The 144,179-nt window shown below is 34.4% G+C and overlaps 2 protein-coding genes across 3 annotated transcripts; one reads left to right on the top strand and one right to left on the bottom strand.

The window, feature by feature from the left end:
* Positions 1 to 12,509: 12,509 nt before the first annotated feature.
* LOC149373291 (uncharacterized) lies at positions 12,510 to 13,292 on the top strand. Its single transcript, XM_089597524.1, has 2 exons — positions 12,510 to 12,988; positions 13,166 to 13,292. The coding sequence occupies exons 1-2, from the start codon at positions 12,510 to 12,512 to the stop codon at positions 13,290 to 13,292; spliced, it is 606 nt and encodes a 201-aa protein (XP_089453650.1).
* Positions 13,293 to 23,527: 10,235 nt separating this feature from the next.
* On the bottom strand, positions 23,528 to 124,926 carry eIF3j (eukaryotic translation initiation factor 3 subunit J). 2 transcript variants are annotated; one of them, XM_089597554.1, is made up of 8 exons: positions 124,512 to 124,926; positions 124,296 to 124,434; positions 124,188 to 124,222; positions 123,884 to 123,963; positions 27,744 to 27,857; positions 27,522 to 27,660; positions 25,270 to 25,431; positions 23,528 to 25,190 (listed from the first exon to the last, which is right to left on the bottom strand). In XM_089597554.1, the coding sequence occupies exons 2-8, from the start codon at positions 124,307 to 124,309 to the stop codon at positions 25,003 to 25,005; spliced, it is 732 nt and encodes a 243-aa protein (XP_089453680.1). In that variant the 5' UTR covers positions 124,310 to 124,434; positions 124,512 to 124,926; the 3' UTR covers positions 23,528 to 25,002. The 2 variants fall into 2 exon arrangements, with proteins under 2 accessions (XP_089453680.1, XP_089453679.1); XM_089597553.1 differs by having other exon boundaries at positions 124,296 to 124,926.
* Between the last annotated feature and the right edge of the window lie 19,253 nt (positions 124,927 to 144,179).

Raw genomic sequence — 144,179 nt, 5'->3', positions numbered from 1 at the left:
AGGATATATATAATTTTTTGCCGACACACGTTCAAACTTTCCCAGTTCAGACATTTATATTGTAACGCGCACGCAACAGTCGAGGCAACAAGAACAAGAGATGCGAGAAAACACGAAAACAAAACGTAAACGGCCTTGTAATATATTTTCAGTCAAAAAGCCTCGCGTCAATACGAGAGGAAGAGAGAGAGACCGAACTCTCTCCTCAGCCGCAATCTGTTGTCCCCCTCTCGATCCACCCCGCTCTTGCATGTGCGTGTCGCGCTACCGACGCCATGTGTTTCTTAGAATCTCGCGCATTTCTCGAAATGCACAAGAAATCCCCTTTGTTACCTGACGTCGTAGCGTCCAACCTAGGCATCACTCGAAATGACAAAGTGTTGACCTACCGCTGATCTCGGTTCCGGCGTCCAGAGTTGCTTCCCTATCCTCAACCGGCGTCGAAAACGCCTGGTCGACAACGGACTCGGCCTGGTCAACAGGAGTCACGCTCTCGGCCGCTTCCTCGATCGGACTCTCTTGTCCATCCCTTGCTGTCTCAGCCCTTTCCGCCATCCTCCCTTTTGTCACACTCACCCACACAAAAAAAATAAAGAAGAAATCACGCGCGGTGATGCGAGTCTGAGGCCCGTAACCTGAAGAGGTGTGAGTAAAGGGGGTGCGCAAAATGAAAACGAGTATTTAATAAAAAGACAAAACGTTTATTTAATGTAACTGCCGACCGATGCGAAATACAACTGACTTGATACAGTTTACAGACTTACTACTAACAAAACTGACAAAGACAATAAAGAGAGCTGACGAGAGGTGTTTAAGGCACGGTAGCTTACACTGTACTGACTATAGGGCCCACAAGTATCACCTTGCCTGTGGCGCTGTCTTACACACTATATATACTGCCTATTGAAAAGTCGAACATGCCAACAAAAAAATACGCTTTGAGTTAAATTTGAACCCCGAGAATGTCGAGGTAAAATAAATCACGCAGTGTCTTAGCTAACTACGCTACCGAAACTCTAATTATCTATTGATTAAAAGAAAAATATGTTTATAACAAAGCTTCAGGACTCAAGAGAAAGTAAAATTTGGCTGACGTTAAAATAACGAAGAATAATAAGTTAATTTCGAAAAAGTTTAACTTTGTATTATAATGAATAAATGTTCATGGGTTAGGTAATAAAATTGTAGTTGCGGGGTTGCAAGCGATTATGTTTATCATTATAAATTTATGTATCTAAGCGGAAAATATTATTGACCAATCATTAATGTGTAATATTTTCAAAAATCAGTTAATATTTACATTTGTATACAGTTTTATATACATATAACGTGACTCGGTTTGTCATTATAATGTAAGAGTCAAAAAACTGAGTGCTGTAAGACAAATACTTTTTTTTTATTTCATCACGAACACTAACAAATACATAATAAATTCATGTATTTGATATGCAAGCTACAAGAGCAGAAACGGCCATGAAAATTTTGTGCATTGTTTCTCAAAAAAAGAAAGCAGAGAAGCATTTCAGTTCATGAGAGCTTGTACTGCGACACCCGACTTTATCACTTTGATTAAAAAATCATCCAGAAAATATTTTTGTTTAATGTCTTTGATACTAAATAGTCTTATTAATTATTTAATAACGTTTTATGTGATCGTTAACTGTGTTATGAAAAGTGTGATCCTCTTTGAAAGTGTTAATCATATTTAAACCGGCGTCAAATAACTTAGAGTTATTTCATTACCTTTCAATAATTATTAAATATACCAATAATAGTTGTACATCCATCTAAACAAGGATGATATGTTAATAAACATGTACCCCGTTATTAGCATTGTATTGTTACAAAAATTAACTTAAATCTAAGGAAATCCCCCAACTAATGAATTAACTAAGAGTATTTTTTACGCAATGTAAACATGAAAATATAATACAATTATTAAAAAAATTTTATACTCAGTAATATTGAAATAAAAAAATGAAAAAAAACCAAATGTACAAAAAAAAAAAAAAATATGCCGCAACGGATATTTGAAACCCTGGAGTGATTAGTGCAGAAGTATAGGTTGCAACACTCAGCTGCCTAGACTACCGGCGCACTTTCCCTCCATGCAATCAAAGTGACATATGTTCATGGTAAAGCTCCAAGGTTTAAGTTTATGTTTTGGTTTTTTCTCTATTGTTAATTGATTTAAAGTTTAAGTACCTTAAAGCAGAACAGTTATTTTTCTGAATATTTTAATAATTATTTATTCCTATTAGAAAGGTTACATAAAGGGACTCACGTTATCATTACTCGATTTGTCATTTTAAAAGAGAAAAAACTCAGTATTTAGCGGTATTTAGCTGTACAAGTATTTAATGCTTCCCTATTTAACAAGTAATATTTGATCGGACATAATAAACATTCTTAACTGTCCAACATTCAAAGCAAAATATTTTATGAGGGAATATAGCGCATTGGTAACATACATAGGTATACATACCTGCGAGAGCTGCAAGCTACAGCGAGCGCCGAGGGCCGAGAGACCCGAGAGCTCAGGCAGGAGAGGCAGCCAAAACATATATAGCTATACCCATGTATATACGCACATATTACTTCCCCCACTATGAGGTACCTATTGTACGCACATTTTGGTCCTCCCCTCCACTGTTAAAAACGTGCGTATAGTTCGACTGGTCTGCCGCAACGGTGCGCTTAAATCAGTGGAAAAAAAGCGGCACACTCTCTTACATGGGTACTGGCAATCTCCTTACTAATCTCTGGTATTAAGTCTATTACGCTGCAGGATAGACTTATTACCTTTCGACCAATTGGCATTACCTCGAACTTATATGAGCTGAATGGGGTGGTGATTGCAGTTTTCGATATGAAACATCTATTGGCGCGCTTGGGGGTTCAACCGACGCAATGGCACGATCTCTGGTTAAAAGTGGCTCGGCTTTCTGTCTCTTTCTCCATGCGCTTACTACCACCCCTCTCTCGTTTGTAAAGTGTACTACCCGTATTACTATAGCTATATAGAAGAGTATATAATAATTAATATATATATCTTCCTATGTTATATGGTCGTAAGAGTTAGAGCGAGGTTTTGCTCCCCCCCACTCCTCCTCAGCTCCCCCTTAAATTAGGTAGTTATTCTTTGTTGCTAAATATAAAGGAAGGAAGTGGTTGTAAGACAATTAACGTTACAGAGTTATAACAGTGTAGTTTATTCACGTATTGAGTAATCGGGCTCTCGTTTCCCGTGCTGTCCATACAGCACCGAGGCTTGTACTAAACTTGCTTACTATATGCGTTCGCCAAGCGGTGTAAGCAAAACATACACATATGTCGCATACTTCGACTGCGTGTGTTTACACGTTAGCCGGTACACATTGGCGATTACATATTTATCACGCCCCCTTGATCAACAATGTAGTACAAATACAAAAGAAAAAATATATATTTATATGTGTATATAATAGAAACACCTTAAATGAAAAAAAAATTTCTAAATCAATGAATTCAAAATTAATAAAAAAAAGAGGTATAAACACTTTTTCTCCCACTCTAGTCTTAGTTTAAAAAAGTAATCAATTTCAGCTTATGTGGCTGAGATACTGGCTTCGTGAGCGCGTCCACGGGCATCTCTTGCGACGGCATGAAATCGATGGTTACTTCCTTGGAGTCGATTTCTTGCTTGACGAAATGATGTCAAATATTTATATGCTTGATCCGGGGACTGAAGTGAATATTTTCACTCAAATCAATCGCCCCCTTGTTATCGCACGCGATCTTGGTTGGTGCATTCTTTAGGAAGAACAGTTCGCTGCAGAATCCCCTGAGCCATATCGCCTCTTGCACCGCTGACGGCAGAGACAAATATTCTGCCTCCGTGCTTGACAGTGCTACCGTTTGCTGTCTCCTTGAGTTCCAGGAGACCGGTCCTCCCTTGATCATGAAAAGGTATCCGGAGGTGGAGCGCGGGTCTGACGGATCCGTTGCCCAACTAGCGTCGCAAAAGCCTAGCAGTTTGATCGTGGATTCCTTCGCATACCTTAACGCGTAGTGCTTAGTGGTCTGAAGATAACGGAATATTCTCTTGACGGCAGCCCAATGATTTTTGGAGTAGTTCTGATTGAACTTGCTGAGGTAGTTGACGCTGTGCGCCAGGTCTGGTCGCGTTGCCTGTGTTAGGTACAAGAGTGCTTTAATGGCACTTTGGTATGGGATCTTCTCTGTGCTCACTTTACTCATCGGGTCGTCTGGTGACAAGAGAGTGTCAAACTTACATCCCAGTTCCATAGGTGTTCCCACACCCTTGCAGTCTTGCATGTTAAACCTCTTGAGAATCTCCTGGATGTAGCGCGATTGGTCTAGTGTCACAGTTCCTCGAGCTTTGTCGATCTTGATGTTGATGCCCAGGCACCTTTGCACTGGTCCTAGGTTCCTGACGGGAAAGCTGTCAGTAAGTGCTTTTTGGAGTTGCAGCACGAAAGTTGAGCTGTTGGAAAAAACTAGCAGGTCGTCAACAAATACAGCAACAATGATCAGCTGATTTCCAGCATAGTAACGGTATACGCACGAATCGTGCGGGGTCTGCTTTAAATTTATGCTTTTTAGCAGCCCATCAAGATTCGCGTTCCAAACGCGACTATCTTGCTTTAGGCCATAAAGTGCCTTTTTGAGGCGTAACACTTTACCGTCATTTCCTTGAGATTTAAAACCCGGTGGATATTCCAGGTAGATCGTCTCGTCCAAATCTTCATGCAAAAAAGCCGTCTCCACGTCAAGATGGAACACGTCTAGGTCTAGTTGAGCTGTGAGCGCAAAAAGGACTCTGAGTGAGGTGAATCTCACCACTGGGGAGTAGGTGTTCTCGAAGTCAACTGCCTTTACCTGACTATATTCCTTGGCCACCAGTCTCGCCTTGTAGCGGATGGTACTGTCCGCAGCTTTCTTTTTTTTTGAAGGCCCACTTGGATCCGACCAAGTTTTTGTCAGCTGGTAGTGAGCATGGCTCCCAAGTATTATTGCGTTCGATGGACTTAATCTTGTCGTACATAGCTTGTGTCCATTGATCTTTCTATGGTCCAGTTACGGCTAGGTCGTACGTTATAGGCTCCCCGGATTCTATCACAGATGTATAGACCACATAGTCGTCCAGGCGCTTGGATCTCCTTCTGGGTCTGATGGAGGGTCTTAGTTGTTAGCCCTGGTCGAATTTCTCATCAGAAGAATTCTCGGTTTCCTCGCCACTGTGGCTCTGTTCCATATCCATGTTTTCCTCATCCATCTGCTTGGGAGGCTCAGAATCAATGGACAGATGTACCACGTTATTTTGCTGTACCACTTCTGGTTCTTGCTAAAAAAAAAACAACGTCACGAGCTACCTGGATTTTCCTCTGCTTTGGGTCCCACAGCTTGAAGCCCTTTTGGTCGGAACAGTAACCAACAAATATGCAAGCTTGGGTTTTCTTGTCAAGTTTGCTTCTCTTTACATCGGGTATTTAGGCCTGAGCCTTACAACCGAATATCTTGAGATGTGAGAGGTTAGGTTTGGCCCCGGTCCATATCTCCTCCGGTGTTTTGCCTTTTAAGCTTGCCTTGGGTGACCTATTGTTGAGGTAAGCTGCCGTTGAGACAGCTTCCACCCAGAGTTCCTTGGGTAGGCCGGATTCGATCAGCATGCACCTGGTTTTGTCCATCAAGGTGCGGTTGATTCTCTCAGCTCTGCCGTTTTGTTGAGGATTATATGGTATGCTTTTCTGATGTTCGATGCCATTATCGTCTAAAAGCTTTTTAACGGCAGAGTTTAAATATTCAGTGCCATTATCGGACCTGAGAGTCTTAATTTTCAATTGATAATGAGTGTCCATCCGTTTGATTGAGTGTGTTAGGCACTTCGACACTTAATCTTTGTGTTTTAGGAAATATAAGTAAATTTTCCTACTGTGATCGTCTAGCAGAGTCATAAAGTATTTGGCTCCTCCCAGCGATGTACCTACTTGACAAATATCACTGTGCACAAGTTCCCAAATGCTTGACGCGCGCTTATTATTCACGTGGAAGGGTCGCCTTGCGTACTTTCTTTCGACACAGATTTCGCAAGGTGAGAGTTTGTCGTGTGCAGAAAACAACACTCCCTCTGCTGCGTGATCGTGCAGTTGTTTGAGGTACTGCTCGTTTAGGTGGCCCATGCGTCGGTGCCACACATTCAAGCTCTCGATCGTGGATGCGGCATACTGGGTGGGGACCGACACTTTCTTTGCCTTAGCTGCGCTTGGCACACCCAACTTTAACCTATACACGTCGCCTTTTCCTGACTCGCCCGTTAATATAGGTTTATCTTCACGGTTTATTACTGTGCAAGACTTGTCCTTCAACATAACTCTATGTCCACATTTAGTTGCGGCTCTGACAGAAAAGAAATTTGAGGCAGCGTCAGGGACGTACAGAGCTCTCTTTAATAGCAGCTTTGGCAATGTCTCGTCTGCCGTGTTTACGAGTATTACATCACCTTCCCCACACACAGGGATTTTTCCGTTGTTGGCAGTAGTAACGTTGGCGAGGTGTGTGTCACGCACGTTAGTCATAAGTTCAAGGTTACAACACATGTGTCTCGACGCACCTGCGTCGAGGATCCATTGGTCGGGTGCCAGTGCCTGTTGCTTTCCTATGCTTAGAAGTGTACACATTGCGTTGTCCGACTCGGATTCCATTTCTTCTCCCGAGTCCGCCGTACACGCCTGCGCTGTACCCTTCTTTTTGTGTCGGCACTCACGCACAAAATGGCCGACTTTCCCACAATTTAAGCAAGCATGGCGTTTGCCTGACTCTTCCTTTTTCTTGCCGGTAAGGCTGTGCTTACGAAAGCGCACAAACATGCCCTGCATGTAGTCCTCGCTGCCGGAGCCTTCCGGTTTTACTTCTTGGAGCAGTTTGGTTTTTACTAAGTCCTGCGTTATCTGCCTGCCGGATGCCTCCATGGCCATTATCATTGGCTGGTAGGACTCGGGCAAACCAGCAAGCAATAACGCTCCCACTAATTCATTGGGTAATTTTATGTCCGCTTCATGTAACTGCTGCGACGCAGTTACAATTTTGTTCACATATGCGCTCATATTTTCACAGTGATCGTATCTTGTCATAGTCACCTCGCGCAAAAGATTTACTCTTCTCATCAAACCATTATCATCGAAGGCGACCTTCAGATTTTTCCATACGTTCTGCACCGTATCACACTCGGTAACATGCACATATACGCTCGGGTCGACCGACAATTTAAGCTTAGCACGCGCCTTTCTTAGCTTCGTCATGTCGGCACTTATTTGTCCATTTTCTCGGGTCTCCACTGTGTCTCACAAGTCCTCGAGTTCAAAATAGGCTCTCATGCCTATTGCCCATGAACGATAGTTCTCTCTTCCCACTAGCCTCTCCACGGGCTGATACACCACTTGCACTCGCGTAGCCATTTTCAATAACCTTTACTACTTATAACTCCGTTTATCAATTCTACGCAAGATCCCTGGGCCCATAACCTGTTGCTAAATATAAAGGAAGAAAGTGGGAGTAAGACAATAAACGTTACAGAGTTATAACAGTGTAGTTTATTCGCGTATTGAGTAATCGGGCTCTCGTTTCCCGTGCTGTCCATACAGCACCGAGGCTTGTACTAAACTTGCTTACTATATGCGTTCGCCAAGCGGTGTAAGCAAAATATACACATATGTCGCATACTTCAACTACGTGTGTTCACACGTTAGCCGGTACATATTGGCAACTAAATATTCATCATTCTTTTATTTTTTTGCATTTTTCGAGTAATCCTACTATTTTGCTAGCTCCCCCAAGTTCCCCCCCCCCCCACCTCCCCTCCCGACTCCCCCTTGCTTTCCCATATAGAATGTTAATATATTCGTAAAGCCTTATATATTAACTGTTACAAGTGGTCTAATTTTCACATATAATTTTATTTGACCATAACAAAAAATTTTGTTACAATTATCTTACTTACGATGTTTATTTTGATTACATACTCTAAAATTTTTTTTTGGTGCTCTGCTCTTACATAACCTTTTCCACAATTTTGACTATAATTTTTTTAACGTTTTTTTCATGACTTTTCAAATGTCTCTGTAAGTGATAATTTCTTTTGAAACTTTTTTTGCATTTAATACACTTAAAATTTGTTTCAACGTTTTGACATTCCTCTGTGTCACGCAAATAGTTTTTCTTGTCTAATATTAATATGCTGCACAGATCACATACAAAAAATTTTTTTTTGTGAATTTTTTCGTGCGATGATAGACACTCTTGATTTGTAAATTTTGAGTTACATTTGTCACACTGATAAAATTTTGCATCCATGATGGTGTATCTGAAAATATATTACAAAAAACGGATTGTTTATGATTACATAAATCTAGGTACTAGACGGCACTGAAATTTGCTTTTTTGATAAAAGATAAAATTTGCAAGAAAGTACAAAAATAGTAATAAACTATAGAATAGTTTTTTTGTTACTCTAAAATTTCATTCCAAACAACATTTTTAATTTCAAATTTGTTTTCTGATTCAATTTGAATAAAAATTTTTTTTGGGTTTCTATATGTAGACAATGCAACATATATTTGCCCATAAGAAAATAATGGTTTTCTAAGGTATACTCCTAAGGCATCAAAACTTTGACCTTAAGAATTATTGATAGTCATAGAAAAAGCTAAGGTAAATGGAAATTGTTTTCTGTACAATATAAATGATAGCGAAGAAGAATTGTTTGTAAGCAGTGTTATTCTTGGAATAAAGACTTTACTTCTTTTTATTACCTGTGATTATTTCAGCTTCGATGTTGCATTTAAATAATTTTGAAATTCGTAATCTTGTACCATCGCAAAGTCCTTCAGATATGTTTAAGTTTCGTATCAACATCACAATAGCGTTAATTTTCAAATTCAAATCATGTGGAGGAAGATCTTCTTTAATACTATTTAAATGTTCTGTAGGGAAATTAATATAAATATTATCGTCTGATTTATCTACTCCTTGGTGAGTTGCTTTATCAATACTATAGTACGTTACTAATGTTCCTAAAATATTATTTAAAATTTTTTTGTTCAAAAAATTAGTGTATTCATTGTGAGATGTTAATATAGCTTTACTTATAAAAGAATCATCATCATTATTAAAACTTTTAGAACATACATCATTTTTTTTCCATCTCCAAGAAATTATAAAAGTTTTAATTTTGCCTTCTCCTATATCCAGTAGCAATGAAGAAAATTTTTTATCAATTGAACGTATATCATTTTTTAAATAAAAAATATTAAATAAAGGCCGAAAATTGGAAAATTTTATGGTTTCTTGAACAATAGTAATTTTGCTTCCGTTTTTTACCACTGGGAGAATTCGACGAAAGTCTCCACCTAAAAATGTTATTTGATTTCCAAAAGGTTTATTACTACTAGATGAATCTTTTTAAGTCCTATCAACGATTTCTAACGCTTTTTTCGGTATTATAGAAGCTTCATCTTAAATAATTACTTCTACATTACGTAATTTCTGTTTATTTGGCTTAAACTGGAAGAATGCACTTTCTATAGTGCTTAAGTCTAAAGGAAGTCTGGAAGTTCTGTAAGTAGTCATTCCCTTTGGGAGCAGAATAGAAGCAATACCTGTCCAAGCCATTGTAAGAATGTTTTTTTCAATTGATATAAAATAATAAATAAATGTTTTGTATAGAAAAGTTTTTCCAGATCCACCAGGACCATCGATGAAAAAAATTTTTTTTTCAAGTTTTATTATTTTTTGAAAAATTCGACGTTGATCATGACTGAGTTGTGAAAACATTTTATGGAATTTATGTTTTCAAAATGTTCTTTTATCATTGTCAGTATCGATATTTTTTTTTATCGTTTCTGTTAGTTCTGGTAAACTGAAATCTTTACAAGACATATTTTCAGGATTAAAAATTTCGTTTGATTGTAAAAGAGCTTTATTTTTATCATCTTCACAATCTTCAATAAAAATTTTTTGTATTTGTTCCAAATAATATTACCAAAAAAATTTTCAGACATAATAAACCATGCGAAAAATTTTCGTAGTTGAAAAGGCAGCATAACGTTACATGCTTCTTCAGAAATTATATCGTTTTGAAAATCGTGTTCTACTAATCCCATAGAAATAGCTGTTATTAGTCAGGGAAAATAAAAAGTGATCGTTAAAAATTCGTGGAATTAATTATGATCAATATACATTTATTACATATATAAATTTTAAGTAACAATTAATATAATTCGGGTTTTTTTCCATACTTCGTAAATCTAATTTGCAATTACGGGGGTTGGTACGCAGAGCGCGCAGAGGGCATATATAGTCATAAGAGCTTAGAAATATCAATTGACACATACAGGATAGACAGCTCATTAAAAAAAGAGAGCCTCTAGAAGAGATAATAAAGCTCACCAACAAAAAGTCAAGGGCACATCTCTCTGTCTATATAAACTTTACCACTTTTATTTGAAATTAGCAGCTTGCTCTTCATATTTCCTTAAAAGCAGGCCAGTTATCATTCCCCAGCGTAAAAAATTGATTCACGAGTATTTTCGAAAAATGCCGTAGTCTTCCGAATTCTGTAAAATATATTTCAACATATAATTTTCATACTAACAATTAATTTTATTATTTCTTAAGGCTTAAAAAAATATTAATACAAACCTTATTTTTAAAAAATTACACTTATAACTCAATAAAAGGGGGCTTGGCACGCGGAGCACGCAGGGGGGCGGAGCCCCACTAGTATATATATATATATATATATATATATATATATATATATATATATATATATATATATATATATATATATATAGTACAATTGTAAATAATCTTTTTAAGTTATACTGACTCCAAGAATCGAACTACATGTTTAGGATTGGTAGTCGAGGACTTATCGATTGTGCTATGCAGCACACCAGTCCAATCTTTGTTTTTATTATTTATGGACACAAACCGAGGAACTTCTAACTTAGGAAATTGATCTATAACTGGGCGTTTTTTATATTATGTTTAATCGAGTCCGAGACCCAAGAGCTCAGCCAGGAGAGGCAGCAAAAACATACCTATGTAGCTATACCCATGTATACGCACATATTCCTTCCCTTACTATAAGGTACCTATTGTACGCACATTTTGGTCTTTCCCTCTGCTGCTAAAAACGTGTGTATAGTTCGACTGGTCTGCCACGACGGTGCGCTCAAATCAGTGGAAAAAAAGCGACATACTCTACCATAGGCACTGGCAATCTCCCTACTAATCTCTGTTAATACAATCGTTTATGGAGAAATTTCTATCCTGTTCGCTCTATCCCGCTCTAACTGATTTCAGCCTAAACTTCAGGAAGCATAGGATCGCCGATGCTGACGTCACATACCTGTGCTACAAAATCAACGCAGATGGTTATCTACCCACTCAGGAAAGAGTTGAAGAAATGCTGAAGTACCCTACGCGGGACACTATCATGCAACTCAGGAGATCCCTAGGTATGATTAATTACTACAAACCGTGCATGGAGAAAGTAACTCACCTCCAGGCGCCACTGAATGAATATATGAAGGGAGCACTTCACTTCCACTGAATGAATATATGAAGGGAGCAAAGGCTCTTCGGAGGAAGCTTCCACGAAACTCAAGGAAACTCTGGCCTCGGCGACTCTGGTCACTTACCTCTCGCCAACGGCGCCATTGGTGCTTGTCACTGACGCATCGGATACCGCAATACGAGCTGCCTTGGAGCAATGTGTTCAGAACTCATGGAGACCCATAGGATTTTTTTCAAGAAAACTTACCGAAACGGAAAGAAAATATAGTGCCTATGATAGGGAATTACTGGCAATATTTGAAGCTATTAAACATTTTATAAACTACCTGGATTGCCGCTAGTTTACTATCAAGACCGATCACAAGCCCATCACCTATGCTTTGAGGCGAAAGCCAGAAAAAGCCTCGCCATGCCAACTGAGACAATTGGACTTCATTTCACAGTTTTTAGTTGACATAGTATACGTGTCTGGTGACAGTAACAAAGTAGCTGATGCACTTTCGAGAATCGAGACAATAAACATGGCAATGCTACTTGATGCGGAAACGAGCAGCAAAGCGCAAAGCTAGAACAACACTCTAAACCAGGTAAAATAACAGTCCTTGCCTAATCTTCAACTTTTGAAAATAGATGGCCATGAGCTTTACTGCGAGATAAACGACAACACGGTGAGGCCATACCTGCCACCAGAATTCAAGAAAATGGCGTTTGATACGGTCCACGGACTGTCACACGCCAGCATACGAGCAACAACCAAGATCCTCAAGGAGAAATGTGTATGGCCAAACATAAAAAAAGATGTAGTGATGTGGGCCAAGCAGTGTCTGGCTTGTTACCGAGCCAAAGTGCACAAGCACAATATAGTCAAACCCCAAGGAATTTAAGTCCCCGACTCACGCTTCAATCACATAAATCTGGACATCATCATTATGCCTCGAGCAGATGGATACCGCTACTGTTTGAAATTGATTGACCGCTTCTCACGATGGCCAAAGGCCATGCCACTACGGGACTGCGCTGCAGAGACGATAGCCTGGGAACTGTACAATCACTGGATTTCTCACTACGGCTCACCTCTTTTTATAACGAACGACCAAGATCCTCAGTTTGAGGCACCACTTTTCAAGGCAATCGCCAGATATTTGGGTACAAACAAAGTCAGAACCACACCGTACCACGTGGAATCGAACGGCATAGTTGAGAGATGGCACAGGGCCCTCAAGGCGTCACTCATGTGCAAACCGCACAACCCAAGGATCCATGTATTGCTCTCGGGGCTTTCGGAGCTCAGGACGGTCTACAAGGAAGATTTATGTGCATCTCTAGCCAAAATGCTGTACGGCGCAACGCTAAGAGTTTCAGGCGAAATCTTTGTGCACCAGGACCTCTCGGCGGACACACCTCAGACGTTTGTGAGGCAGCACAGAGAGCACATGAAAAGCGTAGCGCCAGTATCAGCAGTGTCTACAAATGCATGTCTACATGCACTTACGACTTCCTGAGGTGCGATCACGTCAGAGCCCGGCTTGAGCCACCCTACAGAGAATCCTACAATGTGACACGCCACATCTGACCGAGTCTATAGGATACTGATGGACGGCGAAGAAAGAAATGTGTCCATTGATCTACTAAAACCAGCACACCTGTCAAACGAGCAGCAAACAGCAGCACAGCAAGATAAGGGATCTCAGCAGCAGTCGTGCCCGAGGTGACGCGGCATTTTTCCCAAAAAAGTGGCGTTCACTCCACCGACGAACGCTCAGAAAAGGGGGTAGATGTGGCATTCTCACCATCACCAACCCATACAGACAACCTTGCCTAGTGGGAAAAAATGATTTAGCAATGTGACATAGAAGGAAACAAATCCTCAGGCCCCGCGACGTCATCTCTACAGCTTCGGAGCCAACAGAGCCTTTCCAACGGTCTACCTAGTCAGAGCAAACTCTTGCGTACAGTATTCGCTCAATCGATCCGCCTCTGAATAATACAGTCTTTTGTGTCAGTATTTGAGTGTGTTGATTATTATCAACTATCATTTAAAGAACTTCAACTACTCTACACAACCAAAGGTGTTCATATTCATTGTAAAATGAATCATATAAAATTGTGTGGAAATATACTGTTGTTTAGTGCTACCCAGTAACCACAATTTTCAAAAGTTACATCTTTAGCGTTGGAAATGTGCAACTTTGTGATGCATCGTTTTAGAGTAGGTACCTTAGAGCATATACTACTGGAGTGAGCATGCAGACAGCTAAGAGCGTGACAGGGCGACCGATTGCACGTACTACCTCTCTCTCTCTTTCTCTAGCCTAGCTATGATTGGTTAGCCCTGGCAAGTCTCTCTCTCTAACCAAGTTATGATTGGTCGGTTGAGTTCACTTGACTTGTCAGGGCCAACCAATCATAGCTAGGCTAGGGAGAGAGAGAGAGAGAGAGAGAGACAGAGAAAGAGAGAGGTAGTACCTATACACTTGGTTGCCCTGTCACGCTTTCAGCCACCTGCATGCTCACTCCAGTAGTATATGCTCTAAGGTGGGTACAAGCAGGGAGAGTGGCTGAAGACGCCATTTTCGGGGTAGCATGGGTAAGACAATCGGTAAAGAGGGAAACAAATTCACACACATATATCTCCACATTACCGATTGTATTGTATTTTCCCAGTTAGCCCTGGAAATGGTGGAACTAATCAGTGACTTTCAGACATTCAAGCCACACTCCCTTATACCCACTTTATATCGTTTATCTAGGTAGAGCAGCAGCAAACCAACTTTTAAAAATTTTGATACAGCTTTATGGCCTTTGCAAACAAATGCAATAAGAGCGAGAAGTATTGAATTGAATTGAATTGAATTTATTAATAAGACAAAAGGCTCCAGGCCTTATTTTGGCTTGGCCAATACACAGAAATAAGATAACGGTTGGTCTTGCGCGCAAGCCACAACCTACAAAGTTTTGGAGGATTCAATAATAAAAGTAATTATGAAAATAGTAATACAAAAATGAAAATAATAACCACAAAAGTAATAACAACAACTATAACAACAATAAGAATATTATGACCAGTGAAACATAGTAATAAAAATTGTCATTGAACAGTCGATACAAACTAAAATTGTTTATCAAAGAAATGGGAAAGTAAGAATGTTGAGTTTAGACTATTGTAAATTAAAAACAGATTTAGATGGATATTTATAAAGGTAAAATTTAAAATAAGGTCGCTTCGACATGGATCTCAAGTTGGTAGGTAAATTGTTCCAAATGCGTCGAATGGCGACATGAAATGCATTATCATAATAACTAGTATGAGTACCAATAACCGACAAATCATATTCAGATCGGCAGCGATTACCTCGACCTTTGGAAGGCTTACACTGCAATCCCTCTTCGAGGTATAAAGGTTTTTATGTATTTTAACATTGAAGCCAATAGACATAAGGCAAGGTATATGCGACACTTTCGAATGTGTAGAATAGATAGAGATATGTAAATTGGCGTAATATGGTTTGATTTTCTAACTCCTGAAACAAATATTAGAGCAGCATTTTTACAACATAATAGTTTAGTGCAGAAAATACCTGATATATCAAGGGTGACACCGGAACAGTATTCAAAATATGGGAAGACAAGGGATTTAACTCAAGTCAATCTCAACGAACGGGGCAGAGAATCTTGACATCTTCGGAGCCGTGCCAGTAATGCATAGCTTTTTCGGGCACACGTAAAAAAATTTTGTGTTGAAAGAGTACACGTTACTTAGGGTAGGAACTTCCAAGCAGAGATTAGTAGGGAGATTGCCAGTGCCTATGGTAGAGTGTATGTCGCTTTTTTTCCACTGATTTGAGCGCACCATCGCGGCAGACCAGTCGAACTATACGCACGTTTACAGCAGCGGAGGGGAAGACCGAAATGTGCGTACGATAGGTACCTAGTAGAAGGGGAAGGAATATGTGCGTACACATGGGTATAGCTATATACGTTTTGGCTGCCTCCTGCCTGAGCTCTCGAGTCGAGAGCCTCGGCTCTCGGCTATCGCTACAGCTCTCGCATGCACGTATATACCTATATATGTTTCCGATGCGCTGTATTCCCTCAAAAAAGATTTTGTTATAAATGTTGGACAGTTAAGTATGTTATTATGTCCGGTAATATATAACTCGTTAAATAGGTAAGTATTAAAAATGTTTGTACAGCTAAATATCGCTTAATACTGACTTTTTCTCGTTTAAAGTGACAAGTCGAATAATGATTACGTGAGTCCCGATATTTAATGTAAGTTTTCGGAACTTCTCAATAAAATTGTTATTTTTACAACTCGCATAATGTATGTTATTATGGGTACACTGAAAAAAAAATTATACATGATAAATAAATACGACGTACCGTAACGTTGGAAATTATTAATTCTTTAATAAATATTTGCTTATTAAAATTTTTTCAATTAAATAAGAGCTCTTTGCTTTTGTCTCTTAACGTTTATTTAGCAATAAATGACTTTTCTAAAATTAAAATGTCGTTCTTCGACAGATGTAACCTTTTCAATAAGAATAAGTATTTCTTAAAATATTCAGAAAAGTATTAGTTCCGCTTTAAAGTAGTTATATTTTAACTCAATTACCAATAGAGAAAAAAACTTCAACTCAAACCTTGGAGCTTCATTATAAACGTATGTCACTTTGTGCACCCGTGAGACCAATGTGCTAGAAGTCGAGGCAGCTAAGTACTACGCCATGACTCTCTACTTTAATCACTCCCGAGTTCAAATCTCCGGCGAGGTAAATCTTTTTTTTTACATTTAGTTTTTTTTCCCCTTTTATTTCGATATTACTTAGTGTAAAATTTTTTTAATAATTCCGTTTTATTTTCATGTTTACACTGCGTGACAAATACTCTTAGTTTATTCATTCGTTGAGGGATTTTTCTTAATTTAAAGTACTTTTTTATAACAATATCATGCTAATAACGAGGCACATGTTTATTAACATTTTATCCTCGTTCAGATGGCTATACAACTATTATATAATTAGTCAATAAAATTTCCCATTTATGAATTAGCATAAAAACTTTAGCTTTTAAAAAAATACCTTTTATACTTCGTTACTCCAACGTCAGCCAAGTTTTACTTTCACTTGAGCTTTGGAGCTTTGTTATGAACATATGTTACATTTAATCACTACGTGGTCAGAATTTCGGTAAACTAGTTGGTTACGCCGCTAAGCGAATTTTTTGCCTCGACAATCTTGGGGTTCAATTTCCACTCAAGGCATAACAACTTTTTTTTTCTTTTGAAATTTTTTTATCATTCAAGTATGTAATTTTTTTGACTATAGTATTTATTTACGTTTTATATATACGATCCATAATAAATACTTACTTGTTCATCACATCTTTCATCAACATACAAATTTGCGGTAACCACGCTAGTATTTAACACAATTACAAATTTCGCACACATATGTAGAGCTGTAGGATGACTTCTGAGTTTGAAATATTTCAGGAATAAAATGAGAAAATCGGAAAAACTACTTATAAAGCAGCTAAATCTTTTATTTAAAATCTTAAAACAGCGTTGGTTCGTTGCCAATGTATTTATTATTTTGGCCAATAGTATCTACGATTTTCAGTGGGACCATCGTTCTTGAGGTTTTAAAAGCGCAGTATGGCCACTGGCGAGGTGTTCCACGATTTTTACTTCTAACATATATTTAGAAAGAAAAAAAACTTTTTACTTTCATAAGTAGTACTCTGGTGCGTGGTAAATAGGTAAATAAATAAATTTATTTTTGTTATTTGTACATAGGTTTGAAGTAAGAAAAAAAAAACACAACGCACCGAGCAAGTTGTTTTGAGAAGAAAAAAGTCCCATCAAATACGAATATCTTCTATATAAAAATAATATAATAAGCATAACTTTATTAAACAACGCTTAAAAACAGTACCTCCTAGGTGGTGTGGAAAACTGTTAAAAAAAAAAAAAAATTTTCAAAACTATTCTTTTGCCAAAATATTGTTTTCAACCACTATGCTTACAATAATCTTTATAAGCGGGTAAACTTACATACAATTAACAAAAAAGTTTAATCTTTTAGTTCCAAGTGACAGTTAAACACAGAAAAAAATTAATACGGTCAATAATGTTTTGATGCATAACTTTCACTGTAATTTGGTACTTAACATTGTTTATATTATACCTCTTTTTACTAAAATAAATCTTATATTTAACATTTGCATATTTCTATGTTGATGAAAGATGTGATGAACAAGTAAGTATTTATTATGGATCGTATATATAAAACGTAAATAAATACTATAGTCAAAAAAATTACATACTTGAATGATAAAAAAATTTCGAAAGAAAAAAAAAGTTGTTATGCCTTGAGTGGAAATTGAACCCCAAGATTGTCGAGGTAAAAAATTCGCTCAGCGGCGTAACCAACTAGTTTACCGAAATTCTGACCACGTAGTGATTAAATGTAACATATGTTCATAACAAAGCTCCAAAGCTCAAGTGAAAGTAAAACTTGGCTGACGTTGGAGTATCGAAGTATAAAAGGTATTTTTTTAAAAGCTAAAGTTTTTATGCTAATTCATAAATGGGAAATTTTATTGACTAATTATATAATAGTTGTATAGCCATCTGAACGAGGATAAAATGTTAATAAACATGTGCCTCGTTATTAGCATTATATTGTTATAAAAAAGTACTTTAAATTAAAAAAAATCCCTCAACGAATGAATAAACTAAGAGTATTTGTCACGCAGTGTAAACATGAAAATAAAACGGAATTATTGAAAAAATTGTACACTAAGTAATATCGAAATAAAAGGGGAAAAAAAACTAAATGTAAAAAAAAAGATTTACCTCGCCGGAGATTTGAACTCGGGAGTGATTAAAGTAGAGAGTCATGGCGTAGTACTTAGCTGCTTCGACTTCTAGCACATTGGTCTCACGGGTGCACAAAGTGACATACGTTTATAATGAAGCTCCAAGGTTTGAGTTGAAGTTTTTTTCTCTATTGGTAATTGAGTTAAAATATAACTACTTTAAAGCGGAACTAATACTTTTCTGAATATTTTAAGAAATACTTATTCTTATTGAAAAGGTTACATCTGTCGAAGAACGACATTTTAATTTTAGAAAAGTCATTTATTGCTAAATAAACGTTAAGAGACAAAAGCAAAGAGCTCTTATTTAATTGAAAAAATTTTAATAAGCAAATATTTATTAAAGAATTAATAATTTCCAACGTTACGGTACGTCGTATTTATTTATCATGTATAATTTTTTTTTCAGTGTACCTATAATAACATACATTATGCGAGTTGTAAAAATAATAATTTTATTGAGAAGTTCCGAGAACTTACATTAAATATCGGGACTCACGTAATCATTATTCGACTTGTCACTTTAAACGAGAAAAAGTCAGTATTAAGCGATATTTAGCTGTACAAACATTTTTAATACTCACCTATTTAACGAGTTATATATTACCGGACATAATAACATACTTAACTGTCCAACATTTATAACAAAATCTTTTGAGGGAATACAGCGCATCGGAAACATATATAGGTATATACGTGCATGCGAGAGCTGTAGCGATATGTATATACATATGGCTGTTTATATGTATCAACGTCTCAACTCTGTCCGAACAGAAATCTTGTTGTGGCGAACGAGAGGCCCTCTAGAGGATACCTAAATAGCCTATGGAGGACCTACTGAGGAAAAGTAACGCGGCGTACAGTTGGTCCTCTTTAGGTATCCTAAAGAACTGTGTACCTAACCAAACTTGAAGAGTCTCTAGAGTCAAAATATATGTATAAATTGAACGTGAGAGAGTGAGATAGAATTATAACGAAATACACTATTATACCTACAGATGTTTTATTATAAAATAAAAAATAGATTGGTGTAAGAAATTGTATACTTGTTTGAATGACTTTTACGTGCTGTACAATAATTTAAGAAATCACGACTACTTTAACGCCACAGTTACAATTATTGTTCAACAGAAATGTGCAGAGTGATGAAAAATGTAAACTTTTGGCTTTATACTCAAGCCTATCGTGTAAGTATAATTTTGAGATATTGCATCTCAAAAGTACTGACATTGCTTATACTTTGAATACCTAATATATACTTATATGTTAAATAAATACATTAAGTGTTAAAAGTTTAAGCAATTTCAGTACTTTTGAGACACAAAATATCTCATTTAATCAATAATTTACGTATATATTGGTTAGATTGTTCTCCATTTATTAAACGATTGCCATCATAATTCGTTTACTGAATCTAGCAGCTCTCTTACTCTGACAGATTAACTCTATTTCTGTCCCTCGCTTTTATTGAATTCACACATATATTTATTGACTGGAAAAATACCCTAAGTTTGGTTATCTACACAATTATTTAGGATACCTAAAGAGGACCAACTGTACGCCGCGTTACTTTGCCTCAGTAGGTCCACTGTAGGATACCTATATAGGTCCTCACGAACTAAGGAGGTATCCTCAATAAATTTCCGTTCGGGTGCGTTGCGATAATCAAAGTATATACATCTACATATCATACATGTATAAACATGTATGATGCTTTACATACATGCGTACATTTGTATGAGTAACATTAAAGATATACTATGCTACGTATTATAGTTGTATGTAGTTTGATTATCGCAACGGAGAGTCAAGACGTTGATATGTATAAACAGCCATATGTATATACATATACATATAGTTGAAGCCAGGAGCTCGAGAGGTTGCACTCAAATAGTCCAACCCGTTGGGCTCGTACAGTACCCCCTCCACGGATTCATAGAGTTCAACACTGCCTTGAGCTGTATGAGTACAACGTTTTAAGCTAGATGGCGCCTGGTTAGTTGAGCTATACAAGTTCGGTACCTACTTGGAAGTTCCTACCAGAAGTAACGTGTACTCTTTCGACACAAAATTTTTTTGCGTGCAGTTTCAACTGCAAAGGGCATCCAGAAAAGTGTATTATCAAGAATGACTGCAAGAAGTTTGATAGATGCACATAATTCGATAGGTTTACCATTAAAAGAGGGTGCATTATTAACTGTACTATTGACACTAACCATATGAGCACGAGAAGCGATCCAAATAGCTTTGGTTTTAGGAATATTAATATCAAAATAATTATCGCCTGACCCATCAAAGATGTTACAAAGATGAGAGTTGACTAATGAAACAACCTTAGGGACATCGAATACCGAACCAGAATACATCAGCACAAAATCGTCAGCATATAAATGACGTTGGCAATGCAATAAAACCGAGGGCAGATTAGAAATAAGGAGATAAGAGCAAGGAATAAGAAAATAACAGAATTAAGACGAATAGCAAAACCCGTCAAGAATGTGATTCGAAGGATAAGACTAGGGCTTAGCCAGGTAAGCTTTAGGCAGGGTAAGATACGAAATTATTATTACTTGGTATAAAAGTCATTCGTCAAAATATAACACATATGGTTGAAGTCATTTTTCCACTTTTTTTACAAACAAATAATTTTTCTCCACTTCAATTATAACCTAAAAATATGCATAATACACATTTCTAACTAACAGCTGTACTTTTTACTACAATACTTTCTCCATCTCTTCTTAAGATAGTATTGCTTTTATTGCATTGCACACTCCTATTAATGTTGCGTCTGAACGCATCCTAAGAATCTGATTTGTACACAAAATAAAGTTGATAACTCAAAAATAACGTTTATTTTACTTAATAAAAATAAAAATTATTATTTCGGAATTGATTATTACTCTAAACTTGGTTTCAAATAATTTTTATATAAAGTTTTTTTTCTAATAATACGGAAGGTATGCATGACAATCGTATGACAATCTGTTAAGTCATTTAAATTCTATATTTCTTTATCTTCAGACCAGTCGGACGTCACTGACAGTGTTTGTATCAGAAACTTGTCTGAAACTCGTGAGGTACATTACTAAGTATCTTACCGGTCAGAAACTTGGTATGTTACTCAAGGTTTTTTACCTACTCACTACTGGCCACACTCCCTTGTACTAACTTCGCCTACAGAGTCATCGGTCAGCAGAAAATTTCATTAATAGTAGTTGGGTAGTAGTAGTAATGTAGTATCCCGATTGGAAATCTATCAGGATGGTATATGGCATAACCATTAAAAAAGCGCGGTTTTGTTTAAAAGTTATCAACTAATATGGAATAGAAAGAGACATAAAAATGTTCATAGCAATAAAATTATGTTGTTGTAAAGTAATATCAATAGTACTTGAAAAAGTAATTTTAAGTATATTACCAGGTTTTATCACACGAAATATAATGGTCAAGCCGAATTTATCACAGTCCATAAGATCGAAAGAGAGGTCAGTCCTGCTCGTTCCTCTCTCTTGCTCTCACAGGATCAAGTGGCGTTTTGTCTTTTGTCGTACTATTCGTTTCCATAAGATATTAGCTTTATAGAGAAATTTATTTTTTTTAGATTACTTTTTTTTTTTTTTTTTTTTTTTTTTTTTTTTTTTTTTTTCACTTATTAAACACTTTATTTTACTGTTATAAAAAGTTTCATATTGTATAAAGCCTTATCTTCAAGTACAACTTGAAAAACAACGGTTTTACATGGTTATGTCATACCATTCTGAATTCTTACTTAGGGTGCTTTCAGATGCAACATCAATAGGAGTGTACAATGCAATAAAAGCAATACTATCTATAGAAGAGGGGGAAAAAGTATTGCTACTGCAGCCGAGAGTAATTTAACAGTGTGCCCTGTTCTTATGGGGCGTCAATACTTTTCTGTCATACATTTGTATGCGCGAGTGCGAGAGAGAGGGCGAAAGATGCGTCATCTCTTTCGCACCTGTGCATTCAAATGGATTGCAGAAAAGTATTGACGCCCCATATGAACAGGGTACACTGTTAAATTGCTCTCGGCTGCAGTAGCAATACTTTTTCCCATCTTCTCTAGATAGTATTGCTTCTAAGCTTCTATTGCATTGCACTCTTTATTGATATTGCGTCTGAACGCACCCTTTTACTACCACACTATTGGAATTTTCATCCACAAGATTGCATGAGCGCTCATCGAGATATAAGAATATAGGGCGTTAAACCCTCACAACCCTGTACCTACTATTTGTGTCCAATACTGCAAAAATTCTTTGCATGTCTCTAACCCCTGTGATTGGAAAGAAACACACAGAGAATCTTTGCACCGGTCTCTCTTGCACCAATGAAAACATCGACAAACAGGGTTATGTGGATTTAGTGGTCTCTATTATTAGGTTTGTTAATTTATCCACCTCAGAGCACTCCGAGCGCTCCGAGGCCTCCGAGCGATCTATAAATGAACATAAGTTCTTTGTCAGAGTACTTGGAGGCCTCCGAGATATCTTTATACTTTATAGGTATACTCACTATAACTGCTCAGTATTTACAAACATCAGTTATAAGCGGTGAGTATACCTATATAGCATAAAGATATCTCGGAGGCCTCTAAGTGCTCCGACAAAGAACTTGTGTTCATTTATAGATCGCTCGGAGGCCTTAGAGCGCTACAAGGTGGATAAATGAACAAACCTATTATATCTCTATCTAAGCACTCTGCGCCAGATACAGTACTGTGTGGGTTGAGGGACAGTGTGGCAGATGCAGGAGATTCTCCTGATTGACTCTGCCAGTCTGCCATTATCAGGACAAACACGCACACAATCATAATAAACTAATCACCGACTCAGAATCTCATGTCTGTGAGCTTAATACGTAAGTTGAGTGACATACACCGATATGTATGAGTAATGTGAGTGATATAAATAGATATACAGATTATGTGCTAGAGTCCTGAACATAGCGACCCATCGTAGCGTCAAAGATACTTACCTGGCGTATCAACTAAATTGTCAGTAACAAATATATAATACAGAAAGGTATGAGCACGTTTACATTTTATTTCACGAGATACCCACGCAAGGCATAGTAGTTTTTTTTTTACCTTAGGTATTTTTTTCTCATATTTTTGGGCAGTAATAGAACTAAAATTTTTTAATATATTTTCTTCTAACGGCAATAACCCCAAGAAAGACAGTGAAGCGAATTGTAAAAATATCAAATTTTTAATCAGTAGTAAAGTAGTTCATCAACAAAATCAGAGAATATGTTTAAAATAAAGGTTATAAGTTATTAGGATTATTTACAAAATTTTGATTTTTAATAAAGATCTCATAGCATTATTAAACTATGCTTTCTTTTTTTTTTTTTTGCTATTAGCACTCGCATAACCTTAATATTTCATAAGATCTTAAAGAATACATCCATGTTTCGCTCTATACAGTCGTCAGCATTCTCACATATCGTTCTATACAGGATGAAAACGTTACGCATAGACATTTTTTGATGAATAACGTCACACTAAATTTTTCAACACAAAATAACTTATAGTTACGAAAATTTTAAAAACTCGTTTGTTACAAAATTTCGGAATTCAATAATTTTTTATAAAAACTATGTTATTATAATGTTTTTCATCTCAAATATTGATAATATAATGTGGATCCAAACATTCTATACAGTTCATGGTTCTTAGCTATGGTATTAATGAAATATGGTTTTGTGACAATGAAGATTTAGTATTTATTATATAAAATTATTTTATAGAATACTATTTATTATTATCATGATTTCTTTTACCGTAACGGTGAATTTGGTTAATGTGACTTTCAACTATAATCTCTGTAAGAAAAAACCTTAAAGGTACTCGCAAACAATGTGCTTATAAAAAAAAAAAAAAAAAAAAAAAATTGAACAAAAAGTGTTGATCATAATATGGTCTGGGAATTATGCATAAAATAGTGTAGACTGATTGAGCAAAAAAATCTACGGAAATTTTTTTCCATTTATTTTGAACTGCATCAAAAATTTGAGGGTAAACGCTATAAGCGACCAAATTAAATGTTCAATAATTGTATAAACAAAAAATTTACTTTGAATTGCAATTTTTTTTTAATCTAGACACATCAAGATACAAACATTTGCTAGAATCTTTATTTTTTTAAAATGAACCACATAGTGTGTGGAAAAAATATTTTTTCAGCAAATAATAAAAATTCTATTGTTAATAATCAATAGAATAAACCATTTTTAAAACATTTATCCCATTAGTCCAGATAAGTCAACCTTGTAAAGAAAAAAAATTAATTTATCTGTTTGTTTACAAAGATCTTGAGTGTTGTTGCCGAACTTTAAAACCAATATAAATATGCATGAAAAATTCACTTTGCAACTATAATACAACTGCACAGATCCTGACGGCGCATAGAAACTCGTGCTTATTTGACAAATTTGTTAGTCATCTTTTTGTATAACGCAGGTATGCCTGATTTATTACGCGACTAGATTGTACGAAGCAGTACAAAGTCGCTACATGAAATCATCATAATCATTTGCATCGTATGCCGCCAAATCACCGTATTCGCTATCGCCCTCGACCTTCAACTTGGCTTTACCTTTACCCTTGCTTTTTTTAACTTTTTCTTTCTCCATTTTGAGTTTTTCATTGTGTAAACTTTCTACTGTGGTTTTCACTTTTCTAAGAGAAGTGATGCTGACTGAAAACAGAAACAAAAATCCACGCTGATTTACCAAGTATGTTTAAGCAATGCAAAAAATGTGGAAATATCTACTTACGTGTTATACAAACATTCTTTATTAGCTCTTCAGCAAATGAAGGAAATTCTGCATGCTTATTAAGCTGATTGAATTTCGAGATCAGTGCATCATGGAGTTCCTTGAATTCATCAGCAGTAGTGGGAACCATAGCATCGATTCCAGATAATCCCTCTGTTACACCTTTAAGAAAAAAGTAACTTTAACACCGAAATGCCGTATTCAGAATTGCAAATAATTCTTTTTTTTTCTCGTACAAGTATATGGTTTAAAAGTTAGAAGTTATCATTCGAGCTGTACAGCAACAGAAAAAATGAAATATAAATTTTGTTTCCTTTCAAAATTAAAATAATAGATATTGTAATTTATACAAATTGAATACACTGATCATTCTTTAGGAATTTGTTTTTTCTTGTTTTTTTGAAAGACCCTATATCATTATGAAATTGTAAGATTATCAATTAAAATTCACGTGCGTCAAGGATATTTGAAAACTAAATGTAACACAATGGCTTGTTTTTAGAAAATAGTACTTTTATTGACATACAGTTATATTATCAGTAATTTTTAACGCTTTATTAATAAAATTAGTCATGTCACGACATAACACTTATACGTATTAGAAGTCTCAGAACTAAATGAAAATTTATATGCCGAGTGTATTGTTTGAAGTATATCAGTACGGTGTTTGTTGAACGTGCCGTTCTGCTCCCAATTGTTTCCATGATTTCTTGAGGTTTTGTGCATAAGCACACGATCAGTAAGAGCTAATTTAGGAGTGAGAATAAAAAACTATAAAGTCAGGTGTTAGTTTGAGCAACGTTTCGTTGGTCTTAACGCCAACCTCATCAGGCTCAGTCTATATCGTTAAGACGATCGTTACAGACTGTATAATCGTTAACGATATAGATCGTCTTAACGATATAGACTGAGCCTGATGAGGTTGGCGTTAAGACCAACGAAACGTTGCTCAAACTAACACCTGACTTTGGAGTTTTTTATTCTCACTCCTAAATTAGCTCTTACTGATCGTGTGCTTATGCACAAAACCTCAAGAAATCATGAAGTATATCAGTATATACGGTCTTGGCCATTAACCTAGAAAACTCTGAGATCACTCGGAGCACCTTAATTCAATAAATCTAAAGAATTTACAGTTCGTACGTTTTTTACCAGCAACCTCGCCAGTGGACGTTTATGCACGTAAAATTTAAGACATTATCTTTTTAATCTCCTAGGGCATGTAACAAACTGTACATTTCTAAGAAAATAAGCGGCTTGACGTATGCACAAATACATGTATACATATACGTACAAAATACAAACTACTATTACAATAATTTTAACTGTTGTAAAAAAAAGCTTAAGGTAGTACTGTCGTATATTGACTGACTTACAAGATTTTTATAAAATTGAACATATTAGGTTATAAGTACCCAAAAAAGATCTAATTAAATTTTAGTAGATCTAGGGTACATAGGGGAAATTTTACTACTCATCAGTTTGACACGTATTCTTATAGAAAACGGCGATTTATTTATCATTTTAAAAACTGACCTACAAGATGTTTGTAAAGGTTTACAGAGAAGACGCTAAAACATAAATTACATGTTGATCACCTCAAAACATTTATTTGGTGACTGTAAGATTTTAAATTAGCGATTGAATGAATAAAATCAAGTTAAGCACGGGTAATACATCTATACGTACAATACATATAGATATACTAACGCATTGCCATTGAGATGAAATTCTCAGTTGTTTGAGGGTATCAACAGTACTATCGTAAGTTTCACGCAAAATTACATTTTATTTGGGCCATTGTGTATTGTTAAAAATTGAAATAGAAAATTTAAAGTGAAATAAACGAATTTTAGTAAGAGGATTTAAAACGAAACATTTTTGTAAAGCACAAAATAAAAAAACATCACAAAAATGGTCGTTGCAAACAATCAACATAGTTTAAAGTGCTTGATTATGCATTTTTTATTTTTCAGGCTAAGTTGTTCCCTAGTATTACACTAACTTTATATGTTTGAATTTAAAAATTTAAATCTTAAGGAATGTGAAACATTAAATTTTCACTAATGTGCAATAAATTTGAAGTTAAATGTGTTAATTCGTGTTTTTATTCCACGAAATTTGGAAGAAAATAATTTTTTTTTTTTTCTTTTTTTTTTTTCAAAAAAGTAAATAAGTAATCAGCTGCTACCGCTTATAGTTTTTCTCTTTTTTGGGCGTACGAGGACTAAAATCTACAAGATTCAACAAACCGAAAGTCTCCATTGCAAGTCGAAGATCCGCTTCTTCTTGGAGTTTTTGACGCCGCAGCATTTCGGCTCGTCGCTCTTCCGGTGTCATGGCATCTTCCTTCTCTTTTGCTTTCCTCTCGGCTTCTTCACGTGCTTTCCTCTAGAATTAATAAATGTAAATAATTACTTCAGTAAGCTTTGCATTTTAAACATATAAGACATACTTTTTCAATTAATTTATACCTCTTTTTCTTCAATTTTTTCTTGTAGAGTTTTTTTAGGTTTAGGTTTAGTTTTAGGAGCTTCTGGTGGCTTTTCCACATCTTTCTTTTCCTCATTTATATCTTCCCAACTATCCTGTATTGATGAAAAACAAAAAAATAGTACTCATTAAAATTTAAAAACAATATGATACGTAAAGAGTGCACAAAGTTGGTGATTGACTAATATTGATTGCTTGACGATTACTTAAGTACCATAATGACCCCGTGCACTTATTGCGAACACACAAAGTGAGTTTTTCGTAATATTGTGTGAAAAATAGGTTGATATACTATTATGAAAAAAAGTGTTAAAAATTTTTCAGTACCATTTCTAATTTTATAATAAAACTCTAGACAAGTGTGAAACTGTTAGTAACAAACGTGAAACGAGGAAAAAATTGAAATCGAATATATAACTTGCATGAAAATAAAACAGTTCAAAAACCAAGCGTATTTAGTGGGGGGGGGGCTGTGAGGGCGCGGTTTGGGGGAGCGACAAAAATCTGGGGGATTGTGAGGGCACTGTGGGGGGTTCTGTGAAATGCCCCGCACGAACAACTATATACTGTATACACACACATACTTGTGGGGATTCACCCTCCTGCGCGCCAATCTTCTAATTTTTGAATATCAGTTAAATCAGAAAATATATAATATATCGTTTTAAGTATAGACGGCCAAAGCAGTCAGTTTTTTGCACTGAAAACTCACGTCTCTTAGCTGTAGTAGGCCCTCCATAAGGCAGGTGGCGCTAGCTTCGATGCGGCAGTTACCAATTTTACGTGAATAATGAGGAAAACACAGTGAAACAATAATATTCTGTTAGAAAAATAACGAAAACAATAGTTGTAAGCTTCAATACACAAATTTCGAATAATAATCTTTAATTTTAACTGAAGCTTTTATTCCTAATTAAACACTTTATACATGGCTAATAATTTCTATGCCAAGAGTCTTGTCAATGGCTACATGGCTAAGGGAGTTGGGGCGCAATTCACTTAACGATGAAAATGTTTAAAAAAAAAATGTTGTAAAGAAACATTGCATGAATGTTATCACCGAATTAGATCACAATCGCGTCTACAGATTTCGAGAAAAAAATTTATGAAGTTTTCTTTTTTCATCGTCTTTAACATGGACTTAAATGTAAGTTGTCAAAAAATAGTGGAAAAATACCTATTACGCTTGACGTAGCGATGAGAATGTTTTGAAAAACGGATATGTTATTTATGACAATTTCATTGATACTCTTGCAAAGTTTCAACAACATCGCGTTTACAGTTATGGGGATATTTGCACAAACGTAAACAAATGTGTTTACAGCTCGTATGATACATTCATGCGGGAGACAAGAACGACACAATGAACACACTGTGTGCCGTCAGCTCGATTTTTTACGTGGCACGGTGGCTTTCACAAAATCATTTCAAGAAGCCATTCTACTTGAAAATATGATCTAAAATTTGGGATAGGCCTAAATGGGACTTATAAATTTCAATATAACTATACATTTAAATAAATTTTTGTTACAACAAAACCTCTCAAAATTAGAAAAGCAATTGTATTTTGAAAGGGAAGCCCAATAGACCAACAATAATTGCACGTATAGAAAATATGTATTAACGTGCAAAAATTTATGTTACACAGATTCATACAACCGTAATTATTCTAAAAATAATAAGCCGTATCTCAAAAGCAAAGCTACATCTAATATATCCTACTGTAAATTGATTTATTTTCTATTCTCTGTAACGTACTATGAGAATAATGGCCACGTGACAAAACCTATATTCTTATTAATTTTGAGATTGGTAGAAATAAGTTAAGTGCGGGTAAATTTTAATATTAAATTATCACTGATCATAGAAAACGGATTGAATGAGAAATTACACTTTTACAGTGGAAAATAGCTATATGTTTATTGTTTTTATCTCAATCACATACAGTGGATTATTTTACTCTTATGGTAGTTAAAATTTAAAAAAATTTTATTAGTCGGAAACGATGATTTCAACAAATATTGATAATATATATATAATATTATTCCAAATGCCTAAAAAGTAATTTTGAATAAAAGGGATTTTTGTTCCACTTAACTGGGCAAGAGAACGTTTTTCCAGAAAAGTATGGTAAGCATTTAAGTTTTTTTCTGCATTACACGATCAACAATTCGTACATGCATTATAATTACATATGTCATAGCAAACATGGAAGTACTTAGAATGCGCGAATCAAGTGTAACATGAGTAGTATATTAAAGTATAGGTGCTCTATGCACGCGCGTACTTAAATGCGTAATTATAAGAAAATTTTTTTACTATTTGAATATCGGATTTTCAAAGACCTATTTAAATTAGGTGAACTCTAATTTTCTTAGTTTCTGTTATACCAAGTTTAATAACATTTGAGTAAGAAGTTTCACTTCTGTCGGGTATCCTGAGACCCACACCTGATATTTTTTATATTATACTTAGTATTTGGAAAAAAGTGACTCTTATTTTTTACTTTAAAATTTTACGCAATGCACGTACCTCTTTATCAAAATCATTAAGCCATGTGCTATGCTTTATATTATATCTATCCAATTAATAATTATATCTATCTTAAAAAACCAACAAAAATCATCCTTTTTTAAATAATTTTGATTTTACAATTCTTAATTTATTAATAACATTTTATTTTTAGTCCATAATTTGTTACTCAAGAAATTAGATGAAATGAAATGTTTTTTTTCTTTCAATTAAAACGATTTTTTATCCTTATTAAAACAAAGCAAAATGCTATAAAACTAATATATTTATGGAACGGTATACTTACAAAAAAAATAATAATAATAAAAGACTGTCCTCCGGAATAGCATGCAAGAGAGCAAAAGTACGCTACGCAGTCTGAACCACGTAGCTATTGACGAGACTCTTGGCATGATAATTATTAGGCATATATTAAGTATTTAACCAGGAATTAGAGCTTGAGTTAAAATTGGAGATTATTATTTGAAATTCATGTATTTACGTTAACATCTATTATTTTCGTTATTTTTTGAGCATAATATTATTATTTTACCGTGTATTCCTCATTATTCATGTACCATTGGTAATACCATTGGTAGGAAGAGTGGAAGTGGCCTCTTTTACGAGACAGACGATGCTCAGACTTCTGTCCCTCTGCGCCTGCTCTGCTATGCAATTGTTGTACGTAACCAATAACTCAATAAAGACCAATTAACCTTATACTAAAGTCTCTCGTTACTTTCCAGTATCAAGATCCTCATCTCCGGAGACGAGCCCCATAATGGTGACTTCGACGTTGGCATGGTATGCCGATAACACGCACATCCAGAGGTAAATGTGGCTACAGTTTGGAGGCCTGCATCTGATCACGCTGTCGCCGTACCGTCTAAATGCACGTGGCCCCATCTCTCCTGGGACTCAAGCCACGCCTCACCGACATCACGGCCCTGCCTGCTTGTTGACAGCGCTACTGGCTGCGCCACGGCACCGCTACCTCTATCGCCTGCAAGTGACATTCTTCTGCGAGCCTGCGTTCTTGGCCAGCCTTTCCACGTGGGCTGTCGCCCGCCTCGTCATATGTACCAGCAACAAGTTACAGCACGACAAAGAGATCTCAGCCTCACCATCACGCGTCAAGCGCCGAGGTAATCAACGCCAGCCCGATAAACAACGCCACCAGAGGAACTCACCTCGCTGAAGAACAGAACGTTCCTTTGCAACGAAATTTGCAACGTTTAACTTTGACTTTAAAGTAGTATGAGTACAGACTAAAATAGTTAAATATAATAAATAATACTAAGAAACTAGTATTTATACTGACAAAATGGCCTTAAATAAGATTCCGTAGTTTAACGCACGGATCTGAACCAATGAAAAGTATAAAAATAGGTCTTGTCAATGTGAACTTTACTTTCAACCTCCAAATTTTTTATATATCAGAGATTGCAATAAAATATTGAAGGTATTAAAATTTGAGACCTTAAAAACATTGCAATTGATCGTAATGATCCAAAAAATAATGCCAAAAATGGCAAAAAAAAAAATACACAATCGGTACAAAAACGGCAATGGCTAATGTTGTAAGTCGATTAGACCTATAAAAATTTATTCACATAAAAAGTAGTGCAGTCCTTCATGTTTGGACAAATATTTGAAATGTACCCGAAGCTGCAATTTACTTTTATTGTCAAACAAAATAATGAAAATGACCAGCTCATCGGCTACAATAGCTATTACAGCACTTCTATACGAATCACAATTAACATTCGACCTCTAACTTTTTTTTATATGCTACAAGGAAGTTGTAATACGTACATGACTATGATTTTCAACATTTCCAGAGCTGCAATTATTTTTTAGGGGGCAAAATCTAGCTGTAAATGGCCCCAACGACAGAAATCGTATTGAAAGCTGGCGATGGATAAATTTTACTATCGTATATACTTAAAACTGTTTTTTTACGTCATAGATAAAACAGTCTTTTATGTTTGTAAACATATCTGAGCATATAAGTAGCTGCAAACTAATTTTATTTATGAATGTAGGTAAAAAATGTTCTGTTTTACAGGCAAAATATCAATTGAAGAACTCCTTATGAAACAAGTTTTCAGATTGGACCTTTGATTTTTTCATACATCATGGATTGAAATAAAAAGTGAAACGTATTAAAATTTCGAACCTTACACACATTAAAATTTTTATATATTTTCTATTAGCTAGAAAAATACGTTTAGTCGGGTCCACCACTTACAATAAAAAAATTAATTAATAGTCGTATACTCCGATTGTTGATCCATATTTTGTAGCGCCCACAAACTGCACACTTAGGCAACGTTACCTACACACTCATACACTACACAAGTTAACACCTTTTTTCCAAAAAAAGATTTGTTGGCTGGAATCAGTACAATTGTAAGTACAAGATTTGCGAATATCTCTACTTCAAGTATACAACTGCAAGTATGAAGTTCGTGGATACTTGAGAAAGTTTTAGATATTTTCTATTAGCCAAAAGAATTTGTTTAGTCAAGTTTGGACCACTTACATTAACGACATTAATAAGTTCTCGTATACTTTAAGTGCTTACCTTTCCCTTAATATCAGTTTTCTCAGCCGGAATCAGTACAATTCCAAGTGCAAGGTCACCAAAACGATTTCTTTGATCATATCGAAAATATATTAGTTTTTTACGTACTCACCAACCTTATACTTACAATTTAACTGATTCCGGACAACAAAATTAATACTGGGAGAATCATTTATTCTGGGAGTACACATTTATTAAGAGCTTAAGAAGCGCTTACTTGCCTCTCTATTTAATAATAAAATCTTAATTACTAACACAAGCGCCTATCACCCGATGACCCAGGGTGCTTACTGGCTGCTCTGTTAAATAATGAAATGTCAAGCAATAATACAAGCGCCTATCACACGATGACCTGGGGCGCTTACGGGTCGCTTTATAAAACGATATATAAAGCTTTATAACGTATATTACTAACTAGTAGCACAAGCGCCTATCACCCAATGATCCGGGGCGCTTACTGTCCTTTCTATTAAATAATAAAATGTTAAGTAAACCCAAATAGCACTCTGGGTTATCAGACGATCGGCATTTGCGTTATTATTAAACTTTTTATAATTTACTAGAAAAGCCAATAAGCGCCCCAGGTCATTGGGTGATAGGCGCTTGTGCTATTAATTAATAGTATATTGTTTACTAAAGCGACCAGTAAGCGCCCCAGGTCATGGTGTGATAAGCACCCCGGGTCATCATGTGATAGGCCCTTGTGTTATTATTTTACATTTTATTGTTTAATAGAGAGGCCAGTAAGCGCCCCGGGTTATCAGGTGATAGGTGCTTGTGCTATTAATTAATAATATATTGTTTATTAATTCTTTATTAGAGTGGCCAGTAAGCGCTCCGGGTCATCGGGTGATAGGCGCTTGTGTTATTAATATTACAATTTTTAATTTTTTCGCGTGGTGGGTACCGTTTTTGGCAATGCCCCTTCACTGCTGTCTGCTTGGCGGAACTTTCTCCCTCGATCGTATAGCTGTATATACGATCTAGAGAAAAAATTCCGATGTTGAATCCGCTTAAGGCTGCAGTCACATGGAGTGCAATAGAGCGTGCAGGATAGAATTGTCCCCATAAGCTAATGTGTTAAATCAATCCTGCTACTGCGGACCTATTGCACAGCAGGATAGATGTAACGCATTGGCGTATGGGGACAATTCTGTCCTGCACGCTTAATTTCGCTCCATGTGACTGCAGCCTAACCCAACACTGCCGGAACGGCGTGTGTGAGGCTGGTCCGGTACGACGATTTTCTAATGCTTCGGTGGCTCCATCTAATGCCCTACTACAGTACCAATTTTTTTATGGCATTAGTATATCCTTATTCATAAGTTTGAGGATACTTACATGAAGGTCTCGTCGACTGTATACGATCACAAGTCGAAGTTTTCCAGAACATTGTTAAAATGAGGAATAAAGCCAAAATATCTCTATTTGAAAAGTTGGCAAAAATTATATGAGAAAATATTTTCCGTATTGAGAATGTGAATTTCAGGTTATCCAGAGAAGTTCCAGCAAAAGATTTGCTGCTTTACAAGGTTAGTTTATAAAACATATACTTGATTCTACAAGAGATACGGTTAAAGTCCACGAATCGTGTAACCGTCGTATAAAAAATCGTTTTACCAGTACTTACAATCTTTCCACTCCAAAATTATACGATGCGTTTTACATTTATTTGGATGTTACACTATACAACACAAAAAAGTTTGGTTATGATTTAGAATGTCAATAATTCGAATTTGGAAATGATGGGATAATTTACTTTTTTTTTAAATAATTCCTTTAGACAGTGACGTGTCACATTACTTTGTACAGTACAAATATTTGTTTGCCAGCCATTTGTAACTAAGATAAATTTTTGTTACATTGCCTCAAACAGTGTTTAGTCGGAAAAAATCTGTATTATGATTGATAAAACCGCACCCAAAAAAAAAAAAATAACACATAAAATAATATTTGTTTACTCTAGTTATTATTATATATCTCCCATATTACAAATAATACATAAAAAAACTCACAGTCACTTATTGAATGTGACCAGAACCAATTTCCCAGGTATTCAATCACATAATATTTATAAGATATAAGGACTATAAGTTGAAGAAAACAGTGTTTGTATGACGAATTCATTGACAGAAATGTACTCATCTTACATGTATGAGTTCAAATATCTGATGCAGTGATAGCAATAAAAAAAAAATTTTGACACAAGCTCTTTGAAAACTGAACAACACGAAAGTACACTACTCCTGCTGTAACTTGTGGAAGAGCTTGTAACAAAGTGGATTCTTTGTCATTTTACAAATTTGTTAACTATGATTGATTTTTTTTATTGATAATTCAAGAAGTTATAGACAAAAGTTACAGCTTCTAAATTATGCTTTGTTACACTGGAATTGTTCTAAAGAAAATGGCTTACACCAATCGATAGAATGCGAAATATTACATTATAAATGACTGTTTTTCGGATTTCAACGAGCGTGAATGTTCCAGAATATCCGCCCAGATCCTTTTTTCATTCAAAAACAATGATGGAACGACATGCTAGCGTGACAGCGCTGGCTCTCACCACTCCTCTCTTCGCCGCCAAGCAAGTGACGAGGCTGACGAGCTTCACTGGCGGACGAAGAAGGAGCAGGAAAGAGAATGAGAGTGCGTGTTAACAGGCTGCATAATCAACTCGGTTAAGCTGTGAATTAGAAATTTGATGTGCAACTTGGCTTTATTTGTAATTTTGTGTATTAAATGACGCTGATTACGGAAAAAATAATAAAACATTTTAAAAATTAATGGTTCAATGTGAAAATCGAGTTTTAAGTTTCTCGCGATCATATTTCGTTAACGGTAGCAGATACGATAAAAGTAAAAATACCATATGATGTTTTTCTTATCATTCAACATGCACAAAATTAAGAGAAAAATTTTGTAAAGCATTTTTTGCACTTGGCTTTACAAGAATAAGTGAGAAGGAGTGATGCGTCAGCCACGAGCAGCGAGCGGCGGGGCGGCGCAGCCAGGCTACAGTATAGCCATGCTCCCCTCCATGCTCTGGCATCTCATGCACGGTGATGTGTAAATGTGTATACGCCTATACGGAGAGCGGTGTGGAGAGAGTCAGGAGGAAAGAGAAGCAGAAAAGCATACGCTGGATCAGATTTTCGGTTTTCAGTTGGGAACGCACGATAATTTTTTTCAAGTCCGACAAAAAATTTTGACAAAAAAAATTAAAGTCTCCGAGAAATAAATTTTTTTAAACGTTTTGCAGGTTTTTCTATATATTAGGCATAGTCTTTAGTAAAGGTTTTTTTTTTTTTTTTTGGTAACGAAATTAGCCGAATTTGATGGTTTTCGTGGCCTCACTGCTGAGAAGAATCAGCTGATTTTTGATATCAAAACGTCAGCTGATTATGCGACCGTGCGAAAAAATATGAGTCCCACAAGCGTGAAAAAATGCAAGTCCCGAAAAAAATATTTTTCCCCATTATTTAAATTATAAACTCTAGGACATTTTCAGTATGATGAGATAAGGTAAAACTTCTTGGAGACTTTTTTTCGTCAAAATTTTTTGTCGGACTTGAAAAAAATGATCGTGCTCAGTTTCCCAACTAAAAACCAAAAATCCGATCCAGCGTATGCTCATCTGCTTCCCTTCCTTTAGACTCTCTCCACACCGCTATCCAAAAAGCTACCTCAATACTAAAAAAATTGTATTAGAACGTAGTTTCCCAATGTATTGATAAATTCAATTGTATTATTAAATTAGGTAAGGATATTTCGCCCTCTCTCAAAAAAACTAACACTGATTACAAAATATGTTGTCAAGTCTGTAACAAAAACTATGTTGGGCAAACACGTAGAGCATTAAAAATGAGAATTAATGAACACATAAGAGATACGCGACAAAAAAATGAAAGATCGGCTTTAGGAGAACATGTGAAAACAACAAATCATACTATTGATTTTAATAATGTTCAAATTCTAGATACAGAAGTTAATTTATATAAAAGACTTTTTTCTGAGATGATACACATACAACTTACTAACAATACATTAAACAGAATAATGGATACCCAAAATTTTAAAAACTGCTATGAAACATTTCTGGAAAAATCTAAAATAAAATTCCACTGATGTTTCACATGTTCTCCTTATGGCAAATATACACGTGTCAACCCCTGTCTATATGTCACACAATAACATATAACCCCCTCTTCTTAATACTTTTGTAATAATTACATGTATCGAGTTTAAGCCTTGTAAGCTGCTTGCAAAATTTACATTATTGTAAAGACTAGCGGACTGTACACTTCAATGTACAGGCTTGTAGACGCTTCACATATTAGTGAATAGAAATTATTTGTGTAAGTTTTGGTTCCCGTTCTGTTATATCACGATACAGCGGTCATCGTATTATTTTAACCTTTGTTTTATTTGTTTAATTCAGTGCACCAAAAGAAGGCCATGGTATATCCGAAATGTCCGAAACCTCGTTGTGTTTTCAAATAAAGTATCTTTGGATAGCAAGACTACCAGAGCTGTTTTATTAAAAAATACATTGTGACATGAATTTTTTTTTTTCCTTATTTTTTACTAAAAACCTCAGATAGTAAACTACCACAACGGTTTTGTAAGAAATACTTTCATACAGTATTCGTTTCATCACTTTATGTAATTGAAAAAAAAGTTTCCCATACGGCAGTTTCAGAATGAAAAAACTTTTTGTTTTTAAAATTTATTTGTTTAATTTTTATTCATCATCGAGGTGCCCCGTAAGCATCCTGGGTCATCGGGTGATAGTCGCTTGCGTTATTATTTAAGCATTAATTATTTATTAGAGTGGCTAGTAAGCGCCCCGGGTCATCGGGTAATAGTCGCTTGCGTTATTATTTAACATTTTATTACTTATTAGAGTGGCCAGTAAGCGCCCCGAGTCATTGGGTGATAGGCACTTGTGTTATTATTTAACATTTTAATTATTTATTAATGTGACCAGTAAGCACCCCCGGTAATCGAGTGATAGTCGATTGCGTGATTATTCAAGATTTAATGATTTATTAGAGAGCCCAGTGAGCACCCTGGGTCATATGGTGATATGTGCTTGTGTTATAAATTTAAAAGATTTGGGAGCCCTGTTGGGCTATACGTAAAACATCGTATCAGTAGGAAATTTTCCGCCCTCCACGCTGCTATTTTATTTTTAATGTATCTGCTACCGTTTACGAGATATGAGCGCGAGAAACTTCAGACCCTCCGGAGGATGAGTTTTTTTTTCGTTTTTCAAAATTTTTTATCGATTAGGCGTATACTCTGAAAAAATTTTTTTTCCTATTCCAAAACTTTCAAAAGCCTCACAACAGAAGTATATACAGCTTGTCTTGGACCACTAAAAACGGATTAAATAAAATTTATATACATACTACACATTAACATCTTACAACTTTTTTTATTTTCATTAGCCGGAATCATTACCTTTATTTGTTATAAGTTTTGAAGTATGCTGAAAAATAGAAAATCGAGTTGAAAATATTCTGAACTTCCCGCAAAAATTATTGTAGACATCCCGAAACCACAAAAAACAGCTTGAAAAAAAATAATTTTAACACTTAACGTAAAGATCTGTTTGTTAAATCATATTACTTTGCCGGAATCATAATCATAACCACCTTGTGTACAAGGTCTGCAAGTACCTCAATAATTTGGAAAGATTTTTTATAAGCCGAAAAAATTTGTTAATCTCATCCTGGATTACTTGAAATTACATAAAAAATATGTATTTGTATACTCCGAGTATGTATTATTTCTTGTATACAAGTTTAGTTGATCGGAAATATAATATGCGAACAAGATTCGCAAGTGCATAAAAATTTTTGAAGAATTTTTCGATGAGCCCTAACCCTAAGCCCTAAATTTCTAAATTTTTGTTTATGTATTTGTAAAGAATAAATTTGACACATCAATGTGACATAAGTTTTGGGTGGTTGCAGTACATATTTCCGATATGATAATCGACATAGCGTTTTGTTAATCTCTAAAGATAAACAAGTTATACTGTGTCAGCAGAACACTACTTGTTTGATTTTATGGATATAATAATAAAACCACTCATAGATACAAGAAAAAAATACTACGGGAAAATTTTTCAAAAGATTATTAAAGTTATCTTTACATTTTTCCATAGAATTTTTTTTTTATTCAGATTTACAGAGAATTTAGAATGACGTGTACTAAAAAACTGTACAAAGATGTTCAGTACTTATGGAACCGCGAGCAAAATTCTCTAAAAGAGGAAGTAAGGAAAAGGCTGAATATTGGAAAAGAAAAAGACTCTCTCAATAGGAATCCAGAGGACACAAATGGATACAGTTCAACCGAGACTATTTATGGTGATTGTGACTTCATGAATATAAAGACCAACATAAGTTCAGTTAATCATGAGGCAGTAAACGAAGTATTAAATGTCAAAGATGGATCTGCATCGGCGAAAAGTATAGATTTTCATATGAAAAATACCTGTTCAGGTAATAAACCAATGAATAAGTCAAAAAATTTGAATACTATAAATGAGACTATCCAAGACAACAGAACTACAATCGTATAGATATGTAAATTGAAAATGGGAGAGGTTTTCATTAATAATAAGCACCACGTTATAAAGCAGATAAAAACAGATGGGAACTGCTTATTCAGATGCTTTTCTTATCATTTGCATGGAGATGAAAGTATTGGCTACAAAAATATTCGAAAAGAAGTTGTTGACTATGCACTTATGAATTGGGAAACTAAAAAAGTAACTATTTTTGCTCCTAGTGAAGAAGAAAGATACAAGAACAAAAAGGACTACGAAAAAATCGTGAGCCGTGATACAAAATTTGGAACTGCTTACGAAGTAGCTGTTTTCTCCAAATTGTACAAAGTATTTATAGAGACGTATCGAAAGATTGATACAAGTATAGTTTTTTTAGGTAGATTTGATCCAGAATCTGACCAAAAAAATTCCTTATTGAAATTACTATTTAGTGGATAGCACCGCTCTGGTCGTTGGAAAGTTCTTGAAGAAAACTTACAAATTAAGAGAAATAGTGTAAATAAACCTGTGAAAGATAGCATCTCACGACCTATTAAGGATGATAAAATTGTTTTCCATAATCAAACAACTGTCAATTCTCAAAGTGATAACAAAACTAATGACAATGATGTTAATAGCCAAACTTTTGATTTTCATGCTAGTTCTATGCCTCACTTAAATGATATTCAATCTCATACAAGTCACATGTGTTTTGACCAGGTGAGAGACAGTGTACTACCAAATAAGACCAAAACGGTCATCAAGACTAGTCATGAGGTAACAGATGTCGAGCATGATAAATGTTTTGATTTACAAAAACTTACGCCCACTGTTGTTAATAATGATGAACCGGATAGAAACTCTACAATCGAGCCAGAAATTGATAATAGAAGCGACGACTCCTTTGATGTTCCTTGGAATTCGTGGCCAAATATGAAATGTTATGGGGGGAAAAAAGCAATAAATAATAAAGGTTGGTTGATTTTTATGAGCTTATATTAAATTTCTGTCATTCTATCAACAGCGTCATCAGTTAGAATTGTAGCAAGCACAGAGTAGTCACAAAAAAAAAGATACAAGAAAACTATATACAAAAAACATGTATTTAATCGTTTTCTTCTGCTATTGTAGAATTTCGTACTTATTGATACGAGTACTTTTACAATTATCTATAAATATAGTTTTGCTTTTTATAAATTATAATGAAACGTATTGTAAAAAAAAGTAGTTTTCGTCACAAATGTGCACCTTGTCGGATGCATGTGAGTGGCGAATCCTATATTTCTTCCTGAGGGAGTACTAAGGTTACAAAAATGCCTGAAGTAGGAAAATCGATGTTTTTTTTCTTATTAGTATTGAAAACTTAAAAACTGCAAATTGAAGTACGTACGTAAAGGTGACTTCAAGTTAAGTAACGAGTTATTACTACCTTATTTTATTTATTTTTCCTACCTTGATCATTTTTGCAACCCTGCTCCTCCCTTGGTAGGAAAAATATTGTCCACCACACACGCGCCATCACTGCACCGCTCCAGGGCTATCGTTATGTCCGCAAAAACGCCCCGGAGACTATGACACTTGTATGACGAAAACTAATATTAGTTAAGTTTAAAGAAGATATAATTTCTTGAGTAAAAATGAAAGATATCACAGGAACGTCTGGAAATACTAAAAATATATGTAGGGGATGAGGGGGCTTGTTGTAACAGGTGTAAGTAGTAATACGCTATTTTTGTTAAATATATAAATTTTTTATCGAATTTTTTCGTATTAATCTTCTTTCTATACATCGTAGAATAACCTAGTCATAGTCAGCATTCTGCAAGGCAACGCAGTGAGCAGACGTGTGCACGTGCTTTATTTTGGTTAGGTAACGTAAAATTTTCACTTTAATAAATTTTGCTTTTTACGACTATGTCTTATTAATTTACAAAATGAAACTTATACATAGCTTCAAAATATATTTGATTTTAATATTCTGTCCTAAAATTTGAGTCAAGTGATACTATTTCGGAAATTTTTTACTAAATGTAGAAAATCATGCGTTGGGGCACGTTGTAACAGTATTTTGGAGAAAGTTGTAACATGTTACAACTAACCCCAGTTTTGCCTCCACAGTACTTGCATTTATTTTTTATGATTTTATTCCATGTTCTTGTTCTAGGATGAAAAATTATAAAAGAAAGACTGACAGGGCAAGCCAAGGAGACGAGATGTATCAGTTAACTGCAACCAAAGTGTCAGAGACTGGTTGCAGTGTTAGACAAGCAAGCCGAGATTTTGATCTTTGCCATGTATTGCTAGCTAGGTATATCAAGAAAAAAGAAAATAACAAATCTCATAAAGTTGGATATCTTCAGCCTAGGCTAGTTTTTAATTCTGAAGAAGAGAGTAAAATGTCGACCTACATTCTCAAGTGCGCTGAAATATACTTTGGGCTGCTTCCTCTTGATGTAAGAAAATTAGCTCACCAATGCGCTGTGCAAATAAAAGAAAAAAATATCCTTAAGTCTTGGCATAAAAACAATATGGCTAGCCATGATTGGTTTCAAAGTTTTATGAGCAGACATCCTCAGTTGTCTCTGAGAACACCAGAAGCAACGTCATTATGTCGAGTAACATCTTTTAACAGAACAAATATGAATGCTTTCTTTGATCAATATCGAGGGTTTCTTGAGAAATATAAATTCACCGCTTCTCGTATATGGAACGTGGATGAGACTAGTGTGACAACTGTGCAAAAACCAAAGAAGATCGTTGCTGCGTGTGGACAAAAACATGTAGGAGCTGTCACCTCAGCTGAAAGAGGGACTCTTGTTGCACTTTGTTGTGCTATCAATGCATCTGGTATATTCATTCCCTCAATGTTTATTTTCCCCAGAGTTAGATACTCAAAATTTTTTGTTCGTGGAGAACCCCCAGATTGCATTGGAGCTGCGAATTCGCTGGGTTGGATGACTGACAAAGAGTTTATTGAATTTTTAGATAATTTAATTTAATACAACATTCTTTTATTGCTCGACAATCGTAGCTCACATATTCACTACGAGGTCGTAGAAAAAACCAAAACCAATAACATCGTCATGTTATCTTTCCCACCTCATTGTTCGCATGGATTGCAGCCTCTAGATGTTGAGGTTTAAGGTCCTTTCAAGAACTATTTGAATAGAGAACTGGCAGCCTGGATGACTAGTCATCCAGGAAAAACAATGACCATCTATGACATTCCTGGTATGATAAGAGACTTATTGCCACTTTCCTTAAACCCTTCGAATATAATGAGTGGGTTTAAAGCTTCTGGCATATGGCCTTTAAATACTAATACTTTTCAAGATAGTGATTTTTCGCCATAATATGTTACTGATCGTCCAAATCCCATTGAAGAAGCTAACAATGATACAGGTGATTCAACATTGGATCCCGATAATCTAAGATTAGAATGCACTCTCAAACCTAGTTTATGTACTCCTGAAATCAGATGTCAGATAGACAAGCCGACTCCAAGTGGTTCAGGTTTGCAAGATGATTTTTCACCTTCAAGGGTGAGACCTTTTCCAAAAGCACCACCACGGAAAGAAACGAAGCAAATCAGGCACAAAAGAAAATCTACAGTTTTAACAGATACACCAGAAAAAGAAATTCTAAGAAAAGAACGTGAGGAAAGATTGGCAAAAAAAAACAGAAAAAAAATGAGTCAACATTAAAAAAAAGGGAGAAAGGTAAAGTTAAGGTCAAATCAACAAAAAAAAGATGAGATAGAAAAAGTCAAAAAAGTACTTTTAAGTCCCGATTTAAAACCAAAAACTAACAAGTGGTATTGTATTGTTTGTGATAATGCCTATATATAGCAAGTCTCGTGAAGACTGGGTAGAATCTATTTTATGTAAAAAGGGGGCACATGTTAAATGTGTTGTGGGTGTTGTGTCATACCTATGTATTAATTGTTATTCTGAAGAAGACTGAATTTAGTCAGTAACAGCGCATTGAGTCATTATTTAAGTCCTTTAATGCTATAAGTTTATAAAATAATAACTAACGAAGCTTTAATTTATATCGAAATTGTCTATTTGATTGTTTCAACTTACCCCACAGCTGTTACAACTAAACCCCATGGCAGTGAAAGTTGTACCAACTGTTTTTTTCGGAAAAATATCTTGTGTGATGTACTTATTGAAAATTTTGATCTTGTTTTTTTCCATATAATAGTAGAACAGTTAAGCTATCGATCAGCACTTTTTAGATGAAAAAATATAAAACAGATGATTAGTAGTATTGTTTTTGGTAAAAATTGTTACAACATGCCCCCTCCTCCCCTCAATTAGAAAGCCACGCTTTTGTTCACTATATACTAGTTGAATATAGATTTTATATGAATAATTGATGGAAGCAAGAGTCACCAAAATAGTTAATTTCTGATTTTAAAAAATATCTATGTATAAAAAAACATTGTTCACTTTATTAGTTATTAACAAATGGAGGCATCTATTTTTTTTTTTTTTTTTTAGGTGATGAACTCGATTTCAGTGATTCAAATTCTAACGGAAGTAGTGATTCAGACGCATCAAGTACATCAAATTGTCATGAAAGTGATTTTAAAAAGAGTACGGTCAAAACTAAAAAACAGCTAAATGATGAAAAAATTAACAATGACAATTTAAATCGTGAATCGAATGATGAGTATGTTTCTAAGGATAGCGACAAAAATTCCGAGTGTAATGGACAAGACAATTTTCCAAGTAATTCTGATGGTGAAAGTGATAATAAAGATTTTAATAACTTTTAATGTTGCATACTTTGGAAATAACTTAGGTATAAATTTGTAGTCGGTCATCTTGATGAAATTTTCACTACCGTTAATATTTTAAGTACAGCGAAAGATTAACAAAAAAACACAACACTACAAACGCTCGAATTTTCAAGCGAAAAAGTGGATCAGAAAGATATCAACTGAAGCATAGTTTTAAGTATGGTTAACCAATTAATATGCTGAATAATTTAGTTAGAAACACGGACTTGAAATTTGCTTGGGATGGACACATGCAAAACTTGTCACGCTTACCGGTTCTCCAAAAAATGTCATCCGAAGATAGGTGTAATAACCAATTAAGCTTAGAGTCTCGAGATCTGTCTGACGTAACACAGTATTGGGTTTCCAAAAAAAAATAGGAGGATAAAATCTTGAGATATTTAGGCTTGCCTATAACTGTTGCTATGTACACGAAAGAGGACTTAGAAATTGCTAGTCAAGAAAAACGGGTAGTTTTATGTATGGATGCTACGGGATTTATTTGTCGAGTCCCCACAGGTTTGGGAAGTAAAAATTTGTTGTATTATTCTGCTGCTGTAAAATTAGATTACGAAATATTAGAAATTATGCGAATGATCGCTACTGCACAAGACATCACTTCCATTGGCCATTGTTTGCAACAGTATAAGTTTTTTGCAATGGATGAAAATAGATGGCCATTCATATCGGCGGTTGTAATTGATAAGTCTTGGGCCTTCATCCACTCTATTACTTTGGAATGAAATTTGATGCCTATTGAAACTTATCTAGATAAACTGTATGATTATTGCAAGGATCCAAATAATACAAGCTTGAATGATTTAGTTATAATAAAATTATGTTATGCTCATTTTTAACATATTATATCCAAAAGAATTAAAAGCACTTATCCACAATTGAAGGGTCAAACGACATTTTATTGGAGTGTTTTTTCGCACTTTGTACCCGCAGAACGTCAGAAAACTTTGATGAGTTATTCAAACACATATCTGCCATACTACTAACTGAAAATAAAAATAAATCTAATGAGAGCATTACAGCACTAGGAAATATGATAGCAAAAAACAAAACGGACAGTGATATTGAAGGCTAGTTGAAATAATACGAAAAAAGCGAGGAAAGTAAAGATTGGTATGATAACAATACTAATATGGCTAATGAAAGAGATCCAAAGTATCAAAAATCCCATTTTTACAAAAGATACAATAGGATAGTTTCTATTTTTAAAGTGTCGCTTGAAGACGATGATGCTGAAAAAATGTGAATGTTGTGAAAAATAAGTATCATCTTCCTGAATTTCTGCATGATATTCTAAGATTGTGGGTACCCTACTTCCCATTTGGGTCGGCTGTCGATCTAGATGCTTTTGCTCCAAATTTATCAGGTCTCACGAACGCGTATATAGAGAGTACGAACAAGACAAACAAAGATAATGTTATTAAAGACACCAAAAATACATCTATAGGGGACGTTTTTCGATTACTAGAAAGTCATAGAAATGATGTTTTAAGTCAAATTTATGTGAAAATTGATTTGAAAAATAGCAAGAATTCTAGTAAACCGAAATATCCTGAAACTATTCCAAATCCATCAATAACTGAACAGTGGGGAAAATGAAAAAAAGATCAAAAATCTAAAAAGGGCCACAACAACGCAACTTAAACTCAAAAGATGTGTAAAGAAATTTGCGAAATTAATGATAAAAATAAAGCTGAACTAGAAGAAGGGGAGAACCAAGAAAAAAATATTATTAAAGATGAATGAGCAAGTAATAAAAAAAAACGAAAACTTAACTCAAAACAAATTATTCAATTCTATTTGCAATAAAACTATTAAAAACTCAAGAATTAAGAAAAATAAAGAATAAATGTTTCATGATTCAATAACTGCAACACTAAACAATTCTGAAAATTTCATCCTAGTATTAGAGTGTGACGATAAAAAGGAGATAAACATATGTAGTAACGAGCGTGTTGAATCTAAAATGAAGAGTAGAAAGCCAAAATTTGTTTCTATTATAGGTGATTTCACTGAGAGTAATAGAAGAATAAAAAACAAAACAAACAATAAATTATGTTACATGAAAGACCCCTTGAAGGATATTTTAATTATGGTATACTTCTTTGCATGTCACTGGGGAGTAATAAAATTGGATTAAAAAAATTGCACTATATTGTTATTAGATCCATACGGTGAGAGCTGCAGCGACGAAGGAAGAGTAATAAAGGAATTAAAAGATTATTTCAAGATTTGTGAGCCAGGCTCTACGTTTCATGATTTGCATTAAATTAAACGGACAGTTATAAAAGATGATAACAGACCAATGCAACCCCTTAATGATGGACGTAGTTGCGGAGTGTATTGTTGCTATTGTGTAGAATAATTTGAATATAAATGAGTATACAAGGAGAGAGCTCTGATGCTATGGTAGTATGCATATCTGTATACTACCGGAGTACAGTACGTCACATACCACAGTAGCGCCCGTGGAACGCAACGGTAGTATCAAGAGTCTGCTACGGTAGTACAAAGACCTATATACAACTGTAGATCATGAAATGCACTACTAAAGCTTCTGCTTTACACTACAGTAGAACGCTTGAGGCGCTGCAAAAGTATCGAATCTCACGTACTAAGTTAGCTCAGGACTCATACCAAATTGATATGGCTCACGAGCAAACGTAGTATACGTCGTCTGTACTACGCCACTATCCGCTCCGTGCATCAGGTTGGAGGGGATAAAAAAAACGACTGCAGCGCTGTAGGTGAGCAAAGTTGGCGAACCCGTACCCCCATGAATCGTACAGTAAGCTTTGTGTTATATGAGAAAAGATATTATTTCATTTAAAGTAATTAGTTGAGAAATCGAAGGCGGAAAAAAATGTTATTTAGCCAAACCGGGTCTATAATACGGATAAATAATTTTGCTAGGCACTTCAAATCGCCCGAAATTTTGAATAATGGGTTATTAAATATCATCTGTCATATAGTACACAACACACATACTTATCTGTAATGTTGTATACGTGAGAGCAAGAACTCCAAGCAGGCGACATAGGCTGCCGCTAGCTGTATAATCTGAATCAGTGTTTACGTTTACAAAGTAACGAAATGCGTACAAGACAGTGCTGCGTTGTTAATTGCAACAAGAAAGAAAAGCAGGGGGTGGTGCTGTATAAATTCCTAAGTAGACCCCATGAAACAAAACAGAAGGAGCTGTGGATTAGGGCAGTAAAGACAAAAGTTCGTACCTAACCTACGGAATTTTTTAAATTGTTATTATTGCTAATTTTTTAGCTTTTTTCAGCGTTTCATTATTAAAAACTATGTTGCAACTTATACTTTTAAAGCCTGTTTGGATAATCATATCCATTATTTAGGGTGCTGATGTTTACGCGATAGCAGTATGTACGTCTTATTCAATGAATAATACTTTCTCCTATAAGCGACAGTGTTACGATTTAATCATACGGGGGTACGGTATTGCGCGATTCTGACACCGAGGGCGGCGCTGCGTGTCATGCACGGAGCGAATAACATTAATAGTAGGTTTGCAAGTAATTTTTATAAGAGTTTTTTATGGCAAAAGACCTCCGGTATGCTAAGATTATCCAAAAGAAGAAGCATTGTAAGATCGTACATTTTCACTTTTTTACACAAATATGTTAAAACTGATTGAAAAGTCCTTTGTTGTCTAGTCTTATTTCTATTACCATAAAAAACTCTTATAAACCCCATACAAAAATGATAATTACGCTAATTAAAGTAACTAAGATTTTTCGTTTGCATACTTTTAAATCTCAAGAATTTTGTACGATACATTAACATAAACATTTCGATGAAATAGTGGCGATAGGTATCGGTATAAAAATATGTAACAGTGTTTAAAGTCGACATGCTGTGTTATTGTAACAAACTTACCAAATATCTTCATCCAAGATAAGATTCGTGATGAATAGTTTACTCAAGGAAAAAAAAACAATGATACAAGTCCATTACTTTTAGTATAGGTTAATTTTGCTAACAAAAAACATTTTCTAATACGTTCTACTGAATAAACCTCATCAGCATGGGCATTGTTTTAATGATCCTGAAGTTATAACAATAACTTGCAAACCTACTATTAACGGTATAGTGGCGTAGTACAGACGACGTATACTACGTTTGCTCGTGAGCCATACCAATTTGGTATGAGTCCCGAGCTAACTTAGTACGTGAGATTCGATACTTTTGCAGCGCCTCAAGCGTTCTACTGTAGTGTAAAGCAGAAGCTTTAGTAGTGCGTTTCATGATCTACAGTTGTATATAAGTCTTTATACTACCGTAGCAGACTCTCGATACTACCGTTGCGTTCCACGGTTACTACTGTAGTATGTGACGCACTGTACTCTGGTGGTATACAGATATGCATACAACAATAGCATCAGAGCTCTCTTCGTGTAGAGATTATATCGCTGAGCAATTACTAATAAGATCAGAGAGTATATAGCCCCTAAGTTCTTGCTGTTTTCGAAGTTAAGATCTTACCGTTCGCTATACCATTTGCGAAAGAAAATGGCATAAACAGTGTGCATTAAGTTCGTTAGTAAATACAGATACGGAAGAAAAAAAAGATTTCGAATATACTATTACAGAGATAACAACAAAATTAACACCATATGTCTGTTAACTTTGCAAAAGATACAAGAATTTATAGTTAAAAGTAGTAAATTAATATATTAATCAAAAAATAAAAGATTAAGAGTTAAAAAAAAAATATGTACAGAATTAAGTTAATACATTATACTCGTCACTATAATAACAAATTTTTTACTTATTTGTTTTTTTTAAATAACTATCACATTTGAACCCTATAAATAATTTTTTTCATTATACTGCATGATCTTGAGAATCATTACTTTTGCTATGTTATACTAATTCTAACAAAAACTTCCAATTCATACGTAGGAGTATACAATTTTCATTAACAATTTCATATAAAACGTGCCCTCAGAAGTCCCTAGTCTTACGAAAAGATAGAAATAATCAAAGGTCTACTCTGAAAACTTGTTTAATAAGGAGTTCTTTGATAGATGTTTTGTCTGTAAAACAGAACGTTTTTTACCTACATTCATTAATAAAATTAGTTTGCAGCTACTTATATGCTCAGATATTTTTACAAACATGAAAAACTGTTTTACTTGTGACGTAAAAAAATAGTTTTAAGTATATACAATACTAAAATTTATCCATCGCCAGCTTTCAATACGATTTCTGTCGTTGTGGCCATTTACGGCTAGATTTTGCCCCCTAAAAAATAATTGCAGCTCTGGAAATGTTCGAAATCATAGTAATGTACGTATCACAACTTCCTTGTAGCATATAAAAAAAAGTTAGAGGTCAAATAATAATTGTGATTCGTGTTGACAGAGATGAGTAGAGAAATCGCTAACGCCAATGCTACGATGCGAGACGACTTTTTGGCACTGATCGGAGCGCCCCATCGCGGCCAGCCGTCCAACCGGGCGCACATCTTACTACTCGTAACGAGCAGCGTGCACCTACGAGAAGAGGGGTGGATTCGCGTGGCAATGACCATATAGGCACACATTTTAGAGAGACGTGGAAGAGGTATACCGAATGTGTGTCTACGAGGAGAGGAGTAGAAATGTTGACTATAGCTATATATCTGATTGCATAGCCAAAGCGAGCGACGACACGAGTTTTTCTCTTTTGACTGCAACCGAGTATATCTTATATATATATAAGACAATTATCTTATTATTATTATTCGTTAAAGATTTTCAAGAATAAAAACTCAATTTGTTGCTCTGTAACAAGAGATGAAAAGTTTTATTTCCTATATTACAATTCTATGTACAATATTTACAATCTTACCTGTAACAAGAGAAACGACAATTAAAGTTTATTCCTTCTGTTACTTTTATACCTTTACACTATCTTTATAAACTTTTTATTAATCTTAATTTGTTTGTGAAAATTTTATACACGTGTTTTCATATCTCCTGTTCTTTCTATCTCTCTTTATCAGTATATCTAAACTGTAACTAAATGTTACCATATTAAAACTAAACTATTACTATGCGTGAAGCGCGGCAGATTTGAATGAAGGAAATATATTTCCTTTACATCTCCCCCCTCCGACGTGAAAATCCTCAATGTGTTTAATCTAATATCATTATATCTAATCGACAGTTTCTTCATCCGTTGTGTCCCCTTCTTTTGTGACAGGAATTAACTTGGTTACGTGAAATAGAGTTGATTCAGCTTTTCTCTTTCCTGTATTAATTTTGAATATAGAGTTTGAAATTTTATCTATTATTTCAAATGGGCCGATATATAATTCATCTAATTTCATCCTGTTTAGTTTGTTGCCATTTTCTATGTATACTTTATCTCCGATTTTAAATTCATGATTTTTCCTGTTTTTATCAAATAAATGTTTATTGTAATTGTGAGATTTAATAGTATTTTCATGTGCCAATTTTCTATCTTTGATCCAATCATCTTTATCAATTTTTTTCTTCAGTTCTTCTGGTAAAGCAGATACATTAGTGCCATCTAGCAAATACTTCGGTGAGAATCCTGTGACTGTGTGCTCTGTTTCATTATATTTATCAACACACTCTCTGGCGACTGTCGTCCAGGCTTTTTTTTTTTTTAGATCATTTATTATACATCTAATTTTGTTTACTAATGTCTGATTCAGTCTTTCGTTTAAACCATTGGAAAAAGGTGTATTTACTGATGTAAAAATCAGTCTTATTTTATGGTTTTCTAGAAACTCTTTAAATTCTTTAGAATTAATCCCGGGATACTGGTCCGTGAGGATTGTTCCGATTCCGTCTGTTTCCAATACTCCTTTGACTAATTTAACAAAATCACATGCACTTTGTGTTTTTGAAGTAACAATAAACGCATACCTTGTAAAATGGTCCACTAATAAATGGAGATATTTTTTTGTAGATCTGGATCCACCAAACCCTCCAATGGTGTCGATAGAAACAATCTCAAAAGGTTTTGATGCTGGGCCTAGGTGCGATAGTAGTCCATATTTCCCTTGACCTCTTGACTTATTTTTTTTACAAATTTCACAATTTTTACAAATATTTTTTATGTTTTTTGTCAAGTTTTTCGATGTGTATAAAGGGCTAATTTTTTTTTGCATCTGTCGAATGCCTATATGACACCACGTTTCATGTACATCTTTGATTAATCTTTTACTCAACTCTTCTGATAAAATTATTTTCTCTTTGTTTTTTGCTTTTTTATAAAATATATCACTTTTTTTTATCAGTCTTTTGTTGTTGTCTTTTATTGTTATATTGTTTCGTTGATCCGTTTTAATGTCTTCTATTTTTAATAAGTTTATTATTCTTAAATCCTCTTCTTTATTTTCTTCTGGCTCTAATACTGGATTTCTGCTCAAGCAGTCTGCTTCTATATTTTTATTTCCTGGTATATATTTTATTTCGAAGTTGTATTGTGACAGGTAATAAGTTAAGTCTCCTAATTCTTCATCTGTCCTATTTTTTATATTCATTTTCTCCAGAGGTTTGTGATCCGAATATACAATAAATTGTTTTCCTATAAGCCAGTGTTGCCAATACTTTACAGCTTCTTTTATAGCAAAGCATTCTAGATATATTGCTTTCTTTTTTTTTTGAACTTCGTTTAATTTTTTTGAGAAGTATGCTACTGGTTTCTCTTTTCCATTTGGTTGTCTCTGTTTTAATACTGCACCAATACCTTCTAATGATGCATCAGTATAAATGTTTATTGGCAAGTTGTTGTCAAATATTTCTAATACTGGTTGGGAGCATAGAAGATTTCTTATTCTATTAAATGAATTTTGACATTTTTCAGTCCAAACAAACTTTTCGTTTTTCCTGAGTAGTTTATGTAATGGATCTAAAATTATTGCACTATTTGGTATGTATTCATGATAAAAGTTTATTTTTCCTAGAAACTGTCTTATATTTTTCTGAGTTTTCGGAGTAGGAAAATTTCTGATTGAAACTAAATTATCTTTAAGTGGGCTAACCGAATTGTTTTGTATTATATGACCTAGATATTTTACCGAATCAGAGGCGAACGTGCACTTTTTGAATTTCAATCTAAATCCTTCTTCTATTATTGCTTTAAACACTTTTTCTATATGACTTATATGATCTTCAAAAGTTGAAGAGTATATTAGTATATCATCTATATAGTTTACTGAAAATTCTGTAAGTTTGTGTTTTCTTAAAATACTGCTTAAAATTCTTTGGAAAATCGCTGGTGAAGTCTTTAGTCCAAATGGTAGGCATGTCCATTGAAAGTGTCCTTCTTGAGTGACAAATCCGGTTTTATTTCTGTCTTCAATGCGTAGGGGAATCGACCAAAAAGCTGAATTTATATCCAACGTCGTAAAATACTTACAATTTCTGGTTTTTATAATTAAATCATCTATTAAAGGAAATGGTTGAGCTTGCGGTACTATGATTTTATTTAAATCCCTAAAATCTATGCATAGTCTGGACCGTTTATTTTCGTCTTTTTTAAACGCTAACGTTACAGGGGCTGCAAAAGGGCTATATGATTCTTCTATTAAATTTTTATCTAATAATTTGGATACTTGTTGTTCTATTTCTTTTCTGTCATCAGCTGTGCATCTGTATGGTCTCTTACAACAATATTTATCGACTAGTAAATCTATATGTGCTTCATAGTCTTTGACTGTTCCGATATCGTACTTATCTTTTGCGAATACTGTCTTGTAATCTTCAATTAATTTTTCTATCTTATATCTCTTTGCATTATCTAAATGGTCTATCTTTATTTCAAATTCATCTTTTTGTATGTATTCATTAAAATTAACTGAATATACAGTTATTTTATTCTCTATATATTTTTTTTCTTTATCTTTCATTTCACATTTTTGTGAAATTTTTAAATGTTCATTGTGAACTAAGTTGAATTTTTTTATCATGTCTAATCCAATGATAAAATCTTCAAAGTCATCTCTCTCAACTACATGTATATCTGTATCTTTTTCAATATCAAAAATTTTTATTTTAACAGTTATCATACCTTTTGTTTTTTTCACACCATTAGCCGTCTTTAAATATATTTTATTAATATTAGTTTCATTCATAATTTGAACAAATTTTGCATTTATTAGTGAGACCTGAGACCCTGTGTCATAAGTCCCTTCTAAATTCAATTTATTTTCTATTAAAACTTTAACTTTAACTAATGGTGTGACTTCTAGTTTTTTTCTTCTGTGTTCAATTGTACTTCCATAGTTGAATTATTACCAATGACTTTGGATTTATTGCTTCTGTATGAATCACTATCCTTCGTCTTGAACCAGCATGACTCTTCAGGATGATATCTGATACCTTTATTCAAGTTTTCACATGTTTTGCATGGCTTTTTTTCTTCATTTTTTTTATTGTTTTCTGTCTTTCCAACTTTTTTTTTTGAAAAGCTTTTTTTACTTACTAGGCTTTCATATTTTCTGATTTCATTAAATAGATCTGCTGATACTTTGATTTCATCTTTGTCTATCTTGTTCATGATAAAGTCTGGTAATCCAGTTGCTATTAGAGCAACTAACGTCTTCACATCGATATTTTCATTCATGTCCAGTAAAAGTTTTTCTTTTTTTAAAGCATAATCAATTAACGATCCTTCTTTGTATCTAAAAGCAAGGGCATACGTTACCGTGCTCCAACCCTTATTAGCAAACACCTCCAGAAAGTTTTTTTTCCATTCAGTCCAGGTCGATTCGATTGTGAGTCTTGTGATCATAGAACTGTACCAATCCAGGCAACTCTTTTCTAAAAACAGTCTTAATACTTCTATTTTTGTTTCATCTTTACTTATATTAAATCTTGTACACTCTTTTTCAAAATTTTCCATCCATTGTTTTGCATTCGGATTTTTACTGTTAAATTTTTCAATTATAAATTTTGTTGAAATATCTTTTAAATTTTGCTCATTACCTTTTTTTTGTGTGGTTTCCACTAATTTTTCTAATATTTCAGTCAAATTATCATTTTTTTTCTGTTCTTCTACTTCTTCTAAATACATATCCATTAATTGTACATTACCATCATCATCCATATAAACTGGTTCCAAATCCGGTGATAAAGTAATCCAGATTTTCATCGTTTGACGTCTCTTTTTTAAGCTGTTTTTTACTTTGTTGAAGTTATCTGTCTTCATTAATTCCTTATGAGTGCCTATGTATATAGTATCCTCTGGTAGAATGTATTTTTTACCCTCTTCTGTTGTAATTGAGGTTATGATCATGGTATTTGACTTCGAATCTTTTGGTGATGCCACCAGTGAGAATTCAAACTGTAATCTTTTGGCCATTATTACTAGAATTGTCGTTTTATAAGACAATTATCTTATTATTATTATTCGTTAAAGATTTTCAAGAATAAAAACTCAATTTGTTGCTCTGTAACAAGAGATGAAAAGTTTTATTTCCTATATTACAATTCTATGTACAATATTTACAATCTTACCTGTAACAAGAGAAACGACAATTAAAGTTTATTCCTTCTGTTACTTTTATACCTTTACACTATCTTTATAAACTTTTTATTAATCTTAATTTGTTTGTGAAAATTTTATACACGTGTTTTTATATCTCCTGTTCTTTCTATCTCTCTTTATCAGTATATCTAAACTGTAACTAAATGTTACCATATTAAAACTAAACTATTACTATGCGTGAAGCGCGGCAGATTTGAATGAAGGAAATATATTTCCTTTACATATATATTGAACTGACTTTTGCTCCCGCTCTTTTTTCTTTTTTCCCTACTTTTAATACTCATTTTAAACTCCACAATTATTTTGAAAAAAATTTCAGCTATTTTTTTAAGGATGGCAGTTCAGTTATAATCCCTAGTTTATTATTTTCCTTATAATTGTTATGAACTATAGGACAAGTTGCGGAGGTTATCAATGAACATAAGTGGCTTTCAGGTACTTAACCACCGAAGTTTCGGTAGCTAAGTTAATTGACGCTTATGCCGCTGCTCAAATTGTTTTGCTATCACGGGATCGATTCCAACTTTCTTCAAATTTTTTTTAATGCAGTTCATCGTTCTGGTTGAATTTCTTTTATTTACGTTTTATTTAAATTTATAAATAATAATGCCAACTTTTTTTTTTTTTTTTTGATACGTTGAAATAAATATATTTTTTATACTAAATCTATTCAATTATTTAGTAAGTTGATACTTCTCGTTGGCAAGGCCATTTCGCAATTTCAAAATAAAAAAATGAATTTCGTAAGATGTAAGTATAATTCATACATTTTAAAACTCACAAGAGATTATAAAAGTTTAATGTAAGAGTTAATAATCAGTAATCAAAAAAAATTTTTGCTGGTTTTTATAGCATAACGAATTTTTTAAAATATATTATTGATTTGTTAATAAAAAAAAGAAACTATAACTTATCAGGGTGATGCAGAATAATGAAAATTTGTTTTTGGGCCTCCGGATTCGTTCTCTTCTTTGTTAATTGCATGTTTTATTTTTATTAAAATTTAAACCTGCAGTAATTGCACTAGATGAGCGTTGATGTGATTTTTTACATTTTACAACAAAAGACGCAAATCAAAATGTTTAGGATGTTTTCTATAAGTTTTTTTGTGCCATCAGACTTTTTCTCTCTAAATATATTAGATGTTTATAATTTCTTGTGAGTTTGAAAATGTATGAATTATACTTACATCTTACGAAATTTATTTTGTTATTATGAAATTGCGAAATGGCCTTGCCAACGAGAAGTATCAACTTACTAAATAATTGAATAGATTTAGTATAAAAAATATATTTATTGCAACGTATCAAAAAAAAAGTTGGCAAAATTATTTATAAATTTAAATAAAACGTAAATAAAAGAAATTTAACCAGAACGCTGAACTGCATTAAAAAAAAATCTGAAGAAAGTTGGAATCGATCCCGTGATAGCAAAACAATTTGAGCAGCGGCATAAGGTTCAATTAACTTAGCTACCGAAACTTCGGTGGTTAAGTACCTGAAAGCCACTTATGTTCATTGATAACCTCCGCAACTTGTCCTATACTTCATAACAATTATGAGGAAAATAATAAACTAGGGATTATACCTGAACTGCCATCCTTAAAAAAATAGCTAAAATTTTTTTCAAAATAATTGTGAAGTTTAAAATGATTATTAGAAGTAGGGAAAAAAGAAAAAGAGCGGGAGCAAAAGTCAGTTCAATATATATAAGATATACTCGGTTGCAGTCAAAAGAGAAAAACTCGTGTCGTCGCTTGCTTTGGCTGTGCGATAAGATATATGGCTATAGTGAACATTTCTACTCCTCTCCTCGTAGACACACATTCGGTATACCCTTTCCACATCTCTCCAAAATGTGCGCCTATATGGTCATTTCCACGCGAATCCACCTCTCTTCTCGTAGGCGCACGCTGCTCGATACGAGTAGTAAGATGTGAGCCCGGTTCGACGGCTGGCCGCGACGGGACACTCCGATCAGTGCCAAAAAGCCGTCTCGCATCGTAGCATTGGCGTTAGCAATCTCTCTACTCATCTGGTGTAGAAGTGCTTTAATAGCTATTGTAGCCGATGAGCGGGCCATTTTCATTATTTTGTTTGACAATAAAAGTAAATTGCAGCTTCGGGTACATTTTTAATATTTGTACAAACATGAAGGACTGCACTACTTTTTATGTGAATAAATTTTTATAGGTCTAATCGACTTACAACATTAGCCATTGCCGTTTTTGTACCGATTGTGTATTTTTTTTTTTGCCATTTTTGGCATTATTTTTTGGATCATTACGATCAATTGCAATGTTTTTAAGGTCTCAAATTTTAATACCTTCAATATTTTATTGCAATCTCTGATATATAAAAAATTTGGAGGTTGAAAGTAATGTTCACATTGACACGACCTATTTTTATACTTTTCATTGGTTCAGATCCGTGCGTTACACTACGGAATCTAATTTAAGGCCATTTTATCAGTATAAATACTAGTTTCTGAGTATTATATATTATATTTTACTATTTTAGTCTGTACTCATACTACTTTTAACTCAAAGTTAAACGTTGCAAATTTCGTTCCAAAGGAACGTTCTGTTCTTCAGCCAGATAGGAACTCGGCAACCGTCGAGGAGTGATTCCCAGGTTTACCTTCAGGTATTTGCCTCGCGTAACAACGACGATGTGCGCCAGTGCTCATCTGTTTTTTTGAAAGACGTACATATGCACATGTACATACAAGCACTGCACGAGAATTCCTAAGCGGGCCAACAATTCGTAGAAGCCTCCTAACTTCCCTAGTAACGGTAAGTGTGGGCGTGTGCGTAGGTATGCATGCTTTTAGCTTTTCAGCTTGCATTCAATAAGACTACGTTTTGATGCAAGTGATAGCCTGTTTAAGAATTCGTAGACATTTTGATTTTTAACATTAATTTTTATTTTAACTTGAAGTTTTAACTTTTAAGCGCTTAACTACTGTTTTAATAGCTGATTGTTATTATTGTCATTTCTTCACGGAATCAGTGTATCGCAATCTGATTCGTTCCGAGTCAACCGAGCGTGAAACTCATTAGCAAGAAATTAAATCTGTTTTGTAAGACTTCTGCGAGAGTCAGTTAGTTATTATTTTGTAAGCCTACATGCACCAAAATGTCACAGCAGGAGGGAATAGACCGCTTGCAGGCAGCTTTGGCAGCCAGCCAGGCTACAGTTGCGTAACTCCAGGTAAGTATACAAGCTAATGCGAACCCAACTGAAAATCAGAACCAACAACAGATAAATGCTATTTATTGTCAGCCTAAAATTGCGAATTTTTGTAGGGATAATCCGATCACCTGGTTCGTTTAGGCAGAAGTTACACTGTGAAATGTGGGAATTACCACCTCGGCTACCAAAGCTGACTGCATGGCTGAAAAGCTGGATCTTCAGGCCATTCAAGATTTGATTCAAATCGTACCGCACCCCACCGATTTGTACGAACAACTATAAGCTAGGCTGATATCGACAGTTGGAAGCTTTGCGGAGGAGCACTTGCGCCAGTTCATAAAAGGCCAGATTCCCCAAGGCGGTACACCATCGTTTATTCTAAATAGGTTGCATGAGTTAGGTATTAATTGTCCAGACGCGATTTTTCCCACCGTTTTTCTAGACCAACTCCCTCCTTGTCGTGCGGCCCTACGTGTGTCAGATATCACGGACCTGTCCAAGTTGGCCGTCATGGCCAACAGGTACGTGGAGGCCATGGAACCAACTCACACTCTTGTTGCTGCCATCTCAACTAAAGCCGTTTCCAGCGAAACGCAGCAGCTTAAAGTCGCTCGTTCAAGCGAAAAGTTGAAACAGCTCAAAACTAACTCCTATAACCGCAATCGCTCACCGAACCGTAGCAATACTTCCAACCGTGGTCAATCACGTGACAGCTCCCAGGTTGGTGACGAGCATCCAGATGGGATATGATGCCTTTATAGAAAGTTCAGCACCCTAGCTCGTTATTGCTTTAAGCCCTGCGCATGGAAGCCACCGGCGGAAAACTAACGACTCCCAGCCATATCAAGGCTGCGGACAGGACTCACACTTCTCGTCGTCTCCATGTCCACGATTTCGCTTCAGGTCACATAATTCTGATTGACACAGGTGCTGAAGTCTCGCTTATTCCGGGAGACCCCAAAAAATCTTACAGTCCCTCAAACCTACAGCTGATTGCAGCAAACGGATCGCCCATCAAAATCCTCGGTGAAGTAGAACTCACTCTTGACCTTTGGCTCAAAAATCCCGTGAAGTGGAAGATTTGCGTGGCCGACATTCCGTATCCAATCATCAGAGTGGATCTCCTGGAAGTTAATGGATTTTCAGTTGAATTCAAAAACAATAGACTGTCAGACCCAACGTCTGGTACCTGTGCTTAAGGCTTCATGAAAAAAAAACGTACGCATTCACGGTCCATGTAGTCACGTGATCCGACGTAAATAAAATCTTGAGCAACTTCTCTAAGGTGATTGGATCACAACCTTCGAAGACTCGAGGCACAAAAGATGTTCTTCATTACATCCCCACCAAAGGTTTCCCTCGAACGGAACGTCTTCGTCGGTTAACTCCGAAGAAATACGAGACTGTCCAGCAAGAACTTAGTAGATTGCTTAAAGAGGGCCACATTCGACACTCAAGCAGTCTCTGGGCCAGCCCATTGCATCTAACTCCAAAGAAATATCGTTCCTGGCACATCTGTGGTGACTACCGTGGCCTGAACAGTATCACCGAACCGGACAGATATTCTCTGCCTTATCTACTTACATGATTTTTCGGTCGCCCGCGCGCCAAAACTCATTTCTTTAAGCTAGACCTCTTCAAGGCTTACCATCGAATTCCGGTGGCTCTTGAAGACATCCCGAAAACAGCTATCATTACTCTGATTGAACTTTTTGAATACCTGGTAATGCTTTTTGGCCTGCGAAATGCCAGTCAAACATTTCAACGATATATCAACCAAGCCTTAAGCGGTTGTGATTTCGCGTTTGCGTACATAAACCAAGTTCTGGTTTTTTTCTCTAGCGAAGAGGAACATCGTAAGCATCTAAAGATAGTCTTAGAGCGCCTTTAACACTTCGGTCTCCACTTAAATTCCCCCAAGTAGAATTTTTAGATTTCGAACTTAAATTTCTCGGTTATACGGTCAACAAACATGGTTTGCACGCAACTGACGAAAAAATCAGCGCCGTGACCAACTTCTCGAAGCCCAAGACTGTCGCTTAACTCCGTCGTTTTTTAGGGCTGGTAATACTTATCGGCGCTGCCTCTGGTACGCAGCATCTGTCTAGGCACCTGACAATAAGCTGACTCATGGTACTGTAAAGAACGATAAACCTGAAATTGTATGACTTGACTTGTATGAAATTGACTTCGAAATTAGATACGGCGTTTGAACAAACAAAAACAGATTTGGCAAATGCCGCCCTCATTAGCCACCTTTCTCCTGAATCCCTAATCCGGTTAGTTACTGACGCGTCTGATCTGTACATGGGTGCTGTCTTGGATCAGCTTATCAACGATTTGTGGAAGCCGTTTTTTCTCAAAAAAAATTTTCCCCAGCACAAATCAGCTATTGCCCATACGATCCGCTAGCTCACAGCTATCTTTGAAGCAGTCAAATATTTTAACTATTTTCTCGAGGGTTGAAATTTCATCTTTACACCGACCATAAACCCCTAACTTTCGATTTCGCCAAAAAGCCGAGAAAGTCTCACCACGCGTGGCTCACCAACTATCTTACATCTCTCAATATTTCACCAACATTACGCATATCGCTGGTACCTCCAACACAGTCACAGACACTGTCCCACGTCGACTTAATCTGTCTTTCAGTAGACTTAACCATTCTCGAATCAGCCGAAGCTAAAAAAGCTGATCCCAAACCCGAAAAACTCCTGGAAGAACTTCAGAAGCATTCGCTGGAACTTAAAAGCATAGAACGGGGCCAAGATTATTATCGCCTTTACTGCGATATCTCTGGCAATATACTCCAGCCATATATTCCACAATCTCTCCGTGAACGAGTTTTCGATCTATTCCACAAACCTGCGCACCCCAGCGGCAAGGTTACAAACGCGATAATCAAGCAGCGCTACGTAAGGTCGGACATGCATAAATTCATCAGTGCTAAATGCAAAACGTGTGTAGATTGTCAGGCTGCCAAAGTCACGCGCCATGTTAAGAAAAACCCCAGCGACTTCGTAGCCCCTGATGCACGATTCAAACATGTCCACCTAGACATCGTAAGTCCGCTCCCTAACAGCGACGGGTATACCTATCTTTTAATAATCATTGATAGATTTTCACGCTGACCCGAGGCCATCCCATTAAAAGACATGTCGGCCACAACTGTCTCAAGAGTGTTATTTGACCACTGGATCACGCAATTCGGCCCCCTATAGTTTCTCACAACAAACTAGGGTTCCCAATTTGAGTCACAAATCTTCCAAGCGCTCCTCTCGCTGATAGTCACCAAACGCAACCTTACGGCAGCGTACCACCCGGATGCGAATGGTTTAATCGAACGCTAGCATAGAGACATGAAAGCCGCTCTCATGTGTCATAAGCAATAGCAGAGATAAGACTCGTTTACTGTTCACGGTTCTACTAGGCTTGAGAACGCATGTGCGTCTAAATTTCGGGGCATCGTCCGCGGAATTCTTACATGGTACAACCCTGCGTGTGCTCGGAGTTTTGCTTTGAAGAAGACTTCGCCCCAAATCTGAAAGAGTTCTTAGAGGAATATCGCGAACACATGCGCAGCATCAAACCAGTTCCGGTCGGGTATAGTTGTAAACCGCGAGCGTTTTTCTTTAAAGATCTGCGTACCTGTTCCCATCTATTTTTAAAAGTTATGGCAAAAAAATTTCTAAAAGACCGTACTCAGGGCTCCACAAGGTATTAGAAAGCGTCTCCAACCTTAATTATAAGATAGAAGTAAATAGATCCCCCGCACATGTCTACGGAACTACTTAAGCCTATTCATTTCATTCCGGAAGACCAAAATCCACCAGCCGTTCCTGGAACCTTACCGATTTCCATTCTTTGCAAAGATCCTCCTCGAATGATTCTTAAGACCTACCCAAAAAAGAAGGTGGCCTCGGCCATCAACAATAAGAGATAAAGCGTAATTAGAATTGTATTTATTTTTCTTTCTGTTATTATTGTATCAAATCTGTGCATGCGTGTAACCAAATCAATGTTATTGTGTTAAAAAAATTTTCAGCAAGTAACAAGATGTCAAGACTGATTAACCAAATAGATTATATTTACTGCAAGCAGCGCATCGTTTTGGTAATTATGTTTGTATCAAGTTATTCGCATAATTGGGGGGGAGTCCTGTAGGGTACTTCTCCACCGATAGGTAGGAAGAGTGGGAGTAGACTCTCTTACGAGACAGATTATGATCGGATTTCAGTCCCTCTGCGCCTGCTCTGCTATGCAGTTATTATACTTAACCAGTGACTCAATAAAGACCAATTAACCTTATATTAAAGCCTCTTGTTACTTTCCAGTATCAAGATCCTAATCTCCGGCGACGATACCCCATACCGCATCGGAGCTAACGCCACCTGCTTTATGGGGGGCCTACTACAGCTGGTAGAACGTGAGTTTTTAGCATCAATTAACTGGCCGCTTTGGCCTTTTAAACATAAAGGGATATATTCTATATTCTCTGGTCAAAAACTCCATTTTTTCAGGTTGCCTTTGAAAATTGAATAAATACAAAAATCATGGACTTTTACATACAAATGTTAAACTTTCACATACAAAAGTTTTACAATTAGAAGACAAATTATGTGGAAATTTCAATTTACTCACACCAACAAAAATTGATATAAAAGAAATAGTACCATAAAAAAAATTGTTCTTTGTACTCAAATGTTTAATTTAAAGTATGATAAATTAAGGTGGCTTTAGTGGCCTCAATGTTAAAATTATAAATAACCCAACCGAGGTTAATAAAATTGAATTATATTCTTTGAATTCCCATCTTTCTATTCGTATAAAAAAAAATTAAGGTTGACGATGAAAATTGTAAGAAATCATGCTTACAAAATCGCAGTTTTAAGACGGGTTGGATAGGAAATGCAAGCTTACGCGATATACAACCTACTGCTGCACTTATATAAATAACCCGTAAGGTGTAAATAACAAACTATCTTGTATATATTTTTACGCAGTTTTCGATGACATGAGAAAAGTGTCTTGTTATCGAACAAAATCTTTAAATAATCGGAGACTAAGTATACAGTTGCAAGTGCAAGTCAGCTCTCAGCTGTCTGCAATCTGCAGAGTACATATATATAGGTATAACTACTCTTGAACTTAGGAGCGTACCGTAACAGTTCATCAATTAGGGCACCATAAAACTTTTTTGTTTTTTTATATTAACTCACTTAAGTAACAGATAAAATGTAGAATATGGTTTACAACAGTCTCTACGATAATTTTATACCATATTTTAAAGAAAATAATGATTAATTTTTAGTCTCCCCATTTGATACGGCACTAGGCGCTGGAGCCACCTTAAATAAGGATAAAATCACGATCTTTTAAATTATATGTGATTAAAAAGATAAAATTTTCTTTCTTAATAGCCCTAGAGGTTCAGGAAAAACATTTCTTAAAAAAAAACATTTATTTATTATTTTATTTTTCTTGGAAAAAAAAATTTATCCATGGCATAGATTGGTACAGTAACAATATTACTTTAAAAAGAATCAGTCGTATAACATTTCGTTTATCTTTATACTCAAACAATATAAAAAGTTTGTACGTGGAATTTAAATCTGAAAAAAATACAGAGAAGTAGATTTGATCATATGGGACGAGGCCATCTATGATCCCAAAAAAAGCCTTAGAAATAGTTGAAAGAACATTACGTGATTTATGTAATACTAAAATCCATATTGGTAACAAATTAATTGTTTCAGGAGGAAATTTTATACAGAATCTTTCAGTTTAAAAAAAAGTAGTAGAAGCATGATTGTACGAAAAAGTATTGAACCGTCATATCTTTTAACATTGTTTCGTATTCTAAAATGTAATATCAATATTCGTTCAATTGACTGAACATTTTCTAATTCGTCATCATTATCTTTAATTTTATACAGAAAACAAATTTTTCCGCCCTCGGGTGGTTTTGGGAGGCTGGTACTTCCTCGGGCAAAAAAGCAGTTTTCCGATACTCGTTCGAAACGTCTTCTTTACGAACCTCGTTACGGACCTCGCCTTCGGCTCGGGCCGCAAACCTCTCGGTTCGCAAACAAAGACTTTTTAAACTCGTAGGAAAACTACTATTTTTAGTCTTGGCGTTTTTCACGACTATAAAAGAATCTCAAGGTTAAAATTTTTATAATTTTTCTTACCATGGGTCTAAAGTGCAACTGTCGCTTTGCGTTCTCGGGTCACACTTTGCGCCCTTGTAATTATTTTGGGCCCACGGGCAGAAAAGTTTTTTGCGCCTTCCGGGCTCAAAGTACTTTTCTGCCCTAAGGCCCAAAGTGATTTACTGGGCGCAAAGTGTGCCTACGGGCACAAAATTCCACTTTGTGCCCTCGGTAAGAAAAACATTGTACGCGACTCGGGCACCAACCTACAACAAGCGCGCCTTTTGGGCGCTCATGTTTCTACTTTGTGCCCTAGTGACGTAATGTACTATTGGGCGATATTTGAGAAAACCCCTATTTTCTCATGGTTAGTTATATGTCGCGTTATCAAGATGCAGAAATAAAAACGGACTGTATATTCAAATAGAAAGAGATAAAAATTTGGAAATAAAAAATATTGTTTGAAAATAAATTGTCGACGTTGACTAATCTGAAGTAGATAAAAAAATTTTTCCGTCCTCGGGTGGTTTTGGGAGGCCAGTACTTCCTCGGGCGAAAAAGCAGTTTTCCGGAACTCGTTCAAAAAGTCTCCTTTACGAACCTCGTTACGTCCCTCGCCTTCGGCTCGGGCCGCAAACCTCTCGGTTCGCAAACAGAGACTTTTCAAACTCGTAGGAAAACTACCATGATTTTTATACATTAACAAAAGGATAAAATTGTACATTATACCATTGCACAGTTCATTTAAATAATAAATAACCGTATAACTTTAATAATATTATTATTTAAATATTGTTTCATGACATAATGAGGTAAATTTTTGTAACTATTTCTTACTATTTACGTTTATTAAAAAACAAAATTATACTGTATTATTATACGTAAATATCATTTTTACGTAAACTTATTAGTTTTTTAAATATCTTTAATCGAGAAAAGATTTCTATTAAATGACCAATTTATTTAAAAAAATTAAATTTGTAACAGTAAAACTTTAAATGAGAGCATGAATACATATGCATTGATGATAGGTAGATTTATTTTTTAAATATTATTAAGTTCTTATGGCACATAAATTTTTATTATTCATTTTTATTTCTACCCGTACACCATTCAATTTGGTTTTTACGGGCACCCTTTACCGCCGTAGTGTGGAGGGTGTTGATCCTAAGTCCCGAGCCCCCAGTCTCATACTATGCTGTAACCGTTTCCTCCCCCTTTTTTTTCCGCCCTTTGTCCCCGTGCTTTTACCCCCAGGTACACACCCATTCGAGACGCCCACACGGAGAGGCAAATCTTGGGCTTTACGCTCGAAGTTTTTCGTGCTAAAAACCAACGACAACCTTTTTTGGCTACGTAGACCGGCAGTTACGCGCCAAAATCGAGCGTTCCGTGCGTTTATCGCACAACACTTCAGCATGGACAAATCGCAAGGCGACCATGGTCTCCAAGACCACGGCCACTCTTGCGTTTGGCATCAAGGAGCGGGAAGGCATATATTGTGTGTATATTCTATGTTTTATAATGATCCCATACTGGATTTCTGAAGCTGATTTTCAATAAAACATCGATTGAAATAGTTATTGTCCTTATTATAATTAAAGTTAAAAAATTACATTTATTTTTTTCCACGAGCACTTTCGCTAAAGTAACCTGTGTATAATATTGAAGACTGAATCAGTATTAATGAGCTGCAAAGGTAACCTTTATTATTTAATGAGTCGTAGTGAAGTAACAATCATTTAAAAAATTCGTTCACTCGCTGCATATTGGTTTAGTCAATTGGAATGTCATTTTAACTCTAAGCACAGGAACTATCGATATCAACTGGCAGATACTTCACATTAGTAGGTTGGTTACATTCCATGTTCCGTACACACTTAATTATTCGAACCATAAATTTTGATTTTGACACTTACATCCTTTTTTCATTCCAGTGGAAGTTCTGCGGTAATAGTGTAATTTAAAAGTGGTGCTAGGGCATGGATGCAGCCTCAATGAGGTAATGTATTACTGTTGCCAAGCTCTTAAGGGACTTCAGTGTAATTTTAGCGGTAAATCGACGGTAATTGTGCGCAATTAGAGCATTAGTTTAGTGGTACTTCTAGGAAAATTTGTGCTATTTAGAAAATTCGTAAGTATTACTTATGCAGCATATGTGCGGTATTTCAGTGCTATTTCAGCAGTACTATGCTGCACTTAGGAAGTACTTGTGCATCCCATGTGCAGCACTTGAGCAGTATTTGTGTACTGCTTGGCCTTTGACCAAGTAAATAAAAAATATCTTAAAAAGTAGCAAAATAATGATTCATAAGAGTATCAAAACAGGGCTCGAAACAGGTATCAAATCAGGTCTTGAAGCGGATCTCAAAACAAGTCTCAAAATAAATCTTAAATCATATCTTAAAACGTGTTTAAAAAAAAATATTAAAACAGATCCAAAACGTGTCTCAAAACAGGTCTCAAAATAAGTCTCGAAACGGGTTTCAAAACAGATCTCAAAAAAAGTTCCAAAAGAGGTATCGAAACAAGTCTCACAACGAGACTCAAATCGGGTTCAAAACAGGTTTCAAAACGAATTCCAAAACAGGTCGTAAAACGAGTCTCAAAACAGGTCCCAAATCGAGTCTCCAAATAAGTTATTCAAAGGTTTTCAAAACTGGTCTCAAAACGAGACTCAAAACAGGCTTTATAAAGGATGTCGAAATAAATCTCAAAACGGGTCTCCAATCAGGTCTTAAAATGAGTCTCAAAACAGGTTTTAAAAACGATCTCGAACAAATTTCAAAACAAGTCTTAAAAAAGTCTCAAGATGATTCTCGAAACGGGTTTCAAAACGAGTTTTAAAACAGATCTCAAAACGGATCTCAGAACAGGTCTCGAAGCAAGCGTTAAGTCGGGTTTTAAATCTGGCCTCAAAACAAGTCCCAAAACAGGTCTTAACACGAGTTTCAAAACAGGGCTCAAAACGGATCTTAAAACAGGCGTCAGAACGAGTCTTACACAGGTCTCAAAATAAATTATCTAACGGTTCTTAAAACAGGTCTCATAACATATCTTAAAACGGGCCTCAAAACAAGTCTTAAAATAAGTCTCAAAACAGATCTCAAAACAAATCCCAAAACAGGTCTTAAAACAAGTCTTAAAACAAGTTTCAAACGAGTCTTAAAACGGATCTTGAAATAAGTTATTCAATAGTTCCTAAAAACAGGTCTCAAAACAGATCTCAAAACGGGCTTCAAAACAGGTTTCAAAACGATTCTCAAAACGGCTCTCATAACAATTTTCGAAGCAAGCCTGAAAATGTGTGGCACAAGCAATGGTTGAGTGCTGCTAAAGTACCGTCAAAGTATCATCGAAGTACTGCACAAGTATTGCGCAAGTGCTGCATATGGTCTGCATAAGTACTTCCTAAGTGCAGCATAGTACTGCTGAAATGGTACTGAAATACCACACATGTGTCGTAGAAGTAATACTTACGAACTGCCTAAATAGCGCAAATGTCCTTAGAAGTACCACTTGAATAATGCTCCAATTGCGCAGATTTACTGTTGATACACCGCTTAAACTACACTCAAGTCCCTTAAAAGTTAGGCAACAGTAATACGTTACCTTATTAACGCTACATCAATGACCTAGCACTACTTTAAAATTACACTATTTCCGTCAAACTGCCACTGAATTTCTATAAAATATTGTAGAAGTGGGACTTAATTACTGCTAAAGTGACGCTCAAGTACTACTCAACTTATGACTTAGTCTAGCACAAGTAATAATTAAGAGTCGCTCCTTCGTTCAAGTCCCACATAAGTCCTGTAAAAATGCTGTTTCCGAATTGTTTGAGTGCTCAACAAGTACTTGCCATAGTTTAACCGTAACTCGTTTGAATATCCGTAGTGCTTGTCAAGTTAACGTTTATGCACAATTTATCATAATAATGGACTCTGTTGTGTAACACTGTTACTGTGAAGTATCTGACAATCGATATCGATAGTCCCTGCGCTTAGAGTTAAAATGACATTCCAATTGAGTTAAGCAATATGCAGCGAGTGAATGACTTTTTAAAATGATCGTTACTTCAATACGCCTCACTAAATCATAACGGTTAATATTACCCGATCGTTTTTTTTATATCAAATTTGTGGTTTATTCCTTTTCAGTAAAGTGTATAATAATTTTATACAAAGTCGAAAAAATACTATTTATTTAACGAAAGAAAATACTAAAAATTGCAATTCCGGGTAAGTTTCAAAATTTTTTAACCCTTGTAACGATAAACAGTTCCTTTTTACACCTCTTGGTCACAACAAAATTGGTGAATTCGTGAAACATAACATAAACTATAGCCTAAATCACAGAATTATTATTGATTTATTTGTGACAGCACGAAAATTCCAATGTTAGGGGTAGTTTTGTATTATTTCAATCCTTGCACAGCTTCGTATTTATTTCATGATGAATTGCACGACAATGGTAGTAATAAATTCGATTGCAATCATCTTACAAACAATTAATGACGATCTGAGTAGAAGTATAATAGTGCGAAAAAAAAACATATGCATGAATATCAATTGTGGGGATAGTTTTTGATTAATTCAACCCCCGTGTATCCTAGCAGTAGTGTTATCGCACTTTTTGTTACAAAGAATAGGTCAATTAGTTATTAGAAGTAATATATTGCAAACTTTAAGAAACATACATCACTTGACCTTAAAAACACGTAAATTAACTCTTGTAGGGGTTGCTTTGTTAAATTATTCACCTTTTACACCATAATATCACGCAATCATTTTTTATTATACAGAGTTTGCGGTTCATTCCTTCTCAGTAAAGTCTATTATAGTTATTTACTAAGTCCGAAAAATATTATTTATTTGACACAAATATCACTCAAAATTGCAATTTTGGGGTAAGTTTCAAAAATTTTCAACCCTTTGAAACGCTAAGCGGTACTTTTTCCAGCACTTGCTTACAATATAACTGGTAAATTCATGAAATATAAAATAAATTGTAGACCAAATTACAGAGTGATTATTAATTTATTTTTTACAGTACGAAAATTCAAATTTTAGGGGTAGTTTTGTACTATTTCAACCTCAATGAGACCTATAACAACCCGTTTTAATGTAATTTGTTAAAATCTTGCTACCTTATGTAAAAATTTTTATATTTAATTATAGCTAAGTCTTTATTAAATAAGTTAGACGAAACTATGTGTCATTTCTACCTTTTTTGGAATATTTAAGGGTAGTTTCAACCCCCTCCACACCTTTTTTTCGGGTCAGGACCATTTTTCTGGTATTTCTCGTGCATTCACCTATAATTTACAAAAAAAATCATGTCGATCGGTCCACAGTAGCCAGCGCTTTTTTTTTATGTACAAAAAAGTCCGTTTCGCCGCAATGTGCGGCGTAGTCTGTTGACAGTCACATGATACTAATTCTTTTAGGATAGATTTAATAATACAATTATCGACAAGCCGTGCGCGGAGACCTCGATTACGAGCCATCTGTTGAGGCTCTAAAGACCTCGATTTACACACGCGACTCACAACTCGTGCTGCGAACTCGTGCGAGTGTGTGTACGTCGAGATCTTTGCAGAGCCACATTAGATGGCTCATAAATTCGTTTCCCGCGTACGATGTGTCAAAAAGTTGTATACACTACTCGTGCGAGAGGTTAGGTGATTAGGCGACAATCGCCTTCCTCACGCAGTAGTATATTAAACGTATTGGGAATTGAAGAAAAAAAAAACTAGCCCGGTACAGCCCTATTTTAAGGATGGTATGGAAATGTGTTAACAAATTATGTAGATAAAATAATTATGAAGGAAGTGGTTGAAAATGTCTGAAGGGGGCTAGAACAAATATTTTGTTGCTCAGACTATGCAATTCATGAATTATAATCCCTTGTATAGGCTTTGAGGTGGGAGGCAAAAGGTTATTTTAGGTGTCATGTGACAAACTTGACCTTGAATTATGAATAGCTTTTTTTTTACTCACGACATTGACATTAAATAAAGCAAAAGAGGAAAGATTATAGTAATATCGAATAAAATATCTAAAATCGTTATCGTTTTAATAGTTGATTTAATTTATCATCATACAGACACAGAGCAGGTAAACATATTTTTCGACGTCAACAACAATTAAAATTTTTATCATTCAAAAATCTTTGAACAAACTTTGAACAAAACAATTGCCTACGTTAATATTTTAGAATACTACTGTTTCAAATCAGTAACAAAAACTTGGGTGAATCGAGAAAGAGTTTGAAATAATTCAACAATAGGTCGACTTAACATAGTGTCTTTTAACTTGGAGCATTTTTTATTTAAACTAATTTTAAATCGCATTAATAAAGCAGAATGTTTTGAAATGTTAAGAACAGTCAACGAAATACTTTATAGTACATTCAAAGATGCTGCTATTGTTTAAATTTAGTGGAACGATTTTCAAATTTAAAATATTCTTGAAACAGCATGTGTAATGTCGGTAGACTAAAATTACTAATAAAATTTTTTTCCTCGCTCATTCCTTAGGAATTTTCTATGTTATTTTGAAAGTATTTTGAGCAAGGACCAACGTGCATCTGAAAAGAGGTGAATCACTTTCGAGGATTGCTCGTAGCTGGAGTACTATGACCAAACATGACTCACGAACATGCACGCTCGCCTATGCTGACCGGAAACGAAAATCAAACGGAATACTTCTTAAAGCAGAAAAATAAAATAACTTTAAAGAACGAATAGATGCGAAATTTAGCTAGGAACAGCTGTGCCAGTAGATAAGAATAATTTAGAATTGAAACAAGTATATTGAGATAAAATATATATACATAGTTAATTTAAGTAATAAAACAGACACGGCCAGGCCGAATTCAGAGACTTACAATAGGCAACAGTAATATGAGTTAAGGTGTTATCTACGGTAAATATAGCAGAGCAACATTATTAACTTTTCATTCGTTTTGCAGATGCACGATTTGCCGAGCTACCCCTTTACACTATCGAGTTTTTATACCATCCGCAATAGCCTAATTTTTGTGATTCTGACAAATGTTGCTACTCGTTTAATATGTAAAGGAAAACGGGTAAGTCGAGCCAATAATCAACAATAGCTCTTTCCCTTCTTTCTGACTCAGATATGTCGAGAGAAAGAGTCTGCAAGGCCGCTCCATTATAAGTAACGGAATTTTCCCTTGGACCACGAACTGACGTCCCCTCCAACTAACGAGTAGGCAAAGAGAAATATATGAATTGATCACGCTACTAACATTTTGAAATACATTCGTAACTAACAATAAATTGAAACGACCGACAAGCTTAGTTAAGTTAGCAATCATTGGGTCGCAAAAAATACCTGATTACAGTTACTTAATATATAAGTGTTTTTTAACCACAACCACCGCTGTTGGTAATTAATCTTCCATGATTATCAATTCTTTTGATTAATGGATGCGGCAAACCTAGCAACTATTATAGTTATTACTGTCTTAAAATTACTGCTACTAAACCTATTGTTAATACCACAACGCACCAGACGATTATTTAATTAACACTTACACGAAATATTAAGCGATATTCACCGCTCTTGTTGCAACAAATTCGGCTGAACAAACAAACTGTGCTTAGCATTAGTAAATTTTAGTAATATTTATATTAAGTTATATGGAAAATCTGTAAGACTTGGATGTCAAAGAGAAAGGAAGGGCACGAGTGAGTGAATCACCTTCCCCTCTCTTGACGCATGTAGGAGAGCACGCCGGATGTGGGAAGTACCAATTTTTGAGTGGCTAAACTGGAGCATCTCTAACCTATTGGATCTTTGGCTATTGTCTTTTTCCCGGCAGGCTTTCCTGCGTCGTTTTCGAGCCGGCACGTGGACGAAGTCCGCTACTCCTTATGAAAAGAGCCTGGGGGCCAGAAACAGGCACTTAATTTTTACCCCTCGAACGGTTGACTGAGTAGTTAATAGACTGAATAGTTCCTGCTATCATACGGTCCTCCACGAGTGCGGTTTAAACTTTATTATCGGACACCTCGCGCTGTTTTTCCGCATGTACGATCCTAATACTTAAAATAAAAGTAAGTTGTTTTCAAGTATTAAAATAGTTAACTTTTTTTTTCTCCTTTTTTTTTTGTCACGTGTGTAGCCTCAGAATCTGCATTATTACCTACTACGGTATCGAGAAGTTCTAAACCACGGGAATAAATAATCGAGTGTTCTTGCATAAAATCTAGGGCAATTACCTCTACTTGTGACGGTATTGGTGGCTCTTCGACTGGTCGTGAATTTAACTACAGATTAACCCTTGCTAACCTCTAGAGCAACTACTTTTACTCGTTACGGTACTGGTCACCTCCAGATCGCGAACGGGATCACCATTTGAAAGTCGCTCCGGGTAACATTGATAACCTAAAAGCGCGTTGCGAACAAATGCATCAGGATACTGCACAATAACCAATTCGATTCAATACAACTTGATTTCTTTTACACAGTCGAATCCCTGTCGCAAATACCCCATATCGTTTAAATTAACCATTTTCTCGCCACGTCCCACCTACGCGACCAGTGCGAGTCCCGAGTTATTAAGCGCAAGCTTAGACTCGAATAAATCGTCGCGCCGATGTAACACATGTAACGTTATACTGCCAAGCTAATTGAGAAATTTGTTTGCGTGGTTCTTAATGTGTTAAGATATTTGATATAAAGAATAATTCATAAAAAAAATTAAAACAATTTTTATTGAAGATTTTGAAAAAAAAAAAAAAGGAAATAATGCTTGTTTACAGCTAAATTTAATTTTTTTATTTAAAGAGAACTAAAAAAAATTCTTAAAAAAGCATTTTACTGACAAAACATTTTTCAAATTATTATTAAATACTAGAAAAGTTAAAATACAATCCTTTTAAGTGTCACACAAATGGAAAATAACTGATGTGTGTTCCGATATTTTTGGTTAAGATATTAATATTTCAAGAAGTAACGTTACGCTTACTTCTCATAATAAATATCCTTACTTTTTTAATTATAAAATTCTTAATCGTGTAAAAGGAGAAATGAGAACATATTACAGCATAGATCATGCTTCTTATAAAGGTGATAATAAATCTGATAATAATATTTATATAAATTTCTAATTGATTTCTAAACAATCTTTGTGAAGGCTCAACTCCGCATAAAATTTATTCAAATATTGGAACAATTGTTACGACGACATGAAATAATGCAATTAACTTATTCAGAATCAAAGATAAAATAAACTAGCGCACCATAGCACACCCTAAAGGTGGCGTGGAAATGAGTTAACAAATTATATAGATAAAATCATTTCTATGAGAGTAGTAGGAAGTGACTTAAGAGGGCCAGAACAAATATTGGAGCGTTCCTTAGACAATGTAATTGGAAATTGTAAGGAGGCTGAGGTCGGTTTCTTTAAAAATGTAAGTGTTAAGGATTCGAGAAAATTCTCGAAGGCTCTTGCCAACCCGGCGTTGTACAGTTGTCTGCTGACTACTGTACGAGTGAGAGAGAGAGTATGTATGCGTGTGTGCGTGCGACTATTCCGGCCCTTTGTGTAGCGCCGAGCCGCTAGTCCACGTCTGTCCGCTCAAGTAGTCGCAACGCTTATAGTTCAACCGCTTATAGTTAAAACGCTAATATTTAGACCGCTTATAGTTAAAACGCTAATAGTTAAACCGCTTATAGTTAAAACGCTAATAGTTACACCGCTTTTAGTTAAACCGCTTATAGTTAAAACGCTAATAGTTACACCACTTATAGTTAAACCGCTTATAGTTAAAACGCTAATAGTTAAACCGCTTATAGTTAAAACGCTTAAAGTGAATTTGACTTTGTAAAGTACCCGTGCGATGGGACTCCGCATTAACTTTTCATTTCTTTATTAAATTCATTATTAATGTTTTCCTCTTTTCTTTATTATAATATAGTTCTTTAATAGTTAAAAGTGTAGTGTTTTGTTATTACGAGAAGTTCCTTCTATGTGCTGCGCACCTGCAACTTCCATCTTCCTCTCTCCTTTCGCTACAAGTCCGGCTACATTTTAAATTATACAGTCCACTTAATTGACACACAAGTCAATCCGCAACAGTAAGGAAAGCTGAAAGAGGGAGTGCAAAAAGTAGTTTAACTAAAAATGACATGATAACCCACATATTTTCAACTCGAGATGCAGCTGAAGGGTTGCTGAAAGTAGATGTTTAAAATAGTGAGGAAAGCCTTACCTTGTTAGAGAGTTACATAATAGTGAGCAGGGGCTAAGATGGAGTAAAACGGGACGAAGGCGGGGCTTAACAAAAATTAACCTGTTAAAATAAAGGTATATACCGGTAGAATTTTTAGCTTATCAAAAGGGGGGGGGAAGCTAAACAAAGATTCAACCCAATAAAAATGAGGTAAAAACTAATCGAATTTTACCTTATTCAGAGGTGGGCCGAAGGGGTGACAGAGGTTGCGAGGAATGACCCTTCAAAATCATTGCATAACATGGGAAGATATATACTAGTCACGCTCCACCCATCTAGGGGCTTTGCACGCTAAACCCAACAAATATTTGTAATTCCATATTTTACCAGGTAAAAAACCAGTGGACAGTGGGTTCTTGGGTACTCAAGTATTAAGTTATATTTCTATAAAATTATAGGGCAAACAATGTAATTTTGAGTATCAAAATATCTTTTGTGAAACAATATTGTGTACGAAGGTGGTGCAATTATCGTGGAAACGAGTATACCTACGTAGATTGAGTGTGATTTTAATGAATATGTAATAAGTTAACAATAACAAAAGATATATTACGGCATAATACAATAAAAATAATACATAGGATGGCCAATCCAAGACTGTGCACTTTCATCGAATCTTCCGGTGATTTTAAAACAACATTCTAATGCCTACGCTGATGACATCTGTAACGTCACGCTCACATCTATCACGTACGATCCCACACTTATTTTTCGTCCATATTTATTACCCAAAATATAATTGTATATAGATAATTAGGAAAAATCATTCTGTGGTATACTTTTCTTTAATAGGGTAGTATCACATGCCAGTGAATGTCCCTTAAAGACGTTCATCACACGTAGGTTTTTTTGTCAGATATTATTCAAACGTCAAACGTATACTGGAATAACATAAAAAATATCCACAAACATTGCAGCTCGTTTGACTGTACCATTATTTTACACATGATACATTAAAAAAAATAGATATTTCACATGTTAACATATGAAAAAATTACATCAAATGTCATTTACATGATTTGTAGGAATCTCCTAATTTTTTGGGTACAAACGATTACTTGTAGAAAGACCTATTGAATTTTTAAATAGACCTACAAATAAAATTTTAAATAAAGTTAGAACGAGGGGATGAAGTGTGCGTGAATGCATGTATGTGAGTATATCTACATAAGAAAAAGAATTGATAACTTTACTGTATCCATTAGCGTTCCTGTCATTTCTCTGAACTTTTCTCTACAAACTATGTGAAGAACATCCTTAAGTCAAAAAACCACTTCAATCACGACTGCAAAAATTTTAAAAGAATAAAATACAATAAAAATTAATTATTGTATTTATACAGAGCAAAGTTTTTTTTTGTAATTTACAAAAATTTTGAAAAAATGTGGAACAATTGTAAGAAAAATTATTTATTTACTGTTAAACTAACAAATTGAATACGTAGGAATAAATATTCATTATTGAATTGGAAGGGTGCTTTGCTAAAATATACTAATTGCCTAGTTTTTTTTTTAAAACATTTTTTTTTAAATTGTTTTATTGAGTAAATTGTTTATTTTTCAAATTCATAACTAAACCGAATAAATTAATGTACATTAAATAAAAATTTTTTATGAAAAATAAGTTACAAACTGTAAGATAACATGAAGTAATTGGGTATCCTATGTGTTGGGCCTGCTTATAGCAGAGTAGGTAAGGGCCGAGGTCAGAAAGTAAGAGGTCGGGGGTTCTAATCTCTTTGAAAACTTTTTTTTTTTTTTTTTTTTTTTTTTTTTTTCTTTTAATTGGCTAAAAAAAAGAAATAAAATTCCAAAAATAAAAAATGTGTGGCTTGGTTACGTGGTGTAGAGGAAACCGGAAGTACGTCACGAGGGGTGAGGCAGAGGGGGAAAATCAAGCAAAATCCACTTTCATCGCACTTTTTCTTAAGGTCAAAATCTGAAATCATTGATTTACCCTCGCGCATAACGCGCCTATAGAAGTATAACTTCAAAAATTTATTTACATAGGATGGTAGTTTTCGTCGGATAAGTGCCATCGTCTCTGGGGCTATTTTACGGACCTGCGAAGCAGGACCTGAAGGACGTTATGTAGCCACGGAGCGATAGCGCTTATGTAGCGAATCTTACTTTTCTTACCGAAGGCATACCAGCTTCTCAAAAACACCGGAGGTAGGAAAAATGTATTCGTACAATATTAGACTTATGCTGACGCTATACAAATGAAAAGCTTATTTCTGCAGACTTATATGTATACGTGTATATATATGTATATATTTATATTCCAAACATTATAAGCCATTGTATGTAAGATAAAAATTAAGTATTTCAAGATATAAATACACACGCACACGCGCATGTGTTGCAAAACTATTATTACATATTGGAGAAGGAAAAAACAAGTCACTGCAACTGCCAAATAAATGGTAAACAACTAATGTTTTTTCCGATATTTTTGGTAAAGATATTAACTATTTAATAAATAACGTTCTACTTTTTTTTTTATAACGAAAATTGCTTCAATACAATATCGAAGTAAAAATCATTAGTAAAGAAAAAATTGAAAATAGAGTTTTTATACCAAAAATTAACTTTGATTACAGAACATTTATTATAATCACCTTTTATTTTATATTAACAACTATGTCCTTTAATCATAGCGTTACCCAAGACTATACATAAATCCTAAGGTCAAAGTTTTAATAATATTGGACAATATTTGAAAAAACCATTGTTTTTGCAGAGTCAGTTATAAGTCACGCTATCAAGATGTAAATGTTAATATTATTTTAAAAATTAAATATTAATATTATTTTTACGTATACTATGAAGAATTATGAAACATCATCAATTTAAAAAAAATATCTTCACATTACTAATTTATTTCAAAAAATGATTTTTGTAATATTAATCCATTCAATTGGAACACGAATACATATGTATTGAATAATATGTTTATTAAGTTTTAAAAGTAATGTGACGTTTTATTGCATATAAATTTGACATATTTTAATAACGAACAAAATACTATTTCCATTTTTTCGTCATAAAGAAAGCTACACGCGAGGTCCACAGTTAAAATATACTACAAGATTATTCGTTGTTTTTTGATTGAGTACGAAAATATCACGTCATTTTTTTATAAATATTCAATAACGCATCTAATACACTTATTGAGAATTTAAGAAAAAAAACAGGGCTACCTCATAGGCGGTGTGAAAATGTCCTAACAAATTATGTAGATAGAATAATTATAAACAGAGTAGTGGAAAGGGTTAAGTGTTATATATATATATATATATATAACAGAATAAGAATAGAAAATTTATTTTTCAACACAAGTCGTCATATATGTGTATATATATATATATATATATATATATATATATATATATATATATGAGTGATTCTCTGTCAAATCGTGCGCAAAAATAAAAGATCTTCCTAAAACTTGAAGAATATATTCTAAACAACGTTACAAATGCTGATGAATTTTTTCAGATTTTTTAGAAGTCACCACAGTGAGCTATGGACCCCTTAACTATCAATTTTCGGCGTTTTTTAAGATTCAGTGTAATTTTGAGCTCGATGTTCCTCTTGAAAGATCAATTTTTAGTAAAAATATGCTATTTAAACAAAAATCTGAAATTCCCTGAATTTTCTTAAAAAGATAGTTTAAAGGCCCAAAAGTAGATTTCATAACCTCAAAATCGAAAACTAAACTTTGAAAATTGAAAAAGAAGGCATGCGATCCAAGCTTTCAGCCTCAAAAAATTTATGATGTCAGCTCAGTGTGCTAGGAATATGCTCCCACAAATCCGATTATGGTAGTTTTATGGTGTAGCCAAAAAAAGTAAAGATAGACGGAGTTATTGCCGAAAATTCACGTAAATTGCAGTATTTCGGTATATTAACAACAGTTGCGCCATCTACAGCTACGTTGTGTTTTATTTTTATCAATTACATACAAAATAATTCATTAACTATGCAATGTTGAATTGAAAAAAAATTAATTGTCACGTATACGTACACGTTACGATGGCTGGAAACACTCTAAAATTAACCTCGAAATTTATTTTACTTCTAAAGTATGAATCACAAAATTTGATGACGTATTTTCTTTGTTATGACAGAAGTAATAGAATAAAGCTTATTCCATAGGTTAAAAGAACACTCAAATTATTTTAGCAATCACGTACAGTTATTTCTAATTATATACCGGTATGAGACTTTGTTGATGGGAATACGTTTTGTTTCTTAAATTTTATTTGTTGTTTCCTTCAAAGCATAGTTTTATATGTAAGTACACTTTTTTTAAGAGATGTAGGTATAGTTCACCTTAGCAGAGTGTATTGCCATCCCTTTTCAGGCATCCCACTTTTGGAATAGGCTCTTTATCACAGTAATGTATTACTTTTTCGAGGTTAACAGAGCCTTTAAGTTTTCTTATTTACAAATGTCTCTGTAGCATGTTAAATTTATTGAACAGCAAGAAAGTATAGTCTTATAGTGAATTTCTTATACTCTATTGAATAAACTATTTCTTTTGACCTCTGAAATGGAGGAAAATGAAAAAAATGTCAAAAAACTTAGGTTACATCATGCATGTGAAAATAGATTTAGAAAGCTCTTTGAAACAGAAAGGTCTTGTTCTACAAAAAACCTGAGAAATATTTCCCTAGAAATGACAAAAAGTCTTAATGAAAAATACTCTTTTTCGCCTCCTCTAACAACGAGTAATACAGTGTGCTACAATTGCCGACTTTGCGTATATGATAAATGTAAATCTGGAAAGTCATCAGAAAGTGAGAATGTATAATACTTTATTTACCTGAGACTCCTACCTGAAAATCATAATATTTGTCTCGCAAAATTTAAGTTCTAGTGAAAGTGAGGTTTACAACGAAGATATTTCCAGTATTGTAGACGATTTAATTGATGACGAAGTGTCGACCGCAGAAGTTTCAGTGAGTGACTTGAAACACCTTACTGACTTGCTTAATAATTTAAAAATTAAATTCCACGATTGCAATACAACAAAACACGAAAAGTTACAAATTTTAACAAGTCTACCTGCAAGTTAGACCTGATCTGACACACAAATTCCTTTTAAAGTATCAAAGAATATGTTTTTATAAAGCAGATAGTTGCAAAATGCAAAAGGAATAATGTCTACTCTTGGAGTAAAAAAGGTATAAAGAAAATAAAACCATAATGCAATAACAGTGCAATGATTAAAATATTCATTTTACAATTCTTGAAAATTGGTGTAGTTTATTGATAGTCTTATTTATTTCTATACGACACTGATTTCAGGTAAATCTTTATCACCAACAACTGAGAATTTAATAGTAAGTTTTTATGCGAGCGAAGATAATACGTACATGTTACCTGGAAAATAAGATCATGTGACTGTAAAAAATGAGAATGGTGAGGCACAAAGCACACAACAACGTTTACTTCTATGCAATTTAAATGAACTGTATGCATTATTCTGTGAAGACTACCCTAATGAACCTGTTGCTTTTTCTACGTTTGCAAAACTAAGGCCTAAATATTGTTTGCTTGCTGGGAGCAGTGGTACTCATTCTGTGTGTGTTTGTGCGAAACATCAAAACGTGACTTTGTTAGTAGAAGGTAATGTATAAGTTATATTTTTTATCCACCCAACAAACACAAAATGCACAGAACTTACTATTTATAAGTTTTTGGAATTAACTTATATTTGTACACTAAAGTTTATTTAAAAAAAAGTATTAATTTTCAGGTTGTAACTTATCGCAACTTAGGAGTTAAGGGTCAACTTAGGGTTAGGAGGATCTGTTTAAAGGTCTGCAGCGAAGGCAAGTTTAAGATTGCTAACGGACAAACAAATTTAAACTCCTTTAACTGTGTATGATTGGTTGAAAAGTTATGGTAATTATAAGACCGTTCACTTTGCATACTCGGAGAAGACTGATTACAATAAAAATGTAAAAAAGTTCACTGTTCGTTTTAGAAACAGTAGTCAAATTAAAGATCTGCAGCAACAACACTGTATGATACCTATTGTCAATGAAAATATTATAAGATGTAAGGTTTTTTTGAGTAGTGACAAGTACTCGCAAACAAAAATGAAATAAATATTAAATATTAATGTTTCAAACAACATTTCCAGTTGTTTGTAAATAGTCTATTAAATAACAGTTTATCTACAAGATATAAATTATGTGTCATCGTATTAATTTGGTTAAAACATAGAAAATACGTTATCAAATTTTGTGATTCATACTTTAAAAGTAAAATAAATTTCGAGGGTAATTTTATAGTGTTTCCAGCCATCGTAACGCGTACGTATACGTGACAATTAATTTTTTTTCAATTCAACATTGCATAGTTAATGAATTATTTTGTATGTAATTGATAAAAATAAAACACTACGTAGCTGTAGATGGCGCAACTGTTGTTAAAATACCGAAATACTGCAATTTACGTGAATTTTCGGCAATAACTCCGTCTATCTTTACTTTTTTGGCTACACCATAAAACTACCATAATCGGATTTGTGGGAGCATATTCCTAGCACACTAAGCTGACATAAATTTTTTGAGGCTGAAAGCTTGGATAGCATGCCCTCTTTTTTAAATTTCAAAGTTTAGTTTTCGATTTTAAGGTTATGAAATCTACTTTTGGGCCTTCAAACTATCTTTTCCTGAAAATTCAGGAAATTTTAGATATTTGCATGTTTTGCATATTTTTACTAAAAATTGATCTTTCAAGAGGAATATCGAGCTCAAAATTACACTAAATCTTAAGAAACGCCGAAAATTGATAGTTAAGGGGTCCATAGCTCGCTGTGGTGACTTCTAAAAAATCTAAAAAAATTCATCGGCATTTGTAACGTTGTTTGGAATACATTCCTTAAGTTTCAGAAAGATCTTTTTTTTTGCGCACGATTTGACAGAGAATCACCCATGTATATATATACCTTCCATGATAAAATTTAAAGACTCTTATATGAGTCGTACTTAACGAAAGTCGTCACCTAACAAAGCTGGGTGTGTACTTCGTGGCTTTTGGAAGACAAAGTAGTTTAACTAAAACTTCATACAAGGTGCTTTTTTTTGCGCGGTGTTTCAGTTAGTAGCTTTCCACTTCTCATCGAGTGTGGTTCTTAACTATTAATCCATGATTTCAATCTAACTAACGTTATAATTGCTCGATAAATTTATAGTTATATTGCTCGTTAAGTTCATAGCTATACTGCTTGATAAATTCATAGTTATTTTTTTAATTTATTGTGAAAGTAAATAAATAAAAAAGAAGAAGCATACCAGACTGTACAGAATATTTTATTAGTTGAAATTCAATCATATTAATAATATTAAAAGAAGCAGCACTGAAGAATCATATAAAATTAAATAAAAAAGGAAGAAAAGGTATGTGGACATTTATATTTTACAAATCCTAACACTCTCTCTTAATTTTTTTGTTTTTCCTTTGCCTAATATACAAACGAACAAATAGTTGGACTACCTGCTGTCCCGCAGCCTGTGAAGGAGCGTGAGACTGTAATCCACAATCTTTGGTTTTAAACCGACGGCAAAATTAAATGATATTAATTATCATTTAACAGAAAGTGGCTGAAGAGGGTCAAAACAAATATTGGAGCGTTGCTCATACAATGTGTTCAGAAATTGAGAGGGGGATGAGGGGGGTTACTTAAATCGTATAAGGATAGCCGAGAGGAGGGGGGTGCGGACAGTAGTTTAACTAAAGATTACATGATAATCCACATATGTTCACTTCATTTAGAGATGCAGCTGAAGGGTATCAGCAGGGAGTTGTTTAAAATAGTGAGGAAAACTTAGAGTTCGTCGGTTATAGGGTTATATAACAATGAGGAGTCTAAGGGGGATAAAGAAGGGCAGAGGAGGGGAGGTTAATAAAAATTTAATCCAATAAAAATAAGGTGAAAACCGATAGAATGTATGAAAATACCTTATAAAAAAGGGTGCTAAGAGGTGACGGGAGCTGAGGGGGCCTCTTTAAAATCGAGCAAAGTGGCTGGGGAGGGGGGGGATAAACAAAAATTAATTCTAATAAAAATAACGGAATAATGAATAGAATTTTATCTTATTTAAAGGGGGCCAAGGGAGGTGCAGACGGGATGTGTGAAATGACCTAAAAATCGATATATATCGTGATATTTATATTGACGATAGCTTATGCCTTGATCACTGGTAAAACTAATATCGGAAACTCCAACGAGATACGGACTGAAGTTTAGAATAGGCATCAAACTTTTTACCATCATGGCCAACGCTGTCAGTCGCCATGACGCTATCCCTACAACAATAAGCTAAGTGAATGTTGACAGCGCTACCCTGTGGCCAAATATTGAGTCATCGTTATGAAAAAATAACAGTTTATCGCACTGTTTAAACCCTTAAATAGACAGTTTTTTATTTTTACATGGAAACTCTATTGCATTAGTGATTTGTTAAACAATCCTTATCTAGTTCACAAGAATGTTATGATGAACCGCGACAAACGTTTACGTATGCACAGGCACAAAACCTTTTTGCTAACTGATACGTAACAAAGGTAGAAAATTATTTTTTCGTCATCCCCGACAGCTAAGTTTGTTGTTTAAGTCCGCATAGTAAAACGTAAAGCGACAAATGTACGGCTGCTGGATTTCTTTACGTCCACAGGGCGAGGCTCTTCTACCAGTTTCGTGGTCTCAAATGCTCACTGATTATCTATCTATGTATAAATATGATATCTATACCGAATATTTGTATCAATGTACATGTGGTAGCCAAGTGTTGTGTTGTAGTTGTATTTTTTTTTTGACGGCCAGACGCATGTGCGCATTGTCTTCTCATTTTTTCAGTGCCTTCTGCCAAGTAGCGTTACCCGGTTTTTTATCTTCTCTTACTTATCATTTATCGTATGATCTGCTTCTCGACTCTTGTGCACGCGTAATCAAAATTACTACAACGTGCTTTTCTTCACAAACCTTATTCTAAGTTTAGAGTTACTTGTAAGTAATGGTTAATAAATTTTTATGGCTATTGGACTACAACCTTAGAGTCTCACGCTCTATATTATAACACTGCTTCTTGACCTGAAACGAAAAGAGGCGCCGACGCAGCATTAGCAAATCTCGATCACGTTCATCACCGTTGTCCCTCTCACCTCTTGGGTTTCTGCTCTTGAAAAGGGGGGATTGGCGCGGGAGTTCTTCCGTTCTACGGGGAGAACTAATAATTAACCCACAAACAAATACCTTTCACTATTTCTTTCATTTAGAACACTTAACACTAATACACAGTCTCTCTCTTCACAATACACGACACAATGCTTCACCTCGTCTTCTGGACTGTGCCAGCGACTCCGCCTCGCACCACGCAAGCCGTGAGCGCACGTCCACCACGGCTCGTCCTGGACCAGGAGGGGCTACTGCTCGTCCTAAGCCCACACTACTATGCACACACTCACACTCCCTCCCCAATCTCTCATACTACTATACTCTCTCTCTTTCTCTCTCTTTAGCCTCACCTCCTGGTCAAACGTCTGCGAGTCCAACTCACGGGTCGTTCATCCTACGGCTTCACCCTTTATCTTCTCTCTCTCTTTCTCTCTCTTACCCTCTTCTTCTCTCAACGTCTGTAGTCCTCGACCTGGACACCTCGTCGTCCTGGGAGAACACAGCAGCTTCCAGACTCGCACGCACACTCCTCTCTCTTTTCTCAACACGCTCCGCACCTTCTCAAAAATTCTTTCAACTCACTCACTCTCTCCCTCTCTCTTTTTCTCTCTTAACTCTCGCCACGAAACCCCGCAAAATCCCCGAAGCTCTCGCTGCTCGCGCTTAAGCGTGCAGCTCGAAGCTCTACTCCAGACTGACTCACAATCTTCCACTCGAGCAATGGCCGCCACCACTGCTTCCACCACGTATCATCCCTCGCAGTCATGCTTAACATACTTAGCAGCTACTGTGTCTCGGTAGTCACGTTCGTATTTTTCTAGTCTTTTTCTGCTGGCGCTGCTGTGTCTCTGCATCTCAGCTGGTCATTCGTTGGCGTCCTCTTCTCCTCCTCTTAGCGTATATACAGCTCCCGAAAAACAAACAAATTCGGAGGAGCTTCGACTTTCTACTTTTTGTATACACGTTGCATCAGTGAGAGCATTTTGGAATATAGAGGCCATTTTGCCTCGCTACAATATGAAAAAGCACATATTCAATGCATGGACTGGAAAACCAAGAATAAAGTATCGTTTAATAAAAGTTTTTTTTAGTGTAATTTAAGGAACTATAAAAAAAATATATTCTTTTAGCATTCGCTATTGAATAATGAGTAAGTTTTTTTTGTGATTGATCGGTCAGTCAAATTATTGAGCACGTTCAATTATCTATCGTTCGTTCGTTCGCACTTAATTAGGACTTCGATGTATAGGACCAATGCCTTAAGGAACGCACGGTTCATCGAGCGATTCATTTTTCCCTGCGTTAACAAAATTAACCTATTGAACAAACTTTCCTGTACGGAATGACGAAAAATCGTATACGTTACTCGGCTGTAAGGTGGCTGACGGACGGCCACGTGATGTTTCGCTCGGCTTCGCCTTGGGCGACACGCGGCCACTTTACGGTCTCGTAACGTAATATACTATTACGACTTTTGCAAGCTTTAGCTTTTAACGGAAAAAAAATTTCATCTTAAAATAGCTTAGACCAGGATTCTTCAGTAACAGAACAAAAATTTATTTATGATGACAAATAGCTCTACTTTCTGTTATTTTTTCCTCACAATAATTTAATATTTAGCCACGGGGTAGCGTTTGTCAACTAGAACCTAACTTATTCGCTATGAATATGGCAACTCGTGCCTTTAAGAAAGTAACCACATTCGGCGTTTTGAGTTATTTCTAATATAGCTAAGAACCTAGGGTAATGACCTAATAGATCCCATCTAAAAAAAAAGCAGACAGAATTTAAATCAAAATTTTAAAAAAACTACTTCAGTAATAATTTCGGTAAGGCCGTATGGCAGTACGTGTGGTGTGACGTTGTCTTTACATAAAGGATTTTGGACTGGTTAATGTAGAAAAACACATGGAATTACAAATCGAAAAAAAAAAACTTTCTTTTTGTAATCGACAAAAAACTGCAGAATAAAGAAATGCCTTATTGACTGTTGTGATGGACGTTACCATTCTGATGATAACTCTATAACAGGGGGGCAAGTTGATTTATCTTAAATATAAAACAAGCGGTTAAATTTATGCAATAACTGCGTTCCTGAATACAAGGCATGACTGATATATAAATGAGTATATTAGGGGTATCTGTCCCAATTATGGACCCTTTAAGAAAAATTTCGAGCTCAACTTTATTTTGTGTCTAACGGTCAATAGAACTACACCTTGTGTAATAACGTATAAGTCATTTGATTCTTTTTTAACAACATCAAATTTTTTTTTTATCAAAAAGTTTTGTTATTTTTATTTTAATGATGAAACAGGAAAAAAAAATTTTGTCCGTATTACGGACCCCCTCGATGGACTTTGAACCTATCGTGGACCCCCCTATTACGGACCCTGCCCATAATGTGGACCCCCCAATTATGGACCCTGTCCATAATGTAAAAAAATATTTGTGTGTAATCAAATAAACATTTGAGAATCATTTATAAGTACTTCTCACACTTTTAACAGAATATATGACTAGGCACTTTTTGAGATAAGTTTTTAAGAATAAATTTTTATATAAAACTAATTTTGTGATAATTACTATTACTTTTTTTTATTATAATAATCTTATACTTTTTATGACTTTGTTATGGTTGTTTAGTCTTCTTGGTGCGTTTTTTAAGAGGCATTTTTTGTTGTTCTTTCTTTACTTTGAGAATGAAAACAACAGCTCGAAGTTATGAAGTTGAAGGTTATGTGTGCACTAAATACTGGCGGAATAAAGGGTCCATAATAGAGACAGAGCCGATAATCATGGCTGTATTGTGGACCCTCTAATAATGTTTATAAATATACTTTTTAGGAGTATAATTTGTTTTTTTTATTTTTCTGAAACTCTTATTGATATATTAAACAATTTTTTGAGTTCAAATAATACTCCTAAATTTAAATACAGCATTTCAAAAATATGAGTATCTTACGGTTTTCAACAAGGCATGATGAAGAAATAGTCAAAAGCGTTGTGTAACTTTTTAGTATATTATTTTAATGATATAACATTATTTAAATGCTATTATTTGTCATTATTATGGTGAATTAGAGAGAAAATAACAACTTAAAAAATAATTCATTGTGCTATTGAAACACTTGTTTAACTTATCATTAATAATGTGATAATGGGTCCACGATAGGCACAGGGTCCATAATTGGGACAGATACCCTACTGTTATTATCATACTGTGTCAAAAGTCGGTACTTTTCGGTGCAGGGTTGATAACAAAATTCTTTACATTGCACAGGGCGAAAAGAAGAAAGCCTCAGAACAAAATAATTATTGCCCTTGGCTATATTATTATTGTATGTATTCTGAACAAGCCATTATTTTATCATTGTTTGCGAATGAGGACATTTATTTTATCTCTTAGACAAAAAAGTTTGATACAAAAAAGTTATATTTATCAAAGATCCATGAGTTTTACATTAACTTTGTTACCTGAAATGTAAAACGAGTAAGTTGGATAAGGAAAAACTTGTATTTCATCGAGATCTACAACTTTCACGTTTAATTTAGCATCTGTAATGCAATACAAAAAAGTTGGATAGGGAAAAAAGACTTTTTATCCATTTTACGAGAACTTTTTGGCTCATAGAATGTGTGTGTTACATCGTAGGTCAAAATGTTTTGTATAAAAAAAAGTTATTTCAACTTCTACATTTAATTTTATAATCCAAAATGTAGAGCAAATAAGTAAAGCCACATGTCAATTCAAATGTAATATCATGTGGCTTTTCTAAAGTTATTACAGAAGTAATTACACATACGATTCTGTCACTTTTTCAGGTGGGACTGGCTTTGTTTAGTTAACTATTATTCAAGTGTAGCACTATCAACTAATTTCTTTTCAATAAAAAACTGTGAAGCTTATGTTTATGATGGTTATCGTTATCATTATGTAGAAGAAAATATCAAAGCTACACTAAAAGAGGCAAATCTCGAAAACTTCATTCCATTACACAAAAAATAGAGGAATGATTTAGTAGAATGAATAGGTATCAGCTAAACGGAGGAATAGATATAATAAGTACTAAATTACCTATCAAAATTGAAAAAGTATAAAGCAAGTGGCTCTAGCGGCACCAGCTCTAATAAAAAGCAACGAAAATCTTTTAGCACTAAAGCAAAAATTATTGCAAAACGACTGTTTAAAACACCTTTGAAGTAGTCATTGACTGTTGTGCCCTGTTTAAATCAACGACTAATGAAATACTACAAAAAACAAAGAGAAGCATTAAAAATTCAAAAACTAAAAACAAAAATAAGGGAAGCCTTCTATTGTTCTTACGCTATTGGTCGCGCTCTCTATCTATCTATATTTCTAGTTCACGCCGTCTTTTTGCTGACTTTCTACATTACAATTTTGCGTGTACCTGCATTTTCCTTTATGATGACTACAGAACTTACATTTTCAAGATCCACTTAATTTGACACTGGGTAACACTTACATTATAAGCAATCTTTCTTTCTAAATCTCTACTTAACCGACCTCTCGGCTCTCAATCCAATTAATTTTTTATAGTTCTTCACTAAATTTACGTGGATATGATGATTGGATTTCTTTCTGGTAGTTTTAATAATTTTTCTCTTACTTCCTGATTTGTACCTAAAAATTCTTATTTTTTTACTTCTTTAACCTACCAATCACTGATTTTTCCCTGTATTTCATCACACATACTCGTATGTATGTGATCTATTTTTTTTAATTCCTTCTCGTATGCCCTGCAAGTTTCATCCCAGAAACCTTTGATTTCTGCTTTTCCTACATTTCCACATCTTAACCTTGCCCATTGTTCTTTCATCTCTTTCTTTATCTGTCTGTCTTCCCAGTATTTTTTTCTATCCCAGATTTTTTTTATCCCCTTATAGTAATTGCAGCAACTTGATTTTTCAATATTTTTCCAATTCTTGTGAGTTTATTCTTCTCTTCTTATTCGTAGTCCTCTTTTTAGCGTATCTATACATGTACATATTGCCTCATTATCAAATAGGCTTTTAATCCACATTTTATTTCCAAGCTCTTCGAAGGTTACCTCCACTGATCCTAACCACTTACGTGGTACTTTATATATTGCACATTTTAGTTCTTCTTATAGGCAAATTTTTGTCCATCTCTCTTCTTCCCTTTTTGCTAGGTGATTCAAGTATTTTCCCGCCCTTTTCATTGTTTCTACCAATATACTTCTGTAGGTCTTCGTTTTTCATATATACTCAGGTGTATTTCCATTGACGCCTAGAGCCATAGCAACAAATTTTCTTTGTATTTTCTTCAACTGTTTCCATTTTTTCCCAAACCCAGGTCTCTACTCCATAGGCACCAAGCTTTTACTATAGTATCTAGTATATATACTCTCCTACTAAGCCTCCCTATGTTAGATCTTTTCCATATTCCCCATACAGTGTTTATTGATTTTCGGACTTTATTTACCGTTTTAGTTGTACGGCGACTAAACGTGTTCTTCGTTGTAAACCAAAACCCTGAATATTTGTATTCATTTACTACTTTTATTTATTCCCCCTTTGAAGTACTATTTCTCCTCTTCTAAAAGAGTGTCTCCTTTCTTGAAAACGACGATTTTTTCTTTTCTTTATATTAACCTCTGGTTTACTTCATTGTTAAACTAGCGAACCCCCGGCTTAGTCCAAGACTCACTAAATGGAACCCCGTAAAGTGGAACGTTTTCAGTAAAAATTTTTACAACTATTCCTGACACTTCTCAGAACAAAATCTTTTTTATGAAAAACATATTTATTTAGAATCCATACAGTTTATTTGGTCAATAGTGAAAAAAATGTAATTATGCTGAAAAGTACCGTGCGTTCCTTATGCCATAAAATAATCGTTGACCCTAAGGGGCTGTCGTTTTCAAGTTTTTCTCGTATAATCTACAAAAAGGGCTATTTTTAAAAGCTGTAAATATGTAAAACTCACAAAAAATATGTAATTAAAAAATTTTTCTCTTTTATCTCTCAACTTTATTACCAAAGCAACAAAGTTCCGGAGCTTCATATCTACATTTTTTATTGCCACAAAAATACAAATGCATATTCCACCAATTCAAAAATAGGAAGGTTCACTCGTACCCAACCTTTTTGACGCATAAGATCAGCTGTGTATGTAACCTGTATGACCATATATGCAGATATAACGTGACGTACTAACAGTAGCTGTTAAAGGAGAATCATTTCATTCACTAATTCACTGCTCATTCCATAAGCCATACGTGAAGATGAGACTATAGCTACGTAATTACCAAGTTTTTAGCTCTTTCCAATGAAATTTCTAATCAAATCCTGAAGTCGATTATCCAGATATTGCAGGTTATGTATCAGAACAGTACTGATTCTCATAAGACTGCACGTTAACAGTTCATTATCTCTCGTTATAGACTATTAAGGGACTTGAAATTTTAATCAAAGGTTTTTCGTACACTAATTCATCTCTGTTTAAAGTATTATCAATATATTGACGTTAATTCTTTTAGTGAGTGAACTTCCATAATAAATTATTTATTTGGCGATTTTAATGCTGCTGCTTTAATTTTTTAAGAGACTTTTGTGGGCCCTAAATACTATTTTTTGTCACGTTTGTTAAGTTCTAATATATTTGTTGGCAAGTTAGTTTGATGTCTGATGGCTCTAAAAAAAACTGGTGAGCTTCTCAAGTAAACTCTTTCTTGACTTAAGTTTTCAGCAAACGTGACTGCCTGCGACCTTCAGGGTGATCTCTGGCCTGTTATTGTAGCACTAGACTGATCGGGGAGTAAAACCACAACGCTCTAAAAAGTTGTAGATAGTTGCAGTACTTTTTCCCAACGTTGATGTCTAAGGCACCTTCTTTTTTCGTGGAACTTAGTTGTTTTGATAATCTAATATGGGAAGATTGGTTCGTGATGCTTACCTGTTGGAGACTGTACCGTTTGCTCAAGTTTATTTTTCCTTCATAGTTTCACTTTTAGGTTCGTCCAGCGTAGACTTCAGAGATGATCGGTGTTTTTTGGTTGAATGCTTAGAGTCGCAAGGATGTTTAGAGTCACCGGTCACCGGGGTTCCCAGCCTTGCGACAAACAACTTCGCTCGTGACGTCTGCGAGTGAATGACTGACTTGGTTTAATAGTGGCTAGCTTTATATTGTCTTGTAGTCGATAAATCTTTACTGGAAATGGTAATAAAAATGTATCTGTTGGCAAGGTAGTTTAACCTTAGGTGGCCCTTGAAAGAATCGATGAGATTGATGGTTTAAGTAGTGTTACGGGGTGCTGCCGATGCGGAGTAGCGAGGCGGAACCGGCAACCTCGACCGGGCCTGTGTTGCCTGGGTACCCCCGGCGACACCTCCAATCCGCTAGCCCCAGGACGCTTGGAAGAGTGGCCATAAAATCCAAAATGCTAGAGCACATTGTGCTATGGCTAGGTAAGTCTCCTAATATTTCGCCAGAGAAGTTAGAATTTAGAAAACTTTTTTTATTAGTGGTACTTACGAATCTTGATGTTTCGAGGTGGGGTTCAACGTAAGTTGCTTGTGCAGTAGAGAACAGTGTTGTCAGTAGCTGGGACACCCAGCTGCACGACTCCCAGCTCTATGCTTAATGCACTGCCGATGATAGACTGTGGTGTTCCGTACTCTGCTTGGGGATATAATAACCAGAAATACTTAAGTCTATTGCAGGTAGCTTCGATTTTACTTCCACGCCATCTAGCGTATTTTTACACAACTTTGAGTTTATTTATTGCTATTGTTAGTATTTTCTAGAAAAAACAATACTTAAACCATTTAGGAAATGTCAAGAATCAGTATGCAAAATTTTAGCAAGATCGGTTAAGTAGTTTTGACGGTTAGCGATTACAACGGTTTTAGCAACATTGCTATATATTTTAGTAAGAAACGAAATTATTCAAGTATGTGTGAGGTTTGTGGAGGGAGTGGGTACCATGATACCTATGATATAAGCCAGAATAACGGGAACAACGCGACGTCCGTTTACACATACTATGTTACACACACACACACACACACACACACACACACACACACACACACACACATTATATATATATATATATATATATATATATATATATATATATATATATATATATATATATATATATATATATATATGTGTGTGTGTGTGTGTGTGTGTGTGTGTGTGTGTGTGTATATATATACTAGAAATAATCTCCACTAACATATTCATATATATAAGTAAAATTTCTAAGTTCATCTTTCATTGTAGTTTGCTAACGAAATTAATTTCAACACTTACAATTATAAGTGAATATGCATGTGTATGGGTCTGCAAAGGTAACAAGGGTGACAGAATTTTACCTAAATTTTGAGGGGGGGGCGATGGGGGTTTGATTGGGGTTTGTGTGGAATGTCTCACACAAACAACTTATAATACAGTAGTGTATATACATATATATACTAGTGGGGCTTTGTCCCCACACGCTTCACGCATCAACCCTCTACTAATGCATTACAATACTTCACATATTCTTCGAGGTAGGAGGCGAAAGGTCTTAAACAAAAAAAATTTTTTTTCAATTAAAAAACATAAATTGCATAAGTAACTATAACAATAATAACAAAAATATTACAAATACCTTTCTCATAAGTTACGTATGGTTGTAATAAAAAAATTATCTTTAGTTGGTCTGAGGTAAACAATAAAGAACGCCGTACGGATGAATTCGGACATTGGACGAGAACGAAAGGAGTTCGTTTCCACTCTTTTTTTTCTATGATTCCTCTTTTTCTTTTGCCTCTAGTTAAAAGCGCCAAGTATAAGTTTAACGCTCGTAGCAAAACCAGAGGCGCTTACGGCACTTTTTCTTGCTAATAATTTATTAAATAAAATGTAGATGAAAATGTAATACTTACCAAGTCTTGTTTTACATGGGAAAACAAAAGCTACCAAGATTATTTACAAGTTTATTACTTATTGCTATAAAGGTATACTTGGTATAGATTTGTTAATTAAGAATGTTCACTGTTTAATACTATGTTTGTAAATGTATAATTATATTAACTTATTAACATTCAAACGCCAGCCGTTGCCTATTTTGACCGATGTGTACTGAAACCGGTGGGCCACCTACTAGCAACAGAGGGGTACTGATGGAAGCGCTGAGCTGCCCCAGCTGTTACAACGCGACTTTCTTGATTTCTTTCAGCTTCACTTTCATTGAAATTAATGCAGTGCTCCAGCAGTGTAATGCATAAATATATGAAGATAATAAACAAATTTTTCTCAGTAAAAATTTTACTAACTAGTCCGTTGTAGCAAAAAACGCTAATTTCTTGTATCTTAGCTTCACAGTAAGCTAGAGCATTCATTTTTTTTTTTTTATAAATTCGTGAGATTTTTTTTCATAATTTCGTAAAGAGAAATGCCATAATGTTTGTTGCGAAAAAAGTATGTGAAATTCACTGAGATATATGCAATTTTTTATGTTGCAAAATACAATTTTTGATAGCAAAACGTCAGAATACACAAAAATCATTTTTTTTTATTTGTTATCTTTACTAACATTAAATACAATGTTTTTACCAAAGCGAAATGTCGATAAACCGACCATGACGTTTGTAGTAACACTTGAAAATTTCACTTTTAAAAATTAACTAACAGAAAATTAACAATTATTTGGCAATTTTAAAAATAGTTATTTGTTGTGCAACTCTATATCTATATTTTCTTACGGTTATGTTCAAATTAACATGATGGTTTTTTCAACATCGATCGAAAGTTTTTCAAAGTAAAAAATTTTTTTGCGCTCTTTCTTGCTATTAACGTGTTATTAACTATAAATAATGGATTTGCAAGAGTGTCTGTTTCAGCCAAATAAGAAAAAGAAAGGAGCAGGCATCAAAAAAGGAAAATGGCTAGAGTAATTCAAAAATATTTTATGGGCACAAGGCATACCAAACTCAGGGTATCATATTTTTATCTTGGTTTTTTTTTTTTTTTTTTTTCCATTGTATTAGAGAAAAAAAATTGATACTTTAAAAATAAAGATTTTCATTCTTCCAATGAAATGGGCAATATAAAGTAGAGTTAGCATTTTTTTTTTTTCGAAGGTATTTCCATTAAACGCCAGCCGTAGCCCGTGTTTTGACCCATGCACACTACAACCGCTTATGTTGTGAAATTTCTAATTTTTTTTAGCTTTCCTCTCAAAGAAATTAATAAATTGCTACGGCAGTGTGATGCAGAAGTACATTAAGATGACACACAAATTTTTTCGCAATAAAAAATTTACTTATCATTCCGTTATTGCAAAAAATACGAATTTTTGTATCTCGCTTTCGCAGTAAGCTAAGGCATTTATTTTTTTCTATTAATTTATATTTTTTTATAAAATATAATATGACGTTTGTTGGGAAACAAATTATGCAAAATTGACTGAGATATTTGCAATTGTTTAAGTTACAAAATAAAATTTTTTATAGCAAAACGTCAGAATATACAAAAATCATTTTTTTTTATCTGTTATCTTTACTAACATTAAATACAATGTCCTTACCAAAGTGAAATGTCGATAAACTGATCGTTAAGTTGAAACTGAACTTTTGATTTGAATAAAACTATTTTTTCCGTGTTCCTGGGGAAATTCTGTAGGGAAGTGACCAACTCTTTCTCCACTGGAAAACATGGGATTGAAAAATCTTTCGGGCCATGGACTATGAGTTTTTTTCTCTCTGTTTTTAGAATTTCCTTATCCTCTTCTCTTCTTGATGCATCCCATTTTTTTAGTGCCACCCATACATGCTTTTTTCGTATTTTGATTCCTTCATCTTATTTTACTGATCATTCTCTTTCTGATTTTAAAATCAATTTGAGTTTTTTGGCTATATCTGAAATTTGTTTTGTATTAATGTTTCATTATTCTTGTAAGTTAGTGCCCACTAAGTCTACTTCTATTTTTCTGTTCTCTTTTTCATCATTATACTCAATACTCTTGCTTTCATCCCATTTTAATGTCATTCTAATATATGTTTCATCCTTTATGTCAGTCCATTTTTTTCCTACTTCATTTACACCTCATGTACTCGTTTCTACTAGGAGGTGATCCAATTCAGTTCTCAAAGTTTATTTATTTATCTATTTATTACTCACCACATAATATACATGGATATAATAATGAATTTACAGCTTTTTAAGATTTCGTTTTTCAACTAATCAATAATGGTATGTTAATATAAACTAAAACTCAATACATTCCTGTAAGGAGGCATTGAGTATGCCTTACACTAGAGTGGTAATCTTAAATCTAATTAAAAAAAATCTTATGTCTCACACACGAAAAGGAAGTTAGAAGGGAGACAATGCAGTTATCATGTCGCACGGGAGTGCGACGAGGTAAGGTTAAGAAAACAGACGAAGTCTCGGAGACCACGCTACCATTTATATTAGATTTGGATACTTGAATATTTGTATATTGAAATATCAAAAAATAAGTATTTTTTTCCAGTGTGCCCGATTTATTTTGGTTTAATTTAGTCTCTTCAATCCTACTCTACAGTTTTATCAAAAAATATAGGTTAGGAAGTCGTTATGACAACGAAAACGAGGCAAAATACTCAAACGTATTTCCAAAATTTCTCCTGGCTTAGCCTTTATGAAAAGTGGTCTTATCATTAAGGGAGTTGTGTCGCTCTCGCGGGGAGGTGAAGGAGAGCACGTGTACGTGGATAAAGCGCCGTGACAAAGTCTGCTGTACTAACCTATCCCAAAAACGTTCGCTCTCTCGATTACAGAAAATGCATTTGTGTTCAACTCGCTAGTACTCGTTAATGTTCAAATAATATAATTTTAAAAAGTTACAGAATGTTCTTTAAGGTGTGTAGTTTCTTATGGTATTAATTAAATAGCCTAAATATTTTTTATATGGAAAAATAAGGAGTAAACGGCATGGTCAATCTGATCTTTTTTTGATAAAAGTGTGCTATGAATTTTCGAAATCAAAGGTTTTAATGATATAGCATTAAAGTACAAAGTCCCATTAAGGCCTATACCAAGTTTTGGATCATAATTTTGAGCAGAACGGTTTCTAGAAGTGATTTTGTGAAAAAATATTATGCCACGTAAGAAGTTCAGCTGATGGCAGGCAGTGTACTTAGTGTGTCCTTATCTCCCGCATGAATACAGCATACGAGCTGAAAACAAATTTGTTTACGTTTGTGCAAACATCTCTATAACTGCAGACGCAATTTTGTTGAAACTTGCATGTGTATCAATGATGATGTCATAAATAACATATTAGTTTTTCAAAACATTCTTATCACTACGTCAAGCGTAATAGATATTTTTATAAAACTTTTTTGACAACTTACATTTGAGCCCATGTTAAAGACGATGAGAAAAAAAAACTTCATGAATTTTTTCTCGAAATCTGTGTAAGCGATTGTGTTCAAATTTGGTGACAAAATTCATACAATGTTTCTTAACAACATGTATTTTTTTTTTTTTTTTTGAAACGTTTTTATCATTAAATGAATTGCGCCTTAACTCTCTTAAGCTACAAGCCAAATTTTTTATGTGCATCATTGAGATAGGCGTGTTCTTAAAATCAAGCAGAGCTGCTAACAGTGTGATATCAGCTACAGGTACTTCCTAATTTCACAATAAATAACACGCAGCGTTAGGACTTCTCAGTGGCTTAGATGATAGAGCGCTTGCTTCCCACCTGGAGGGCTAGGGTTCAAAACTCCGCTCCGTCACTTCCTCCCGGGTAACTAGTTGATGTTTTTTATATGACCTAATCACTTGGATATCATATGAGAAGGCAACTAATGCAATGCCATCTATCGTGGCATGCAGATAATAGTAAAGAACAACGATGCCTCAGAAAAGGGGGGGGGTCGATGACTCCCTCATAGTAAAATTATCCTATGTACAATCATTAATACGAAAAATAAAGTGTATGCTGTAAATCGAAGTCGCCTATGTCCAGCCAATGAAAATAAATTCTCGGACAGGCGTGATCAGCTAGTTTGCGCGTTGAGTGCCACTGCCAATGTATCAAGCATCTGTTCGTACCGAACTTTACATGATCCTACACACTGGCGGTGATGCTCAAACACACAAAATCAGTAGTCAGACCTGTCTAAGAATATATTTCCGTTGGATATACGTATATGTACATATTATGTACCTAATCATTTTTAACAAAAACAACAGACAAGACGTGGCGTTGCTAAGGTAGAATACCTACTCGGCGTAAAATTTTAAATATGAATAAAAATTTAAATGTTTAGAATACAGCACTATTTTATTATCTTAACCCTGAATTTTGGGCACCTTAAACGTGAGCATCTTAATGTCAGTATCAGAATTAAGATTCGTAATGAATAAACTAACTACCAGCAGTAAGTTGTATTACTTTTTTATTACTTTAGCTATTTACAATAAATTGTGTAACACAGCTGTAATGAGGGATGTATGGTGTAAAGCTTAATCCAGAGGGAGCCACGACACGCCAATCCTGATTCACGCATGTATTGTACATCTGTGTGAGTGTACATACCACGTATGTACTATTTATTGGTTACCGTATCGGTAACTTCATCATCGTGTTCATCGACAGTGTTGACACACGTTTCCACAGTTCTATTCACAGATTTACAATACATTCATACATCAGGACTGGCGAGTCTTGGCGCCCTCTGGATAGAGCTTTACACCATACATCTCTCATAGTATAATCTGTCATAATGGATGTTTTAATAAGCTAGATGAATAAAGTAAAACCAATAGAATGTAATATTTAATTTGTCTGTTAATACTTTTTCTAAATAAGTTCAAGAGTCCAAACTAGAAAACACAGCCGTACCATCAGCAAAGGAAGTGACTCCCTCAATCTGTATGAGTAATGAGTTTATGTATACAAGAAATAACGCTGGACCAAGTATAGGACCCTGTGAGACACCAATAATAATGGTTTAATAATGGTTTTATAATGACTAGTATTATCAACAATTGTTTTGGTAAGTCTACTACGTAGATCATTTTTAGAGAGTTTCAGCGTTATTCCCCGTACTCCATAGTTCTCAAGTTTACTCAAAAGCAGCTCATTATCAACGCAATCAAAAGCTTTACATACATCCAGTAGGGCTACTGTAATTGGTTTTGATAAGTCAAGTTTTGTATTTATGTAATCATTTAGTGAGGCACACAAGCATCGGTACAGCCTTTATTTTTCTGGAAATCATATTGTTTACCCGATATAAGTTTATTAGAAATAAAAAAACTGTACAGCTTATTATAAATTAATTTTTTTTAAATTTTCGCAAAATTTAAGATCAAAGATATTGGCCTGTAATTGGCAGCTTCATACCCATCACCTCTTTCAAAAATGGGAATAACATCTGCTCTTTTTATATATCTCGGCCGATAACCTCTTTCAATACATTTATTAAATGTGTAACTGAGTGGTGATCAAGACCAACTCTCTTTTATTAATACAGTCATCTACGACATCCTGTAATTTCTTAAGCATAAGTTCTATTTCAGTGTTATTATTTACCCAAACTAAGCCAGCTTTTTTATTTCTTATTTTCAACCATCTGATAGTTAGCCCGTTATTCTATTTATATACCTGATATCCACTTTAATATTTCTTTGTATTTTTCTGTAAAGTCGTTATCAAACCATAAGTTAAGTCTTTAAGTTTTCCTGTGTTCTTCATAATACTTATTTTATTTTCTAGTGTTCCTAGTTCAACTACTAGTCTACTTACAGTTCACTACTTCCACCTCTATGCCCATCCTTTCCATTTTATAACCATTTCTGAAAACTGTGCCCGATAGGCTCTGCAACGATGTCTTACTATGCATGCATATATATATATATATATGCTATCGTCATTGGCATAGTGAAAAACCACCTTAAATTAAATCATGACATTAATCACTTACACAGCAAAAGGAACCTTATTTTACATGGATTTCGAATACTGAAGTACCTGTACGCCACCTACAAGTACTGGTGCGAAAGTGCCTTATTTTAAGTAATGTACAGCACGATAGAACGCACCCACTCGTGTGTGCGTGTGTTTTTAATAAAATAACTTACAAAATAAAAATGTAAAAACTAAAATTATAGACAATACTCTACTAATATAAAAATAGTGCTCACATCTCTATGATAAATATAGACTACAGTAGAATTGCAGAGCCAATGATGCAGGAGAGCAGTTATCATTAAAGGTACTTATAACTATTTAAAATGGTCAAGTAGGCAAATTAATATAGTTTTAATTGGATCTAAAACTTTAAAATGTATACAGTAGTAGAGTCTTTTATTTAAGCAGTCAGGGCCTGGGAGCAATCTATTAAAGCAATATAGCATAATTGACATAATTCAATTTTAGAGTCCCATGATTACATTACCAATATACAGGTGATTCTACCGTAAGTAGCCGACTTTATGCCCAGAGCTCATGCTACTACAAGAAACTAAAATTGAATATTCAAATTGCGTGAAGTTATGTTACAAGTGTTAAACTTTTTTGGAAAAAAATTTCAAGCTCATACATTGACTCCATTAAGAGGTTAATAAGAAAATATAGTCCAAATATCACTTACGTTCTCTGTCCCAATCTTCATTTCGCAATTAAAAGCTTCTACTGGGAAAAAAAGGTTTGTCTGACATGTCCTTGCACGTACATTATCAAGTATAGACATTGTATGTTATATTCATGCCATCATAACATTTATTTTTAATCTACAAGGAAAAGTTTCGAAAAATTTTCAAATGTCCCACGCTTTAAGCAAAAATGTCGGTTACAAATGTCTCAAATAACTGCTGAAACAAGGCTTTATTAATTTAAAAAAATTGTTTGAATTTGATACTACCAATCAAAAGTTATGGAAATTTTTGTTTTAATTTCTAATTTCCGGCAAAAATCTACGACATCACATTTTAAGTGAATTTTGTCGCTCCTCTTTAAATAGCTATAACTTTCGAACGGAGGCACTAAATGTAACAAAAGTTTTTTTAATCGATAGGGTTTGGTCCTAGCTTTGATTTAATACAAAATTGAACGCTGTAACTATATAATTAGCTTAGCTACATACATCAGAAGAACACATATTTTTTTCAAAAATGGACTAAAATTGACTTGTACAAAATCCCGTACATCTTTTGACTCAAAAACTTTGCAGTAAAATGACTTCGGATATTTGATGAAGAGGTATTTGAAGTACAATTATAATGAAAGATAACTTTTTCAACCAACTTTTTTTTTAACCATTCTCCAAGGCATTGTGAGCCACTTACGGCAGAATCACCCAAACATATTCAAGTCTTAGATCCAACTGAAACTATATTAATTTGCCCACTTAACCATTTTTAATAATTCTAAGTACTTTTAATGATAGCTGCTCTCCTGCATCATTGGCTCTGCAAACCTACTGTAGTCTATGTTAATCATAGAGATGTGAGCACTATGCTTATATATCTATGATGTTAATTTTTACATTTTTATTTTGCAGGTTATTTAATTAAAAACACACTTACGCATAAGTGCGTGCGTGATATCATGTTATACATTACTTGAAAAAAGGCACTCTCGCACCATCCTGTTCTGCTTTTGACTAACAGTATTGGTTTAAGGGGTAGATAAGTAAATAAGAAGTTTATACGACCATATTTGACAAGGATGTATTCAGTAATTACACTGAGAAAAGTAGTAATAAAAAAATTATCATAACTGTACTAAAAATTACTGTATTTCTAGGAAAACTGAGCTATGCTCACCTGATAACGCAAAATTATTACGTTTAAAATAATTTTTATTGTATTTCAAGTAATTTTTACTACGTAGTAGCCCTACAAAAATAATCTTACGGCATAATAAAAATTACTATGTCTAACATGGTAAAAATTGTGACAGTACAGTTTTGACTACGGAACGTAGTAAATTTTATTGTAATTATTTTGAAACGTACCACATTCTAAAGTAGAATTTGCTATGTGACATAGTAAAATTTCTTATTCCACTGCATTGCTATTCAGTATAGTAAAAATTACTATGTTCGAAAGTAATTTCGTATGATGTCTATTGGTATATACGTCTATTGAGTTTTAAATTTCAGGTTATACGAATGCAAATATTAAGAGAAACATATTATTTGATTTAACAGGGTTAAAAATTGATACGTACTAACAATTAATTTTGAATCGACTAATTATCCGTTGTCAACACCTTGGTCTACCCGAAACCCTTCAATTTTTTAACTTTATTGTGTGTATTATAAACAGTACACGTTCCTACATGTACTTTATTCACGCTCGCGTGGACATGATGTCCCGTGGTCTAGTGGTTGCGGAGCCTAACCCGGAAGCTCAAGGATGAAGGTTCAAATCCCAGGCTGCAGCGTTAAAGCATTCTGCTCCATGTGTCGGAATCGGACGATATTTTTCCGTACACCTATATATTAATTAACCTAACCGTCGCAAGTATCTAGTAGATGGAGAGAAATTATTATGCCCTTTATACTGAAGTCCTGCTTACAGAAGCAAAAGTTTACAAAAAAAAATATAGCTTTGTATATGTGTATATTTCTAAATAGATTGAAATGTGGATAATTACATTCTAGGGTCTAATTTTAATCTTTAATAAGCGTGATCGCGTTGAAGATTGACAGTTACATCACATACATTACGTACAAAAGTGGTACATAAAAGGAGCTTTTTGATGTTCAGAAGGTGACATAATTAAATTCGAACTCGACTTTGCTTATCGTAAAATCCGAAACTTTTTATTCGTGGATGGAAAAAGAATAACACAACTTCCCGTTTCTTGACTGAAAGAATAAAACTATACATTTCTTTATAATAAAGAACAATGCGTTTGTATAATAAAGAGTAATGTATCAAAAAAAATATTTACTTCCTAAAAATAATTTTTGAATTGTAACATGCAATAATTTAAAATTTCTTGAGACCATTGTAGTTTTTAAAATTTCGATTATACTATTCATCAGATTCAGCTAAATCTAATTTTTAAATATCAAGAGTTTCTATGAAAGAAATTTTTTTAAATAGCATTAATGGTGTTTATAAATAAACAATAATATTGATACGGTTTTAAAGCTTTGGTTTATCGATAAGAGGATTTAAATACTAACGTCATTGAGTAGATACATTTACTTGTCACTGATTGGGCAACTACTTAGGCGATTTCATGATTTGACAGCGGCGACTTAGGCGACTTTTTCACATGCTGGGCGACTTTTTTTTAGCGAACTGACATCACTGCTGTAAACAAATCCGCTGGCAAACCACTTTAACATACGCAAACATTCATAAAGTCCTTTTACGAAGGTTAGGGGAGCATCAGCGGAGTGGGATTTTTACTTGCGAGAAAACGTATTTCTTGTACGCGAAATTTTGGCTACCTTGATATTAGACTCTATTTTTAATATTTCTAACCAACAATTTTAAATAGTTTCATTATTTTTAAATCTTAAACTTTATTATTTTAAAACTAGTTATCCACATCATTCATTAAAATATACATCGATGTATAATAATAGTGCCCTGTGTTATTTAATTTTTTATTTTATAAATGATAACAGCGATAACAGTATATCAATTCTTTACAACTTATTCGATCATTTAAGGATGTTTCACCTTGTACCACACTAATCAAATAGAAAAGCAGGTTTTGCGCTCTGTTACGCGGAAAAAAAAACTTGTACTGAGTACAAGGATCTGGCTAAAGAAAGTACAAACACCCATTGAACGCATACAGTAATCCATCTGATGAGCTGTTTAAAGTGCAATCTCAAATCGAAAGCTGTGACAGTACACCTACTTATTAAATAAAAAGCTAATGATGCAAGGATATAAAACATTTTTAATACTTGTACTTATCAATAATTCAGGAATATAAAGTTAACATGCACTTTCTAATGATGCAAGAATGCAAGAATAAAAACCATAGTTGGTAATGTAAAGAAACCTAGAAATTATGTAAGGATGAGAACGGATATTGATATAGGACTAACAAATTGTCAATAGGAAGTAAATCTGTATATGTCTCTTTCATACATGGCACTGCATATACTTTTCATACTTTTCATTCTAATGCTAAAACCCGTACCAAATTATCTTACAATCTTCTAGGTGCAGATTTATTTGCAAAATTTCCTGCAGACTTGCATGCACGTATATTCCTCAAAAATCCTGCAGGCTCAGATGCAGCCATTCTTGCAGTCTGGGCTGTCTTAAATTTTTAAGAAGAAAAATTGTGTTCAGATTTAATTTATTAAAGGTATGTCTGCCACATGAGATGTTATCATACGTATGATAACCCGGCAACTGGAGGGTTAAAGTATTTATTACCAATTTGTCAAAAAATTTTTTTTTTAATTCGCAGTTTTTCAAAAATTTTTTGGAAATACTTAAGCTCCTCAGTTTTGGTGTTATCATTTGGATGATAAAATGAATGTTAATGATATACCTTCAATAAATTAGATATGTACCCAGCTCAGTCGGCAAGATTTTTTGGTAATATGCATGTTGAAAAGTCTGCAGGATGTCTGCAGGAAAGTCTGCTGGTAAGGCTGCAAGATAACTATGTATGGGAATGCCATTGGTTAAAGGTTCTTACTTTTAGCATCCTCTGAGTTGAGCTTGATAAGTTGTCTTAGTTATCAACTCGCTAGCTACATAGTAATCGACATTAATTTCCCGACACTTTACATAACATTTTATATGAACCGTAAATTCCAGTCTACTGTAAACTTCGTAAGCAAGTGTAAAATGCGTAGTTTCGTTGTTATATAGAATTTTACAGGCTTTACAAAAATTTTATCCTTATCTTTCTCAATTAATTTTTCTTTATACCTTAAAAATGTTGACGTACTTAACGATTCGTATCAGAGTTCCCGTCGTTTCTGATTGCAGTGAATTAGGGTGCGTATACATAGAGTCCGCGAGAGAGACTGGCAGACTAAGCTCATAAAAGCACGTTGGCGGTAAATTGTGATTTGATACTGGTGAATGTTCCTAATATAAGTTCTTTAAGAAATTGAGTTTGAAATGAACAAAATCAGTTATTTTCTTAAATAAACGCAATAACTATGCCACTTACATCTTTTAACCTAAAAAATATCTTAGTTTTAATAAAAAAAAGTACCACAATTTATGAGAAAATTTCATTAAAAAAAAAATTAAAAAACTTTTTGTCATATATCGCGCTTTATTAAACAATGAAAAAAATCAACAAAAAGTAAAACGAGTGTGGGTGTCCGAGGTGTACAAAGAAGTTTACAGGATAGCTCAAGGAATAAGTAACAATTTAATTGTCACTTTAAGACTACATGATCAAGAAGGTTTTTACAACTTCTTCAGAATGATGCCAGAAGTATTTGATAAACTGTAATCAATAGTAGGCCCAAGAATTACGAAAAAAGTTGCTATACGCCTTCTAATATTTTCCATAATACGTCTGCAATTAACTCAGCAGTTTCTTACAACAGGTGACAATATTAAAACTTTGTCTTTGATGTTCAGAGTGCATCCAAGCACGACATCAAAAATTATTGAAGAAACTTGTAGGGAGCTGTGGAATAGTTTGAAACCAATCGTTTTCGAATGTCACTTTACTGGAAGTGTATGGCAAAATATAGCATATGGATTCTCATCAAAATGGAATTTTCCAAGCTGCTTGGGCTGTATAGATAGTAAGCTAATAACAATGAAGATAACTGTATAATTTGATGATAAAATCAAGTTCCTCAGTAGAGATGTGTCTTAAAAAATATATATTTATTCTTACTTAATTTAGGCTCCTCCAAATAGCTGCTTTTACTTCTAAGATTATAAGGGGCATCATAGTATACATCTGCAGGCTGTTGATGCTTACAAAAAATTCATTCTTGTTAATATTGGAGCAGCTGGACGACAGAGTGATGGTAGAGTTTTTCAGAATAGTACCACAGGCAAAATGATTATGAACGGTGAATTAAATATTCCACCTCCAAAGTCACTGGTACAAGGTAGTACGAAGCTCCCATATGTATTTTTGGCAGATGAAGGGTTTGGCTGGAGTGAGTGTATGATGACCCCTTACCCCAGAACTTCTAACTTAGATATGACAAAAAAAGTTTTCAACTACCGTCAGTCCAGAGCTAGACGTATAGTTAAGTGCAGTTTTGGAGAATCAACAAGCACATGGCAACTGTTCTAAAGTAAAGTACAAATATCGCTACCAAGTCTGATGGAAGCAGTGAAGGCCTGCGTTTGTTTACAAAATTTTTTATTAATGCATATACCTCAAGAACAAAATGATTGTGACCAGCAAGCTTCTCTATAATGTGAGGGTTTGATTCATAGCAGTGTTACATTAGTATGTAGTAAGAGAGCTAAAAAAATATCAGCAAAAACCATAAGAGACAGCTTTGCAGCTTTTTTCATGACTGATGGAGCAGTTCCATTTCAGTGGAGTAAGGCTCTAAACAACGATTTCTAAACAGTATTGTATGAATGTTCGACATGTAATCAATTATATAAAGAGTATCACAAAAAATTATAAAGGCTGTATAACTAGTCATGAAAATGAATGAAATCATTAAATCTTTTGCCATAATTTATAATTTATTAATTTATTTATAAACTCAGTAAAATATACGTAGAACACATTACTTTTGTAACTCAGTATCACAAACTTCTTAAATTTTTGTCGTATATTAAATAACATTTAAGATATAAATTAAGTACAGTCACTATTATTAAACTTAATATATTACTCTTGACAGAAAATTACATACAGCCATTGTCTAAAGCAAGTGAATACAATCTGTGTAACGCAATCTTATATGTTATGTTAGCGTTTGTTAACTTATTAACATGAAATTGTTGGATCTCTAGGAAGAAATGCCTCATACATAAGGCAATGGTTCATGTAGATAATTATATTGATAAAAGCACAGGTACTTGTGTTGGCTCTGCATAATACTTCAAACGTGAATCAATAACCAAAATCTAAGGTGCACACGAGTGATGCACTCTCTCTTCACCTCAGTTGTACATCGTTCAATGTAAACCTAAATTTTAGATGCAACCACTTATGAAATTAATGACTTTTTTTCTCATTCAAAAATATTAGAGCATTGATCTGCACTTGTAATCTCGATTCTTCGGGAATTTGGCGAATAATGTCACCAACTTGAATTAAAAATCCATCTACACTATCCAATGGCTTATCATTTTTCAGACAAGCCAAGATTTCTGCGTCAAAGTTACTTACATCAGCCTTTTGACCTGTCACAATCACAAGTATTATTGTACGTAAATATACCAAAAAAATGTTTTAATCATGAGTGTGATTCCGTACGTTTTCGAGACTGCTTTTGATAAAACTGACGTAGTTGACGATTCAGGGCTTGCGTTATTATTCGCTGCATTACTATTGTTTTCATCAGCCTTTTGATTAGTGATTAATGTAATCGTACTACATTTTAGATAAATAGAATATTAATAAGTGAATTAATTACACTCACACGTTAAGTCTTCTAAAGTACTTACGAAACAGGATCTGAAGAGTCCTCCAAAAAGAGCAGGTGATGGTAGAACTTAAATGATTTAGATGGGCTCTTCTTGCCTGAAGCAGCTTATCCGCTTGGCTTGCAAGCAAGCACTTGTTTTCTTGTTTTTCTATACCTACTTCTCAAATACTCCAATCGTGATTTTACTTCTTTAACATCAGTGGACGATATCTCTTTGCACACTGACAGCCAATGAATACTTTTTTTTAAATTTGTTCTTTCTGTAACTGGAACATATTTACTATCCCTCAGCAGAGGTCTCTTTTTAACAGCCAGAATCAACGACTTATCAAGGGAATCTTGATCTGTTAGGCTCAAATTCTTATTTGGAGGCAGATCATGATAACTATCTACATTTAATTGAGATGCTTTACAATCAGAAGGCATCAGGTTCAATGTTAAAGCTGAAATGGATGTCAAAAGTATTTAGAATAAATAAGCACACAATCATGAGTACTATATGACAAAGTATGTAAGCCTTACTTGCAAACACTTTGTTTGTTGCTATTAGAAACAAAAACATACTCATCACTTTTGGCAAACTCTTCAAAACAGCTATGATTCTAATTGCTACTGTCCATCTCAAGACTTTCATTGCAGTATCTGCAAGTCAGTGACTAACAAAACAAAAAATTATTTTGAGAAAAACAAACAGTTTATTCACTAGGTTATTGATAAAAGTATAATTTGTTTATTTACAAGTTGAAAAACTGATTTTGATGTTTAGATTATGTTTTTGTTATGATTTTCATGAACCGTAAGATACAACATTTTAAGTACTCACAACTGCGTTATAAGCATCCATTTTCCATCAAAAGTCAGTATAAAATATTCCAACGGTTTTTAATCGTGATTAATATCTGTCAGACTAATGTACTGAATATAATATAATCAAACATGCACTGCACACATGTTTTGATTTTTCCGACAACGTGCTTTTTGAGCTTAGTCTACTAGTCTCTGAGACTCGCGGACTCCATGTATTCGCTACGTGCACAAGCTAAAAAAGCGATCGCAGCAATACCTGTGCTAATATGTGAAACTAAACGATATGTTTGTCTTCTGCTAGCAGACTACTAAGCATTGCTATCATCAGAAATTCATGTGTTTATACATCGACAACCATTCTAAGGGTTAAATTTTTAATAAAATTATGAGTAGTATGTACATATTTTACTCAGGCATGTTCATTAAAAAACGCAGTGAAATACATTGGATACTGTGTATTTCTTAGAGTTTTTAGCTGGAGCCTGATCCTCTAAGCGTATCGTATGAACGTGTGTACATACTGTGTGAACACGCCGGTATAGGGCTAATGGAGCTCTCTGATTGGTCAGAGGAGGTCTGTGTTGACTACATTGCAAACTAATAAAACGTATCACGTATCACACAGTACACGGACTTGTGTTGAAGTAATACTCAAGCGCTTATAGTGCTTGTAGTACAAATTTTGTCTTTAGTTATTTACGTAGGATTGTACCACTTGAGACATTGTATTAATTCGTATAATAAACACAGAACCTTTCGTGTATCTATCGAGGTGCTGTGTTCCTATAGGTATCAAGCACATATCGCGAATATTGCCTTCTGCTGTGCCCGACCAATAGTTCTCGTTTTTCCCTCGGTGGCACTGCTTCAAAATTGTGCACGTAGCGAATATGCACCCTTATGAGTCGTGATACCGGCGGCAAATTCAAAAAAACTAAAACCATTTAACTTAATCCAAAACTATACATCTAAAAAATAAGAAAGTAATTAATAAATCAAACGCCTACCACTAAGTACTCCGACGCACTGACTAGCCACTTAATAAATTAATAAAATAACAATAAATAATATTAGTACCAATTACCGAGTGACCTGGAGTACTTGCTGGCCGTTTTATAAATTGATAAAAAGACAATGAATAACTGAAGCGCCACTCAATATGTAACCCGAGGCATTTACCAGTCATTTTATTAATTAATAAAGCATTAATTAATAACATGAGCGCTGACCACCAGGTAACTGGGGGGCTTACTGACTACTGTAATTATTAGTAGAACATTATTCAACAACAAGAGTGCCAATTACCAAGTAACTCGGGGTGCTGACTCGCCACTTGAATAATTAATAAAAAAATAACAAGTAACTTACTACAAAAATAACTTAACATAAAAAATAAAAATAAAATAATAATAATTAATAATTAAAGTGCTAATAAACTGGACTGCTTACAAGTTACTTAATAGATTAATTGAATAACAATAAATAACCTAAACACCCATCACCAAACACTTCAGAACATATACTGCTTACTAAAAAGTTATTAAAAAATCAATAAATAACATAGAAGCCTATTACTAAGAAACCTGAGGTGCTAACTGGACTCTTACTTGGCTTTAATTTTTTTTTTTTTTTTTTTTTTTTTTTTTTTTTCTATACCAAGCTACCGGGACAGCTTAATGGCCTAGTCATCGGGACCACTCACTCACCACCTATGTGTGGGAGTGTATTGCCGTACCCATTTACTATTCCTTTAATTGATATCGCACCTATTATACTATGGGCACAGTGTGTGTATATCCGGTGAAACACCTTACCAGTTAAGCTACTGACACTCTTCGCACCAATGGTGCACCGTGTCCATTTGCCACTGTGTAGCCTTTTCCCGGTGACGACTCCATATTTCAGGACGTCCACTCCACCTTGTCGGTGAAGCCAGTGCTCTCTGCCGAAGCTTTGGATCCAGGCTAATAACAATCTTTGGAGAAGCCACATGTTTTAAGGATCACTCCTTGCCGATAAGGTCGGCAATCCCTACCTGACGCCTGGTATCGAGTCCGTTAATCCCGATCAGCCACTTACCATATTAATAAAGAACAATTAATGACAAAAGTGCTAATCATTGGTTAACTTAAGGCATTTACTAGCAAGTTAATAAGTGAATAAAAAGATAATTTATGATTTACAAAATAAGCGCGAATCATCAGACAAAGTTAAATTGATTAATCAAGAGTCCAGAAAGTGCCCCAGATAACTTGGTTATCAGCTCTGATTTATATTTTTCTATTATTAATCTTTTAAAAGCGCTTAGTAAACGACTTAGGTGACCCCGTGATTGCCACTAATGCTGTTAATTAATCCTTCAAGATAAAGGTACTACCTAGAAACACTTGACACGAATGTGTCCGTCTTGTGAAACATAGTTATATTTTATCGTATAGAGTAAAATGTTTGTAATAAAAACAACTTTACAAAATTCCTTATAATTTATAAGTTAATAATTTGTTTTAAATATATTTTATGAATTTAAATAATAAGAAAAAATCTTTTAAAAAAAATATTGAAATACGAACCCCCATGAAGCAGTATAAATTAACTCTAATTCGTGTAAAATGAACAAATTTTGTAACTTATACTTTCAAAGAATTTTAAGTTATTAAAATATTTTACACTATAAATCCTTATTATATGCATAGCAGATACATTATTATTGAAGTTTTTTAATCTATAATAGTAATAATTTTTTTCTATTATTATTAAATGACTGGTTTACGTAACGTACACTTTTTTTTTAACGTCTCCCCTACAAACAGTAAGAAAGGAGCTGTTCTAAACGTAAGTCTCTTTTTCACTTAGTCCGTCCGTCTCTAGAAACACAAGTACATAAGTGTCTAAAACAATAAAATTAACTCTTTCTGTTTGTCAAGGTGATTCTGTAATAAGTGAGGTATGCTCTATTTTTTTGTGTAAACATTATCATAACCTACAAATTTTTTGCACATCATACGTACTTAGTACTTTATTTGTAAAAGTTGGTCTGTATTTACTTGAATACTTATGTATTATGATACTTATTACTTAAAGGTTCACACTATGAATTTATGATTTAAAAAAGGTGAAAAAATAGGATTAAAAAGGAGAGGCCAAACAAAAAAACGAGTAAAAAAAATGCTAAGAAAGTTAAAAAAAGCATGTGTACGTAAAACGTCAAAAGAAGTTGACTTATGATTCTGAAACAATAAAACAAGCTATTATTGATTTAAATGAGGGGTCCTCTTTGAGGGCAGCCGGTAGAAAACACAAGATCCATGTTACATCTCTTTATCGAGCCGTTACAAATCCAGACAGACCGTTACAAGCTCCACCACCAACAATTTTATCAGTTGAGGAAGAGAAAGAGATTGTTAAATGGATCGAATTCAGAGCAGAATCTGGATACTCAGCCACTAAATCAGATCTCTTAGACAATGTGCAAAATTATATAGCAAAGAACAACTCCATTTACAAACGGAAGACCTGGCAGGCATTGGTACGAGGCCTTCAAAAAAAGACACCCAGACGTGGCTATAAGAACAGCTCAACATTTAACTCTTAGTCGTGCAACAGTAACACAAGAAGATTTGATTAACTGGTTTGACGTCACACGGCAAAACTTGGAAAAAAAAAAAATTAATAGAAATAGATGGTTCTTGTGTGTTCAACTGTGACGAAACTAATTTGCAGTTGTTGCCAAAACCAGAAAAAGTGTTGGCTAAGAAAGGGTCTCGTACTGTACATAAAGTAGTTAATGGTAACGAAAAAGAGAGTGCAACAGTTTTATTTATGTATAGCGCGAATGGAGCAAGAGTCATACCTATGGTGATGTCCAAGGACAAAGATGAAGTTCCTGATAAAATAATAAAAATTTTTCCATCTGAATTAAGTCTAAGAATCTCAGACAACGGATGGATGACCGCAGAATCTTTCTATGAGTATGTGACAAATGTATATTATTCATGGTTAGTTGAAAATAATGTACAATTTCCTGTTGTACTCTATTTAGATGGGCACTCGTCCCATTACAACATACTGTTAATCAAGTTTTGTAACGAAAAAAAAATTGAGTTGTTAGTTTTATATCCAAATTCTATGCACATTATTCAACCTTTGGATATCTCGTTTTTTTATCCTTTTAAAAATGTTTGGCGCAAAACCGTTCCAGCGTGGAAAGAAAAAAATAAAATCTCTCGTATGAAACAGGAACACATTGGATCTGTTTCGATGGATACCTTGAATTCTTTTGGAGAGGAAAAAACAGCAATAATAAGTGGATTCAGAAGCAGTGGCCTGTGTCTTTTTAATCCAGATGAGGTTGAATTTAATGTTTAAAAAAAAAAAATAAAAAATAAACATGAAAATGTTGTCAGTGTCGAAGCACTTCCTCCAGAGTAGAAAAATAAAATGAACGTCACTACTACAGATGTTTCAACTGTACATGAAAACAACTTATCGACCAAATTACTTGAACTTTTTAAAGAAGCAGAAAAGCAAGGATTTTGGGATCACGACATTGAAAATCTAGGTCTTTTCAACCACTGGTTAAAAATAAAGCAACAAAGCTGTGGTGCGTATTTCGTTAAGTGAATAATGTTTTGTTAATCACTTTTTTTCTAGTACAAAATATTAATTTTAAACACTGCTACCAATTATGTATACAACTCAATGATTTGTTTGATACGAAATTATTTACCTATTTTCTTTTAATTTTTAATCGTGTGTTAAGATTTACACTGTACTTTAATTATTTGTTGACTTAAAAAAACGACATTTATTTTTAAAAAAATACTGTAAAAAATCAAAAAAATTTTATTTATGTTTTTTTTTTTTTTTTTTTTTAAATAATAATCCAAGTACAACTAATGGTAAGCCTATAATTAAAAGTATAATTACAACGAAACAAAGTCAAATCAAATGTAAGCCTACAGTGTGTCTCAAAAACACTCTAACTAGTCAAGAAGTTATTATAGATGTAAGTGATGATGCTATGGCAGAATTAACAACAATAGTTGGTGAGAATCCAATTCCTTTAGCATCCCTTCCTCAAGACTGTGAGATAGATAATTTCATTGGTCAAGAAATTGTTATTGGTGTACCTGAAGATAGTTTGTCAGAAGCAACAAGTATAGTTGCTAAAAATCTTATCCCTCCCATTGACGTTCCTCAAAACGAAAAAAATTCTTATAAATTAGCATGCGTACAAAATCGATAAAAAGAAATTGTTTCAAAGCCACCGTTCCCAGGAGACACTTTATCAACTTTTCAAGAGGACATTAACCATGGAAATTTGTGTGATAATCCGTTACTAAATGCTAATAACTGTATGGTAGGTTTCAGCTTGAGTCAAGCACATGCTATTGACGTTTAATCTGACAGATTCCATACACTTCAAGAATTTGATAATCAAAAATACACAGCTATTCTAAAAAATCCTGTACCTCTTTAACCACACCTTTTTAAACTCAAAGCGATTTTCAGTTTCTTCAAATTTACATGCTACAACAAACAATGAATTGTGTTCAAATAAAAATACTCATCTAAGTAGTAATCAGGTATCCTCTAATGAAACACTTAATAATACAGTAGAGAAGGAAAATAAAATCAATGAAAAAAAATGCGTTCTTACAAACTTTTAAGATGCCCTTTGAATATTTACTGAAAAGCAAGCGATCAAGGTTAGAAAAAAATAACAAAGAAAAAAAGTTAGCAGCAGTTATAGATAAGTGGTACAAACTTCAAATACAAAAAGAACAAGAAAAAAAAGCTGAAGAAAAAATAGCTAAAAAGAAACGGTTACAGGAAGAAAAAAAAGCTAGAGCAATCAAGAAAAAAGTACTCCAAGATCAGATAAAAGAAATTAAAAAAAAAAATAAAAGAAGAAAAAACATAATTTACTATATTATTTATGTGTACTTACTTTTTTTTCAGTTTAAATACATTTTTTTTATTTTAGAGATTCTAATTATTGAACGCATCAAAGATTACTCCGTTTATTTATCAAAGTACTATTAACATCATTGACACACAAACTAGCATTTATATAAAATAATTATTGAACAAATCACAATAACTTAAAGTTATTGAAAAATTTATATATTTTTTGATTTTAAAATAAAATATTGAATAAAATTTTTGTAAATTAAAAATAAAAGTTCTTAAATACTTTTTTTTCTTTGATTATATATATTTTATATCATTTACTTATTCATTATAATATGAAAATTAACTATTTATACTGTGTTTCAAGTGACGGACATATCGTGTTTCATAAGGGGGACAAGCACGAAAAAGGTGTTCTAACCGACGTACATATTGTAATATTCGTTTTTTATTAACATTTTTTTTTCAATAGAACTGCAAGTTTATGAATTGTAACAGTTACTTTGAGACTTTAGCTATCCATGTAGGTCATTTGTTTGTATGAAAAAATTGAAATATATTTTCAACTCAACGTTCTTTCTTCCGTGCTCAAAAAACCGTTCCTAGGTGGTACTTTTACCTTACTAAATAATCTAGATGCCAGTTAGTGCTCCAGGTTACATGGTGATCGGTGCTTGTGTTGTTAATCGGATGCTTAACTGATTAATTAAATGGCTAGTAAGCACCCCGGGTTGCCTGGTGATTGACATTTGCGTTATTAACCAGTAAATGTCCCAAGTTACATGGTAAGTGGTGCTTGTATTATTCATTGTTTATTTATTAACTTATAAAGTGGCTAGTAGGCGCCCTGGGTTAGCTGGTAATTGGTGCTTATATTATTTATTATTTTATTAATTTATTAAGTGGCAAGTAGGCGCCCCTGGTTGCCTGGCAATTAGCACTTGACTTGTGTACTATTTTTTTATTAATTATTTCAATGGCGAGTCAGCTCTCTGAGTTACTTGGTGATTGCCACTGATGCTGTTGAATATTGTTTTACTTATTATTCAAGTGGCTAGTAAGCGCCCCCAGTTACTTGGTAATCAGCACTCATGTTGTTGATACTTTAATGATTATTAAAGCAACTGTCAAATTTCCCGGGTTACATGGTGAGTGGCACTGGCCAGCAAGTGCTCCAAGTCACTTGGTAATTGGCACTAATATTATTTATTGTTGTTTATCAATTTATAAAGTGGTGAGTCAGTGCGCCGAGTTATCTGATGATTGGCGCTTTAGTTATTTATAACTTTTTTACTTATTTATTGGAGTTATAGTTTTTGATTAAGTTATTTGGTTTGAGTATATTTAAATTTCTCGGCAGTTTACAGTATAATATATTATGACTCGTAATTTACTGCAATCGGAAATGCTAATTCATATCAATTATAACATTTAACATGATATATGAACTTACAATTATAAACACAGTTTAAAGAGAAGATACACATTCATTTGTACATTATTTTTAGGTTTACAGAACATTTTATCTTATTTTCTACGTTTTCTACAATTATTTTAAGTTTTTGACAATTTCTGACAAATTTACTGTATAATACTGAAGAATTTGTGATAAAACCATCCCTACTTATAACTGATGCAAGAATGAAAAGTATTCCAGTCACGGTAAACAGTATGTATTTTTAATGATGCAAAGAAAACGCAATGTTAGGTCTTTAAATAATGCAACAACGAAAAGTATTTATCATTGCAGTAACATGCATATCCTTACCAAAAACGTCAACGCTGAAGTCAGTCGTAAATAACATCATTGATTCTGCATTGATGTTGAACTAACAGTTTTATTTTACACAAAATTATGAGAAAGGCAGAAAGCGAGTACTTTGAGGAATGAATCAACATTTTTTTTTTTTTACTTCACTAACACAATTCTATTTTAAAATAAAAACTGAAAAAGTTGCTAAAAACAAAGTGAAATAGTCAAATCTCAGAATTGAATCAGCCACGGATCTGCCCCCAGCGCCCAGATTACAGTGCATTGCACTAAAAAATACCTGGAATTGGTGAGTCACTGATTCAAAACTACGTAATATAATCAAATGAATTTTATTGCACTTTCAAAAAGCAATGTTTAACGAAGATTTGGAGACCTGTAGAGTTTAAAAATATTAATTAACAATGGAGATATATGCGTTTGAAAATCGTAAAAAATGCGATTTTTAAAACTTTCGGAATTTTGACACCTTTTTTGTTCAAAATGATCTAAAGAATACAAGAAAATTTTTCATCAAAAAACTCAATTTTTTTGTTTGTTAACAAAAATTGTTAATAACAATTAACCTGCCATTTTTTCGGCTTCTCACCCTTGCTATTCGGATTCAGGGGGTCAAAATACATAAAAAAAACTTGGGTTGGTTCGCCGACACCCAACGGCTACGGGAACCCCCCTGGCTCGCGGACTAAATTTACTTTTCATGTATTAATCAGCCTACTAAAAAATTTTAAGGGATAGTGTATTGTACCTTAATGAATGATTCGTTAAGGAGGTTCGGGAGTAATAATAAAATGCAGAGATAACAATAATATAGTTTTCTTGATAATCTAGAATACGTAGAACTTTTATAAATTTTTTGTATAAGGTAAATGCTCCTATTGGTGAAACGTGTCCATATTATGAAATTTTACATCTATTTCTTTAATAATACATTCAAATGTATTCAACAATGCATTCAAATGAATAATAAGTATACTACATAACACTTCTGATAGCATAACATTTTCAATAATAATGTGTAAAAATTACTAAAAATTGAATGTGTCTATGCAGCATCTTATATCGTCGTTATGACTTGATTTGTATTGAAAGTGCCTGTCTTTCAAAAACTTTATTTTTGATCGACTACATTATTCTTATTTTTTTAAATGTTAGTAGAAATGTGTCAAAGCGATCTTTGGAGTACGTGGATTAAGTATTCGATTGATTTGTAATTTTTTTTATCAATAAATAAACTTAAATTATTAAATAAAAATATTTCAAAAATACGTACCATACTTTTTGTGGAATGCCGTATTTATGAAACATCAGATATTAAGTTTCATAAATACGGCAACGTTATCACTGCTGTTGTACGTATTTGTGAAATGTTCGCAATGTAATAGCTATACATGAGTTGAACATTTAATTAATTCAAGTTGCTACCTAATGTTGATTGATTACTTCTAATAAGCCAGTGTACTTCTCTTCCACTCTAAATCAAGTTTAAATTTGGGTCTTTTGTTGCAAAAGTAAGTTTTTTTATTTTTCAGTATTGTACAAATTTTCATTTGCACAAGTTTATAACCTCAAAATATTGCTTAAATATGTAAACAAGCTTCAATTCAACCATATTTATTTTTCATTTTATGACTCATTGCAGATATTTGAATTGTAAGTTTTTAAAATATGAAAACAAAGAAGGGAAACGAGGTACAGACAAGAATGAAGGGAAACAGGAAGAAGAAAGATGATTCTGAAAACAAGGAGAAAAAAAGGATGTAAACAAACGAAAAATACAGATAAAGCCAAAAGTAAGAAGAAAAAGATATAATACAGAAACGTTAGAGAATGCTGTGCAGTTAGTGAAAAAAGGTAAGTCTATGCAAAAAGTTGCCCTGGAGCTTAAAGTACCAGTAACAACAATCTTCAGAAAATAGAAGAATCCTCATAAAGTAGGGGGCAAAACTGAACCACCAAAAATTTTATCTGCTGAAGATGAAAAAGAAATTATAGATTGGATATTAGTAAGAGCAAAAATGAGAATGCCAGTGACTAAAGATCAGCTTCTAGATGCTATACAATTTTATGTTAAATCTGTGCATTTAGAAACACCCTTTACAGATGACAGGCCAGGACGACACTGGTATGAAGCTTTTTTGAAGCGGAACCCTGAAATTGCCATAAGAACAAGAATTTAAGCGTGGCCAGAAGTTTAGTTAATGAGACCAATCTTCGACAATGGTATCAAGAAGTAGGTACTTATCTAGGAGATAAGAATTTACTTGACATTGATGGCTCACGTATCTTCAACTGTGACGAAACCTCTGTACAATTAAGCCCTCAGTCCTAAAAATTTTTGACTGAGAAGGGAGCTCGAGCAGTGCATAAAATGATTGATCGCGGTAAAAAAGAGCGCTTAACCGTTCTACTTATGTATAGTGCCAACGGTGTACGAGGGCCACCCATGATCATGTACAAGTATAAAAAAGAGGTAACACGAAGAGTAGTAGAAAAAATTCCAAGGGATTGGGGAGTGGGAATCTCAGAGTCTGGATGGATGACAGCAGAAAGTTTTTTTTGAGTACAGGACAAACGTTTTTCATCCATGGTAGCTCAAAAATGAAATTGTTTTTCCCGTCATAGTCTATTTCAATGGTCACTCATCACACATGACAATGCCATTGGTTTAGTTTTGTAGAGAGAAAAATATTGAACTGGTATGTCTGTATCCAAACGCCACTCATACAATGCAGCCGTTGGACATAGCTTTTATTCGACCATTTAAAGTGTGTTATAAGAAAACCGTTACTACTTGGTTACAAGATAATGAAGCATCGAAGTTAAGCAAGGAAAATTTTGCAACTGTTTTGAAAAAAACATTTGATGATATAAAATGAGAAGTAAATACGATGGCTAATGGCTTTAAAGCATCTGGATTGTTCCCTTTCAATGCTGATAACGTTGATTACAGTATTTTGAAGAAAAAAAAAGACCCAAGAGAAAGATGAAGATAACGATAAAGACATGCAGATAAAAAAATCAAAATGTGTGAAGCTACTGGAACTTGGAATGGCAAATTAGAAATGCAAGGCCTATTTAACTATTGGTTTCGCAAGAAAAATAGTCATGGTTAATATTGGTTTTTAATATTACTTAATTTTTTTTACATTTTTTTTAACTCATATACTATTTACAACTATTTACAACTATATTATTTACATAACTTTTTATGGTATGTACAGTTCATACACTATTTACATGCAATTTATTTGCAACACATTCACAATCAATTAAAGATTTTTTTGCTGTTAATGATTTATTTACAATTTAAGTCTCATTCTACGATATTTTTTTTCATATTTGAAGTCAAGTAATTTTGCATTATAAACTATCGTTTTAATTTTTTTTTCTTAGTAGACTTGGTTCCAAGGTCGATACCTTTGATTGAAGAAGTAAAAAATATTAGTAGTTCTAAGGTTAAAATAGTGGCATAAGCTTTTTCAAATGAATTAGAGCCTGAACCTGAGATAGAAATAAATGGTAGTTCTCTGTCTCAAGCCCAGCAGTTTTTGAAGATCCTTTAGACAATAACTTTGTTTCAGAAGAGGCGAATGTTAATCTGTCTAATCACAGTAACGACGTTTCTCATGAACATCTTGCAGTAGGCACACAGGTCATAGAAATTTTTATTGATCCAAATGCAATAGATACAATTATCAGCTCTTCCATTTTAGATAATATGTTAAAGAATAAAAATGATACAATGCCTTTAAATAATTGTGATCATGATTTGAATATGGAAGATAGTGTATCACCCGTTGAATATCTAGAAATTATAAATTTACAAAATCATTTTTAATGTGAAGCGAGGAGTGCAGAAAACAGTGCATCAGTATTATACTTTAACACTCCGACTTTCACAAATGTAAATAATTTTAACGGTAAGCTTTCAGTCTACTAAATATTACTTTTTTCAACTAAAAATAAATACTATTCATTACACACACGCACACTCATAAAAAATGGCAGATTTAATAAATTCATTAATTTAATTAGGTATTGATGAACGTCCAAAAAGTTTTAGTTCGACAATCTTCTTACCAAAAGAAGAGGAAAAAAAATAAAAGAAGAGAAACTGTTACAAACTACACAATTAAGAGAACAGAAAAAACAGTTATCAGAGCAAATAAAAAATCTAAATGATCAAATCAAGCAAAATCAAAAAAAGATTAAGAAAGAAAAAAAAAATTAAATACAACTGTACCACTTACTTATTTTTTAATTAAATTAAACTTATGTCCTTGCAAAATATAATACTAAGTCCAAGTTCTACATTTACACAGAAAAAAATTTGGTACTTAAACAGCCTAGGTGATTGGACTGTTTGAGTTCAACCATATCTTTGAGATATAACAGTCCTGAGCTCGACTTTATACAGACAGAAGATTTCACTGTATGCGTTTAATACAGCATTGAACGGTGACACGTCAATCGTTGGCGCCACCTAACTCTGACGGTAGGCTCTCTACAGTTCAGTGGTAGCATTGAACGTTCAGAAGCTAAAGAGGGGGAGCGGACGAGCTCGAGTCATGGCCGTCATGGGACCATTTCGGCACATTGGAAGGGCTCGAGCAGATTGAATGCTCAAAGTATACCTATATATACAAAGAAGCCGAGCCCTTCCAATGTGCCGAAATGGTCCCATGACTCGAGCTCGTGCGCTCCCCCTCTTTGGCTTCTGAACGTTCAATGCTACCACTGAACTGTAGAGAGCCTACCGTCAGAGTTAGGTGGCGCCAACGATTGACGCGTCACCGTTCAATGCTGTATTAAACGCATACAGTGAAATCTTCTGTCTGTATAAAGTCGAGCTCAGGACTGTTATATCTCAAAGATATGGTTGAACTCAAACAGTTCAATCACCTAGGCTGTTTAAGTACCAAATTTTTTTCTGTGTAATGTATTTTTGTGTTATTCATCTAAGAATTTTAAATTTTGATAATAAAAACGTATTATTTTACTAACTTCATTATTTTTTACTTATTTGTTAAATTATTATTTATGTATAAAGTAATTATAAACTTTCCTGATGTTTTTATCATAATTTCATAATATTATGGAATATACGGACAAAGCTCAATTTCGCATTAATAATACGTACATTTTAGTCTTCTCACTGTTTAAATTAGTATTAATAATCGGTAATTGATATTTGTTCTAAAATGATACCATGATTTCTTTGAAAATTCCCCTTTCTGGTAAATCCAAAAATTATGATATGCTATCGTTATTTAATTAAATATTGATTAATGAACTGCGGCATCCAAAATTTATGGTCATAATAGGGACATTTACCTTATTTGATGTGAGTCATTTCTAAAAGAATTATACAAACGAAAATCATGTGATTAATATATGCTTTTGTGGAAAGTAACCTCTTTGTCTCGCCTTAATGGACAGAACTTTTTGAAAAATACAAAGGTATTGAAAAAAATCTACCTAAGAGTTAATTATTGTTTAATTATTAAGTGATGACAAAATTCAGAGGCACGTTATAGTACATTTTAAACAATGCAAACGTTAAACGTAAGGAAAATATTGAGTTCGTGGGGTTCAAGAGGGGGTACGCGGTAAAGGGCCTGTTGAATGGTTCCGATAAAACACGATAAAAAAAAAATTATATCAGGATAGATGTGTGTCTTTGCACCAGAACCTGATATATTGATCATTGTTTTCGTATGAATATCCCAGGATAATTTTATATTAACTTTATAGGATCATACAAGTTTTAAACAGTGTTGTAAAATATATAAATTTTTTCCGATTCAAACATACGACTTACAATTGTTTATAGGTTTTTTTAGGGAGAGTACAGAGCTGACACAAAATTATATCATATCGTATAAGATTAATTACATTACCAAATTGTTTATCAGGATCCACTAAATTATTACGATACGTGCGATATGACGTATACGTGCGTTATAACGTGCTTATTATGTTTCACGCATGATCATACTCAAATATTTTACCTGTAATTATACGGTCAGCTAATTAATATACGTGACTGAAAATTTAATATTTTTTTAAAAATGAGTTTATATGTCTGACTAGAACTCAAATCTTTTGGGAAATTCGATTAATACACTATTTTAAAATTCAAACGTATTTTCAGTCGAATAAAAATACTTTATTGAAATTTAAAATAATCATTTGTAAAAATAAAAAACGTATTAAACGTGCCTTTTTTCGCGGTTTGCTTTTGACTAGACTATCTTTACATATATCTTATGTGTTTTTACGTACTTAAGAGCCTGAATATAGATCATATCTCAATTACTAAGATTTTTTTTAATGTAATATATAGTTTATAAATTTAAGTCTGACAATTATTATTATTTATTACGTACTTACATAATTTTATAATAATTACCATCCTGAAAATTAAATTTGAAAAATTTTACCGCGAGTTCGAATCGAACCGGAGTCTACAGATATTTGAATCTGACGTGTTACCGCTGAGCTATGGCAACATTGAATTCGAATAAAGAAAAACTGATATAAATGTACCTACGTCACACGGGAATTCATCGATATCTTGTGAATCCGTTACATTGAAGCACACGTAAGAACGTGTATATCACAATTGTAGTTGTTCGTTTAATATTTACACAATATTCTGGCAAGCTCAGCTCCGTGGGCCCTAAGACAAGAAGTTTCATGTTGACATTGTCAGTCATATCCGCATTGAATACCAAACCAGTAGAAATTAGACGAGAATCATATAATAACATCATATGACACCATTTAAAGACTAAAATTATAAGAATATATGTGTGTATTTGCACCTGACATATTTTATAAGACCTTATATACCGAGAATACATTAAAATACTAAGAAAAAAATAATATACATAAAGTTAAATGTATATGATTCTATATAGTTTATGCATAGTTATTTGCTTGTAAGACATGATACAAATGTATAAAGAATTTTCTTATACAAACTTATCAGAAGTGTATCAAGAAAGCCTATGTTATAAAGTTTGCGTCATTAAATAGGGATATTTAATTCTGGACGGGTAATACAAACAAGTTGAAAAATTGTAAATAAACATCAAGATTCGCCATACGCAACCATCAGAAAATAACCTATATAAAATAATATACACAACTATTTTGTAAATTACCATATGTACTTGTTATACACATATAGGTATATTTCGTTCCGAATCATGGTAAATATTTTTACATCATATACACCGATACATTGGGGAGACAAAAAATTTACTGATAAAATATTATACCTCGCAATTTTATGTCCGGTATACTAAAAGAAATGTATATCAGGTTTTATCATGTTGTACCGGAACCATCCAAACTGCGCGGACAGAGGGGACTCTCCTTTCCTCGTCCCTTTGAGTGATACTCTCGAACCTCCTAAGATTTAATGTTATTCTGTTCATAATCATTTCGTGAAAGAGCCACCTCAACATAAGCGGTTTTCCGCTAAAAAAACATACATCCTTAATGAATGGTACAAAAAAAAAATATCCTTACTTGTACAAATAACAGAGTGCTGCAGCCAGGGACGCTGGGGACGGAATTGACTACAATTTTCGTACACACGGAAATTAACAATTAAAATATGTATCATATAAACATATTGGAATTTATGACAGATTTGGCTTGTGCGTTTGTCATGTCATGATGTGCGACTAGAAAAGTGATCATTAAAATGAGTTACGAGATGCAACAGTGTGGTTTCTAAAGTGATTTTCGCTAGAACCGATATTTTTGTTCAAATCATGGGACATTTGGAAAATTGTCCAAAACTTTTGCTTGTAGATTAAAAATAAATGTTATTATGGCATGAATGTAATATAAAATGTCTATACTTGATAATGTATGTACGAGGACATGGCAGAAAAGCCTCTTTTTTCCCAGTAGGAGCTTGTAGGTGCGTAGTCGTGATTGGGATATGGTACGTAAGTGACATTTTGACTATATTTTCTTATTTATCTCTCTGAGGAGTCAATATATCAGCTTGAAAGTTTTTTCCAAGAAATTTTAATACTTGTAACATAACTTCACGCAACTTTAATATTCAATGTCAGTTTCTTGTAATAGCATGAGCTCTGGACACGAAATTGGCTACTTACGGCAGAATCACCCATGTATTTGTGTGTGTATATCTATACCTATATTTACGTCGAGTGTACATTTGCAATTAACTAAATATTTAAATTTAAAATATCGTTAATATTAATTGTCGTGATCAAGTCCATACGCACTGTATGCGCGCCAAGCATGTTCTAGTAAACTATAAATTACAGTTAGTTATAATTTATAATAGTTATTATCAATTTTTTTGTACTTTTTAATAGGTCACTCAAGATGAGAAAAAAAAGAAAAGACTCATAATATCAGCTACTTATATAATTCTCTTTTAAGTCTCAAATATGGGCTCCATTATTTTGTACTATCGGTTTGTATTCAAAAAATCTACACAATATACAAGAGCTCTACTTTTAAATCGATGGACCATCTTACAAATAAAAAAATCTACACTATCATTTTTTGATAGCCAAAAAAATTACTAAAATTCTAAACATCTCTTTGTTGATTATAATCAGTCTAGATGAATGATGATTTATGAAAAGCATGAAAAAATTAGTTGACTGTACAGACGTAGAAGTAGGGCTGACAAAGCTGTATAGAAAGTTAGCCATGTGGAACATCCGCAGTAGATACAAACACACGTTTACAAATGTTTGTTCTGGAAAAACTTCAACTTTTAATTGTATAAATTCAATTATCCCTGTTCCATTGAACGAACGAAATTTATATCAACAAATACCAGAAAATAGTAACAAAAAATTACTAAAATTCTAAATATCTCTTCGTTGATTATAATCAGTCTAGATAAATGGTGATTTATGAAAAGCATGAAAAATTAGTTGACTACAAAGTCGTAGAAATAGGGCTGACAAAGCTGCATAGAAAGTTAGTCATGTGGCACATCCGCAGTAGATACAAACATAAGTTTACAAATTTTCGTTCTGGAACAACTTAAACTTTTAATTGTGTGAATTCAATTATCCCTGTCCCATTGTACAAACGAAAGTTATTTCAACAAATACCAGAAAATAGTAGCAACAAAAGGAAAGAACGAGCAGAAAAGGTTAGGTGATAAGATCACTGGTACACACACAAAACTGCGTAATGTAATGCACGTATTTGGGTTTTTTCAACTCATTTAAATAAGTATTAAAGCACTCACCAGAACATCCTCGTCCTCGTCTTCTCCTTCCCACTTGTTGGAGGGCATCTCGAAGCGCGGCTCCTCATTTATCTTTTCCTCTAATCAGGAATAATTACAAAAATCATGTAATTCATGTATTATTTATAATAACGGTGCAAGCAACAGCCTGCTAAAATTATTAGTATGAAATGAAAGCAAACTGCATCTTGCATCGTTGCCGTAAACAATAACCGTTACAAATTTGCCAGTAAAGGTTATATAGCACATACTTATATTGTAACTTCAAAAAACATATGTCTTCTAATAAGTATAGCCAGCTTACCCCAATCGTCCATATTGATGATTCGCCTAGCTTGCCTACAGTGCACAGAGACAAAAAAATTGAAGCTCGTACTATGAATAGATTGTAGTTGTACTTAATACAACTCACGAGCGAAGGTCCATGTAAAATTTCACTGGCGTGGAAAACACGACTCCTATATTTGTGCTGCCTTAGGTCGAAAGACTGAATATGGATACCTATGATACCTATGGCCGTTCCTGCGTTCCATGTCTCGTGCATACTATACCTAATAAAGATGCTTATAAAATTAGTCACTATTTAATTTTGCGTTTAGATGTCTAACCACAGTTTAGTTCATGTTACAATATTTTGGAGAAAGAGTTATGCGCCAACGCGACAAACAAGATGGCAAGATATTTTTATTTCACTCGATGATCGATCATAACCAGAATGAATGTCCCACAGTTGCCACAGTCGTTTCTAGTCTCGTAAATGACATTTTTCATTTCCCTACATTTTATCTTCCCTAATTATTATGTAGTTAGATGGGGCACAAAAAAATCTACAGCGGAACGTCGTGGGTTGCGTTCAAATAGATCGTATTCGTATCCCGATCGTATCTGAATCATAGACATATAAGAAAAATAGACTGCTCGTTCTGATGTGCGGCGCTGAAGCACAAGTAGAAGGAGACACAATATTAAACGTATATCTATCTTTCTCGCACGTTGCCAACAGTGGAGGTCAGTAAACTAAGGCCAGCTGATGCAAATTTTGAAGATATTATTCATCCAGAAAATTTTTTACCCTGTGCTCTTGTTTATGTGTAGCAGTAGTTAAACAATGCGCTCTCTACGCTCATTAGTGAAAAATCCAATATGGAAGGTAGCTTGTTCCAAGCTTCCTGATCGGCTGATCAGTTTGGTGGCTTAAGATAGTTAGGAGCTGTTCACATAGACATTTTTTGCTTAATTCAATGTGAACGTTCATATTGAAAAGGGGGTTCCACTGTTCCGCTAAACTCAAATTGAGTGAACAGACTGAACAGACCTATGCTGTGTTCTCTGTCAGTCAACGTAGTTGCGACCATAGGCTTTGTTGCCTGATGGAAAAAGAGGTATAGGTCTGTTCAGTCTGTTCACTCAATTTGAGTTTAGCGGAACAGTGGAACCCCCTTTTCAATATGAACGTTCACATTGAATTAAGCAAAAAATGTCTATGTGAACAGCTCCTTAAGATCCCACCCCGATAGGAAATTGGACTAGGCTGCCTCGGTAGTTAGAGGGGGCCTAAGTAGGCCGAAGGTAGGTTTTATTACGGTGGAATTGGTAGGGACTAGGTATGAAGCCTAGCTATAGCTATTTTCCATCTCACCCTTTCTTATACTGTGGCTGTAGCTACAATATATATATGTACAACTGATGCAAATGACAGCCATTTCAGAGCAGTGTGTGTAAAATAATTAACTGACATGTTAAGGGTTCTCTACACGGAGAGGGAATTTACGGGTTTATCGCATGGAGGGTATCTGGCTGTTAGCGCATGCAGCCTCCCCATGCGTCTAAAACGCGAAGCTGATGCGCTGGATGCCAGCCAGTGCTTGTGTTAAGGCCCGTAGAGTGTTACATGCTATCAACACATGTGAGTACACGGCTGCGAACCAAGAAAAGCCGTAGCCGAAACTCATCGACTATGTCCGAGCTGAAAACGCAAGGAGCATGATGGGTTTAACGCATGGTGGCTCTTGCGTTTTGGGTATCAGCTGATGGTTGGCGGCGTTGGCACGAGGCGCGAGCGCCTATATATATATATGCTATGTATGTATATATACATGTTAATATGTATACATTTAACGCTGTTTCTGTTCTTTTAAGTATTACTTATGAAAATGTGTTACAAGTATGAACTTTAAACGCTATGCAAGTTTTAGAAAGGAAAAAAAATTTTAATTAATGTAACAAAATAAAAAATTGTATAATATAGGAAGTTTTTACTTTCTTTTTTTCTCGCTTGTTTCTGCTGCATGTAATGAAGGAAAAATAAATGTTGACGTACTCAAAATTTACGTTTGCGTTTCTGACACAAGATAAGTATTGTTGCAATAAGATATTTCTTAATAAATATTTGACAAATAAATTATTACTGCCTATTCTAACGTACATATATGTTTGTTTATATATATACACATATGTGTGTAAACTTATTTCTGATGTTTTGGTTAGAAATACCACAACATTGAAAATTTTGTGCGAATGCATCATCTTTATATACTTACGTACCAAATTAAATGATTTGCGATGAGATGCATAAGCTGTTACACCGTTTGTCACTCGTACACAATGCACATCTCAAAATTGCTGCACTTAGTACATTGGAAAGAATCGAAAGGCTATGAGAATCATATATGCATAACGTGTATACATATACGTATATAGCAGACTCTTGCGCCAACCATCAGCTGATACCCAAAACGCAAGAACCACCATGCGTTAAACCCATCATGCTCCTTGCGTTTTCAGCTCGGACATAGTCGATGAGTTTCGGCTACGGCTTTTCTTGGTTCGCAGCCGTGTACTCACATGTGTTGATAGCATGTAACACTCTACGGGCCTTAACACAAGCACTGGCTGGCATCCAGCGCATCAGCTTCGCGTTTTAGACGCATGGGGAGGCTGCATGCGCCAACAGCCAGATACCCTCCATGCGATAAACCCGTAAATTCCCTCTCCGTGTACATTTCATAAAATAGTTTTTGTAATTTTTTTTTGTAGAATGAGTGAGACAGTGAAACGATCGTTGTCTTAATGTAAGGAAGGGGTCAAGAGATATCGTGCTTCAAAACGTGCAATTGCAAAGGAGAAAGCAAAAGAAATACATAGCTCCAATATTGGTGCAAATTACGACAGGTTATTGGGTTGTTGGGTCAAAATCAAATTGCTGAGGACTAAAACATTTGAAATATTCTTACAGTTTTATTAAATTAACACTATTTTTTCCCTACTGTATTTTTTTACTTTATAAAAATAATTAATTTTTTTAATAAAAAAGTTACTATTGTTGTAAGACATACTATTTTTTATTCTCCTAGTCTAAGAATTCAATTCTTGAAGTACAGTATATTACGCACACCTAGTAAGCGAGGTTAAGGACTAGAGCAGAACATATACTCAAAGCATTTTCGGTAGGGGTATGCAGAAAATACTCTAGAGAGGTAGCCTATGTAGGCACTAGCTAGACCCCCGCCAAGCATTCCGATCGGAACCTTATATATTTTTTACACCAAGTCCTGCATGATCTATTGCTCTTCATGTGACTGCAGCCTTACGGTACGTTTACATGGTGTCTTATGTTTTTCAGAACCATGTCTTAGGAGCTATTCACATAGATATTTTTTTGCTTATTTCATTGTGAACAAGTGTAATCCGCAATCGCCGCCAGCAGTTACAAATGTAAGACGTGACAGCGTTGCGTGGTTGGGGGCGCTACTGTCGATTTACTGGTGATGTGATCCGCAATCCCGACAGCAGTAAAGCAGACAACGTCGGTCTACTTACTCTTTTTCGTGACATTTTGGCTGTGATCCCGCGCAATTCCGCTAGCAGTAAAGCTGTTATTTCCATTTTTCTTTTTGGCACTTGAAACTATTTTTTTTGGTCTGCGTGTTTGTTTACGTCTAGCACAATATGCTTTGTTTACAATCAGAAAATGTCACGAAAAAGAGCAAGTAGACCGACGTCATCTGCTTTACTGCTGGCGGGATTGCGGATCACATCACCAGTAAATCGACAATAGCGCCCCCAACCACGCAACGTTGTCACGTCTTACATATGTAACTGCTGGCGGCGATTGCGGATTACACCCAACGTTTATATTGAAAAGGGGGTTCCACTGTTCCGCTAAACTCAAAGTGAGTGAACAGACTGAGCAGACCTATACCTCTTTTTCCATCAGGCAACGAAGCCTATGGTCGCAACTATGTTGAATGAAAGAGAACACAGTATAGATCTGTTCAGTCTGTTCACTCAATTTGAGTTTAGCGGAACAGTGAAGCCCCCTTTTCAATATGAACGTTCACAATAAAATAAGCAAAAAATGTCTATGTGAATAGCTCCTTAAACTTTTCAGATTCGTGTCTTATGGTGCAGTCCCATGGTAAGAAATAGAGCTCCACGATAGACTATCCGCAATAGAAACAGCTAATCAGAGCTATTGCGGAAGTTTCTATTTCGGAAAGGCAAAGTTTGCTATGGTCCCATGTGCAGGAAAGATTGATGCGTAACCCATGTAGGCCCGTGAGTGCGAGTAAAAGGATCGAAGTATCTCTTTCTCACTCGCACTCACAGGCATGAATGAGTTACGCATCGGTCATTCCTGCACATGTGACCATAGCGAACTTTGCCTCTCCGAAATAGAATAACAAAACCAACTGATCAACGGTGAATGTTTATTTTTGTTGGTATGTTTTGGAGCTCAGTGTGAAATGTCTGACATTTTCTTTGGGAAGCATCCAATTACAATGCTTGCATTTATAATACTAAAATGAAAACTTAAGTGAACTACATGAAAAATAGGTTATCAAAATTTAAGACAAAAAGAATACAACTTACGCTTTTACATAATGCTGCATTATTGTTAGAAGCTCCACTCATTTTATTTTAGATTTGTCCCGCAACAGCTCGATCATCCGCAATAGCTCGAACGTCCGCAATAGCTCTGATTGGCTGTTTCCATTGCGGACAGTCTATTGCGGGGCTTTATTTCGTACAATGAGACTGTACCCTTACGTGTATAAAGCCACTGCCACATGGACAGTGTAAAGCGTACCGCGTAACCATTTAAGCCCATGAGAGTGACAGAGAGGTTAGCGTATTTTAAAATAATTTTTAAAAAATTAATAACAACATGCAAGGCAGGCTTTTCGTATTTCAAATCAAAACCGTGCATTGTTTTCCCGAACTTGCAGGACGTCCATCATTCCATCCGCCTCCATGTAATCGCACCCTAAGGGTGCCTGTACATGGGTGTCTGAATGTCTTAAGTATAGAGATATAAGGATAGAGTGCGCTAATTATACTAATGTACGTAAGGGGGAGCGATACGGTAAAAGAAAGAGATGGTCGCCGAGTGTCCTCTCCATCTCTTTCTAGCTGAGCGCTGTGATTGGCTGCTGCTCAAGGGGGTATTCTGGCTGTCAGCGGCAGTTACTGACATGGGTTATTGCCTCTTGAGCATCAGCCAATCACAGCGCTCGGGTAAAAAGAGGCAGGGAGGACACTCGGCAACCATCTCTTTCTTTTACCGTATCGCTGTATTCCTCTAGCGCACTCTATCCTTATATCTCTATGGTCTTAAGACCGTAAGCCAAACCTACGGCGGGTGATTAAATTCAAACTGACGTTAACTGAATACTGATAAAAATTGTTTTAAATGAGATAATAGGAGTCCTGTTCATAACAAAACTATGTTACATGATTAAATTATAATATTGGAACGATATTAAGCCACCAAAACTAAAAAAAATTTTTTAACGCTGAGTCGTTGAAAAGAGCGGTTATGTTGACAAAATTATAATATTATACCGAATGTGTGCCTATACGAGGAGAAGAGTGGAAATGTTGACTATAGCTAAATATCTGAGCGGACAGCCAAAGCAAGCGACGACAGGAGTTCTTCTCTTTTGACTGCAACCGAGTATATGCTATATATGTTTAACTGACTCTTGCTCTCTCGCTCTTCCATGAATGTTATCTATCAATCTTACATTCGATTAAATCGTGGAACTAAATGCTCGTAATTATTATATACACAGAATTTGATATCAAAACATTTTTTTTTTTTCCGTACGTTAATACTTAATTTGACATCTAGTATTATTTTGAAAAAATGTTCAGCTATTTTTTTAAGGATGGCAGTTCAGCTATAACCAGTGGTTTATTATTTTTCCTCATCGAAATTGTTATGAACTGTAGGACAAGCCCCGGAGGTTATCGATGAAGATATGTGACTTTAAGATTTCCTTCCGTTGGAGTTTCGATAGCTAAGATCATAAGGGCTTGTGCCACTATCGTTGTTGTTTTGCTATCTAAGGATCGATTCCAACTGTCGGCAAATTTTTTTTTATAACGCCCTATCCAAAATATCAGTGATGAATCAATGCTGAAATCAGTAGTAAATTACATCGTTGATTCTGCGTTTATTCCATGTTGAATCAATGCTGATTCAGCGTTGAATCAAGGTTGACTTATTATAAACTGGGGAACATGTTGTTGTAGCACTGATTCAACATGGAATAAACGCTGAATCAACGATGTAGTTAACAACTGATTTCAGCGCTGATATTTTTTAAAGGGCGTGATTCATCATTCTAGTTCATTTTCTTTTTGTTTACGTTTTATTAAAATTTATAAATAATGTTTACAAACACTTTTTTCCCTATACATCAAAATATATTTTTAATACCAATTATATTTAATAATTTCATAAGCTGATACTTATCGTTAGCATGGCCATTTCGTAATTTCATAATAATAAAATCATTTCTTAGCATATGAGTATAATTTTTACATTTAAAACTACCAAGAAATTATTAACATCCAAAGTAAAAGAAAAAGAATCCTTATTGTTAGATGTCTTGTTGGCGCTCGTAACTAAATTATCACGCATGCGCAACAGCAAGAAGACGAGATGCAGTGACGCTGCACTTCAGCGTCAAGTAACTATAGTTTTGTTCACTTTCGCGCAGTCAGCCAGTCTGTTAACACACGCATACTCTGTCTTCGCATTTCTTTTACGGTTTATCCTACCTTTTTCTGTTCGTTTAGCTACTGTAGTTAAGATAGTAAAGTGTTAAGATAGTTAAACCTAAAGATAGTGTAAATAAACGTGTCCAAGTTTAATTCTATATTTCGAGTGTTGTATTTTTATCCACCAAGTCACATGCTCAATCCCATACTGCTAACACTTATACATAATTTTTATTAATTTTTAGTTTTTTTTTTTTTTTTTTTTTCTAAGAAATGATTAAGCTGTTCCCTTCAATATTTTTATCTATCTATACAATAATCATAATCTTCGAAGGCACAAGAAATTTTACACAAAACTCCCTAAACATTTATTTTCTTTTTTTTTTGTAAAAAAATTTCAGGTATAGCAGCTATACTTATTGTATTGATTAAATACGTAATTCCAATGTCAATTACATAATGTTAGTTTTAGACCAAACTTTTAATTAGCGTATGTAAATATCAAAACTTAATACCTTTAAAAATTATGCAGCAAAAATCTGAACAGTAATGAAAAACAGATCTTATATATCTTCAGACTGCAAAAAGAATAATAAAACAGCATTTGGATCAATAATTAAATAAAATCAATTGCCAAGTTTCTAAGGCATAAGCATTTATCCTGCATGCTCCATAATGTAAGAAAATAAGGTGTGGCGTTCCGAGGTCTCATTTTCTTGCTGTTTTGCCTTCTATCACGACGCCATATTTAAGGGAGATGTGACTACTACAGCGCTGCATGAAGAGCCTGTACAATGAAACGAAGTGGCCAAAGTTAAAACTAAAATCTATCCCCCGCATCCACCTCGAAGTGAGACACACATATATATATATACATACCTATGAATATATATATGTACGTCAATTGATAAATGATTACCTATTTAGTCAGTTTTTCTGTGTGAATATTCACGAATTGTACGTTTAGTCACTGAAACAACTGGAATAAAAATATTGAAATAAAAAACATATATTGTTTCACGAGTTCCTTGATGATAATATGCGCAATATTTTAAAAGCTTTTGGAATTCGCAGACAGACATGGCGGCGCACTGGAAGCGTTCCTGATTGCTCAATCAAAATGGATGCGCAACGCCACACCTTATATTTTTACATCATGGCATGCTCTATTGCGCTCTATGTGACTGCAGCCTAAGACGTGAATCTGAAAATTTTAAGACATGGTTCTGAAAAACATAAGACACCACGTAAACGCACCCTTACAGTCGAGTATACGATTCGGATACGATTGGATTCGTATGGATACAATTTATTTAAACGCAACTATAGTTACAGCAAAAAAATAGACGGATCTCTCCTAAGGTGATCAATAATTAAAACCAGCCACAACTTCCACAGGATAATAAAACCTCAAGATTCGTAGAAATCCTAAAAATTGTCGTATAACATTCTAAAGAAGAGCTGGGTTTGAGATACATAAGATACATTTGCACAAAAATAGCTACCTATCCAAGTAGAAATTGAAAGTGGGCAGTTCAGCTCAAACGCATGGTCCAAATCAAGCAACCGAAACAGCCAAGCCTGCAGTGTTGGCAAAGAAGATCTTTGAATACCTCCACCACTATTAGAACTTTTCAAACGAAAGCCAATCACAGCTGACCTACAATAAGTATGCAGGAAAAGACTTAGGCTGCGGTTACATGGCTGTGGAAGTAGCCAACGGAAAATGTCACTGCGTCGAAAAAAAAGGTTCCCAGTTCCCACACCATCGGTTTAGCAAGTGACGCTTTCTGTTTCCGTTAGACAGAAAGTACATCGTGCACATGGACGCATAACAGCACGTTGCATCAGAGTAGCAGCCAATGGTCATGAAGAGTCCAAGTGGGAATAGTTTGATATTGTGTATTTAATAAAAATTATTATTGGATGAGAGTCATTTTTTTGGCATTTACTGAAAGTTAACACTGCTATAAGTACAATGACACGTGAAAGCATCAAAAAATTTTGGTAATGATTATGTTATATAAATATTTTGTTGATTTCCATCGATACGTAACGCCAAAGTCCGTATCCATATGCACGATGCACTTTTTGTTTAACAGAAACGGAAGCGTCACTTGCTAAACCAATAGTGGGGGAACCTTTTTTACTGACGTAGTGACGATCCGTTGACTATTTTCGCAGCCATGTAACCGTGGCCTTGATTCTCCCCTGCGGTCCCCTTCTAGTAAGGCGTGTTCGGTCAATGTCCCCAAAACTAGTACCGAACGTAAGCACGATATTTAAATAAAGTCCAACAACGTCAACGCGCCTATCATCCAATGACCCAAGGCGCTAACTGGCCACTCTATTAAATAAATAAATATTAACTAATAACACAAGCGCCTATCACCCAATGAGCTGGGGCGCTTAGTAGCTGTGTCTATGAGTTGCATTATTCTGTCCACCCGTTTCTGTTTCCTGAGCTTCTCTTCATCTCTCGCAAAATTTTTGTTTTTTCTTTATCGTCGTTTATTTCTCCATTAAATAACATCATCACTGCTTTCCCCAAGCTTTCAACATTGTCCCCTTCAAAGTCTGAGTGCTTCCGGTAAATTTCTTCGAAATTTAGCAGCTCCGCTTTCAGAACAGGCACATATCTTATCTCATCACTCATATTAATACATTCTGCAACTATTTTCCCGTAAGTATTTCTCGCTATAAAGTTCCTAAATAATATTCCCTCCTCCATCTCTTGGAGAGGTATCCAGCCATTTTCTGCTTTATTTCTACCAGTTTTTACTCGCGCATAAATAATTTGTTTCGATCTTGCAGGAATTTTAAAACACTCCAGCTTTAACAGTAGTATCTTTACATCTTCTCATTTAATCATATTCTCGGCAGCGCTTATCTGGCCCCGATATCGCTTAAAAGTATCCCACCCTATGATTCCTTCCGCGTCAATTGGGAAGTCATGGGGGACAACATGTAATGTGCACTTCAGCCCCTGTAACTGAGCCTGTACTGTGCCCAATATTTTGCGTGCTCCATGAGTCACGCCAATAATAGCCACTCGATACCTACTATCTATTAGCATGTCTGTGCTAAGAAAATTTTCCTTTATAATCGAAATCTCTGCGCCTGTATCCGCATAAAAAGTCGCCTTTCCATTCTTTAACTGTGGTCCCCGTAACTGGACCGATGGTGGCATGTGCCCTGTTCTCGCGAGTTTTATAGTTTTTCTGGGAATCTGCTCCATTTCTTCGTCACACTCTGAAAGCTTGGGTTTGTTATTCTCTGCATGTGTGTCAGGCGTCCTTATCCGATTACTCTTTCTGCGGGCCCTCCTGCCTTTCCTCGTGCGTCTGCCCTCATCCTGTTGTGTAGGATTGTCTGCAGTGTTGCATTCTATGCTTCCCCGCACTGCGTAAGTACTCGGACTGTTGATGCGCGATTCTGCCTCCACTAATATTTGCTCCGCCCCTTGCGGCCTCTCTCTCGCTGGACACGCTTCTCTCCGTTTCTTTCTCTAATTCATGTTCGACGTTTGGGGACCACGCTGAACATCTTGCGAGTTTAAAACTGCCGGTGGATTTTTTCTGCTGTCAGGGGCGTATACGCTGCTTCCCTGCTGCTGTGGATCCCTATCCTGTGGCGGCCTGTTTCTAACTAAATCCCTATTATAGTCGTCCCTGGTACCCTGATTTTTATACCCGTTTCCGTAGCTGTTAAATGTATCCCTACTGTCATTATTATACGAATCACCGTAGCCGCGGATGCCATAATAATTATCACCCCCTGGGATTGTAGTTATTGTACCTGTTATTGTAATCATTCCTATCATTATAATTGCTATTTCTATAGTTGTAATTGTTATTTCTGTTATTTCCATTATTGTAATTGTTGTTTCTGTAACTGTAGTTGTTATTCCTGTTGTAGTAGTTAATATTCCTGTTATGAGGCTCTGTTGGGCCATTGTTATAGCCCCTGTTATAATTATTATCATTATAAAAGTAAGCATGGTCATTTCCGTTCCCATAATTACAGGCGTTTCTGTTGGTATTGGTATTATCCACGCTCTCCTGACAAATCTCACCTGAGATCTCATCTGATATCTCATGTGATTTCTCACCTGAGATCTCATGCCAAATTCTCATCTGAGATCTCAGGTGAGATTTTGGAAAGAAAAATAAATAAAAAAATTTTGTGCAACAATTATAATGAATACATCAATAAAATGATTACCTAAAATATCAACAGTTATAGGAAAAAAAAAAAATTTGGCTTATATGGGACACGAACTTGAACCCCCAGTTTCACAGGCAAGCATCTTACCGCTTGGACAGAGAGGATGAGATACCATATTGACAAATTACGTCTATATGAAGTGTAAGTACCATGTGTTATTGTTTTTCTCATTCACAACTGAATCATACAATTATTAATAGATATAATTCTTCCCAATCCTAATTCTGATAGTTAACCAACTAGATAATATTCAGGAACATTATTTTCTTCACAAAAAATATTTTCTCTCTTAAAGTTACTCTTAAGGAAGCTTTATATTCAAGTAGGGCATAAGTTTTTAATAATAATTATAAATGTTTATTTAAATGTAAGAATAAAGAAAAACTACAATAAAAAACAGGAGGACTTGATGTGTTGTGAATAAATTATTTATAAAAAATCTAAACTGCTTGCGTGTACATTATTTTATTTTGAAAAAACACTTATAAAAGTTGGAAATCCTTAAAGCTATTCATGTTATTTCAATTTTTCAAAGCTTACTATACTCCGTGAATAATTACAGATAAAGTCATCACTGGAAATTTGTTGATACAATTTATGTTTAGTGAGTTAAATGTAATTGTTTTCTGAAAACGCAAAAAAGGAGTTAACAATGGTACCTAACTCATTACACATGTATTGTATCATAAAATTTACAGTAATTTCTGTATATGAAATTCTTTAAGGAGTATAATAAGTTTGAAAAGTTGGAATAACATGAATAGCTTTAAGGATTTCCAACTTTTATAAGTGTTTTTTCAAAATAAGATAATATACACGCAAGTAATTTGGATTTTTTTAAAATAATTTATTCACAACACATCAAGTCCCCCAGTTTTATATTGTAGTTTTTCTTTATAAATAAATTTAAATAAACATTTACAATAATTATTAAAAACGTATGCCTTACTTGGATATAAAGCCCCCTCAAGAGTAACTTTAAGAGAGAAAAATATTGTTAGTAAAGAAAATAATCGGTCTTGTCGCTTCTGGTTGGACCCTCGGCTTCTTGATTTCAAATCGTCGTATTATCGTGGCACTGCACTACGAGTGCTTCTCGGCAGAATTTTTTAAAACGCGTAAAATAAAAAAAAAATTCCGATTCTCACCAAACCCCACACTTAGCACCAAACTGTTACGTGGGAATATTATCGGTGAGGAGGTGTGTCGTGAGAATGACCAACAATTGTAATATCAAGAACTTTATTAAAAAAACCGAAATTAAAGGCAAAGTAGCGCGTGTGCTTGGTCTGTCTGATCTCCTTTGTTCGCCTGACCTCCTTGAACTCCCTGACTCGTTGGTTGCCCGACTACCAAGTGCCGAGTCCCGCGACTAGAGTCCCGACTAGATTTCCCTGATTAGAGGCTCGCCGGGCCTTATATAGCCTCGTCCCCCTCCTGTCGATGGTCTCTTGCTGAGATCGCCTAGCTGTTATCAAGGGGGGTCAGTATGATATGCCCTGCATATCGTACGTAACAGCAATATTGTTAGCGTAGCTGGTGATAATGCTAGCATTATGACTGGTTCTAAACATTATTTTTATATACTTTTAAAAGAAAAAGTACCTCCATTAATTTTATTGCCATACATTTGCCATACATCGGCCTTAGTTGCCAAAAAAAGTTGCGCAAACATTCGTTCCGAATGTCAAATTTTACTTCAAAGTATTTCAAAGTATTTTTCAAACAGTTCCAAGAGATTTTTCAACTTGAAAGATTTTTAAACTTTTTATCAGAATTCAACTAAAAAGATTTTGAAGCTGGCTAACACTCGGTGACTGTCTCTATTCAATTACGTTGATCGCGTTCGTGATAATTTACCAGCTTCAAAGTCGTTTTTCATGCTTGAAACACACGAAAATACCTCAAATAGTAAAAGTGATAAAAAAGAGCTCGCCAGATTATAATTATAGTTTACTAAATGATGACAAAGTGATAGCGTATTTACATTTTTTACTTTAGTCTGCATCATTTAAATAAATCTAACGCAACTTTTCAAACAAAGAAAACTATTATCCATAAAGTAAGCAGTTCATGTTCATAAATTCTAATTAAGATCAGCTCTTATTTTCTCAATGAAAATGCCATAAAAGAGATCGCGAAAATTATAATTATAAAGTTAAAGATGAGGATTTGAAAAATTTGGAAGATGTGTGGTTGTGGGTGATGCATGCGTTTTAATTTTGCAAAGTCTTCTGAAAGCAGATGAAATAGAAATTTGAAAAAATTGCTTGAATGTTTTCGTTACAGCTTTTCAAGAAATACAAAAAACTTTTTTTTTAACGATGATATTTTGAGTTTGCTTAGTTTTATAGAACCTGTAAATGCTTTGAGTGCTGAATTTTGGAGCATAAATTCTAATTAACTGCAAGATCTCCAAAAATTTGTTCCTTTTACTGCTACTGATAACAATAAATTAACAAAAGAAATATAATCATTGCCTTTACGTTTTGCTGATAATATGGAAGAGCTTTGTAACTTGGAAGTCAAAGAATTTTTAAATTAAATAACAAGTACGCGAACTGCAACTGGTGATTTGGAATTCAAAAATCTAAAGATTTTAGTTAAAGTAGTTATAACTTTGCCTCATTCAAATGCTGAGCCCGAGATAATATTTTCTATCGGTACAGATGATAAGTCTAAAAAAACGAAATAAAATGGAGATAGAGTTATTAAATAAACTTTATTTTATAAGGTCTTATTTTTCAGCTCATGACAGTACAGCTTTAAATTTTTAAATATCTAAAAATCAACTTGATTTGTTTAATTCAAAAATGTATAAACATAAGTCCCAAATTATTCCAAAAGTTAAGTCTCAGAGTATTTGATGATGTAAATATTTGCACGACTGCTATCGCTTTTATAAATTATTGTAGATATTATTTGCTTTTTACATATTAACAATCAGTATTATGCAAATATTTGTAGTTGAATATTAAATACTGCAACCATATAATTTTAAAATTTATAAATAAAGAGACAAAATTTTTAAGTGCAAAAGATTCACTAACAATTTGGCTTTAGAATTGAGGTGATTTAATTGCTAAAATATCAGCTGTTTTTTTGCTAGGAGGGCTATAGAGCATATAGTAATTGAAATTAAGCGAATCATAAGTATATAAATCACATTTTTTTAAGTTTTTGATTATAAATTTTAAATGTAAGGATATTGATGCAGTCGAGCTGGTGATATGGATCCATATAGGTTTAAAAATTTATATTTAGAAACTGCAGAACATTATATTTAGAACGAAAAAACTGTTTCAGTGAAAAACATTGATCATGGAAGATTTTAAGTGAACAAATACTTAAAAAAATTAAAAAATGTAATCGTCAGAATGACATAATTCTTAGTTCTTTTATTTTTAAGTTAAATAATAAATGAATTACAAACTTATTTTTTACCGTAAAAATAAAAAATATATTAAGGTGGCTTGGGCGGTTGGTACCGTACCTAGGGTAGGGTACCGTAAGGGCCTCTAAAAATTTAACGCTTTTCGATCGTAAACTTTTCAATAAATATAGTCATTTCGAAAAAACCAAAGTACAAGATCAAGAAATTGCCAGAAAAGTACCATGAAATTACAATTGTGAAAATTGGGAGATGTTGTGAGGCAAGCCAGATTATTTTTCATATCATATTTTTCTTCTGATTTTCTTTGAAGTTAAGTCGTTGACCTTATATTTTTAAGAATTTAACAGATTCTTTATAAAAAAAATACACAAGAACTTTCTTAAATTTTTGAGGTTAATCAAAGATTTTCGAAGTTATAGTCGATTTTGTGACCACTGTCCATTAGAGTAGGTGTTAAATTGGTGAATTTTCAGTAGCGATTTGTGGAGAAATTAAGTCATTGACCCCAGTATTTTCTTATTGAAAAATAAATTTGGCATACTTTGTTTACATAATTCCGGAATTTCAGAGGTTTTAATCAAGCTAATGAAAATCGCCCAAGCTATCTTAAATTTTGTATTGATTGAATTTATTTTAATTTATTCTGTGAAAGTTTGTAAGTTGTTAACTAAAAGTACTTGAATGAGAGAAGGTGAAATTATCGCACAGTATAAATATAATTCAAGATTCAATGGTAGGCTAGGTGGTATATCAATTAAGTTACTTTTAATGTATTCCAGCAAAATACTCATTAGGTGACAATATTTACAACAAGAGGCGTTGAAGGCGTTCAAGACTTAATAGTGGAATATCGATCGAAATAACTTTAATGTAATTTATGAAAATTAATTAGTTATTAAGGATAATACTGAAAACGAGAGTTTTATTGATTGCATTGTAATACATGACCATTGAAACTTATTGCACTTTATGAGCTGAGATTTTCATAAATTTTACTTCTTATATTTTCTTGTAGATATGCTAAAAAATATCGTAACCAGCATCCTAGGAATCCTGACTTGTAATGTCTTTAAGGAACTGAAATAATGGTTCACTAGTTTAGAACTCTGAAAATTCAATTATACTTCCACAAGTTTACCTTATTAAAACACGTTACATGTAACAAACAGCATTAAAATGCAATTTCTACAGGGGAAATGAGGACATGGGCGGCACCCTGACTTTGAGTAAACTTTTGAATTCTTATATTGATTTTTTATGGAAAAAAAATTACTATTTATCTAATTAATACTTATGAATAAAATTTCATTTAAATGAGAACTTTAAATAATCGAGTTCGATAAGTATAAATAAACATAAACAATCGTCATAGTATGGCATAGAAGGTCACTGCAGGGCGCGCAACGTCATACAGGTGGGGCACAGAAGTCATGTTGTTTATCCCATGAAAAATATTAGGTTATTGATATATTTTTTTATTTTTTTTTTTTTTTTTTGGACTAAAATAAGTATAAAAGTCCTTAATTTTAATAAATTCCTCTTATTTTTTCATCAATTTCTTTCTATTTGAAATATTGTTTTTTTTTTTGAAACATTTTTTTTAATGATTATCACGTTTTAATACAAATAGGTTTGATCAAGATTGAATATTTATCACAAAATCTTATGTACAACATTTAATAGAAAAATGATTCTGATCAATTAATTTTTTAAGCTATTAAAAATTACACAACTTATATGAATAATAACATTTTCATGTATTATTAAAAACATTATTGGAGAATGCATGGCGATTAAGATGAAACGGAATGTAGTTTTCCATTTTCTTTTTGATTTAATACAGCACCATTTTTCACACAATAAATCGCTTGTATTAAGTATCCATGAACATAATCATGTTTGGACTTTTTGAAGTGAAAACTTCTTATAGCGCGTTGGGCACTTTTGTGGGTGAGCATTTTCAGCCGTTCTCGCGACAGACGAGATTTTACACAGATATACTCCGCGTGTATTCTTATAATATATATGTGTATACTATACGCGCTCTTTGCATGGGCATTCGTTCGTGCTCTCGCGACAGACGAGATTACATACCTATATGTATACTCTGAGTGTATAGGTATGCGAGAGCGCTGCATGCTATACGCAGCAGCGTTGGTCTCTTGGTCTGAGCAGCGTTGGGTTAGGCGGATTCAATATCGGAACTTTTTCCCTAGATCGTATATATAGCTATACGATCTAGGGAGAATGTTCCGTCGAGCAGACAGCACAGCAGTGAAGGGGCATTGCCAAAGACACGCGGAAATTCAAAATTGTAATATTAATAACACAAGCGCCTATCACCCAATGACCCGGGGCGCTAACTAGCCACTCTTTTAAATTAATAATTATTAATAACATAAGCGCCTATCACCCAATGACCCAGGGTGCTTACTGGCCACTCTGTTAAATAAATAATTTTAAATAACACAAGCACTTATCACCGTATAACCTGGGGCGCTAATTGAAAATCTAGTAAATAAATAATTATCAATAAATATGTCAAGCACCTTTTTCCTGATGATCCAGGACACTTATTTGTAACACTATTAAATAATAAAAACTTGATCGATAACATATGTAAACATATCACAATTTTGATTGCCTATCTAGTACGACAAAGATCGTTTTAAATGGCGCTCTTGTAATTCCTTGATAATTTATTATTCAATAGTAGCCAGTAAGCGCTCCAAGTCACTGAGTGATAGGCGCTTGTGTTATTTATTAATAATTATTCATTTAACTGAGTTGCCAATTAGCGCCCCGGGTCATTGGGTGATAGGCGCTTGTGTTATTAAAAATTATTTATTTAACAGAGTGGCCAGTTAGCGCCCCAGGTCATTGGGTGATAGGCGCTTGTGTTATTAAAAATTATTTATTTAACAGAGTGGCCAGTTAGCGCCCCGGGTCATTGGGTGATAGGCGCTTGTGTTATTAATATTACAATTTTGAATTTCCGCGTGTCTTTGGCAATGCCCCTTCACTGCTGTGCTGTCTGCTCGACGGAACATTCTCCCTAGATCGTATAGCTATATATACGATCTAGGTAAAAAGTTCCGATATTGAATCCGCCTAACCCAACGCTGGGTCTGAGCATTATTCCACGCTCACAGTTCATGCTTGATCGCACATAGCGCCGCTACCTGGATCTCACCGTGAACTACGTGGCGCGAGAATTCAAATTCAAAATCGTATGATTTTTTCAGCAGACAGTAGGTGCAGAAATTCAAATTTGAAAGAAATCTTTGTATGTATTGGCTCATTAATGCCTAAAAATATTGGATAATGTTGTATGATTATAGAGATCAAGAGGTCGTCTATAAGAGAGACAAAAGGTGTTTCGTCCCGAGAGCACGCCAGGACTCATCAGTAAGGCTGATGACGTGCTCCCTGCCTTAGACACAGAAGAGGTGTGGGCTTAGAGTGACTCGATCGCGCTTATATATGAATCGTGCAAGAATTTCGCCGCTTGACGGGAGCGAATATCAGGGGCTTGGCCACCTGGCGAGTAGAGCCTGAAGCGCGAGAGACGTGAGACGCCACATGATTACATACATAAATAGTATACCAAGAATTCTGTCGAATTTGAATTTCTGCGCCTACTGTCTGTTGAAAAAATCCTACGATTTTGAATTCAAATTCTCACGCGAAGTAGTTTTCGGTGGGATCCAGTCAGCGGCGCTATGTGCGATCAAGCATGAACTGTGAGTGTGGAATAATGCTCAGGCTAACGCTGATATACAGTCTTTGCATGAGCATTCGTTCGTGCCCTCATGACAGACGAGATTGAGAGTTTTTTATCTTTATTTTTTTATGTACAATTTCTCATGTCGCGAGCGCTCCTAAAAATGCTCACTCAAAAAAGTGCCCAACGCGCCATAAGTTCTAGTTTTTACTTCTGCCTGCACTCCCGGAGTGCTACTTGTACTTGGTTTATCTTTACTTTTAATATTACGCTCCATTTTTCTTTTTTATTTTAAGCAACTTAAATGTAGTTATTGTACTGAGATTTCAACGTATACCTATTACAGGATTTTTACGTTTCCTATACGTTAATATCTAACTTTCTTGTTCTTCTTCCATAATTTATATCCTATTTCCCTGAGTATGCGAGTCTGTCGTGCGGGCTCCTTATAAAGTTCCCCTCAACAACTTAGCATCCATCCTACTCGGTACTATACATTGGTCATTCTATTTTTAACGTAATGTTAATTTTTCGTAACCGATATACAGTTAACCAAAATATGTTAAAAATCGGAAATTTTCCGTAGAATTCAATGCTGTATTTTTAAAACAACTGACAGTCATGGGTCTTACCGAAAATTGCGGCCAAAGTTTTTCGAAAACACGTTTTTGCGTTTAAAAAATAAAATATGCCTTGGAGTTAAAAAAGTTTTACACAAAAGTTGTAAAATTAATTATTACCAATCGATCTAGCCCGGTCCAATGTTAAAAAATTCCAAAATAAAGTGGTACTTCTAAAAAAAAACTGTTAAAAATCGCTTTTTTTTAAAACGCTTGTATCTCTTTACAAAAAAAAAATTTAGAAGCCATACTTGGTAAATGTGTAGCCCTTGGCAAGCCAAACAGAAGCGTTTTTGAAAATTTAAAAAACAATGAAAAGTTTTTGCAAAAACCGATTTTTTTGAAAAATAAGCATTATTTTTAAATGCCAGTAAATCATAAACCCGTGAATTTTCATAGGCCTTTCGGGGCTTAAAATTTCATTTAATAATCGCCGTAATATGTTAAATTACTGTGCGCTTTTTTAATTGATCGGTAATGTGCAAAAAATCGGTCGAAAAATCGGTATTTTTTTCCACAAAAAAAACAAAAATTAAATATCTTTAAAAATTAAAATTCCATACAATAATCGTTATTCTTATGTGATAGCTAGTATTCTTCTGTAAATTTACAAAAAAAAAATGAACTCTCCGACCTTCTAAAGCCGAGAAATTTTTTTTTATTCCTGTGGCGTCATTTTTGAATATTAAGGGCTCAAATTTACATGAGTTGAAGTTTAATACTTACAGATTAAATGGAAAATTTCCAAATTCAAATCAGTCATTACTGAGCGTTGGAACGTTAGTGACATAAGCTGATCAGGACCGTGGCAGGAGTTCATTAGCACTATCGGTGGAGTGGGTGAGATCAAACTCCCACTGACTTTCTCTTAATTATTATGCTTGTGTTTTTATTAGTAATTTGTGATTATTTAAGCAGCAAAGTAAATGATTATAGTGCTTGGGTTACTTATAATTGCAAAGGTAATAAGAAAAAAAATTTTTTTTTTCAATTCGTGTATTTATTGTTACATCGAGGCTGCGCTCGACGTACCTTTTTTTTCCCCTCCTCCTCTTCTTATCCTCCTCGTAAAGCCACGTTTTCGTAGCAAGCTAAATGACATACACGCACACATACACCAAGTACCGAAACTAAGGCTTCGTGACACACATATAAAGAGAAACCGAGTAAGACAAAGAAGAACTAGTCTACATCTCCCTCCCTCCTTATACGTTGACATCGCCTGATGAAATTTAATAATTTTCTATCCTTTCCCTCTTCTGTGTCTTACCCATTCGTAAATAAGCCGACGCGCGAGCCGGGATGTTGATCTACACATTGGCC

Source organism: Copidosoma floridanum, unplaced genomic scaffold, assembly GCF_036245765.1.
Source record: "Copidosoma floridanum isolate Cflo_tuat_1 unplaced genomic scaffold, Cflo_Japanese_pri ptg000033l, whole genome shotgun sequence".
Taxonomy (NCBI): Eukaryota; Metazoa; Arthropoda; class Insecta; order Hymenoptera; family Encyrtidae; genus Copidosoma; species Copidosoma floridanum.
The sequence above is the reverse complement of the archived record's forward strand: the minus strand, read 5'-3'. Positions and strand labels throughout refer to the sequence as shown.

What these genes read in the sequence shown, in the direction of transcription:
- eIF3j (XM_089597553.1), bottom strand. An exon ending in CATCAATATGGACGATTGGG is followed by an intron (nt 123,964 to 124,187) that starts GTAAGCTGGCTA and finishes ATTCCTGATTAG; the next exon opens with AGGAAAAGATAAATGAGGAG. An exon ending in AAAGAATGTTTGTATAACAC is followed by an intron (nt 25,191 to 25,269) that starts GTAAGTAGATAT and finishes TTCTGTTTTCAG; the next exon opens with TCAGCATCACTTCTCTTAGA.
- LOC149373291 (XM_089597524.1), top strand. Translation starts at nt 12,510, where the DNA reads ATGCCTCGAGCAGATGGATACCGCTACTGTTTGAAATTGATTGACCGC. An exon ending in TCGGCGGACACACCTCAGAC is followed by an intron (nt 12,989 to 13,165) that starts GTTTGTGAGGCA and finishes CCGAGTCTATAG; the next exon opens with GATACTGATGGACGGCGAAG.